This window comes from Oryx dammah, unplaced genomic scaffold (genome assembly GCF_014754425.2).
Source record: "Oryx dammah isolate SB20612 unplaced genomic scaffold, SCBI_Odam_1.1 HiC_scaffold_21, whole genome shotgun sequence".
Taxonomy (NCBI): domain Eukaryota; kingdom Metazoa; phylum Chordata; class Mammalia; order Artiodactyla; family Bovidae; genus Oryx; species Oryx dammah.
The window spans coordinates 74,022,157-74,131,670 of NW_024070205.1; the positions used below are offsets into that span (position 1 = coordinate 74,022,157).

At 39.2% G+C, this 109,514-nt stretch overlaps 2 protein-coding genes and 1 long non-coding RNA gene across 6 annotated transcripts; 1 reads left to right on the plus strand and 2 right to left on the minus strand.

Moving 5' to 3' along the window:
- Positions 1–25,206: 25,206 nt before the first annotated feature.
- Positions 25,207–83,205, minus strand: C4BPA (complement component 4 binding protein alpha). Of its 2 annotated transcripts, XM_040262920.1 has the most exons (12): positions 82,728–83,205; positions 72,404–72,555; positions 71,111–71,293; positions 70,332–70,431; positions 53,845–53,930; positions 53,474–53,668; positions 53,049–53,231; positions 51,179–51,379; positions 47,745–47,936; positions 27,639–27,812; positions 26,198–26,373; positions 25,207–25,679 (listed from the first exon to the last, which is right to left on the minus strand). In XM_040262920.1, the coding sequence occupies exons 2-12, from the start codon at positions 72,543–72,545 to the stop codon at positions 25,512–25,514; spliced, it is 1,800 nt and encodes a 599-aa protein (XP_040118854.1). In that variant the 5' UTR covers positions 72,546–72,555; positions 82,728–83,205; the 3' UTR covers positions 25,207–25,511. The 2 variants fall into 2 exon arrangements, with proteins under 2 accessions (XP_040118854.1, XP_040118855.1); XM_040262921.1 differs by lacking the exon at positions 82,728–83,205 and having other exon boundaries at positions 72,404–73,298.
- LOC120879927 lies at positions 54,278–57,544 on the plus strand. Its single transcript, XR_005724911.1, has 3 exons — positions 54,278–54,544; positions 55,104–55,105; positions 57,532–57,544. It is a non-coding gene; the product is annotated as an uncharacterized LOC120879927 (long non-coding RNA).
- A 7,701-nt stretch (positions 83,206–90,906) lies between the features above and the next one.
- C4BPB (complement component 4 binding protein beta) lies at positions 90,907–107,566 on the minus strand. Of its 3 annotated transcripts, XM_040262923.1 has the most exons (6): positions 106,397–107,566; positions 105,751–105,947; positions 101,529–101,705; positions 93,397–93,490; positions 92,096–92,219; positions 90,907–91,117 (listed from the first exon to the last, which is right to left on the minus strand). In XM_040262923.1, the coding sequence occupies exons 2-6, from the start codon at positions 105,875–105,877 to the stop codon at positions 90,974–90,976; spliced, it is 666 nt and encodes a 221-aa protein (XP_040118857.1). In that variant the 5' UTR covers positions 105,878–105,947; positions 106,397–107,566; the 3' UTR covers positions 90,907–90,973. The 3 variants fall into 3 exon arrangements, with proteins under 3 accessions (XP_040118857.1, XP_040118856.1, XP_040118858.1); XM_040262922.1 differs by lacking the exon at positions 106,397–107,566 and having other exon boundaries at positions 105,751–106,035; XM_040262924.1 differs by lacking the exons at positions 105,751–105,947; positions 106,397–107,566 and adding an exon at positions 105,267–105,720.
- Between the last annotated feature and the right edge of the window lie 1,948 nt (positions 107,567–109,514).

The following is a 109,514-nucleotide window of genomic DNA, read 5'->3' on the forward strand; positions in this document are numbered from 1 at the left end:
GGGTCTTCTAGGATGTGAGGCTTTCAGTACTAAAACTGGGACAGCCCCAGGAGAGGCGGGACCACTGACTGCCTTTGTCTAGTCCCCATATGGGCTGTCTCCTTACCACCTTCCTCTAAGGCAGAGGGAGCTGTCACAAGACAATTTGTACATGATGAAAACCAAACTCCAAGCTCACAGAAGTATTCAAAAGTATTAAAATCATCCCAAGGAAAAAGAAAAAACTGTAATTTATCAGTAAGCCAGTAATTTGCCAGCTATAGTAAACTGGTCATTTAATGAAAGGAATAAAAAGTCTTAAAATACTAAAATGTTGGCAAAAAAAGTAAATGGCTTTAAATTTTTGTAATGACTCTTTAAAGTGAAAATGCCTTCTAAATAACTCCATATTTGTACTTAAGTTTATTAGAAAAATATATGCATTGAAATATATGCATTGAATGCACTCATTATAAATAATAGCTCTGCCATGTGATCAGTGCATTGGACAGTCTTAAAATGATGTTAAAAAGTATATTCTCATGACTATCTTCAATTGAAAAATATCTGTATTCTTCAATATATTCTGAAATTTTCAAACACTTTTCCACTGTCTTACTAGTTCACATCTTACCTGTCTATATCATCAGCTCTTTCACCCTTTCCTCCATTAAATCCCACTCACTTTCCAGACACATCTCAAACATTGGTCCTATCCGAAATTTCAGCTTCCATATTCCAGTTACAATTTAGTGCTCATAAATCTATTTTAATTGCGACTTGGATTACAGCTAATGTCAAAATCTGTCTTTCAGCTAAACCATAAACTCCTTGAAGTGAGAGAGTGAAAACCCTCTCATTTATCACCGCCTTGCACAGAAAAGGTGCTGAACAAATATTTTCTAAATTTAATTTCAAAAGTATACAGTGACAAAATATGCTTTAAAGAGGAAAAAGGGAAAAATGCTTCATGTCCATTTCTATCCGTGTGTGTGTGTGTTTGTGGTCAGACTGTATTTTTCTTAAAGATGTTGTTTAGTCACTAAGTTGTGTTCGACTCTTTTGTGACTCCATGGACAGATGGGATTTCCCAGTCAAGAATGGGTTGCCATTTCCTTCTCCAGGAGCTCTTCCTGACCAATGGATTGAACCAGCATCTCTTTATTTTAATAAGATAGTACCAGGTGATTTTATTGTAGGTCCCAAGGTTCCCCTTTCCCATCTTTAACCTGAGTCAATGTCATCAACCAGTTAATGGAAAGCAATGGCATAAGACCAGTAAAAAGAGAGTGAGAGAGAGGAATAAAAAATGTTTCTTCTTTCTCTGCAGCTCACTGCCAAGTTAGGCAATGATAGCAAATGGAAAGTGATGGGAAATTATTTCACTCGTTTTATCTCAACCTATTTAGGCCACAGCCAAAGTGCTATCTACAGAGGAGGACAGTGTGTGGCCAGTACCCAGGCGTGAGCTCCGGAATCAGGCCCAGGCCATGTGGGTTTTACTCCTGGTTCTACCACATGAGAAATGTGTACTCAGCTCTCTAAGCCCAAATTTCCTCTATAAAAAAACTACACAATTCTCTCAAAATTGTTGAGAAAATTAAATAAGAATATTCTCTGTAAAGGGCTTGGCATAGTCACTGAAACTGCCATGGTGCTGGCAGTTGTTAGACCTAGGGAAGAAAGGAACAGAACTGGAATTAGCGTGTGACATTCCTAGAAGGTGAAATCCTAGAAGACAAAACATCATCAGAATAATGATCTAAACTTATAACGACCGGTGGCTGCAATTCCAGGAGTCTTTAACTCAGCCCTGATGCAGAGGAAGGCACACTGGACTTCAGCCAGAAGCCTTGGTCTGGTCTTCACTATGGCTCGTGGTAATAGAGAAACCCAGTCCCATACCCAGAGCATGGGGCACCCATGGAGCTCTATCCTGGGCTGCTTCTTCCCTCACCTTAACTGTCTTCCTGGGAGGAATTCATCAGCTTCCTGACTCTGACCATCATCCATGAATCATTCACAGATCTCTGGGCCCAGCTATCTCTGGTTTTTATGGAGCATGTATGTTAATAAAAATCTTATAAAATAAAAAACCTTATTCTACCCTCTTTCATCCCACATGTAATCATTTTATAAAAAGCTTTACTGAGAAATAATTCACAAACCACAAATTTCACCTACTTCAAGCATAAAATCTGTGGCTCTTAGTACATTCACAGAGTTGTATAACCATTACCACCATCTGATTTTTGAATATTTTTATCACTCCCAAAGAAATGCTATACCCATTAGCAGTCACTCCCCATGTCTATCTCCCTCCCAGGCCCTGGCAACCACTAACTTACTTTCCATCTCTCTGGATCTGTGTATTCCAGACTTTTCATATAAACAGAATCATATAGTATGTGGGTTTTTATGACTGGTTCCACCTTAGTATGTATGAAGTGGTACCTCATTGTGGGTTTGATTTACATTTCTCTAATGTCTAATGATGTTGAATATTTTTATGTGCTTATTATTATATGGATACCTTCTTTATAAGAAATCTCTATTAAAAATCATTTGCTCATTTCTGATTGGGTTAATTGTCTTTTTGTTTCTAAGTTATATGAGGTCTTTATATATTCCAGATACAAGTCACTTGTCATCCTGTGGGATTTCTATTTATTCTTGATAGTATCTTTTGAAACACAAGTGTTTTTAATTTAGATGAATTTGTAATTTATTTTTTAATTTTGTTGCTTATGTATCAAAGAAACCATTGCCTAACTCAATGTGAAGATTTTATTCCTATGTGTTTAGGAATAAAAGTGTTAAACACTTCTAAGTGCTTCACCGTTTTAGTTCTTCTGCTTGTCTGAGATCCATTCTGAGTTTTGGTGTTTTTTGTTTTTTGTTTTTTGTTTTTAATGCTTCTGCTTATTCTAGCTACTTTACTTTCACTCTCCTTTTACTACCAGTTTAAGTCAGAACAGATACAGCCAAGGAAAGGAGTGGGTGAAATGAATGAATTCACAACCAAAATGCAAGTATGCCACGCTCAACCAAGGTAGAAGAGAATTTCAAGGCAGAAGAGAACAATGCCAATTACAGAAAGTGAGGGAGAGAAAAGAGGTGAGGAAGACTATGATTTCATGCTTAAAAGACTGAATAGAGGGTTACCAGTATCCACTTATTATCTACAAATCTTTGCTTTCAAAGACTGGTGACAGGTGGATGAAATCTCCAAAGAGAAACCTAACACATTTGCTGAATGTAGACTCTGAAAACCAGACTTTCTATGCCTTACTTCCTCACTGGACCACCCTTGTCTTTCCAGCAAATCTGAGTTACTTCCAGCTTCTTCTCCCAGACGTGAGACATAGGCAGAAAACCAACAAACACACATATTTTAGAATCAGTAAAAGTAGCATCTTACACTCCTGATTTACTTTCCAATTTATTTCATTGGTAGGCATTATTTTCTCCCCATCTATAAGCAAATAATCAAGTCTTCAAAAATTTTTAAATACTTTTCAAGTCCCACAAATCGTTTTCTTTCTACCACAAAACACAGGAATCCTGAAAAGATTTCTGATGAACAGACACTTGATTATTTCTCTCTGCCTTATCCTTTGAAGCCTTCACTCCTCAGACAAAAGCATCGGTCTCTTCCTTTAAGATAATCTGAGCGCTTAGTAAATTACTTACCTGTAGGTTTCTGAACGAGAAACAGACTCCACAGTGTTGCCTTGATTTCTTTCTCTCAGAATGAGTTACCTTTGATCTCAGATATTCTTAGCCCTCTTTATAACAGAATTTATCACAGCATCCTTGCCTTTCAAGCAAGTGCTCAGCTGAAAATCCTCTGAGTTCCAGCAATGTGACTGGTGGCTGGCTGGTCAGGTGAAAATGAGCGGTTGGTGTAGATAAGAAGTAACCGTTAATTGTCCTTGCAAATAATTAACTGCAGAGAAAAGTGGCAGTGGATATTTAATTTCCTCCTTCCCCTTAACAAGTCTTCAAATTGATAACATGTCATAATAGTTCTTTGTTCCCTTTGCTTACCTTACCCATGAAGGATAATTAGAAGGATGATTCCCATGACCTAACCAAAAAAAGAACAGTGTTCACTGGGAAAGAAAATGTAGAACTAGAGGCTAGGAAAGCTGGATCTATGATATCTTCCTGTCCTGGGGACTGGATTTTATTTGCTGAAAAATGAAAGCATTAAAACCTGCTATTCCTAACTCAGAGTGTTAGATGAAGAACTAGCTGCTATAATTAAGTTTAAACAATGCATAAATAAAATCCACCTTAAAGCTCATCTCACCAGCAGCAATTGAGACAGTGCATGAACGTGTGTGCTAAATCACTTCAGTTTCGTCCGACTCTTTGCGACCCCATGGACTGTAGCCCGCCAGGCTCCTGTCTACGTGTTTCTCCAGGCAAGAATACTGGAGTGGGTTGCCATGCCTTTCTCTAGGGGACCTTCTTGACCCAAGAGTCCAACCTGTGTCTCTTGTGTCTCTTGCGTCTCCTGCATTGACAGGTGGATTCTTTTACCACTGAGCCACCTGGGAAGCCCATAATACATATCATATGATCCCAATTATAAAAAGAAAGAAATCAACCCCAAGCTTGTAATTGGACTTCCTGGGGTGACTCAGTGGTTCAAGGTCCACTTGCCAATGTAGGAGATGAAGATTCGAACTCTGGGTTGGGAAGATCCTCTGGAGAAGGAAATGGCAACACGCTGCAGTATTTTTGCCTGGAAAATTCCATGGACAGAGGAACCTGGTGGGCTACAGTCCGTGGGGTTGCAAATAGTCGGACATGACTCAAGTGACTGAGCATGCAAGCTAGTAATTAAGGATGCACACTTATTTCAAAAAACTATAAATAACATAAAGGAAGTGACCACTACACGTCAAGAAGTACAGTGATGGAGGCATGACGAAATCATGTAAGACAAAGTTGTGGCAGACAGAATTGGAGCCTTTCTGAAGTAAACTGGAGATATGTTTCAGAGGTGGATAGAAACTGAATAGATAAGAAATACTACGATATGGAACCAGAGTCTCCCACATGCTGAGGAGGAGCATCTATACTGTCTTAGTTTCCAAACACTCTTGAAAGATTTGGATTCGAAAGTGAGGACTTGACTAAAACCATCACATAGGTAGATCGATTGTTAGACCTTAAAGCGTGATACAAATGTCATCATTAAACATCTGTATCCTCAAATATTACCCATGGCAAAGGTGTTCTGACTATATGTGCCCTCTTGCTGGAGCCAGATCCTCTCAGGGCTTTGTAATTTCACTGTGAGGGCATTTATGCATTTGCTGATGAGATCTTTAATATTTTCTTCTTTATAACAAAACTTCAGAAGGAACGGTTAGAATCCCCAGTCTGTTCCTTCTGATTCTCACTCTGTCCCTTTGTCATTTTGTTCACTATTTACTTTCCTGATATGTCCTCTTCTTATGAATCTAATTGTAGGCAATCCTTGAAGATTGTTTTTATCCATGAATTTTTTGTTTTTTCTTTTATCTATGGATTTTTTTGTCTTTGGAGAGCATTCTCAATGTCCATGTAGAACCACATATTTTGGGGGTATAAAGTTTTAAACACAATATCAAAGGGGAAAACAAAGGGGAAAATGCTTAACTCAAGTATAATTTTTACACCACTTACACGTTAAACAGTAGAAAAGATAATAAAATAATTAAAACATATATAACAAATTAAGACAATGCTATAAAGAGAAAAGACTTTTTTACAAATCATTCCAAAAATAGAACTAGCACATAAAAATGTGGACAAAGAACAAGTAAATCAAAAAAGGAGATATTTCATAGGTTGGGTTAACCGATGAATAGTTCATACATTCCATTTCCTGAGAAATAGATTCAAAGGTGGAGGCTGCACGCAGATGGGTCATTCAGGAGTACTTTCAGGAACAATGCCTTAAAGGCATGACGGGGCCAGGATTGGGTGGAGGGACAAGCTGACCTGGGCCGCAGTGGCATCAGAAGTTACAGTAGATCCCCCAGGCACACAAAAGATGGAAGATCAAGGTCAAGGGAGGTGAGCCTTTGAAACACTGTATCAACCTGTGAATAATTATCAGATGCCCTCAAGGAGAGATTGCAAATTTACGTGAGGTAGTTCCCCCAAAATGCCTTATGGTGGTTAAAAATCCAGATTCTCAGGCTCTATCCCCTAAAGAAATACATCTGGTAAGGCTTCGAGGATCTGGAATATTCCTGAAATGGCCCTAGTGATTCTCATATGCAACAAATTGGGGAACCACCAATCTAACGGAGATGCTATTTATTCATTTCTCTATGTATTCCATGGTTTATCTTTGTTTCAAAATAGAGCTTTAGCAGCTATTTATCTGAATATCAGTAGCTTCAGTTCAGTTCAGTCGCTCAGTTGTGTCCAACTCTTTGTGACCCCATGAATTGCAGCACGCCAGGCCTCCCTGTTCATCACCATCTCCGGGAGTTCACTTAGACTCACGTCCATTGAGTCCGTGATGCCATGCAGCCATCTCATCCTCTGTTGTCCCCTTCTCCTCCTGCCCCCAACCCCTCCCAGCATCAGAGACTTTTCCAATGAGTCAACTCTTCGCATGAGGCGGCCAGTGTACTGGAGTTTCAGCTTTAGCATCATTCCTTCCAAAGAAATCCCAGTGCTGATCTCCTTCAGAATGGACTGGTTGGATCTCCTGGCAGTCCAAGGGACTCTCAAGAGTCTTCTCCAACACCACAGTTCAAAAGCATAAATTCTTCAGCGCTCAGCCTTCTTCACAGTCCAACTCTCACATCCATACATGACCACAGGAAAAACCATAGCCTTGACTAGACGGACCTTAGTCGGCAAAGTAATGTCTCTGCTTTTGAATATACTATCTAGGTTGGTCATAACTTTTCTTCCAAGGAGTAAGCGTCTTTTAATTTCATGGCTGCAATCACCATCTGCAGTGATTTTGGAGCCCAAAAAAATAAAATCTGACACTGTTTCCACTGTTTCCCCATCCATTTCCCATGAAGTGATGGAGCTTACCTCCTTTCAAATGCATCAAGCTCAACTTATGCTTTAATAGATCAACCAACTCAGTTATTATAAAAGGCTATACCTTTGGCTATTGAAAGAAGAGCTTTGCAGTTGATGATGGTGTTGTCCATGATGTTAATCATTTCTTATAAAGTAACCTGAGATCAATTTTAATTTTCTGTTTAATATTACCTGTTTTAGTAAGAGCAAATATGGCCCTCTGTCAGAAATATGTTTAGTTTTATCAACCAACAGGAAATATATAACCATTTCTCATTTTTTCCTTGATGGAATGTTTAGATTATGAATCTAAGTTTTGGGACTTCCCTGGCAGTCCAGCGGTTCAAACGCCTCGCTTCCACTGCTGGGAGCATGGGTTCAGTCCCTGGTTGGGGAACTACAATCCCACATGCCATGTGGTGCAGTCAAAAATTAAAGTAAGTAAATAAACCTAAGTTTTAATGAATTTTCTGCTTCTCTTCCAGCATTTCCTTCTTTATAGATTTAATTCTGAAGCAATCATGGAGTGTCTTGACTTCACATTTCTGTTTTAGCAACTTTAAGGTATAAATTCTCTGCCCGTTATCACTATATTGCCCTTTGGCTCCAATTACAGACAACTGTGATAATGAACATTTCCCCTTTGCAGTGAGCATGATGCTAAGCTTTCTCAGCAGAGGGTGCTAAGGGAACATTGTAGGAAGAAGGTATCTCCTGCTGTTTCCTGCTGCTTCACAGTAGGTTAGCATTTTGAGTGTGAGGTTATCTAGCAGCAGTCAGCTCCAGTCCTTGCCCAGAATGCAGAATTTCATGGTAATTTTGCAGCCGTGAACTGGCCTGGCTACCAGCTTCCTATAGGTTCTCCTAACAGGGATGCTACGCCAGCTCTTCTGCCATACCAGCACTCTGTCTGCATGTCTGCACACCTGGCTGCCAGTTGCCATGTGCCTACACCCATCTCTGTCTTGTAGGCTTGCAACTGGGTTCCCTGTCACTATGCACACCTATGCTCCTGGCTACCACGGGCAGCCACTGCACAAACAAAGAATGCTCTAGTGCCCCAGGCCAGCTCCAGGCCCACAAGCAGTCACCAGCTGCAGCTCAGTTACTCTGCCTGCACACCCAAGGGCTGGTTTCTGTAGACCAGCTCCGGTTCAGGCAACTTACTGAACTTCTCTGGCATCTAATAGGTTACAATTATGCCTTTTCCAACAAGATCTAAACCCAAACATCAGAAAAGGGCCCCCTTTGAAGTTTGTCCTGCTTGAGTACCTTCCTGCTGCCCTAGTGAAACATATAGAGTTTTCTTAAAGCCTAAAGTTTCTCTTGTATCAAAATTTCACCATTCCTTATATTAAACTTTCCCCATTTAAATCACTGTGTCCTTTCTTTCTTTCCAGATCAAACCCAGACGGATACATGTACATTTTGGTACACATTAAAAATGGATATAATTTAAAACATAATATCCAAGCTCCTGCCAGGTGAGCTAGATGACATCTAATGGTTTTAAGAAAAACAAATATTTTCGGAAATAAAAATTTCAAATTACGTAAACTCATGTAGACTATTTCAATATATTTTGAACATAGGAAGGAGGACTCATCAAATTTTTAAATATGCAAATAGACTCATTATCATACCAGAAAATTTATTATTTGCCTAAAATTGGTGAAAGAACTAGGAAGAATAATTCCTGAATTCAGATGAATTTTAGAAAATAACATGCCCTTTTTTTGGTTCCCATAAATACAAAATGGCAGTACAATCAATATAGTCTCCCTTTAGCTAAAATTTTTCTTGACAGAACCTATGATTTACCAGTTTACTTCTCCCCAAGGTTATTAAATCTAAAATAGAAATAATTCACTTTGTTGTAATTCATTTTCCTGTGGTCAGAAAACATTTGGCAGCAGAGGCTTTGTAACTGACTTCTCTTAGGCCAAACTAAACTTTAGCACCAAATTAACATTTCACATAACTGTATACTTTTACGCACAATATAATTATTCAGCACCACTATGAGCAAACCTCTGAGTCAAATGCAAAGATGAACTAATCATAGTGAAAGGGAAAACGGTGTTAAAACAAAGAGATAAAGGCAAATCCTCTGCATTCTAAGAAAGGGAGCAATTATCTCAGGAAAGACTGAAAGTTCTCTCAGAGTTGATAGTGCAAAAGTAATGTGATGGAAATAGACCAGGAGGTGGAGGGAGAAAACAGAATTCAAAGAGAATATAGAAGCAGTAACCTTTTCATCTTGCATGATAGAAGTTCAAGTAAACAAGCAGGCAGAAGACCAGAAACCGTTTCTCTGGAGACCTGGGACAGCAACAGAGAAAACACTAATAAACACTGATATCTGGGGAGTCCCTACCCTCTACTTGGGCTTCCCTTGTGGCTCAGGTGGAAAAGAATCTGCCGGCAATGCGGGAGACCTGGGTTCGATCCCTGGGTTGGGAAGATCCCTTGGAAAAGGGAAAGACTACCCACTCCAGTATTCTGGCCTGGAGAATTCTACGGACTTTACCATCCATGGGGTCGCAAAGAGCCGGACTCGACGGAGCAACTTCCACTTTCACTTTCACCCTGTACTTGTCAGGAAATAGGACATCCGAAAGCTCAGTGGCTCAAAGTAGACAGAAATTTATTTGTCTTTCAGGAAAGAGGAGGCATTAAAGGCATTTAGGACGGTCAGCTGTTCTGACCACATGATCAACAGTGGGGAAATTAGCCAAGATGGCATGTTCAGGCTCTCTCGCCCCAAGTTTTGTAAATAATGGCTATGTAACAGGTGAGATCATTTGTAGCCCTGCACATGACTGCCTTGTGCGGCGCAGATATATGAGCTCCACCAATAAAGTGGCAGGAGTTACTGCTGCGTCATGGCTGTGTCCCTTGGGTCAGCCACAAGCGGAGAGAATATAATGTGAATACTGCCGGGGCTGCTGCATCAGCCAGGAGAGAATACTGTGTTATGGCTGTTGCGTCAGCCAGGAGAGCGGCTGTGTCCTGCTACGTCTGCTGCTACAGTTGCTGTGCCAGCCAAAAGAGAATAAACCCCTCTGCAGTCCCTGCGGTTCTCACATCTTTTCATCCTCCCAGCTCGCACCTTGCCCACCCTGGGTTCAGCAAACAGTGCAGACGGTGTGAGCAGGAAGACATCTGGCACTGTGAACAGGATGAAGAGCAGTACTTCAACCAGAGACCAGATTCCTTCTTCCTTGTTGCTTCAGCATCCCACAGGATGCTGTCCTCCTAAGCACAGCGGAAATTGGCTCACCAGCACTATGTCTGCATTTCAGCCCTGACTCTGGGGATAAAGGAAGCAAAGAGCAAGCAGCTTCTTACTCCCAACCCCTTTCCCACGTTTCAGTTCAGGTCAGTTCAGTCGCTCAGTCGTGTCCGACTCTTTGCGACCCCATAAATCACAGCATGCCAGGCCTCCCTGTCCATCATCAACTCCCGGAGTTCACTCAAACTCATGTCCATTAAGTCAGTGATGCCATCCAGCCATCTCAACCTCTATAGTCCCCTTCTCCTCCTGCCCCCAATCCCTCCCAGCATCAGGGTCTTTTCCAATTAGTCAACTCTTCACCTGAGGTGGCCAAAGTATTGGAGTTTCAGCTTCAGCATCAGTCCTTCCAAAGAACCCCAGGACTGATCTCCTTTAGGATGGACTGGTTGGATCTCCTTGCAGTCCAAGGGGACTCTCAAGAGTCTTCTCCAACACCACAGTTCCAAAGCATCAATTCTTTAGCGCTCAGCTTTCTTCACAATCCAACTCTCACATCTTTTACAGAGATATAATTAACACATACTACTGTGTAGGTTTAAAGTGTACAACATAATGATTTGATTTATATACATCACCAAACGATTATCACAGTAAGTTTAATGAACATCCATCATCTCATATAGATACAAAATTAAAGTAATAGAAAAAATTTTTTTCTTGTGATAAAAACCCTTAAGATTTACTTTCTTAACACTTTCATATTAACATATATGATATGCATATAACATATATGATATCACATATATGCATATGTGATAGCATATAACATTTTCAATGTAACATATGTTTCATATATAACATACATTATATTTATTATGTAGTACATTACATCCCTGTGTGTGAATGTGCTCAGTCATGTCCGACTGCTTGTGACCCCATGGACTGTAGCCTGCCAGGCTCCTCTGTCCACGGAATTTTCCAGGCAAGAATACTGGTGCAGGTTGCCATTTCCTCCTCCTGACCCAGCGACTGAACCTGTGGCTCTTGAGTCTCCTGCAGATTCTTTACCACTGAGCCAACTGTCAAGCCCACATCACATCCCTAGTACAGATTTATCTTTTTACTAGAAGTGTATACCTCTTGACTGCTTTCATCCAATCATCTCAGTCTGATCTCTTTTTCTTTGTTAGTTTGTTTCTGAAGTATATTGATTTACAACAACACTATGGTAGACATGTACCATAGTGTTCCTGTTACACAACATGATAATTTGTATTTCTAAACATTTCAAAATGACCACCATGATAAGTATAGTTAGAAAATGTCATTATACAAAAATATAGTTACTGTATTCCCCACACTATACGTTTCATACAGATGGCTAATTTATTCTACAACTGGAAGTTTGTACCTTTTAAAAGTGAAAGTGAAAGTCACTCAGCCATGTCCAACTCTTTGCGACCCTCTGGACTATATTGTCCATGGAATTTTCCAGGCCAGAAAACTGGAGTGGGTCGCTGTTCCCATCTCCAGGGGATCATCCCACCACAGGGATCGAACCCAGGTCTCCCACACTGCAGCAGGATTCTTTACCAACTGAGCCACCGGGAAAACCCTTGTACCTTTTAATTCCCCCCCCCATCTGTTTATTTCCTTCCCCTACCCCTCTCCCCTCTGGTAACCACCTATTTATTCTCTGTGTCTATGACTTTGTCAAGCAGTTTCTTTTCTAAGTAACTGATGAGGAAGTTGCATTCATTAGAAAGTTGCTCCAAGATAAGTAGCCTCTAGTGAAAAGTGATCTGTCCAGCTGATATTTAAAATGATGAACCAGCAGTGGTTCTGTTTCTTAAAATCAAAGGGGGGGTGGTTAAATAGAAAAAATTTAGTAATCTCTGTTATGACAACAATTTAATTGTAAATACCTTACCTGTACCATCAGACTGCAAGCAAGATTACCGTCAGCAAAACTTGTTCATATACACAGAACTTTAATGAGATTATTCAAGCATCAGTCTTCAAAGACCATCTTCATTAATAAAAGTTTGCAGGGAGAAAAATAACACTTCTCTATTTCAAATAGCTACATGAAGACAGAATTAACCTAGGTAGGAAAAAACAGGCAGTACTTTTTTAAAAAAGAGAATAGAAATCTTTTGAAAAACGTTATTATATGTTCTTAAAAGAAACTGAAAATCAACAAAAGCTTTGGAATATAAAGCCAAGGAAATCTCCTAAGAAGTGTGTAAAGGGTTGGATGTAAGAATGAAGACAGAAAATATAGCAAATCAACCAATCAACAAAGAAATCCAATTATCAGACAAAATGGACTTCAATAAGAGATAAGAGTAAAGAAATATTATAGAAGAAATCATATAAGAAAATTTCTCAGACCAGAAGGACATGAGTTTATAGACTGAAAAGATTAGCTAAATCCTGGAAAAATGAATAAAGAGACAAAATACAGCAAAGTGCAGCAACATGATATTTTAGAACATCATGGGCGACAAACAAGTATCCTGAAAAAGTCCAGAGGAGAGAAAATCAGGTCAGAAGTCAGGAGGTTCTCTGACTTCTCAATAGCTACACTGCAAGTATTAGGATAAATTCATTTAAAATGAGAGAAAAATTCCTTTAAAATGCGAGGAAAAATTATTTTTAGGCCAGCCTTCTACACACAATCAAACTAAATTACATGTGACAGTGAAGACAGTTTCAAACATGCAAAGATCCAAAGTTTTACTTTCTATGCATCATTTCTCAGGCAGTTCCCAAAGGATGGGCTTTTGTAAAATGAAAATTCAAGAGAGGGGAAAACATGGATCCAAGAACCAGAGAAAGTAACAAAAGCAGGTGTGCAAGCACCCACCATGTGCTGAAGTGTGTAGCAGACCATCATGTATCCTGTCCTATCACTAGGGTCTTACCACTTCAGTTCAGCCTGGACAACTTCCACCTGTCAGTCTGCTTCCTTAAGCCAAGGCTTTTCCAGGACTGTTTAAAGCCACTCTGATTTTCAGGGGAAATGGAGGTAAGTAACAGCTCCCAGAATCTCCTGGAATCAAGATTGCCAGGAGAAATATCAATAACCTCAGATATGCAGATGACACCACCCTTATGGCAGAAAGTGAAGAAGAACTAAAGAGCTTCTCGATGAAAGTGAAAGAGCAGAGTGAAAAAGTTGGCTTAAAGCTCAACATTCAGAAAACGAAGATCATGGCATCCGGTCCCATCACTTCATGACAAATAGATGGGGAAACAGTGGCTGACTTTACTTTGGGGGGCTCAAAAATCACTGCAGATGGTGATTGCAGCCATGAAATTAAAAGATGCTTACTCCTCGGAAGAAAAGTTATGACCAACCTAGATAGCATATTCAAAAGCAGAGACATTACTTTGCCAACTAAGGTCCGTCTAGTCAAGGCTATGGTTTTGCCTGTGGTCATGTATGGATGTGAGAGTTGGACTGTGAAGAGGGCTGAGTGCCAAAGAATTGATGTTTTTGAACTGTGGTGTTGGAGAAGACTCTTGAGAGTCCCTTGGACTGCAAGGAGATCCAACCAGTCCATTCTGAAGGAGATCAGCCCTGGGATTTCTTTGGAAGGAATGATGCTAAAGCTGAAACTCCAGTACTTTGGTGACCTCATGTGAAGAATTGACTCATTGGAAAAGACTCTGATGCTGGGAGGGATTGGGGGCAGGAGGAGAAGGGGACGACAGAGGCTGAGATGGCTGGATGGCATCACGGACTCGATGAACATGATTCTGAGTGAACTCTGGGAGATGGTGATGGACAGGGAGGCCTGGCGTGCTGCAATTCATGGGGTTGCAAAGAATTGGACAAGACTAAGCGACTGAACTGAACTGATACATATGTCACCTCCCTCTTGAAACTCCCTTCCACCTCCCACCCTTTCCTACCGATCTAGGTTGTTACAGAGCCCCAGTTTGAGCTCCCTGAGTCATACAGAAAATTTCCACTGGCTACCTATTTTACATATGTTAGTGAATATGCTTCCATGCTACCACCTCCATACATCTCACCCTCTTCTTCCTCTCCCCAACCCTGGTCCATAAATCTGTTTTCTAATGTCTGTGCCTCCATTGCTGCCCTGAAAATAGGCTCATCAGTACCACCTTTCTAGATTCCATATATATGCATTAATATATATGGAGCTTCCCAGGTGGCTCAGCTGGTGAAGACTGTCTGCAGTGTGGGAGACCTGGGTTTGATCCCTGGGTTGGGAAGATCCCCTGGAGAATAGAAAGGCTACCCACTCCAGTATTCTGGCCTGGAGAATTCCATGGACTGTACAGTCCATGGGGTTGCAAAAAGTCAAACATAACTGAGTGACTGTCACTTCTGACTTACTTTACTCTGTGTAGTAGGGTCTAGCTTCATCCACTTCATTAGAACTGACTCAAATGTGTTCCTTTTATGGCTGAGTAGTATTCCATTGTATATATGTACCACAGTTTCTTTATCCATTCATTTGTTGATGGGCATCTAGGTTACTTCATGTCCTAGCCATTGTAAGTAGTACCGCAATGAACAATGGGATAAATGTGTCTTTTTCAGTTTTGGTTTCCTCAGGGTATATGCCTAGAAGTGGTATTGCTAGATTGTATGGTGGTTTTATTCCCAGTTTTTAAAGGAATCCCCACACTGTCTTTCATAGTGGCTATACCAATTTACATTCCCACCAGCTTTGCAAGATTGTTCCCTTTTCTCCACAGCTTTCCAGCACTTACTGTTAGTGGATTTTTTGATGATGGCCATTCTGATCACTGTGAGGTGATATATCATTGTAGTTTTGATTTGCATTTCTCTAATAATGAGCGGTGTTGAGCTTCTCTTCATGTGATTATTAGCCATCCATATGTCTTCTTTGGAAGAAGGTCTGTTTAGGTCTTTTGCCCACTGTTTGATTGAATTGTTTGTTTTTCTGGTATTGAGTTGTATGAGTTGCTTGTATATTTTAGAGATAATCCTTTGTCAGTTGTTTCATTTACTACTATTTTGTCCCATTCTGAGGGTTGCCTTTTCACCTTGTTTATAGTTTCCTTTGCTGTGCAAAACCTCTTTAATTAAGGTCCCACTTGTTTATTTTTGTCTTTATTTCCATTATTCTAGGAGGTAGGTCATAGAGGACCTTGCTATGATTTATGTCACACAGTGTTGTGTCTATATTTTCTTCTAAGATTTTTATGGTTTCTGGTCCTACATTTAGGTCTTTAATCCATTTCAAATTTGTCTTGATGTATGGTGTTAAAAGGGCTTCCCTGGTGGTTCAGACAGTAAAGAATCCACCTGCAATGTGGGAAACCTGGGTTTGATCCCTGGGTTGGGATGATCCAGGGCCTGGCAACCCACTCCAGTATTTTTGTCTGGAAAATCCCCATGGACAGAGGAGCCTGAAAGGTTACAGTCCATGGTATCACAAAGAGTCAAGCATGACTGAGTGACTAAGCACAGCACAGTACAGCATACTATGGTGTTAGGAAGTGTTCTAATTTCATTCTTTTACACATAGTTGTCCAGTTCTCCCAGCACCACCTATTGTTAAAGACTACCTTTATCCCATTGTATATTCTTGACTCCTTCATCAAAGAAAAAGTGCCCATAGGTGTGTGGGTTTATCTCTGGGCTTATAAATCCCAGGGTTTATCTCTGGGCTTTCTATTTTATTCCATTGGTCTATACTTCTCTTTTTGTGCCAGTACCATACTGTCTGGATGACTGTAGCTTTGTAGTACAGTCTGAAATTAGGTAAGTTGATTCCTCTAGCTCCATTCTTCTTTCTCAAGATTGCTTTGAATATTTGAGGTCCTTTGTGTTTCCATATGAATTGTGAAATTTTTGTTCTAATTCTGTGAAAACTGCCGTGAGTAATTTGATAGGGATTTCACTGAATCTGTAGATTGCATTTGGTTGCTGCTGCTAAGTCGCTTCAGTCGTGTCCGACCCTGTGCAGCCCCATAGACGGCAGCCCACCAGGCTCCCCTGTCCCTGGGATCCTCCAGGCAAGAACACTGGAGTGGGTTGCCATTTCCTTCTCCAATGCATGAAAGTGAAAAGTGAAAGTGAAGTCGCTCAGTCATGTCCGACCCTCAGTGATCCCATGGACTGCAGCCTTCCAGGCTCCTCCATCCATGGGATTTTCCAGGCAAGAGTCCTGGAATGGGTTGCCATTGCCTTCTCCAGATTGCATTTGGTAGTATAGTCATTTTTACAATATTGATTCTTCCATCCCAGGAACATGGAATATCCCTCCATCTGTTTATGTCCTCTTTGATTTCTTTCATCAGTGTCTTATAGTTTTCTGTATATAGTTCTTTTGTCTTCCTAGTTAGGTTTATTCCTAGGTATTTAGTGTTTTTTTGGAATGGTAGATGGGATTGATTACTTAATTTCTCTTTCTGGTATTTATTTGTTAGTATATAGAAATGCAAGAGATTTCTACATATTGATTTTGTGTCCTGTGACTTTACTAATTTAGATTCACTGACTAGCTCTAGTGATTTTCTGATAGTATCTTTAGGTACATGATAGTACATGATATTATGTACAGTATCATGTCATCTGCAAACAGTGAGAATTTTACTTCTTCCTTTCAAATATAGATTTCTTTTATTCCTTTTTCTTCTCTGATTGCCATAACTAGGATTTCTAAAACTTTGTGGAATAATAGTAGCAAGAGTGTGGAATAATAATAACCTTGTCTTGTTACTGACCTTAGAGAGGATGCTTTCAGTTTCTCAGCATTGAGAATATTTGCTGTGGGTTTGTAGTATGTGACCTTTATTATGTTAGGGTATGTTTCTTCTAGGCCGATTTTTGAAGAGTTTTTATCATATATGGGTGCTGAATTTTGTCAAAAGCTTTTTCTGCATCATTGAGATTATTATATGGTTTTTATCTTTCAACTTGCTAATACGGTGTATCACATTGATTGATTTGTATATATTGAAGAATCCTTGTGTCACTGGCATAAAATCGATCATGGTGTATGATCTTTTTAATGTGTTGTGAATTCTGTTTGCTAGAATTTTGTTGAGGATTTTTGAATCTATGTTAGTCAGTGATACTGGCCTGTAATTTTCTTTTTTGTGATGTCTTTGCCTGGCTCTGGTATCAGGGTGATTGTGGCCTCATAGAATGAGCTTGGAAGTGTTCTTTCCTCTGCAGTTTTTTGGTAGAGTTTCAGGATATGCATTAGCTCTTTTTTAAATGTTTGATAGAATTTACCTGTGAAGCCATCTTACACTGGACTTTTGTTTTGGGGGAGATTTTTGTTTATCACAGTTTTGATTTCAGTGTTGGCAGTTGGCTTGTTCATAATTTCTATTTCTTCCTTGCTCAGTCTTAGAAGGTTAAACTTTTTAAGAATCTGTCCATTTCCTCTATATTGTCTATTTTGCTGTTTATTTTATTAGCATATAGTTGCTTTTAACAGTTTCTCAAGATCCTTTGTATTTTTACATTGTCTGTTGCAACCTCTCCTTTTTCATTCTTAATTTTTCTGATTTGGTTGTTTTCCCCTTTTTCTTTGGATGACTCTGGCTAATGGTCTGTCAATTTTGCTTATCTTTTCAAAGAACCAGCTTTTAGTTTTATTAATCTTTACTATTGCTTCTTTTGTTTCTTTTTCCGTTATTTCTGCTCTTACATTTATGATTTCTTTCCTTCCACTAACTTTGAGGGTTTATTCTGTTCTTCTTTTTCCAGCTGTTTTAGATGTAGAGTTAGGTTGTCTATTCAATGTTTTTCTTGTTTCCTGAGGTAGGATTGTATTGCTACAAACTTCCTTGTTAGAATTGCTTTTGCTGCATCCCATAGGTTTGGGGTCATTGTGTTTTCATTGTCATTTGTTTCTAGGAATTTTTATTTTTGTTTCTCTTCTTATTTCTTCAGTAACCTGTTTGTTACTTAGAAATGTATTCTTTAGTCTCCATGTGATTGTGGTTGTTTTTACAATATTATTTTCCTATAACCGATATCTAGTCTCATAGTGTTGTAGTCAGAAAAGATGCTTTATACAATTTTAAATCTTAAATTTACTGAGGTTTGATTTGTGACCCAAGATGTGGTCTCTCCTGGAGAATGTTCCATGTGCACTTGAGAAGAAAGTGTATTCTTCTGCATTTGACGGAAAGTACTAATGGTCTAATATTTCATTTAATGTTTGTGTTTCCTTATTGATTTTCTGTTTTGATGATCTGTCCATTGCTGTAAGTGGAGTGTTTAAATCCCCTACTATTATTGTGTTACTGTCAATTTCCTCCTTTATGTCTGTTAATGTTTGCTTACGTACTGAGATGCTCCTGTGTTGGGTGCCTAAATATTTACAAGGGTTATGTCTTCTTCTTGAATTGATCCCTTGATCATTATGTAGTGTCCTTCTTTATATCTTACAATCTTTATTTTTAGTGTATTTTATCTGAAATGAGAGTTGCCACTCCAGCTTTCTTTTGATTTCCATTTGAATGCAATATCATTTTCCATCCTTTTACTTTCATTCTGTTTATGTCTCTAGATCTGAAGTAGGTCTCTTGTAGACAGCATATATATGGGTCTTTTGTGTGTGTGTGTATCGATTCAGCCAGTCTGTGTCTTTTGGTTGGAGTATTTAATCCACTTACATTTAAAATAATTGTTGATATATATGTTTCTATTGGCATTTTCTTAATTGTTTGGGGTTCATTTTTTTAGGTCTTTCCTTTCTCTTGTGTTTGCTGCCTATATAAGTCATTTACTATTTGTTGTAAAGCTGGTTTGGTGGTGCTAAATTCCCTTAATTTTTGCTTGTCTGTAAACCTTTTGATTTCTCCATCAATTTTGAATGTGATCCTTGCTGGGTAGAGTAAGCATGGTTGTATATTTTTTACTTCAGTACTTTAAATATATCCTGCCAGTCCCTTTTGGCCTGCACAGTTTCTGCCAAAAGATTAGCTGTTAATCATATGGGTTTTTCCTTGTATGTTACTTGTTGCTTTTCCTTTGCTGCTTTTTTTTTTTTAATTGGAAGATAATCATTTTAGAACATTGTGGTGATTTCCACCATGCATCGACATGAATCAGCCATGGGTGCACATGTTTCCCCCCATCCCAACCCCCACTCCCACCTTCCTCCCAACCCCATCCCTCCCGGTTGTCGCAGAACACTGGTTTTGAGTGACCTGCTTCATGCATTGAATTTGCACTGGTTATCTATTTTACATATGGTAACATATGTGTTGCAATGCTATTTTCTCAAATCATCCTACCCTCATCTTCTCCCACATAGTTCAAAAGTCTGTTCTTTATATCTGTGCCACTTTTGCTGCCTTGCATATAGGATCATCGTTACCATCTTTCTAAATTCCATATATATACATCAATATACTGTGTCGCTGTTTCCCTTGCTGCTCTCTTTCTTTGTGTTTAATCTCTGTTAGCTTGATTAGTATGTGTTTCAACGAGTTTATCCTTGGGTTTATCCTGTGTGGGACTGCACTTCTTGGACTTGATTGACTATTTCCTTTCCCGTGTTGGGGAAATTTTCAACTATAATCTCTTCAAAAATTTTCTCAGGGCCTTTCTTTTTCTCTTTTCCCTCTAAGACTCCTATAACTCTAATGTTGGTGCATTTAATATTGTCCCAGAAGTCTCTGAGGCTGTCCTCAATACTTTTCATTCTTTTCCCTTTACTCTGCTCTTTAGCAGAATTCACCATTCTATCTGCCAGCTCACCTATCTGTTCTTCTGCCTCAGTTATTCTACTCTTGGTTCATTCTAGAGTATTTTTAATTTCAGTAACAGTAATTGTGTTATTCATCTCTGTTTATTCTTTACTTCTCATGTCATTGTTAATTGTATTAATTGCTTCTTATATTTACTCTGTTCTATTTTAGAGGCTTTGGAACATCTTCACTATCATCATTATGAATTCTTTTTCAGGTAGTTTTCCTATTTCCTCTTTGTTTATTTGATCTTGTTGTTGCTACTTTGTTTATTCCTTTGTGCTATACTTCTGTCTTTTCATTTTTTCTCCCCAACTAACTCCATTTGAGATCTCCTTTTCCCAGGCTTTAGGGTCATATTCCTTCTTTCTTTTGGTTTTTGCCCTCAGTGGTTAAGGTTGGTTCAGTTGTCTGTGTTGACTTCTTGTTAGGGGTGACTTGTGCCTGCATTCTAGTAGGAGGAGGTGAGTTGGGGGTTTTTTGTTGTTGTGTGTGTGTGTGTGTTTTTCTTTTTCCTTCTGATAGGCAGGACAGTGTCAGGAGACATTTTGGAGTGTCTGTGGGAATCTTGTCAGTGATGATTGTTTTTGTGTTTTTGTCTTGCTTGTTGTTTGGATGAGATGTCCTGCACTGGGTGCCTTGGCAACTGGGTATGATACCAGGCTTTGTGTACAGGTGTAGGCCGTCATGGAAGTTCTCAATAATTAATATCCCCTGGGGTTAGGAATTCTCTGGCAGTCTGGGTTCCTGGGCTGAGGGCTCCCACTTCAATGGTTCAGGCCAATTCCCTGGATAGGAGACTCCATAAGTCATTTTTTTTATGAGATTAAAGGGGATTAAAACAAACATATCAAGACAAAAGCAAAACATAACAAGAGATAAAAGATGAACCTACATAAATGGTAAATACAAGGTCAGGCAGATAATTACAAAAGCAATGGGACATATACACACCCTTGCTGCTGCTGCTGCTGTCGCTTTAGTCATGTCTGACTCTGTGCGACCCCATAGATGGCAGCCCACCAGGCTCCCCCGTCCCTGGGATTCTCCAGGCAAGACCACTGGAGTGGGTTGCCATTTCCTTCTCCAATGCATGAAAGTGAAAAGTGAAAGTGAAGTCGCTCAGTCATGTCCAACTCTTCACGACCCCATGGACTGCAGTCCACCAGGTTCCTCCATCCATGGGATTCTCCAGGCAAGAGTACTGCAGTGGGGTGCCATTGCCTTCTCCAATACACATCCTTACACACACATAAATATAACCGAAGTATTCCAAAGAAAAGAAAGTACAAGAGATTGACTTGATGAGCAAAAGAAACCAAAAATGATATTGAAAATTAAAAACAGGGTTAACTAAAACTCAGACTTGAAAACTGAGTCAGAGCAGTGTCAACTGGGGAATATAGCAAAGAAAACGTAAATTAACATACCTGGTGAAAAAAAAAGCAAGAGTGAAGGAAGAAAAAAGAGAAGAAGGGAAACAAAAGAGAAAAGGAGGGGGCAGAAGGAAAGATAAAAGAAAAATAGAAAAGCCAAGATAAAAAGATGTATGTGAAAAGGATTTGTGTTTATTAAGGAATAGCTACAGCCGGAAAAACAATAAGAAAAACAGTAAAACAGAACAACAACAAAAAATCCCAAAAGAGGAAGAAACCGACTTTTAAAAGATTTTAAAAAGGAAAAATCCACAGCCCTGCAAAAGGTCAATGTAGAAGTAGAAGTGTATAGGAAGAATAAAAATTGTGATTTAAAAGAAGAAAATGAAAAAAGTTCTCAAGGTCACAGTTCTTCCTAGATGTGGACTCTGCTCCCTGTGGGTGTAGTTGGACGAGTGTCCTGTGATGGCTTCCTGGTTGAGGGGACTTGTTCCTGTGTTCTAGTCTGGAGTTATATCTTATCTCTCTGAAAGTAGCACCATGTCCAGTAGTAGGTTTTGACGTGTCTATGGGTTCAGTATGGTTTTGGGCAGCCTGTCTGCTAATGTGCAGCATTGTGTTCCTGTCTCATTAAATAATTGGTGTGGGGTATCTGGATACTGGTGCTTGCTGGCTTTTGGGTGGGCTTGGTTTTGGTGTTGAGATGGAGGCCTCTGGGAAGGGTCTCATCTATTAATGTTCCCTGGCATCAGGAGTTCTCCGGTGGTTCAAAGTCCTGGGCTTTAGTCTCTAACCTCAGGGATTCAGGCTCAATGCCTATTGAAGTTCCAAGACCTCACAAGCCACACAGCACAAAAGATAAATTACCAATACTCTCAGCAGCCCAGAACATCCAGTGAGGCTTATACCAAAGACCTCTAATATTTCTAGAAAGGTCTCTGGATCTGTTGTGGGCAGCATAGGGTGACTTCAGTGTCAAATCTGGCCTTATTCCAGCTTGTAGTTGCTCCCAATGTTTAGACTTGCCACTTGGGTCCACTGGACATAAGGGGGCAAAGGCCAAGTCTCATTGGGGTTCACTTGCTTTCTTGGGCTGGGGAAAGGGGAGGATATGGCCACCACTTACCGGTTGTACTGGGGAGTGCCTGTGGCAGTAGTGACCTATTGGAATTGATACAATCTTAGGTAGGTCGTGAATTCTTCCAGTGGAAAAGTGTTCTTAGAAAGAGCTCAGCTGTTTAAGCTCCCAGCAAGGTGCGAGCAGTAACCTGTGCCTGCTCACTGCCTCGTGGTAGCTGCAACCTATGGGATCAGGACCAGATCGGTGGTGTTTTGTCCACTGTCTCTGGCACCCCTCCTGGCTTTGGCAGTAATAGACAAGTCTATTTCCACAGCCGCATTAAATTATCTCAGCGAATTCTCACTGCCACCAGACCGCTACCTCTCCCTGGGATCTTTGCCAGAGCTTCCGATCCAGGTCCTACCCTGTGTTGCAGGTGGAGCTTGCTAGGGGGAGGCTCGTGTAGTGCTTTTCTCGGCTTCTGGCCCCCTCCTTCTGGGCAGGGCTGGGGCTTGTTAGCCACTTCTCTTGGCTCCCCACCTCCACGCTCTGGTCAGGGCTAAGACTTGTGAGCTGCTTATGGGCTGAGAAGTGCAACTTTCTCTGTATTTTGCCTTCTGGGCTCCCACTTTTGCGTGGCTCTCTGAGGCTCCGCAGCTCCCTCTTGGTCCCACCTGTGAGGGAGTTTCCCAGTGTATGGAAACTTTTCCTCCTTCATGATTCCCTCCCTCCCTTGGGGCACAGGCTCCTGTCCTAAAGTTCTCTCTCTCTCTCTCTCTTTTAATGTCTTTATCTTTTGTCCTACCTCATTCCAGGAAGCTTAGCTTGCCCCTTTGGAGATCTCGGGTCTTCAGCTGTCATTTAGAGGTTGCTTTGTAGTTGTTTCATATCTTGATGAGTTTTTGATGTTTCTGGGAAGGCCGGTGATCTCCCCATCTTACTCCTCCATGATCTTCTTCTGCTCTAAACTTTAAATTTTTGAGATAAAATATCCAAGTCCCTTTTCTCCCTCTCACTCAAACCTTCAGGAAGCACCAAGTTGAACAAATTAATCTCTTGCAAATTCTTCTAATAAAGCTTTCCTAAGCTTTCTCAGCTCATGTACATACCTAACAGGATATTCTACTTTCTTAGATTATATTTTTGATGATGAATGTGAAGATAGTTATAATACACTAGAAATTTGGACAATTATAGAAGATGATGGTGAAATCCTTTTCACAGAGTGTCTAAAGGACCACTGAGGCTCATGCTTCATCCTCATATCCCAAACCAAAGAGGAGGAATCAATATCTGTTATAGCAAATGTATGAATTGTAACTCTTTTGTACACAGTGTGTGGGGAGCTCCCCAGGTGGCCCAGTGGTAAAAGAATTCACCTGCCAATGCAGGAGACACAAGAGACACAGGTTGGATCCCTGGGTCAGGAAGATCCCCAGGAGAAGGAAATGGCAACCCACTCCTGTACTCTTACCTGGGGAATCCCATGGACAGAGGAGCCTAGCAGGCTACAGTCCATAGGATCATAGAATTGGACACAACTGAAATGGCTGAGCATAAGCACAAGAGATTTGATTAGGGGAAAAATGGATAGACTGGAACAGCACTTCAACAGAGAAAAAGCAACTAGAGAAGATGTGACTTGTGCTCTGCCCACATACTTGCTCTGGAGATTACCACGAGCAGCCCCACAGAACCGTCAGCTACACATGTCTCTCTGCCTTGATGTCTCATTGCTGCCCCCACTGGCCCACAGTGCAGGTCAGATGTGACTGAGTGTCAGTCCTACCAGAGCAAGTCTTTACCAATGAAAGGAGAGAAGTGGCGATAAATACCCAGGGTCCTCCTCCTTGGAAAGACAACTTAGTATTGTGTTCCACATGCTCCCAGAAAGCCATCAGCATGACTGAGCTTCTGCTTGCAACAGCAATGGCCTCTTGAGGCAATCCTCCCTTTCCCACTTCTTCCACTCAATAAGTAGTTCCTCACTTGTCTCAGGAGAAACCAAAACAAATACCAACCAAAAGAAATTCTGAGTAAAAGGATCAGACAAATGGCTTTTAAGACCATGAATAGATACCTTCTGTGTTAAGTAGGTAACTATAGCGAATTCAAACTTATTGAAGGTTTAGTGAAAGCCTGTTATACAACATTGTCTCATTGGAGTATGTTGAGGGGAGTTAAAGAAGCCCCTGTTCCCACATAGAGTTCTGTGTACAAAACAGATGGAATAACCAAAAAACCAAGGTATGAGTAAGAGAGAGATTTCAGAGGATGCAAGAGTTGGAGGAAGTGGTTAGTGCAAAGGATAAAAGTCTCCAAACACCCTGAGACATAAAAGTGATTGATATGAGGTTTCTCTTCAGATGGGAAACAATTGCTCAAGCCATTTTTCTTTCTATTGAGGAAAATAAGGACTAAACCAGATCAAGGACTTAGGAGCACAAAGGTGGCTGCTGGGTTGGCTTCCACTCAAACTTTCAGAGCTTGTTGCTGAGGATGGAATCAGGAGACCGACACAGACAAGAATCCCCTTCTCATAAGACAATGCTAGTGCATTAATGGGGCAGAAGCCAAGTGCATGGCACTTAGAAAAGGGCATGACTGCTAAAAATGGGCAACAGTGAACAAGGCGTTGGGGGTGTGTTGATGTTTAATCTAAATACTGAGTGCCTGAGTGACCTATATGCAGAACTGTTGAGTAAAGGCAATGCAGAAAAATGTATTGGTGTAAACCCAAGTCCCTATGTCCAGGGTCTCTACAGTAAAATAAATGTATGAACTTTATGCATGGGTTTATTCTCAGAGTTCATTTCACAGAGCCCTGATGACCATGAAGACAAAATATTGTTGGATATGTTAATTTTTAATGGGAAAAAAATATGTACAATGTAGACAGAAAAGCAAAAACAATGAGTCAGAAAATGATCAACAATTCTACAATCTCAAATAACTAAATGTTAACAAATTATTCTTTCTAGATAACTATTACCACAATCGATGGCATAAAGAGATGGTAAAGGTGATTAACTGAAGTGATCTATTTTGGATTAAAGGCACAAGGCACATTTTTCTCCCTCTCTCTTTAGAGAAATTCTTCCTCAGAGGAATACTTTAGTTTTTCTCTCTGAAGGAGTTCAATCTCCAGGGACAGCTTGTACACTTCCAGGGCCAATTTCACCTCGTCTGGCCGTGAGAGGCACTGCAAGAGTTTCCTGCCTGTGACTACTTGCTCACAGCCTTCATGATACTCCTAAAAAAGAAACACATGATGAATATGCTTGAAAGACTTCTCTCCCGATTGTTAGGGGGCACAGTTCATGTAGAAACAGGCAGGGTTACAGATTCAGGACCAAGACACACCCCAGGACTCGTGGGGGAGCAGGAAAACCAGAAACACCTTGTTTCCCACCATCATCTTCCTGAGAGGAATATAACTCTGCTCTGAGACAGCCTCCCAGAAAGCTTCTGTGGGAACAGACACTACTTCTGACCATCCAGAAATGGGACAAGTATATATCAAATTCTCTAGAAAAGTTGCCAGTCAGTACTACCAGGTCTGAGACCCTCCACTCCAAAGGGGCTCAGTTTTCCCTGATCACAAGTGAGAGCAGGAAAACTTTGCATCTCCTATCTGACCAGAAGACTCCAAAGCAAAAATGAGAGTTTCTTTGAATGAATGAATCTTGACAAGTCAGGTATCACCTTTGCTGGCAGGACAGTGCTTTGACGTTTAATAAAACAAAAATTACCTCAAATTGTGTGACTTACCCACTCACACTTGGGTGCCTCCGGGTACCAGGTTCTGTCTTCTGAGCAAGTGATATTTTCGGAACCAACCAAACTATAGCCAGACTCACACTGGATAGTAATTCTTTCAGGTTCAACATATCTAACCTTCTCTACAGATAACCTTCCATATTCTATCTCTGGTTTCACACACCATGCTGCAATGGAAACATAGTTTTAAGCAATCCACAGATCTGAGAAGAAACATGCCAGCCTAGAGTACTAAGAATGAACTGTATTTAAGTGTTGCTAATTTTTTTACCTTTTTTTAACCTTGAGAAGAAAAATAATATTGATTAGCATATTTATTGAACATTGGAATAGCACTTTATCAGACTTTGGGGTAGATCTTTATGTGATCATCTTATTTAAGTCTCCCTGTTTTATCTAAGAGAAAGTGAGATACAGAGAGGTTAAGTGACTTGCTTACGGATATATAACAATTTCAAATAGCCTGACAGAAGATAAAAAGGGCTGCTGCTGCTAAGTTGCTTCAGTCGTGTCCGACTCTGTGCGACCCCAGAGACAGCAGCCCACCAGGCTCCCCTGTCCCTGGGATTCTTCAGGCAAGAACACTAGAGTGGGTTGCCATTTCCTTCTCCAATGCAGGAAAGTGAAAGTGAAGTCACTCAGTTGTGCCCGACTCTTAGAGACCCCATGGACTGCAGCCTACCAGGCTCCTCCGTCCATGGGATTTTCCAGGCAAGAGTACTGGAGTGGGTTGCCATTGCCTTCTCCGATAAAAAGGGCATGTGACCCCAAATCTTCAACTATCAAATCAGCTGTCTCTTGTATCTTGATTCCTGTAAGACAATAGATGAAAATTTTTCCCTCTTGCTTATTATTCTCCTCTGTGCAAAGGAAATGATGGTGGCAAATCATCCCTGAAGCTGTTGATGATGAAATGATAGTAAACCTGTGTGCATGCAATAATCAGACCTCATTTTGACCTCTTGTCCCCATAACAGCTGGAAAATTAGGAGTCCCTCACCACACAGCTACTTGGTGAGCAGCTGGTGCCCTGCACTGGCACTGATGGATATACTTGTGATTTCACAATGCTTGGCATTAGTCCACTAGGGCTTACATTCTAGACCAACTTTTCATGAAAATTTTGCTGCAGGCCACAGCTACACTCAGATAGAATGTACCATCTATAAACTATTTCCAAAATTATACAAGAAACTGGGAAATGGAGATGCCTCACAAACTGAATTTTGTATCTGCGAGAAAGAAGCGTAGATTAACGTTCTGTGTGCCTTCTGCGCTTTTTGCTTTGGATACCATCAGACCATAGTAATTATTTTCAATAAATCAAATCAAATGTTTTTTTGCTGCCTCTCACAGGGAAGAAACTGTGCTCTCAATCCTTTGATGATAGCCCTACCCCTGCCACCGAAAATGAAGAGGGAGCCAGAGTTACCTTTACACTGAGGGACCGCAGGTGACCAGCCTGAAGAAGTGCAGGAGAGTCTTTCTGCTCCATCCAGGATGTACCCTTCATCACATTCATATTCAACTTCCTCACGTTGATACATAAAGAGTTTAGGGACGATCTTATGTCGTCCATGTGCAATGACAGGAGGGGATTCACAATCTTGAGGTGAGACATAAAAGTGAAAGAAGGTCAGCATGTAGAATGCATATAATAACACATCCTAGAACCTGTGCGGTTCAAAGGAGGCTTCCGTCTGTCCTTCTGTCTTCTCTACCCATTCAGTCACTTAGCCAAACACAGAACTCGAGCTGCCTTCATGAAGGCCTGAGGCTGGGGAACCATAGAAATCTTACAATGGACTGACAAGCACTTAGGATTTGCTTCATTTTTTTGAAAGTTCACTAAACTTGACACTATTTAGGAGCCATTTTGGCAGGAAGATGGAATTCAGTCAAAGTCACACTGTACTGGTGTCACACTCCACTGCTTTTGTGCTAAATGCAGAGATGTATATGTGGGAGAAACTAACGATGCAAGATAAATCTGCAAGCTCTGACTCATTTCTCCCAACAAGACCAGTCCATCTATCCTCCCAAGAGTATACTCACTTTCCTCTAAAACAGTTCAGAAAGAGCTTATAGAAAGAATAAAAATGATGGCTTGCATGTTGGAACAACACGTGACACGGTGCTGAGCACCTGTGTGAAAGGGAACACTGTCAGGACCCAGAAACACTGCACGAGAAGTTTAAAGAAAACAGGTCATTGGAAATGCCTTCCCTGGTGGTTCAGACCGTAAAGAATCTGCCTGCAGTGAGGGACACCTGGGTTTGATCCCTGGGTCGGGAAAATCCTCTGGGGAAGGGAATGGCAACCCACCCCAGTATTCTTGCCTGGAGAATCCATGGATAAAGAAGCCTCGTGGGCTTCCTGGTGGGGTCTCAGAGAGTCAGTCACGACTGAGCAACTAACACTTGACACTTTTGGAAATGTCAGTAAAATATTAAACTGATGGATGATAGTATCTACAGTACTATCCTAAGATGCCTCCTTGAGGCATGGAAAATGTGATGCCAACAATGAGGTTCAAATGCTGGAGTTGCTGTGGCAAGTGGCAGAGAGAGTGATTAAGTGATTCAGAAGAGTGAGTAAGCTGGAGTAGATGTGCCACACACATGCAGGAAAGTCCACCAAGTGATTATGTTGTCTGGGAAGACCTGGAGGATACATTCACCAAGGACAGAAGGAATATCATGAGAGGAGCACTGTATCAGAGACCAGAGCTGATGATAGGAAGACTGTTAAAGAACAAGTTTCACCCTTAGCAGTCACAGTCTGAGAGGTGCTCATAGGCTTTAGAAGCTAAGTAATTGTAATCATCATAAGGAGTGGCAAGTTAGAGATACAACCAGACTGAGATTAGGAAGATGATTAATAGAACATGACATTCCTAAGGGTGAAAACAGATGAGCAGCCAACTAGATACTACTCAATCTGTACCATGGAAAGAAATAAAGGATGGATGATCAGGAGGCTGATGGCCTTTGGTCCATTAAAAAATTACAATTTGTTGCTTAGTTTCTGGACCTGTGCTATTAATAGTCTCAGGTCTGGAGATCACTAACTGAAGAAAAATGTTTCCAAGACTAAGGAGACTACAACAACTTGAGACATATGCACAGTAATGAGTTTCCCAGTCTTCCAAGAGGACCTGTGTCCATTTACATAAGCAACTACACACAGATGAGAAGTACACAATAATCCAAGTATTATTGGGCATAGAGTTTGAGTTGACATAGATACCTGGAACCATCAAGGCTCCCTTATTAAACCACTTGGTGGGCATTTCCATTATCTTTGAAAGTGTGGGCCAGATAGACAAAATTGGTCATTGGCATAATCCCCATATTGGTGCTTGGCCTATGGGGTAAGACTGTCCTATCCAAGAAAACCAAGTAGAAGTCATTGATATGACCTATACCCTCCCCTTAGAGACAAAGAAGATAAGTTCTTTTAAATATCATTTACCAATGTGTAGAGGAAATGGAGAAATATGTGGCACTCTTAAAGAATTAAAGAGGCAAAAGTGGTCATCATATCCCCATGTACTTCATAAGTCTGCCTACTACAAAAAATTAGGATTCTGGAGAATTACAGTAGACTACTAAAAACACAGCAGCATTGCAGCCACTGTACCACATGTGGTATCTTTGCTAGAGCAGATTAACATGTCTTCTGGTAGGTGAGGCCACTGATTCAGCACAGGCCTTCTTTTCCAACCTTGTCAGAAAAGAGCATCACAAGCAGTTTGCATACATATGGAAAGGTCAAGATCATCCATCTGCATTTTTAGTCCTTGGCTGTGATAACACTCTGTCCCTGTCATAATAGAGTCTGAAGATATTATGACCATGCAGACATCCGTAGAGCAGCACTTTGATAGAGAACATCAATGGCATCATGTTAATTCTACTGAATAAGCAAGACTAGATGGCATGATGATGTTCCAGAGTAAGGAAGGTAGAGAAGGAAGGAAAGATGTAAACTCTGAAAGGCAGGTTCAAATAGATTTGAGCAGGTTTTATAATATAGTAGGTGAAGGCACATGGACCAGAAAGAAAGGAAGAAAAAAGAATAAATACCAAGAAACAAAAGGTAATAATTGAAATGTCTAGCTTATCTATTCAGATAAGGCAATGGCACCCTACTCCAGTACTCTTGCCTGGAAAATCCCATGGACAGAGGAGCCTGGTAGGCTACCGTCCATGGGGTCACTACTAGTCGGACACAACAGAATGATTTCACTTTCACTTTTCACTTTGATGCATTGGGGAAGGAAATGACAACCCACTCCAGTATTCTTGCCTGGAGAATCCCAGGGACGGGGGAGCCTGGTGGGCTACCGTCTATGGGGTCGCACAGAGTCGGACACAACTGAAGCGACTTAGCAGCAGCAGCTTATCTATTAGATGTGGCCCTTTTTCATTGATTCAGAAAAAGGAGGGAAACCAGCAAAGTCAAAGAATGGGAACAAATAATGGGGAATAAAGAGAAAGTTGGACTAATGAGCAGTAATTTTTAACAAACTTATCCACTTAAAAAACATTCAGTATATACAAGCTTTTAACCTAATGTGTTTTTTGCTGGTGTGTGTGTGTTTTGTTTCATTTTTCCAACTGAATAATGCTGCAGGAAACGATTTTCACTGCAAGTTCATTTCCTGTGTTCAAATTGTACAAACGAAGCTAGGTAAAAAAATTACAACACATAAAAACATCAGATCAGACAAATCACTACCATTACACATTTCTTAAATTCTAAACTTACATTGTAAAAACAAATTATGAAAAAGGCATGCATGGTAGGGAATGAACAATGCTATAGTTCCTCTTTCTTGATGGAAGTCACAACTGTTACTAATATTTATCCCCTTGTGAAGTTCATTGTTCTAATTTCCATTATCCAAGGAGGAAATCTGTCCTTGAGGATATCCAAAACCCTATTATGCTATGATATTAGAAGCACCCTTGATATTGGGACAAAAGCCAAGCTTGTTCTCTGATCAAGTGATTGATCCATAAGCAGCACAATAATAGGGTCATTCCACTAGTACCAGGTGTCCTGGGAGGGTGCCCAAATGTTTCAGCCAGGGGCTCCTGAGATCAACATACTCACAACTGAGCAGTGTATGGGAACTTCTAGGTTAAAAAGTGCCAAAGTATGAGAGAAATTTCTAATATTGGAAACTTTTCTCAGTTCACACACACTTCAGAAGAACTAAGTAGATTTCCAAGAGGAGAAACCAAAATTAAATTTAATAATTTCATCTGCCTCTAGATTGTTCTTCTTTAGTAATGTTCCAACACTTAAACTGAAAAAATGTAAGGAGGGGAAGAATGACACTCATCTCAAGATCTGATTTTTTATCCTTTCATTCATTTAGCAGATAGAAACTGAAAGCTACTGGGTGCTGAGCTTTGCACCCCTCCCTATCTTTAAGAAGTCAGCAGTTGGCTTTAGTAAGAATAAGTCAGGAGCTATAGAATTTGTGCCAGCTTTATTCAACATTTTCTTTTTTAAAGTGTGGATTCAGATCTGACCATAAGAATGCACAGTTATAAACATTTTTTTTCTTCTGCATGAGATTGATTAAGATCCTGTGGGGCTCCTGGGCACAGAAGCCCTTCTGTCCCTAGTTTCTTGTAAGGAACACACCTCCAACCTCCATGACATTCCCAGAATTCCAAAGGGCAGATTCTAACAAGTATTAATTTGGCAAAGGAAGGGATGAAAAGACAAGGGAGCAGCAACCAAGAAACAATAGAGCCTTGAGGCAGTCTTGGTCTGCCTCAAGGATACATAACAATGTCTTTAAACTATTTAAGATGTCAGCTTCCCACTGACATCTAATAGAAGCAGAAGATATTAAGAAGAGGTGGCAAGAATACACAGAACTGTACAAAAAAGACCTTCAAGACCCAGATAACGAAAATAGTGTGATCACTCACCTAAAACCAGATATCCTGGAATGTGAAGTCTAGTGGGTCTTAGGAAGCATTGCTGCCAATAAAGCTAGCAGAGGTGATGGAATTCCAGCAGATATTTACAATCCTAAAAGATGATGTTATTAAAGTGCTGTACTCAATATGTCAGCAAATTTGGAAAACCTAGCAGTGGCCACAGGACTAGAAAAGGTCAATATCATCCCACTTCCTAAGAAGGGCAGTACTAAAGAATGTTCAAATCACCAGACAATTGCACTCATCTCCCATACTAGTAAGGTTTTGCTCAAAATCCTCCAAGCTAGGCTTCAGCATTTGTGAACTGAGAACTTCTAGATTTCAAGTTGGGTTTAGAAAAGGCAGAGGAACCAGAGATCAAATTTCCCTCATTTGCTGGATCATAAAGAAGGCATGGGAAATTCCAGAAAACATCTACCTCTATTTCACTGACTGCATTAAACCCTTGACCATGTGTACCATAAAAAACTGTAGAAAACTCTTAAAGAGATGGGATACCAGACCATGTTATCTGTCTCCTGAGAAATCTCTATGCGGGTCAAGAAGCAACAGTTAGAACCCATATGGAACAACTGACTGGTTCAGAATTGAGAAAGGAGTATGATGAGGCTGTTTATTGTCACCGTGTTTATTAACTTATACACAGAACACATCAGGTGAAATGCCAGACTGGATGAGTTACAAGCTGGAATCAAGATTACCAGGAAAAATATCAACAACCTCAAATATGTGCATGAACCACCCTAAAGGAAGAAAGAGAAGAAGAACTAAAGAACCTCCCAATAAGGGTGAAGAGGAGAGTGAAAAAGTCAGCTTAAAACTCAGTATTGAAAAACTAAGATCATGATACCTGGTCCCATCACCTCATGGCAAATAGAAGGGGAAAATATGGAAGCAGTGACAGATTTCCCTTCTCAGGCCCTAAAATCACTGTGGATGGGGACTGCAGCCATGACATTAGAAGATGATTGCTTCTTGGCAGGAAATCTACGACAAACCTAGACAGTGTGTTAAAAAGCAAAGATATACACAATGGAGTATTACTCAGCCATTAAAAAGAATACATTTGAATCAGTTCTAATGAGGTGGATGAAACTGGAGTCTATTATACAGAGTGAAGTAAGCCAGAAAGAAAAACACCAATACAGTATACTAACACATATATATGGAATTTAGAAAGATGGTAATGATAACCCTGTATGCGAGACCGCGAAAGAGACACAGATGTATAGAACGGTCTTTTGGACTCTGTAGGAGAGGGAGACGGTGGGTTGATTTGGGAGAATGGCATTGAAACATGTATAATATCATATAAGAAATGAATCGCCAGTCTAGGTTCAATGCAGGATACAGGATGCTTAGGGCTAGTGCACTGGGATGACCCAGAGGGATGGTATGGGGAGGGAGGATGGAGAGGGATCAGGATTGGGAACACAGGTACACTCGTGGCAGATTCATGTTGATGTATGGCAAAACCAATACAATATTGTAAAGTAATTCGTCTCCAATTAAAATAAATAAATTTAAATTTAAAAAAGAAAGCAAAGATATCACTTTGCCAACAAAGGCCCATATAGTCAAGGCTATGGTCTTTACAGTAGTCATGTATGGATGTGAGAGCTGGACAATAAAGCAGGCAGAGCACTGAAGAATTTATGCTTTTGCACTGTGGTCCTGGAGAAGACTCTAGAGAGTCCTTTGGACAGCAAGGAGATCAAATCAGTCAATCTTAAATGAAATCAACCCTGAATACTCTGTAAAGACTGAAGCTGAAACTCCAACACTCTGGACATTTGATGCAAAGAGCTGCCTCATTGGAAAAGAAGACTAAAGGCAGAAGGAGAAGAGGGCAACAGGTGATTGAATGGCATCACCGATTCAACTGATACAAACTTGGCCAAACTCCAGGAGATGCCAAAGGACAGGGAAGAAGTCTGGCATGCTATAGTCCATGGGGTCGGGAAGAATTGGACATGACTTGATTACTGAACAAGAAGGACAAGATGGTAGCATTCTTCTTACCAAAGAAAGACCACCAGGTGCCACATTAAAGGAACCAGAGAAGTTCATCAAACTAGGTGTGGGAGGATAGTTAGGAGGTTTGGGATGGACATGTATATGCTGCTATATTCAAAATGGATAACCTATAAGGACTGACTTTATAGTATGTGGAAATCTGCTCAGTATTATATGGCAGCCTGGATGGGAATGGAGTTTGGGGGAGAATGCAAACATGTATATGTATGGCTGAGTTCCTTTGCTTTTCATCTGAAATTATCACAACGTTGTTAATTGGCCAAACCCACAAATAAAATAAAAAGTTAGTAAAAAAGATCACCTCAGATCAGATGAGGGAGTAGAGGCCCTTAATTCACCATAATCTTATCAGCAAGCACAACCTTGAACCATTGCTATAAAACTCCTCCTCAAATCCTTTCAGGTTGGGAGACACAATTTTGAGAGGCATGAACCTGCTGTGTCCCCCTTTACCTGGCAAAGTAATGAATTTTTTTCTTTTTTACTTCACCCAACACTCTGTCTCCAAGATCCAATTTGGCAACAGCACACAGAGCCTGAGCTTTTGGCATCATGCAGAGTTTTAAATCCTTTGTCTGGAGTGGTGGAGATATGAAATACAAATAGCAATAAAAGGGAAACTGTCCTATTTTCATTCAAACTTTAACCATAGTCCTATTTCTACCACATAATGGTTTCGTGAAGCCTAAAAGTGGTCTATAAAAAGCCACTTCTGGTCTTTTTGAATTGCCAATTAATAAAACTTCCACAAAAATTTAATCAATAACAAACCATATAATAACTTGTGTTTTTAACATGAAACTATGACTTTGATTATTATTTGAGAATTCTACTTTGTGAAAGTCTGTACAGAATAACAAAATGGGAAAAAGTATAAGAAAACAGACTATTTTTCTGCTTGAATTCACAAATGGCTGATGCACAGTGTGTTGAAATAGAAACAGCAAAGTTTTACATAAACTAAAGAGAGTTAGATTGAAATCACAGAGTTCTTCCACAATCCATTCATCAGTGTTGAAACCTCTGAGCTGAATAAACTGCTGGGCAAACTGGGTGTGGCATTTTTATTGATTATTAAGCTATCAGTAAAAGCTAATAGCACTCATACTTCTTAAAATTCTTAAATGAGATCTTTCATTCTCTTTGGTTCTCTCTGCTCTAGGTATCATGATGTCATATCTGAAGTTGTGTCTGAAGATAAAAAGATGAGAAATGGTCACAGATAGAACACAAGCCACAGTGGAATTCTAAAAAGATGTATATTATACAAAGTGAGGCAGAGGCTCTCTGCCTCTTGCAGGCATCAGAAACATCTCTGCACCTTTCTAAGCATTCACAGGCTTACGCTCCTCTCCCTACTTCTAAAGGTAGTGCTCCAGTGTGCCTCCTGTGTGTCTAGCCAAAGCTTAATTGGTCTTGAGGTAAACTCCAATACCTCCCTTGTTTTTACAAAGGAAACTATAAATCTGAAGATTTTTTTTTTGGCAACGTAAGCTATTGGAACCATTCCAACTTGTGTGTCAACAATCTTCTCGAAGTTGAACTAGAACAGTGGTTTCATACCCAAATCGTCATTCTGTTCCCAAGGCTAGAGGCAAATTTACTGAGGATTTCTATTTATTTATTTTTCCATTCCATAGAGAGGTTAAAAGAATGAAAGCTCTTTGCTCTACCTTGAATATGACCTTGGCTCAAGACAGCTATATTTGACCTCACAGACTCCACCATCTCAGAATCCCCATTGCTTGACAAAAGAAAGGATCCTGGGCTGATTTCCCCAGCAACCAGTTTCTCCAGGACTCCAGGTGAGGGCTTACCATGTCCTCAAGGCCAACCAGCCCAAGGCTTTTTACCTAATTTGAAACCTTCCCTTAATAATCTCCATCATTTGGATGTTCATGGAAGTCTTATTTACAATAGCCAAGATAGAAGCAAGCAGTCAATAAACAGATGAATGGAAAAAGAAGATAGGAAGATAGATACATATATATACAATATCACTATATTACAATATCACTATGATATTAATATATATATATATATATTACTCAGGCATAAAAAATTGTTTTGCCATTTGAAACAACCTGGATGAACCTGGAGAGTAGTAAGCTGACTCAAATAAGGCAAACAGAGACAGACAAATACTCTGTTTTCACTACACATTAACAACAAAAGAACAGAAAGAGAAATTCAAATAACAATTCATTACCATTGCATCAAAAAGGATAAACCTACCTAAGACGACATCCTGGAGTGTAAAGTCAAGTGGGCTTAGGAAGCATTACTATAAACAAAGCTAGTGGAAGTGATGGAATCCCAGCAGAGCTATTTCAAATCCTAAAAGATGATGCAGTGACAGTGCTGCACTCAGTATGTCAGCAAATTTGAAAAATTCAACACTGGCCACAGGACTGGAAAAGGTCAGTTTTCATTTCAATCCCAAAGAGGGACAATGCCAAAGAATGTTCAAGCTACAACACAATTGCACTCATCTCACATGGTAGCAAAGTAATGCTCAAAATCCTTCAAGCTAGGATTCAACAGTACATGAACTGAGAACTTCCAGATGTTCAAGCTGGATTTAGAAAAGGCAGAGGAACCAGAGATCAAATTGCCAACATCCAATGGATCATAGAAAAATAAGGGAATTCCAAAAAAACATATACTTCTGCTTCACTCACTACACTAAAGCTTTTGACTCTGTGGATCACAAAAAAACTGTGGAAAATTCTTAAACAGATGGGAATACCAGACCACCTTACCTGTCTCCTGAGAAACCTGTATGCAGGTCAAGAAGCAACAGTTAGAACTGGACATGGAACAACAGACTGGTTCCAAATTGGGAAAGGAGTATGTCAAGGCTCTATACTGTCACCCTGATTATTTAATTTTTATGCAGAGTGCATCATGTGAAATGCTGAGCTGGATGACTCACAAGCTATAAACAAGATTGTGGGGAGATATATCAATAACCTCAGATGTACAGATGACACCACCATAATGGCAGAAAGCGAAGAGGATCTAAAGAACCTCTTGAAAAATTAAAGAAGAAAGTGAAAAAGATGGCTTAAAATTCTGCATTCAAAAAATGAATATCATCGCATCGGGTCCCCTCCCTTCATGGCAAATAGATGGAGAAACAATGGAAACAGAGATTTTCTTTGTGTGGGGGGGGGCGCTCCAAAATCACTGCAGATGGTGATTGCAGCAATGAAATTAAAAGATGCTTCTTCCTTGGAAGGAAAGCCATGACCAACCTAGATAGCATATTAAAAAGCAGAAAACAGAGGGCAGTCCTAAGATGGTGGAGGAATAGGATGGGGAGACCACTTTCTTCCCCATAAATTCATCAAAAGAACATTTAAACGCTGAGTAAATTCCACAAAACAACTTCTGAACGCTGGCAGAGGACATCAGGCACCCAGAAAAGCAGCCCATTGTCTTCAAAAGGAGGTAGGAAATAATATAAAAGACAAAAAAGAGAGACAAAAGAGGTAGGGATGGAGCTCTGTCCCAGGAAGGGAGTCTTAAAAGAGAGAAGTTTCTAAACACCAGGAAACACTTACTGCCAAGTTTGTGGCGAGCCTTGGAACCACAGAGGGCAACATAGCTGGGAGGAAAATTAAATAAATAATTAAAACCCACAGATTATGTGCCCAACGGTACTCCCCCCAGCGGAGAAGCAGCGCAGACACCTGCATCCACCGCTAGCAAGTGGGGGCTGGGCAGGGAGGCGAGGGCTGGGCAGGGAGGCATGGGCTGCATTGCTTAGAGTAAGGACCTGGCCTGAATGCCCTGAGGGCAATCTGAAGGAACTAACTTGGGCTAGCAAACCAGACTGTAGGATAGTTACCACATGATAAGCCCTAACCTAAGACACAGCCAGGCCTGCTCTCAGAATGAAGGACTGAACAGAACTAGCTGGCAGCAGACCATCCCCTCTGGTGACAGGCAGCCAGAGCTGGAAGGGGGCAATTGCAGCCCCAGAGAGGCATTATCTACCAAACTGCAAGCAGGCTTCATTGATAACCAAGACTTTCTGGGATTCTGGACAGTCAACATCCGCCTGAGAAGGTGCGCTGGTTGTACACCCAGAAAACCAAGCGGCAGGGGCAGGGGAGGCAATAAGTCGCAGCGACCGCGCTCGCCAAACACCTCATCACCTGAGCTGCTCGGACCTGAAAAGGGCACAAAACACAGGCCCAACCAAGTCTGCGCCTCTGAGGACTACCCGAGTGCCTGACCTGAGCGGCTTAGACCTGGGAGGTGCATTGAGCCCAGGGCCAGCCTCAGACGGTCCCCAGCAGAGCAACCTAGAGCCTGAGCAGTGTGGGCAGGGAAGGCACACGTGCCATGAACAGGGGCAGGCCCAATTTGGCTGAGACACTGCAAACACATGCTAGTGTTATTTGTTTGCAGCGTCCCTCCCTCCCCACAGTGCAAATGAACAAGTGAGCCTAAAAAATTGTCCACCACTGCCCCCTTGTGTCAGGGCAGAAATCAGACCCTGAAGAGACCAGCAAACAGAAGAAGCTAAAACAGAGGGAACCGCCTTGGAAGTGACAGGTGCAATAGATTAAAACCCTGTAGTTAGTACCGACTACATAGGTAGAGGCCTAGAGATCTTGAGAAATATAAGCCAGACCAAAAGAACTATCCGAAAATGAACTGACCCCACACTGCCCACAACAACACCAGACAAAGTCCTAGATATATTTTTGCTTTTTTTACTGTCATTCTTTTGTTTAATTTTTAAGTCCTCTATTATTCCTTTAATTTTCATTTTTATAGCCTACTATTACTTTGCAAAAAAAAAAAGACCCTATCTTTTAAAGCAAACTTCATATATACATTTTTATACTTTTTGTGACTTCTTTTTTCCTTTATTTTCTTTAATATTGTATTTTTGAAAATCCAACCTCTACTCTAGATTTTTAATCTTTGATTTTTGGTATTTGTTATCAATTTTGTACCTTTAAGAACCCAATCTTCAGTACCCATTGTTACTTGGGAGTGAGATTAGTGGCTTGACTGCTCTCTCCCTCTTTGGACTCTCCTTTTTCTCCACCAGGTCGCCTCTGTCTCCTCCCTCCCCCTTCTCTTCTATACCCAATTCTGTGAATCTCTTTGTGTGTTCCAGACGGTGGAGAACACTTAGGGAACTGATTACTGGCTGGATCTGTCTCTCTCCTTTTGATTCCCCCCTTTATCCTCCTGGCCACTCCTGTCTCCTTCCTCCCTCTTCGCCTCTCTGTATAACTCTGTGAACATCTCTGAGCGGTCCAGACTGTGGAGCGCACATAAGGAAATGATTACTAGCTACCTTTCTCTCTCCTCTTTTGATTCCACCTCATCTCATCTGGGTCACCTCTAACTCCCTCCTCATTCTTCCCTTCTCCATGTAATTCTGTGAACCTCTCTGGGTGTCCCTCACTGTGGAGAAACTTTTCATCTTTAACCTAGATGTTTTACCTATGGTGCTGTATAGATGGAGAAGTCTTGAGGCTACTGCAAAAATAAGACTGAAAACCAGAAACAGGAGGCTTAAGTCCAAGTCCTGAGAACACCAGAGAACTCCTGACTCCGAGGAACATTAATCCCCAGGAGCTCATCAAATGCCTCCATACCTACACTGAAACCAAGCACCACCCAAGGGCCAACAAGTTCCAGAGCAAGACATATCACGCAAATTCTCCAGTAACACAGGAACACAGCCCTGAGCTTCAATATACAGGCTGCCAAAAGTCACTCCAAACCCATTGACATCTCATAACTCATTACTGGACACTTCACTGAACTCCAGAGAGAAGAAATCCAACTCCACCCACAAGAACACTGACACAAACTTCCCTAACCAGGAAACCTTGACAAGCCACCTGTACAACCCCACCCACAATGAGAAAACTCCACAATAATGAGAGCTCCACAAACTGCCAGAATACAGAAAGGCCACCCCAAACACAGCAATGCAAACAAGATGAAGAGACAGAGGAATACCCAGCAGGTAAAGGAACAGGAGAAATGTCCACCAAGCCAAACAAAAGAGGAAGAGATAGGGAATCTACCTGATAAAGAATTCTGAATAATGATAGTGAAAATGATCCAAAATCTTGAAATCAAAATAGAATCACAGATAAATAGCCTGGAGACAAGGATTGAGAAGATGCAAGAAAGGTTTAACAAGGACCTAAAAGAAATAAAAAAGAGTCAGTACATAATGAATAATGCAATAAATGAGATCAAAAACACTCTGGAGGCAACAAATAGTAGAATAAGAGGAGGCAGAAGATAGGATTAGTGAAGTAGAAGACAGAATGGTAGAAATAAATGAATCAGAGAGGAAAAAAGAAAAATGAATTAAAAGAAATGAGGACAATCTCAGAGACCTACAGGACAATATGAAACGCTCCAACATTTGAATTATAGGAGTCCCAGAAGAAGACAAGAAAAAAAAAAGACCATGAGAAAATACTTGAGGAGATAATAGTTGAAAACTTCCCTAAAATGGGGAAGGAAACAATCACCCAAATCCAAGAAACCCAGAGAATCCCAAACAGGATAAACCCAAGGTGAAACACCCCAAGACACATGTTAATCAAATTAACAAAGATCAAACACAAAGAACAAATATTAAAAGCAACAAGGGAAAAACAACAAAAAACATACAAGGGGATTCCCATAAGGATAACAGCTGATCTTTCAACAGAAACTCTGCAGGCCAGGAAGGAATGGCAGGACATACTTAAGGTGATGAAAGAAAATAACCTACAGCCCAGATTACTGTACCCAGCAAGGATCTCATTCTTGCTTACAGACAAGCAAAAGCTGAGAGAATTCAGCACCACCAAACCAGCTCTCCAACAAACGCTAAAGGATCTTCTCTAGACAGGAAACACAAACAGGGTATATAAACTCGAACCCAAAACAATAAAGCAAATGGCAACGGGATCATACTTATCAATAATTACCTTAAATGTAAATGGGATGAATGCCCCAACCAAAAGACAAAGACTGGCTGAATGGATACAAAAACAAGATCCCTATATATGTGGTCTACAAGAGACCCACCTCAAAACAGGAGACACATACAGACTGAAAGTGAAGGGCTGGAAAAAGATATTCCACACAAATAGAGACCAAAAGAAAGCAGGAGTAGCAATACTCATATCAGATAAAATAGACTTTAAGACAAAGGCTGTGAAAAGAGACAAAGAAGGACACTAAATAAGGATCAAAGGATCAATTCAAGAAGAAGATATAACAATTATAAATATATACACACCCAACATAGGAGTACCGCAATATGTAAGACAAATGCTAACAAGTATGAAAGGGGAAATTAGCAATAACACAATAATAGTGGGAGACTTTAATACCCCACTCACACCTATGGATAGATCAACTAAACAGAAAATTAACAAGGAAACACAAACTTGAAATGATACAATAAACCTGTTAAACCCAATTGATATCTATAGGACATTTCACCCCAAAACAATGAATTTCACCTTTTTCTCAAGAGCACATGGAACCTTCGCCAGGATAGATCACATCCTGGGCCATAAATCTAGCCTTGGTAAATTCAAAAAAAAAATGAAATCATTCCAAGCATCTTTTCTGACCACAATGCAGTAAGATTACATCTCAATTACAGGAGAAAAACTATTACAAATTCCAACATATGGAGGCTGAACAACACGCTGCTGAATAACCAACAAATCACAGAAGAAATCAAAAAAGAAATCAAAATATTCATAGAAACGAATGAAAATGAAAACACAACAACCCAAAACCTGTGGGACACTGTAAAAGCAGTGCTAAGGGGAAGGTTCATAGCAATACAGGCATACCTCAAGAAACAAGAAAAAAGTCAAATAAATAACCTAACTCTACACCTAAAGCAACTAGAAAAGGAAGAAATGGAGAACCCCAGGGTTAATAGAAGGAAAGAAATCTTAAAAATTAGGGCATAAATAAATGCAAAAGAAACAAAAGAGACCATAGCAAAAATCAACAAAGCCGAAAGCTGGTTCTTTGAAAGGATAAATAAAATTGACAAACCATTAGACAGACTCATCAAGAAACAAAGGGAGAAAAATCAAATCAATAAAATTAGAAATGAAATTGGAGAGATCACAACAGACAACACAGAAATACAAAGGATCATAAGAGACTACTATCAGCAATTATATGCCAATAAAATGGACAATGTGGAAGAAATGGACAAATTCTTAGAAAAGTACAACTTTCCAAAACTGAACCAGGAAGAAATAGAAAACCTTAACAGACCCATCACAAGCATGGAAATTGAAACTGTAATCAGAAATCTTCCACTAAACAAAAGCCCAGGTCCAGATGGCTTCACAGCTGAATTCTACCAAAAATTTAGAGAAGAGCTAACACCTATCCTACTCAAACTCTTCCAGAAAATTGCAGAGGAAGGTAAACTTCCAAACTCATTCTATGAGGCCACCATCACCCTAATACCAAAACCTGACAAAGATGCCACAAAAAGAAGAGAACTACAGGCCAATCTCATTGATGAACATAGATGCAAAAATCCTTAACAAAATTCTAGCAATCAGAATCCAACAACACATTAAAAAGATCATACACCATGACCAAGTAGGCTTTAGCCCAGGGATGCAAGGATTCTTTAATATCCACAAATCAATCAATGTAATACACCACATTAAAAATCTGGAAAATAAAAGCCATATGATTATCTCAACAGATGCAGAGAAAGCCTTTGACAAAACCCAACATCCATTTATGATAAAAACTCTCCAGAAAGCAGGAATAGGAGGAACATACCTCAACATAATAAAAGCTATATATGACAAACCCACAGCAAACATTATCCTCAATGGTGAAACATTGAAAGCATTTCCCCTAAAGTCAGGAACAAGACAAGGCTGCCCACTTTCACCACTACTATTCAACATAATTCTGGAAGTTTTGGCCACAGCAATCAGAGCAGAAAAAAGAAATAAAAGGAATCCAAATTGGAAAAGAAGAAGTAAAACTCTCATTGTTTGCAGATGACATGATCCTCTACGTAGGAAACCCTAAAGACTCCACCAGAAAATTACTAGAGCTAATCAATGAATATAGTAAAGTTGCAGGATATACAATCAACACACAGAAATCCCTTGCATTCCTATACACTAATAATGAGAAAATAGAAAGCGAAATTAAGTAAACAGTTCCATTCACCATTGCAACGAAAAGAATAAAATACTTAGGAATATATCTACCTAAAGAAACTAAAAATCTATATATAGAAAACTATAAAACACTGGTGAAAGAAATCAAAGAGGACACTAATAAATGGAGAAACATGCCATGCTCATGGATCAAAAGAATCAATATACTGAAAATGAGTATACTACCCAAAGCAATCTATAGATTCAATGCAATCCCTATCAAGCTACCAACGGTATTTTTCACAGAGCTAGAACAAATAATTTCACAATTTGTATGCAAATACAAAAAACCTCGAAGATCCAAAGCAATCTTGAGAAAGAAATGGAACTGGAGGAATCAACCTGCCTGACTTCAGGCTCTACTACAAAGCCACAGTCATCAAGACAGTATCGTATTGGCACAAAGACAGAAATATAGATGAATGGAACAAAATAGAAAGCCCAGAGATAAATCCACACACCTATGGATGCCTTATCTTTGACAAAGGAGGCAAGAATATACAATGGATTAAAGACAATCTCTTTAACAAGTGGTGCTGCGAAAACTGGTCAACCACTTGTAAAAGAATGAAACTAGAACACTTTCTAATGCCATACACAAAAATAAACTCAAAATGGGTTAAAGATCTAAACATAAGACCAGAAACTATAAAACTCCTAAAGGAGAACATAGGCAAAACACTCTCCGACATACATCACAGCAGGATCCTCTATGATCCACCTCCCAGAATATTGGAAATAAAAGCAAAAATAAACAAATGGGACCTAATTAAAATCAAAAGCTTCTGCACAACAAAGGAAAATATAAGCAAGGTGAAAAGAGAGCCTTCAGAATGGGAGAAAAGAATAGCAAATGAAGCAACTGACAAACAACTAATCTCAAAAATATACAAGCAACTCCTGCAGCTCAATTCCAGAAAAATAAACAACCCGATCACAAAATGGGCCAAAGAACTAAATAGACATTTCTCCAAAGAAGACATACAGATGGCTAACAAACACATGAAAGGATGCTCAACAGCACTCATTGTCAGAGAAATGCAAATCAAAACCACAATGAGGTACCATTTCACGCCAATCAGAATGGCTGCTATCCAAAAGTCTACAATCAATAAATGCTGGAGAGGGTGTGGAGAAAAGGGAACCCTCTTACACCGTTGGTGGGAATGCAAACTAGTACAGCCACTATGGAGAACAGTGTGGAGATTCCTTAAAAAACTGGAAATAGAACTGCCTTATGACCCAGTAATCCCACTGCTGGGCATACACCCTGAGGAAACCAGAATTGAAAGAGACACGTGTACTCCAATGTTCATCACGGCACTGTTTATAATAGCCAGGACATGGAAGCAACCTAGATGTCCATCAGCAGATGAATGGATAAGAAAGCTGTGGTACATATACACAATGGAGTATTACTCAGCCATTATAAAGAATACATTTGAATCAGTTCTAATGAGGTGGATGAAACTGGAGTCGATTATATAGAGTGAAGTAAGCCAGAAAGGAAAATACCAATACAGTATACTGAAGCATATATATGGAATTTAGAAAGATGGTAACAATAACCCTGTGTGCAAGACAGCAAAAGAGACACAGATGTATAGAACAGTCTTTTGGACTCTGTGGGAGAGGGAGACGGTGGGTTGATTTGGGAGAATGGCATTGAAACATTTATAATATCATATATGAACCGAATCGCCAGTCCAGGTTAGATGCAGGATACAGGATGCTAGGGGCTGGTGTACTGGGATGACCCAGAGGGATGGTATGGGGAGGGAGATGGGAGGGGGGTTCAGGATAGGGAACACGTGTACACCCATGGTAGATTCATGTTGATGTATGGCAAAACCAATACAATATTGTAAAGTAATTATCCTCCAATTAAAATAAATAAATTTATATTTAAAAATAAACAAATAAATAATTCAGAATAGGAAAAAAATAAAAAGCAGAGACATTACTTTGCCGACAAAGGTCTATCTAGTCAAAGCTATGGTTTTTACAGTAGTCATGTACAGATGTGAGATTTGGACCATGAAGAAGGCTGAGTTCTGAAGAACTGATGCTTTTGAACTGTGGTGCTAGAGAAGACTTTTGAGAGCCGTTTGGACAGCAAAGAGATCATTCCTAAAGGAAATCAACCCTGAATATTCATTGGAAGGACTGATGCTGAAGGTGAAACTCCAATACTCTGGACACCTGATTCAAAGAGCTCACTCAGTGTAAAAGACCCTGATGCTGGGAAAGATTGAGGTCAGGGGGAGAAGGGGGAAACAGAAGATGAGATGGTTGGATGGCATCACTGACATGAGTTTGATCAAACTCTGAGAGATAGTGAAGGATGGGGAAGTCTTGCATGCTGCAGTCCCTGGGGTTGCAAAGAGCCAGACATGACTAAGCAACTAAGCAACAATGAGACAAAAGATCTCCACCCCCACAACCATGCGATTCTGATTACAGAAATCAAAGAAGACACAAACAGATGAAAAAATACCATGTTTGCAGATTAAAAGAATCAATATGGCTAAAATGACTATACTAACCAAGGCAGATTCAATGCAATCCCTATCAAACTACCAATGGAATTTTTCACAGAACTTGAGCAAAAAGTCTTAAAATTTGTAATGGAGACACAACGATCCTGATTAGTCAAAGTAATCTTAAGAAAAAAACAAAGCTGGAGGAATTAGCATCCCTGACTATACTGCAAAGCTACAGTCATCAAGAAAGTATGATATTCATACAAAAATAGAAATATAGATCAATGGAACAAGATAAAAAAAAAAAGATAAAACACATGCACAAAGGAGGCAAGACTACACAATGTTGGAAAGACAGTCTCTTCAAATGATGCAGGGAAAATCATATACAGCTACATATTAAAAAATAAAATTAGATCATTCTTTAACACTATAGACAAAAAATAAACTCAAAATGGATTAAAAACCTAAATGTGAGACCAGACTCTATAAAGCTCCTAGAGGAAAACATAGGCAGAACACTCTCTGACATAAATTCCACCAATATCTTTTTCATCTCCCAGAATAATGGAAATAAAAACAAAAATAAACAAATGATATCTACTTAAACTCAAAAGCTTTTGCACAGCAAAAGAAACAGTAAACAAGTAAAAGACAACAACAACACAAGACAACCCACAGCTTGGGATATTTGTTAATGATGTAACTGAAAAGGGATTAGTCTCCAAAATTCATGAAAAGCCCATGATGTTTAGCAGTATCAAAACATACAGCCTAACCAAAAATGGGCAGAAGTCCTAAATATTGACATTTCTCCAAAGAAGACATACAGATGGACAAGAGGCACATGAAAAGATGCTCAGAATCATTAATTATTAAAGAAATGCACATCAAAACTACAATAAGATATCACCTTACAGCAATCACAATGGCCATTACCAAAAACTCCACAAACAGTGAATGCTGTAGAGGATGTGGAGAGAAGGGGACCTTCCCACACTGTTGTGGGAATGTAAATTAGTGCAGCCACTATGAAGAACAGTATGGAGGTTCCTTAAAAAACTACGAATAGAACTACTATATAACCCTGCTATCCCATTCCTGTGCATATATCTGGAGAACAACATGGACTGAAAGGATGCATGCACCTCAGTGTTCATTGCAGCACTGTTTACAATAGCCAAGAAATGGAAGCAACCTAAATGCCTATTGACATATGAATGGATAAAGAAGATGTGGTACATAAATACAATGAAATAATACTCAGCCATTACAAAGAATGAAATAATGTCATTTGCAGCAGCATGGATGGACCTAGACATTGTCATGCTGAGTGAAGTAAGTCACACAGAGAAAGAGAAATATCACATAATATCACCTACACGTGAAATCTAAAAGGAAATGATACAAATGAACTTACAAAACAGAAACAGACCAACAGACTTAGAGAATGATCTTATGGTTGCCAGGGGGAATCATGGGGGAAGAGATAGTTAAGTAGTTTGGGATGGATGCATACACACTACTATATTCATAATGGATAACCAACAAGGACCTACTGTATAGCACATGGAACTCTGCTTAATGTTATGTGGCAGCCTGGATGGGAAGTGTGTTTGGGGAGAATGGATGAGTCCCTTTGCTGTTCACCTGAAACTATCACCACATTGTTAATTGGTTACACAGTTAACAAAATAAAAGTTTCCAAAAAAATTGATTTTAATAAAGATAGAAAAACTTAAATATATTCACTAAAAAGTTGGTAAATAAAATGCAAAAATTATACTCTCCATCAATTTGATATGAAAAACTTCTTTTTAAAAAATGTGTTTCCATAAGGTCTTACCTGGGCTGCATTCTGGTGTTCTAGGACTCCAAGTGCCATATTTTGTGCATGTAGCATCAAAGCTATATTTATTATGACATTCATATGAAATCTCATCTCCACTGAAATAGATACAGTGAGTACTATTGCTAAGTCTTCTCCGTAGAGTAATGCTTCCATCATTATTCAGGTTTGGTACTGGGCAACATACCTCTAAAAAATATAAAAGAAGGCTAATAGTAAAATCACTATGAGGAGGCTCCTATGGCTAAATCCCATTTCTGCCTTTAGAAGATCTCATCACTGAAGAGAGATTGGGATAACAGGGACACCAAGTTTGATCTCCCAGTCCCTGATTTGCTAAAGCACTCCAGCTCATTTGTTTCCAATACCTTATTTAAGTGGTAGTAAAAGATTTTATGGTGGCTCAGACAGTAAAGCTTCTGCCCACAATGCAGGAGACCTGGGTTCAATCCCTGGGTTGGGAAGATCCCTGGAGAAGGAAATGGCAACCCACTCCAGTACTCTTGCCTAGAAAATTCCATGGATGGAGGAGCCTGGTGGGCTAAAGTTCATGGGGTCGCAAAGAGTCAGACACGACTGAGTGACTTCATGCACTTAAAGGATTTTATTAATGATATTTTAATTTAGTGATATTAAAGTCTTTCTTTTTATTTCCACAAAATGAGTTTGAATGACTGCAATTAAACTTTAACTCCTAATGTGAAACAAATAATCTTTCAATAAGTGAACTACCATTTTTCATTATTTGTGAAAGTGAAAGTCACTTAGTCATGTCCAACTCTTTGTGATCCCATGTACTATATAGTCCATGGAATTCTCTAAGCCAGAATACTGGAGTGGGTAACCTTTCCTTTCTCCAGGGAATCACTTCCAATCCAGGGGTCAAAACCAGGTGTCCTGCATTGCAGGTGGATTCTTTACCAGCTGAGCCACAAGGGAAGCCCAAGAATATTGGAGTGGGTAGTCCATCCCTTCTCCAGCAGATCTTCCCAGACCAGGAATTGAACTGGGGTCTCCTGAATTGCAGGTGTATTCTTTACCAACTGAGCTATCATTATTTGTGCATTTCACATATTTTTTCAATTCCATTCTACAGAATAAAGTTCCCTATATTCTGTGCCTCATTGTCTTCACCTCTAAAATGGCAAGACTCTCATCAGTTCAGTTCAGTTCACTCGCTCAGTCATGTCCGACTCTTTGCCACCCCATGAATCGCAGCACGCCAGGACTCCCTGTCCGTCACCAACTCCCAGAGTTCACTCAGACCCACGTCCACTGAGTCCGTGATGCCATCCAGCCATCTCATCCTCGGTCGTCCCCTTCTCCTCCTGCCCCCAATCCCTCTCAGCATCAGAGTCTTTTCCAATGAGTCAACTCTTCACATGAGGTCGCCAAAGTACTGGAGTTTCAGCTTTAGTATCATTCCTTCCAAAGAAATACCAGGGTTGATCTCCTTCAGAGTGGACTGGTTGGATCTCTTTGCAGTCCAGGGGACTCTCAAGAGTCTTCTCCAACACCTCAGTTCAAAAGCATCCATTCTTTGTCGCTCAGCCTTCTTCACAGTGCAACTCTCATATCCATACATGACCACAGGAAAAACCACAGTTTTGACTAGACGGACCTTAGTCGGCAAAGTAATGTCTCCACTTTTGAATATGCTATCTAGGTTGGTCATAACTTTTCTTCCAAGGAGTAAGCATCTTTTAATTTCATGGCTGCAATCACCATCTGCAGTGATTTTGGAGCCCCCAAAAATAAAATCTGACACTGTTTCCCCTGTTTCCCCATATATTTCCATGAAATGATGGGACAGGATGCCATGATCTTAGTTTTCTGAATGTTGAGCTTTAAGCCAACTTTTTCACTCTCCTCTTTCACTTTCATCAAGAGGCTCTTTAGTTCCTCTTCACTTTCTGCCATAAGGGTGGTGTCATCTGCATATCTGAGGTGATTGATATTTCTCCCGGCAATCTTGATTCCAGCTTATATTTCTTCTAGTCCAGCATTTCTCATGATGTACTCTGCACAGAAGTTAAATAAGCAGGGTGACAATATACAGCCTTGATGTACTCCTTTTCCTATTTGGAACCAGTCTGTTGTTCCATGTCCAGTTCTAACTGTTGCTTCCTGACCTGCATACAGATTTCTCAAGAAGCAGGTCAGGTGGTCTGGTATTCCCATCTCTTGAAGAATTTTCCACAGTTTCTTGTGATCCACACAGTCAAAGGCTTTGGCATAGTCAATAAAGCAGAAATAGATGTTTTTCTGGAACTCTCATGCTTTTTCCATGATCCATTGGATGTTGGCAATTTGATCTCTGGTTCCTCTGCCTTTTCTAAAACCAGCTTGAACATCAGGAAGTTCATGGTTCAAGTATTACTGAAGCCTGGCTTGGAGAATTTTGAGCATTACTTTACTAGCATGTGAGATGAGTGCAATTGTGCGGTAGTTTGAGCATTCTTTTGCATTGCCTTTCTTTGGGATTGGAATGAAAACTGACCTTTTCCAGTCCTGTGGCCACTGCTGAGTTTTTGCTGGCATAATGAGTGCAGCACTTTCATAGCATCATCTTTCAGGATTTGAAATAGCTCAACTGGAATTCCATCACCTCCACTAGCTTTGTTTGTAGTGATGCTTTCTAAGGCCCACTTGACTTCACATTCCAGGATGTCTGGCTCTAGATGAGTGATCACACCATCGTGATTATCTGGGTCATGAAGATTTTTTTGGACAGTTCTTCTATGTATTCTTGCCACTTCTTCTTAATATCTTCTGCTTCTGTTAGGTCCATACCATTTCTGTCCTTTGTCTCATAGATAGGTATAAAAATGCATGTTGTCAATTGCAGAGTTAAAATTGCATCCATATATCTCTCAGTACCTCACTTACTCTCAAGTGAGACTAGAGACAGTCTCCTTCCTGTTCTATTGAGGCAAAAACACTGAGTCAGGGATCAGAGTCTGTCTTTTAGAGGCAGGTCATTCAGCCCACAGTCCAATCATTCAAGAGACATGAGACACAAGTCACGCTGCAGTTGGTAGAGTTCATGACTGCTTCACAGACTTTCCTCTGCAAAGCACCCCAGAGTCTACACTGGGGAGGAAAAGGCTGTGATAGAGGTCTGACTCAAGCAACGGTTGAGTTGTATTCTACATTCTACCTTTACCAATATTGGAGCTAATACTTAATCTGTATAGTATTTGACTTCTGTGCTTATATCTCATTTGATTCTGAATCAGGATAAGATTATAATGTCTCAGCTCAAACTCCAAGAAATTTATGGTCCCTTCTGGCAATAATAGTTCATATACAGTTCAATTAACATAAGTTTAAATTTATCTTGAGGAAAAAATTACATCCATTTAAGATGAAAAATCAAGCTCATACTGAATATTTAATATACAAAAAGAGTTACAAAAAAAGAAACTCACCCTTACATTCTATGTATGGGCTCCACTTCAAATTGCTCTGACAAGTCACAGTTCTAGGTCCATCTGCCTCTGGCTTATAGCCAAAATGGCAGTTGTAGTTCAATACAGTCCCAATATCATACACTTCATGTTTTGTTTGTGTCTGGTAGTCATATCTTCCCCACCAGGCATGAGGGATGTGTGGTAAGCCAACACAACCATCTGCTCGAAAAGAAACAAAAAGGGAAAAGTACACTCTCAATAGGGATGCAACAGTGATCAATGAGCTTGTCATGTAAATGGGTGACAAGTCCTCGTTCAGCCAGGAGCCAGCTTACCATGGCTGATGAATCAGCCATACCAGAAAATACACAAGGACAAATGTGCAAGGCATCAGAGAAGTTCTTACTAGGGGCACTGACAAGTGATTTCTGTGTGTTGTGCCAACTTTTTAAAATGTGAATTCTTTTTCATCTTCATTTTATATTACAAACTTTAGTCTCTGAATAGAAGCATTGGGCTTGCTATGTAGGTATGGCTGGAGAAATGTTCTAGGCAAACACATCGAACTTTCTTGTTTCCTGACTGATTGAAGAAAATAAACAAGAGCCATTCCTTTTATTCAGATGACATCAGGAGCTTTATCACTGAAGGGTTTGTCAAGAACAAATCAAATACCAAGTGACTTTTGAGCCTAAATCTGTGTCTTATCATCTTCACTCTTTCCTGATAATTGGAAATATAATACAAACACATTGATTTGGACATTTATTATATTTTCATCTTCAAGGGTAAAAGTCTTTTTAAATGGTTTTATTGAGAGACAAGTCACATAACATAAAATTTATCCATTTAAAGTATACAATCCAGTGGTTTTCAATATATTCAGTTTTCCAGCCATAACCACTCTCCAATTTTTGGCTATTTTTACCAACCCAAAAATAAACTCAGTACTTGTTAGCAGTTACCCCCTAGTCTTGTCTTCTCCCAGGTCCTAGAGACTACTAAAAGACTTTCTCTCTCTATGGATTTGCCTAACCTGGACATTTCAAATAATGGGTGTCTGATTCTTAAAATAAGGATAATACTAGTGCCCACAATTCTGGACAGAATCCATTGAATTAATTCTTGCTATAAACCTATACTAGCATCAAGTCATTATTATTACTATTTAGATAATTTTCAGGGATCCACATGAGTTTATAATTTCAGCATATGAGAATTACATTGATAGTTAATCCATATAAAATTTTGTGTAAGTTAGAAAAAGATAATTTTCCCTCAGGACTCTTTACTGTTTATCTCTAAAACAATTATCATATGATCTTTGTTAGAACAAAGCAATTTTCCATCAGTGCAAGAAAATTGTTGAAATAAACATACTATATGTTGAAATCAACATACAATAAACAGTTTATTGTAGAGCAACCTCTTCAGTGCTAACCTCTATCTTTAGGGGTGGAGTATGCACAACCTCTACAACTGTGTGTGACAGCTTTTTGTGATGTTATATGATCTTGCACAGTATACTGTAATCCTTTTTTTCAAAAAGAAAAAAAAGAGGGATTGATCTAAATTTAAACTTCTCAGTTCAGTTCAGTTCAGTTCAGTCGCTCAGTCGTGTCCGACTCTTTGCAACCCCATAAATCGCAGCACGCCAGGACTCCCTGTCCATCACAAACTCCCGGAGTTCACTCAGACTCACATCCATCAAGTCAGTGATGCCATCCAGCCATCTCATCCTCTGTCGTCCCCTTCTCCTCCTGCCCCCAATCCCTCCCAGTATCAGAGTGGGATTCAAATGTGCTTAGGCATGTAAGTGTGCTCCCAATAATATTTCTGGATATCTTTAGATGCCAAACATTGAAACTCTTTCATGGTCCATACTTACTGAGTTCACAAGTGGGAGGAGGAGGATTCCAGCTATTATCAGCTTCACAACGGATTAAACTATTGCCTTCAAGCCGAAAACCTTTATTACAGGCATATACAATAGACTGTTGATAAGTATAGATGGGTCCAAACCCAGAGGTTATTTTTCCATCTTTAACTACTGGTTGAACACAAATGACTTCTAAAAATCCACAAGAGAAGACAAATTTCAACTTTTAAAAGCTTCAGTAAAGTGAGATTCCATCATATCAGTGCTATTTGTTACCACATACTGGTACAGCATAACTATCAGTTTACCAAATTAATGACTACATCATTAAAATAATTAGTTTTTCTTTGAATAATTTCACCTCCCCCAATACCTTTACCTTCCTTTTTCTTTTAAACTAAGAATTCAAACCAAAATTCATCATTATGACTTACTTTTACAAGAAGGAGGACTTGGACTCCAGACACCTATTGTCTTATTTTGCACTCTGCAAGAAATGGAGGCTTTGCCTAACATTGAGAAGTCAGGGTCACAGCTGTAGGTGACAGAAGAGCCAAATGTGTAGAAGTCTTCATCTCCACCATTGTGTCTCCCATTACTAATGGTTGGAGGAGGTTTACACTTGGCAACTGAGATGAGTGAAGAGGAAGAAATAATGAGGGAAGTCATCCTTAAAATCTAATATTCATGATGCAAATTCTAATGAAGTGTATAAGAAGCAGCAATGAGGGACATGAGTTTTATTATTACCTAACATGTAATAAAGTTTAAGTTCATAGTCAAGTCAAAAAGAGTCTTTGCTTACTTAAACATTGTGGGAGAGGATCACTCCAGCCAACTCCTTTATCTTGTATCTCACAATAACTGTTGGCTGAGCCAATTAATATATACCTGAATAAGACAGGATTGAAGATTTTAATAAAATTATTCCTAATATAAATTAAGTTGAATAAAGAAGTCTGAACAAATAGACTTATTATTCTATATTTAAAATGAAGAAATAATATTCTATCAGATAAAACTTTCCATTAGGAATGCCATTCTGTAAAATTTTATCACTGCAATCAGATGTATATCTGTTCATTTGTTCTTTTATTCTATAATTTATTACTGTCCTGGAAAATTAAACTTGAAACTTGATCTCATCAAATCTGGGTACTCAAGTAAAGGAATAAACAGACAAAGAAGCATGTTACTTTCCTGAGTGAAATGATTAATCCTGATTAGCCATGGGAAATTGGATTGCTTAAAATCAACAGTGGTGATGGTGTTTATATCTGAAAAGTAGGGAGATTTCCTGGGCACCACCTTGTACTACTTCCATGCCCTCTAATTAAAGTCAGTGAAAACTATAACAACTCAATACATGCAGGACTGCCAATTGTCCTTAAAGAATAAAGGTTCACACATCTTGAGTCAGAAATCAAGTCTCAGTAAATTTAAGAAAATTGAAATCATATCAAGCATCTTTTCCAGCCACAATACTATGAAACTAGATATCGATTGTGGGGGAGAAAAAAACTATAAAATAAATAAATAAATAAACACATGGAGATTAAATAATACATTCTAAGTAATGAACAGATTACTGAAGAAATAAAAAGGGAAATGAAAAAAATCTTTAGAAACAAATGACAATGAAAACACAACAACCCAAAACCTATGGGATGCATCAAAAGCAGTTCTAAAAGGGAAGTTTATAGCAATACAATCCTACCACAAGAAACAAGAAAAAATCAAAAACAGGAAAAAATAGAAAACCTATGTTAGGTAGTTAGAAGAGAAAACAGGAGTCCAAAATGGCGGTGGCTAAAAGACAAGGAAGGGGAAAGCCTGTGAAAATAGAACAAAGGAAGGCCAAAGGAAGGTCCAAGGACAGGAGTGAAGACCTCATGAAAAACAAACAGCACTCCTCAGTTCAGTTCAGTCACTCAGTGGTGTCTGACTCTTTGCGACCCCATGAATCACAGCACGCAAGGCCTCCCTGTCCATCACCAACTCCCGGAGTTCACTCAGATTCACTTCCATTGAGTCCGTGATGCCATCCAGCCATCTCATCCTCAGTCGTCCCCTTCTCCTCCTGCCCCCAATCCCTCCCAGCATCAAAGTCTTTTCCAATGAGTCAACTCTTCACATGAGGTCGCCAAAGTACTGGAGTTTCAGCTTTAGCATCATTCTTTCCAAAGAAATCCCAGGGCTGATCTCCTTCAGAGTGGGCTGGTTGGATCTCTTTGCAGTCCAAGGGACTCTCAAGAGTCTTCTCCAACACCACAGTTCAAAAGCATCAATTCTTCGGCGCTCAGCCTTCTTCATAGTCCAACTCTCACATCCATACATGACCACAAGAAAAACCGTAGCCTTGACCAGACGGACCTTAGTTGGCAAGTAAAGTCTCTGCTTTTGAATATGTTATCTAGGTTGGTCATAACTTTTCTTCCAAGGAGTAAGTGTCTTTTAATTTCATGGCAGCACTCCTAGCTAAACCCAATTTGCATAGGGCAGGCCCAGGGGGAGGAAAAAAACATATAAAAGGGGGAGCTAAAGCGCTTTCTCTCTCTCCCTCCTGGGTGCGTGCTCTCTCTCTCGCTCTCTCTCACGCTCTCGCTCTCTCTCTCTCTTTCCCTCTCTCTCTTTCTCTCTCCCTCTCTCTCTCTTTCTCTCTCTTCTCTGCACGCTGGCACGCTCCTGCACTCTCTTTTTGCATCTTTGGGTTGGCATGCATTCACACTTCAAGGAAGGATTCTCCTGTTATCTTCTAAATAAAATAGAACTGTAACACTGATTGTCTAAGAGCTATAACACGGTTTGTCCAAGACCCAAGAGCTGTGAAGTGCCGAGGGCTTTAATATCCATCACTCCAAATCTTTGTTGTGATGAGACAGAACCGAGGAGCATACACCCGCCTGACACCTAACTTAAAGGAAAGATATCATGAAGATGGGAGCAGAAATAAATGAAAAAGAAATAAATTGAACAATAATAAAGATTAATACAACTAAAAGATGGTTCTTTGAGAAGATAAACAAAATTAACAAGCCATTAGTCAGACTCATCAAGAAAAAATGGAAAAGAATCAAATCAACAAAATTGGGAATGAAAAAGGATAAGTTACAAAAGACAATGCAAAAATACAAAGGATTATAAGAGACTATTATGAGCAACTATGTGTAAATAAAACGGACAACCTAGAAGAAATGGACAGATTTTTAGAAAAGTTCAAACTTCCAAAACTGAACCAGGAAGAATAGAATATATGAACAAACCAATTACAAGCACTGAAATAAAAAATGTGATTTAAAAAAAAAAAAAACATCCCAAAAAACAGAAACCCAGGGCCAGATGGCTTCACAGCTGAATTCTATCAAACATTAGAAGGATTAATGCCAACACTTCTAAAACTCTTTCAAAACATTGCAGTGGAAGGAACACTCCCAAATTCATGCTACAAGGACAAAATCACCCTGATACCAAAACCAGACAAAGACAAAACACAAAAAGGAAAATTGCAGGCTAATATCATTGGTGAATATAGATGTAAAAATCCTCAAGAAAATTCTAGTAAACAATTCAACAACACATTAAGATTATACACCATGATCAAGTCATGCTTATTTCAAGGATGCAAAGATTCTTCAATATACACAACTCAATCAATGTGATACACCATATTAATAAATTGAAAGATAAAAATGATATGATAATCTCAATAGATGCAGGAAAAGCTTTTGACAAAATTCAGCACCCATTTATGATAAAGACTCTTCAAAAAATGGGCATAGATGGAATCTACCTCAACATAATAAAGGGAATATATGATAAACCCACAGCAAACATTATTCTCAATGGTGAAAAACTGAAAGCATTCCCTCTAAGATCAAGAACAAGGGTGCCCATTCACACCACTGTTATTCAACATAGTTTTGTAAGTTCTAGCTATGGCAGAGAATAAAAAGAAATAAAAGGAATACAGACCAGCAAAGAAGAAATAAAACTCTCACTGTCTGCAGACAACATGATACTATATATAGAAAACCCTAAGGATACTATTAGAAAATTACTAGAGCTAATCAGTTGAATTTAGTAAAGTTACAGGATACAAAATCAATACACAGAAATCACTTAGATTCCTATACACTAAAGCAAAGAAAAATCAGAAAGAGAAATTAAGAAATAAATTTCATTTACCATCGCAACACAAAGAATAAAATACCTGGAAAAAACCTACCTAAGGACCAAAGAAGTGCATACAGAAAACTATAAAACAATGAAGAAAGAAATCAAAGATGACATAATCAGATGGAGAGATTTTCCATGTTCTTAGATTGGAAGAATCGATATTGTGAAAATGATTATACTACCAAATGCAACCTACAGATTCAATGTGATCTCTATCAAATGAACAATGTCATTTTTCACAGAACTAGAACAAAAAACCTCACAATTCATATGGAAACACAAAAGGCCAAGAAGTGGCAAAGCAATCTTGAGAAAGAAGAATAAAGCTGGAGGAATCAACCACCCTGACTTCAGACTACACTACAAAATTACAGTCATCACGACAGTATGGTATTGGCACAAAAATAGAAATATAGACCAATGGAACAAGATAGAAAGCCAGAGATAAACCCACACACCTATGGACAACTTATATTTGACAAAGGAGGCAAGAATATACAGTGGGGCAAAGATAGTCTCTTCAATAAGTGGTGCTGGGAAAACTGGACAAAGAATTAAATTAGAACACATCCTAACACCATACACAAAGATTAACTCAAAATGGATTAAAGATTTAAATTTAAGGCCAGAAACTATAAAACTCAGAGGAAACATAGGCAGAACACTGTATGACATAAATCATAGCAAGATCCTCTATGACCCACCTCTTAGAGTAATGAAAAAGAAAAAGAAACAAGTGGGACCTAATAAACTTAAGAACTTTTGCACAGCAAAGGAAACTATAAACATAGTGAAAAGACAACTCTCAGAATGGGAGAAAATAATAGTAAATGAAACAACTGACAAAGGATTAATCTCCAAAATACACTAGCAGCTCATACACTCAATACCAGAAAAGCAAACAACCCAATCAAAAAAGTGGGCAAAAGACCTAAACAGACATTCTTCCAAAGAAGACATACAAATGGCTAATAAACACATGAAGAGTTGTGGTACATATACATGATGGACTATGACTCAGCTATAAAAAAAGAACACATCTGAGTCAGTCCTAATGAAGTAGATGAAACTGAAGCCTATTATACAGAGTGAAGTCAGAAAGAGAAACACCAATACAGTATATTATTACATATATATGGAATTTTAAAAGATAGTAATAGCAATCCTATATGCAAGGCAGCGTAAGAGACACAGATGTAAAGAACAGACTTTTGGAACATGTGGGAGAAGGCAAGATGGAATGATACGAAATAATAGCATTGAAGCATGTATATTACCATATATAAAACAGATGACCAGTGAAAGTTTGATGCATGAAGCAGGGCACTCAAAGCCAGTGCTCTGAGACAACCCAGAGGGATGGGGTTGGGAAGAAACTGGGAGGGGGGGGTCGGTATGCAAGGGACACGTGTGCACCCATGGCTGATTCATGTCAATGTATGGCAAAAACCACCATGATATTGTAAAGTAATTATGCTCCAATTAAAATAAATTAACTAATACAAAAAGAAACTAGGAATAAAACCACCATATAACCCAGCAATCCCACTCCTAGGCATATACCCTGAGGAAACCAAAATTGAAATAGTTACATGTACCCCAGTGTTCATTGCAACACTATTTACAATAGCTACGACATGGAAACAACCTAAATGTCCATTGACAGATGAATGGATAAAGAAGCTGTGTTATGTTGCTCAGTCATAAAAAAATGAATGTGTCTGAGTCAGTTCTAATGAAGTGAATGAATGTAGAGCCTATTAAACAGAGTGAAGTAAATCAGAAAGAGAAAAACAAGTATAGTATATTAATGCATGTATGTATGGAATCTAGAAAGACAGTATTGATGAACCTATTTGCAGGGCAGCATGGGAGATGCAGACATAGAGAACAGACTTATAACATGGTGGGGGGAGGAAGGAAAGGGTGGGATATATGGAGAGAGTAACATGGAAACACATACACTATCATGTGTAAAATATATAGCCAATAAGAATTTGCTGTATAACTCAGGGAACTCAAACTGGGGCTCTGTTAACAATCTAGAGGGGTGGGGTGGGGAGGGAGGTGAGAGGGAGTTTCAAGAGGGAAGGGATATAGTATACCTATGACTGATTCATGTTGATGTTTGGCAGAAAACAACACAATATTGTAAAGCAATTATCCTTCAATTAAAAATAAATAAGTTTAATTTTAAAATACAAGAATAAATGTTCAGGTGATCCCTTAGGCAAGGATTCAGGATCAGATGAAGTGTTTCCTGAGGACAAAGAGGATATGGAAAGGATAATAGAAGCAAGTAGTTACAAGCACCAACTACAACCACATGATTGTTGTAGAAATAAGAACCATAGTAGTTATAAATATTTCTTTCTTCCTTACATGTGAATAAATTTGGTCTAAATTAAATTTTTATCTTTTCTTTTTTCATCCCTCTACCATCTAAACAATATATATTAATAGTAGTTTATCTTATATAGCTCAGTATTTAAATTACAGGATATCAAAGGAGAAGTATGATTTTGCTTAAAGAGGATGGTCTTTGGGAGAGAAAGTTAGCATGTTTTCAGTTGTATAAGAGATAGTTGCATTATGTAAGTTGGAAGCATAATTTTGCTATTGCCTTGATCTGGAAGTTAAACTAAATATGGTTAAAACAAGTGCATATAAATGCCAATTTTGACAAGGGGTGGACTCTGGTAGATTTGAACTGCATCAACTTACCCTAAGGAGAAATTTTTCCAGAATTTTCATTCATGCATAATGCCAAGTTATTGTGGTCTGTAAGCAAATTAATAGCCAAGTTCTGTATATGCTTAAAAGATCAAATCACAGCATAAGACATGCCTACAGTTAACACATATTGTTGCTTCTTTGCTCCATCACCTGGGTGCCATAACACACAGCCAGAATTACAGCAAACCCAGCTCCTGGAGGATGTCCTCCTTCACATAGTCCAACTTCTGATCCAAGTACATTAGCACTGTAGAGAAGGGCAACCACTTCTACAAGACATTCTCATCTTTGAAGTCAAAGGCTAAGAGGTAATGAAAGCACAATATGAATCCCAGTCTATACTCATGGGTATACTCTAGTGCATACTATGACTTCCACTCTATACTCCACTCAGCCATGTGGTTCCTCTTTTGGTTTTGCATCTCCCACTTCAAATCCACCTTCCTTTTTTGACTGCCTGCCCTGCTGACCTCAGGTCACAGTAGCAAACATACAAGAAACAGCCTCCGGTACACTTTCGCCAGCTGTCAAACTGTTATCAAGACAGATTCCTATAGCAAATCCATATATATATATATATATATATATATATATATATATATATACACCTGAGTTAGTCCTAACTAATATAACTGATATAGACAAAAAAATACAATTAAAAAAAGTATGAAAATGGAAATAATCATTCTTTGCAGAGGATATGATTGCAAACTGGGTAATCCCAAGAGAATTAAACTGAAAAACTAATATAAATAATAAAAGAATTTATATAGTTAGCTTAGGTATCAAGTTTACATGCAGAAATCAAGCATATTTATATATAAATACATATATAATGTTACAGTATTTAATGGAAGAAATGATCCATTTAAAGTGGCAAAAATAGGGCTTCCTTGGTGGCTCAGTGGTAAAGAATCCACCTGCTAATGCAGGAGATATGAGTTTGATCCCTGATCCAGGAAGATTCCACATACTGCAGAGCAACTAAGCCTGTACACCATAATTGAGCCTGTACTCTAGAGCCCAGGGGCCACAACTACTGAGCCCATGCATCACAAATACCAAAGCCCACACACCCTGTGCTCTGCAACAAGAGAAGCCACCACAATGAGAAGCCAGAGCACCACAATTAGAGAGTAGCGCCACTTACCACAACTAGACTAAAGCCCTTGCAGTAACAAAGATCCACCACAGCCAAAAATTAAACAAAATAAGTAAAAAATTAAAAATAAATAAAATAGCAAAACTAAAATACCTAGGTTTAATCACTTCAAGAAATGCAGAAAGAAAATATTGAAACACTTCTAAAGAAACAAGAGAAAAACACTAAAATGAATAGGGTATAGCACCCCAAAACAGGCCACTTTGGCATCAGTATTATTTTCAGCTAAAGTTACCCAAAAATTAGCAGATGCAAGAAACTTCTGACCTCCCCTTTTCTTCAAGAAAGCAGACCAAATTCCCGTGTGAAAGATGACTTTTCTATACCAGGAGGAAAGAACATTTTTATCACCTGAAATGAGTATTGAGGCCAAGAGAAATCTGTACTAAAAGATCATGTTAGAAATAATGTTTATCTCTCTTAGCCACCATATATATTTTCATTGCTGTCATTGCTGTTTAGTCACTAAGTTGTGTCCAACTCTTTGTGACCCCATGGCCAGTAGCCCACCAGGCTCCTCTGTCCATGGGATTTTCCAGGCAGGAATACTGGAGTGGGTTACCATTTCCTTCTCCAGGTGATCCACAAATACTATTCTTTGCTCAATCTAATATATAAAGGGTGGGGTAAATGTGGCAGAGTAGGAGGACATGGAGTTCACATCTCCTCACAGCTAGGGCATCTACCAGGCACTGCTGGTGGACCACAGACACGTAAGGATGGGAGGAACTCCTGTGTTACCAGGTAGGATGTGGGGGGGAGGGAAGGGGGAGGAGAAGTCGAAGCGGGAGGAACAGGCACCCCTGAGGCACAGCTGGGGGGAGAAAAGGGATTCCCAAGCTGGGAGAGGGCCACCCACAGTGGGGATGTGGAGAGACCTTGGGAGAATCACAGGATCAAAAGTCAACACAGCCAGCATTTCCCCTGCCCACTCAAACCCTAGGAAGCCTACTGGGATCTCAGACCTGAACCTTCACCCTCTGAGGCCCCCTCTAGCTGCAGGGTTCCTGTGGGCAAGAGAGTGAGGGAGGGAAGGAGGGAGGAAAAGTAGACGCCAGCAGCCCCAGTGTTCCTGAGATGCATATGGGGGAGGAGACGGGTTCCCACACTCAGCTGAGGACCATCCAGTGAGGGGCTCAGCAGAGATGAGGAGAAACATTCCAGGGATTGGATTGGAAGGGAATGGAACCATTGTTTCCCCCTCCAACTTGGATCCCGGAGAGCCTGTTGGGGTCCTGTTGCCTGGCCTTGGACCATTGAGGTACCCTCCAGCTCTGCTGAGCCCTAAGTCCTGCCTCCATCACCTCCCAGGACTGGTCCTGAGCCTACACCCCACACCTGCCTAAGCCCCACTCTCTCCTAAGACCTGCCCCCCTACAGTCAAGGCCTTTTTCCACACCCTTTTTCTTCTCTTTTCATTTTTGCTGTTTTGCTTCTGTTTTCCTATGTTTTTGTTTCATTTATGGGTTTTTTTCTAATATATTTTTAATTTTCTAATTTTACCTTTTCTTCTTTGTTACTGTTATATTTTTTTTCTTTTTCTTTCTTTTTGCCCTGGAGGTCAGGAGTGAGCTCCTGTAGTGAGAGAGTTGCATCCAAACTACTGGACTAACAGAGAACCTCAGACCAAAGGGAATATTAATCAGAGTGAGTTATCCTGGAGGGCCTCATCTCAGCACCAAAACCTGGCTCTGCCCAACTGCCAGCAACTCCAGTGCTGGAAACCTCAGGCTAAACAAGGAAGACAGGGACACAGCCTCACCTATCAGAAAAAAAAAAAAAAAATGAGACCACAAAAACATATATTACAAGGTTAAAAACCTATAAGACCAAATAAATGAAGAGGAAATAGGCAACCTATCTGAAAAGGAGTTCAGAGTAATGACAGTAGAAATGACCCAAAATCTTGGGAAAAGAATGGAGGTATAGATCCAGAAAATACAACAAATATTTAACAAGGACCTAGAAGAACTAAAGGACTGAACAAACAGTGGTGAACAATACAATAAATGAAATGAAAAATACATTAGAAGGTATTAATAACAATAACAGAACCAGAAGAATCAATTTGTGAGCTGGAAAATAGAAGAGTGAAAATAACTGCCATGGAACAGAATGAAGAAAAAAGAATGAAAGGAATTGAGGGCAGTCTCAGAGACTTCTGGGACATTAAATCACCAACAGTTCAAATTGTAGGAGTCCAGAAGAAGAGAAAGAAAAAGGGCTTGAGAAAATATTTGAAGAGATTATAGTTGAAAACTTTCCCTGTGGGAAAGTAAATATCCACTGATGTCCATGAAGCACAGAGAGTCTCATATAAGATAAACCCAAGAAAAAACACGTATCAGTCAAATGAACAAAAAGTAAATTCAAAGAAAAGATGTTAAAAGCAGGAAGGGAAAAGTAAGAAATAACATACAAGGGAATCCCCATAAAGTTGTCAGCTGATTTTTCAGCAGAAACTCTTCAAGCCAGAAGGGAATGGCAGGATATAAAGTGATGACAGGGAAAAACCTACAACCAAGATTACCCAGCAAGGATCTCATTCAGATTTGGTGGAGAAAAGCAAAACTAAAAGAATTCAGCATCACCAAACTAGCTTTACAACAAATTCTCTAGGTATGAAACACAAGAGAAAAGAAAGAACAACAAAAACAAGCAAAAACAATTAAGAAAATGGTAATAGGAACATACATGTCAATAATTACCTTGAAAGCAAATGGATTAAGTGCTCCAATCAAAAGGCACAGACTGGCTGAATGAATCCAAAAATAAGACCCATATATATGCTGCCTACAAGAAACCCAAGGGCTTCCCTGGTGGCTCAGAGGTTAAAGCGTCTGCCTGTAATGTGAGAGACTGGGTTTGATCCCTGGGTCAGGACGATCCCCTGGAGAAAGAAATTGCAACCCACTCCAGTGTTCTTGTGTGGAGAATTCCATGGATGGGGGAGCCTGGTGGGCTACAGTCCATGGGGTTGCAAAGAGTCAGACACTACTGAGCGACTTCACTTTACTTCTTCACTTCACAAGAAACCCACTTCAGACTTAGGGACATATACAGACATAAAGTGAGGGGATGGAGAAAGATATTCCATGCAAATGGAAATAAAAAGAAAATGGGAGTAGCAATTCTCATATCAGACAAAATAGACTAAAATAAATAGAGTTACAAGAGATAAGGGAGGACACTTCATATTGATCATGGGATCAATCCAAGAAGAAAATGTAACAATTATAAGTATTTATGCACCCAGCATAGGAGCCCCTCAATATATAAGGCAAATGCTAACTGCCATAAAAGCGCAAATTGATAGTAGCATAATAATAGTGGGGGACATTAACACCCCACTTACACCAACAGGCATATCATCCAGACAGAAAATAAATAAATACAGCTTTAAATGACATCATAGACTAGATAGATTTGATGGATATTGATAGGACATTCACTTGAAAGTTGCAAAATACAATTCTTCTCATGTGCACATGGAATATTCTCCAGGATAGATCACATCTTTGGTCACAAACCAAGCCTTGAAACATTTAAGAAAATTGAAATTGTATCAAGCATCTTTTCTGACCACAACAGATCGAGATTAGAAATTAATTACAAGGAAAAAAACTAAAATGTAAACACATGGAAACTAAACAGTGCCCTGCTTAATAACCAAGAGATCATTGAAGAAATCAAAGGGGAAAAAAAATTTATACACAGAAACAAATGACAACTAAAACAAGACAATTCAAAACCTATGGAGTACAGCAAAAGTAATTCTAAAAGGAAAGTTATAGTGATTCAACCTCAACTGAAGAAACAAGAATAGTCTCAAATAAGCAATCTAACCTTACATCTAAAGAAACTAAAGAAAGAACAACAACAACAACAAAAACCCCGAAGTTAGTAAAAGGAAAGAAGAGGTCAGAGAAGAAATAAATGAAATAGAAATGAATAAAACAGTAACAAAAATCAATATAACTAAAAGTTGGTTCTTGGAGAAGATAAATAAAATATATAAACCTTTATCCAGAATCATCAAGAAAAAAAGAGAGAGGACTCAAATCAATAAAATTAGAAATGAAAAAGGAGAAATTATAATTGATACCATAGAAATACAAAGGACTATAAGAGACTGGTAGAAGCAACTATATGCCAACAAAATAGACAACCTGGAAGAAAAGGACAATTTTCCAAGACTGAACCAGGAGGAATTAGAAAATATAAACAGACCAATCACAAGTAACCAGATAGAAACTGTAATTAAAAATCTTCTAAGACCAGATGGCTTCACAGGCAAATTTTATCAAATATTTAGAAAGTACCTAATGCCTATCCTCAAACCTCTCCAAAAAAAAATGCAGAAGGAGGAACACTCCCAAACTCGTTCTATGAGGCTACCGTCACCCTGATATCAAAATCAGACAAAGATATCACAAAAAAGATTGTGCACCAATATCACTGATAAAAATAGACTCAAAAATCTTCAACAAAATATTAGCAAATAGAATCCAATAATATGCAAAAAGGCTCATAAACAATGGTCAAGTAAGATTTATCCCAAGGATACAAGGATTCTTCTATACACATAAATCAACTTATGTGATACACTACATTAACAAAATGAAGAATGTAAACAGTATGATCATCTCAGTAGATGCATAAAAAGTTTTTGACAAAATTCAGCACCCATTTGTGGAAAAAAAAAAAAACTCTCCAGAAAGTGGACATAGAGGGAATCTACCTCAACATAATAAAGGCTATATATGACAAACCCATGGCAAACATCATTCTCAGTGGCAAAAAACTGGAAACACTCTCACCACTATTGTTTAACATAGTTTGGAAATCCTAGTCATGGCAATCAGAAAAGAAAAAGAAAAAAAAAAAAAAAAGTGGAGTCCAGGTTAGAAAAAGAACCCAGAGAAGAAAAATGAAAAAAAAAAAAAAAAAAGGAACCCAAGTTATCATTGTTTGCAGATGACATGATACTATACATAGAAAATCCTAAAGATGCCACCAGAAAAACACTAGAGTTAACCAATGAACTTGATAAAGCTTCAGGATACAATATTAATGCAAGAACTCTCTTGCATTCCTATACACTAACAGCAAAAGATTAGAAAGAGAAATTAAGGAAACAATCCCATTTACAACAAAAAGAATAAAATACCTAGGAATAAATCTACCTAAGGAGACAAAAGGGGTGTACTCAGAAAACTATAAAACACTGATGAAAAAAGTCAAAGATAACACAAACAGTTGGAGAGATAGACCATGTTCTTGATTGAGAAAAATCAATATCATGAAAATGAATGTGCTACCCAAAGCAATCTACAGATTCAATGCAATCCCTATCAAATTAACAATGGCATTTCTCACACAATTAGAACAAAAAAATTTATAATTTGTATGGAAATACAAAATATCCTGAATAGTCAAAGCAATCTTGAAAAAGAAAGAGAGCTGGAAGATTCAGGCTCCCTGACTATATTACAAAGTTACAGTAATCAAGATAGTATACTATTGTCACAAAAACAGAAATATAGATCAACAGAACAGGATAGAAAGCCCAGAGATAAACCCATATAGTCACCAAATCTATGGTAAAGGAGGTAAGAACATACACAGGAGAAAAGATAGTAACTTCAATAAGTGGTACTGGGAGAACTGGACAGCTATTGATATGTGCTAAAGAATGAAATTAGAACACTACCTAACTCCATACACAAAAATAAACTCAAAATGGATTAAAGACCTACTGCAAGACTGGACACTTATTCTTAGAGGAAAACACAGGAAAAACACTTTTTTTTCTACAGAAATCACAGCAAGATCTTTTTGGACACACCTCTTAAAGTAATGAAAATAAAAACAAAAATAAACAAATGGAATTTAATTAAACTTAGAAAACTTTTTCATAGCAAAAAGACAACCCTTAGAATGAGAAAAATATTTGCAAACAAAGCAACAGACAAAAGATTAATCTTCAAATTATATAAACAGCCCACAGAGTTCAATATCAAAGAAAAAACCCAAAAGAAAATGGGCAGAAGACCTAAATAAACATTTCTTCAAGGAAGACATACAGATGGCCAAAAGGCACACGAAAATATACTCAATATCACTAATTATTAGAGAAATGTTAATCAAAATTACAATGAGGTATCACCTCACTCTGATGATAGTGGACATCATCAAAAATCTACAAGCAATAAATGCTGGAGAGGGTGTGGGGAAATGGGAACCCTCTTGCACTGTTGCTGGGAATGTAAATTGATACAGCCACTATGGCGAACTGTGTGGAGGTTCCTTGAAAAACTAAACATAGAACTACCTTATGACCCAGCAATCCCACCGCTGGGCATATATCCTGAGACAACCATAATTCAAAAAGACACAGGTACCCCAATGTTCACTGTAACACTGTTTACAGGACGTGGAAACAGGACATGGAAACAACCTAGTGTCCATTAACAGATGAATAGATAAAGAAGATGTAGTACATATATACAATGGAATATTATTCACCATATAAGGGAACAAAATTGGCTCACGTGGATGAACCTATAATCTGTCATACAGAGTGAAGTAAGTCAGAAAGAAGAAAATGAATATGGTATATTAACACATGTATGTGGAATCTAGAAAAAAGGTACAGATGAACCTAGTTTCAGGGCAGGAATAGAGACACAGACATAGAGAATGGGCATATAACACAGCAGGAAAAGGAGAGTGGGATGATCAGGAGATTAGGTTTGACATATATACACTACCATGTGTAAAATAGATAGCTAGTGGGAACCTATGGTAAAGCACAGGGGACTCAGCTCAGTGCTCTGGGATAACCTAGATGGATGGGATGGTAAGGAGAAATCTAAAAAGGAGACGATAGATGTATACATATAACTGATTCCCTTTTTGTACAGCAGAAACTAACACATGCATTAGTTGCTCAGTCATGTCCAACTCTTTGCAACCCCATGGATATTAGCCTGCCAGGCTCCTTTGTCTATGGAATTCTCCAGGCAAGAACACTGGAGTGGGTTGCCATTTCCTTCTCCAGGAGATCTTCCTGGCCCAGGGATCAAACCTGGGTCTCCCTCATTGCATTGCAAGTAGATTCTTTACCATCTAAGCCACCAGGGAAGCCATAGGAAAGCAATTATATTCCAGCAAAAATAATAATAATAATAACATATAAGCACATAGGCCTAATCATTTTGAAGGTCTTCACTTTCCTGTGAAGGCTCCCATGTGCATGCAAAAATAAGATTGGTATAGTTTTCTCCTATTAATCTGTGTTATGTCAACTTAATTCTCAGGCCCAGTCAGAGATCCTAAGAGGGTAAAAGTAAAGTTTTGTCTTCCCTACAATAACATATTCGTGTCTAGAGAGACTCAGCATTAAAAAAAAAAAAAAAATCCATTCTCCTAAAATAAAGTTAAAAGCTAATCCAACATGATATTAAAATATGCCTAACTTTAAAGTTCATGTAGAAAGATAAACAAGTATTATTAGGAAAATCCTAAAAAAGAAAAGTAATTAGATAGGACTACCCATATTACTATTAAAACATATTATAAAACATCAATAAGTAGAAGACTGTGCAATGTGTATATAAATATATAGACAAAACAATGATTGAATAGAAAGTCTACAAATAGACCCAGATATATATGAGAATTCCATATAGTATCCAAAAACAATCTCAAATCAGTAAGTTGAAGATGGACTTTTTAATAAATGGTATTGAGATAACAGGAAAGTCATATGGAAAAATATAGACTGGGATATGTACCTCATACTGTATAGTATATATTGACTCCAAATGGATCAAAGCTTTTAACATTAAAAATATGAAAACATAAAAGTGTAGAAGAAAGCTAGGCAAATAGTTCAAAACCTTGTATTTGGGAAGGCCTTTTAAATTAAGACTTAAATTCAGACGCCATTTTAAAAGGAAGACTGATAAATTTGACAACATATACCAAAGCCAGGGGCTTCCCAAGTGGCTCAGTGGGTAAAGAATTTGCCTGCAGTGCACGAGATACAAAAGACGTGGGTTCAATCCCTGGGTCAGGAAGATCCCCTGGAAGAGGAGATCCACTCAGTATTCTTGCCTGGAGAATCCCATGGACAGAAGAACCTGGTGGGCTACAGTCCATAGCGTCAAAAAGAGTCAAACATGACTGAAGCAACTTAGCACACATGCGTTCATGCACCAAAGCCAAGTCAAAAGAAAAACTTTGAAGGCAAAGTTGCAGCTCACATCAGAAACAAGGTGTGAACCCTAACAGACACAAATCCATGTGAATATGTATATCCATATACCTTAAAAATTAAGAATAAAATGCCCAACCAGTTAATAGTAAAAATAGGCAAAGGATATGCCAAATAATTCACAAACATTGAATAAATACAAACATCTCTTATTAAAACATGCTGAATTTTACTCAGAATAAGAGAAATATACATTTAAACTATAGTAAGATTTCATTTTTACTTCTTAAATTGGAAATTTTTCAACATTTTTACAAGCATTGAAGCTTTGACAGCAAACTTAGTTGGAAAATTTATGGTGAGATAGACATTTGTATACTCTGCAAAACCATGTAATTCCTACAGATAGCAATTTGGAAATAGTTTTCAAATTTTCAAATACATGTACTCTTTGACCCAGGATTCCTACATGGAAATTTACCCTACAGATATAATTTATATATACAAGGTAATGCATTAGTGCATAGTTCAGAACAGAAAAAGATTGGAAAATTCATGGATTCATCAAAGAGATTATCAGCCCACACTACATCACACAATAAAATCCTGTGCAGGCATAAAAGGGAATTAATGGGAAACCTCTCTATGCACAAACACAGAGACATCTTCTGTTTATATTGATAAATAAAATATAAAGCAAGATTTAAGAGATTTAAGACTAATTTTCCTATTGGAAAGTTGTCAAATAAGAATACGTACTAATTTCTTAACTTGTATTTGTAAAAGTAAACACTAGAAAAATACATGAGATGCAAATATAAGTTTATCCTGTTTAAAGATGGAAAGGAATATGGTGATGGCAATAGAATGAAAGTGAAAATTCTCAGTGGATACCTTTTATATCATGTCTGGTTTTGAAATATATATTATATTATACATTAGCTATTTTAAAATTTTAATTTAAAAGAAAAGTATCTCTAGATTGCTTCACACTCACCCTTCTGAACAGCTGAATTCTATTTCTGATCCAAAAGAGTAATCTGTCTTAACTATCACTTGCCCATTAAGTAATTCTCCTGGGTTTCCACATCGTTTTTCTGCGAGAAAAATTAAAATGATGATTAGTGATTCCATGTACTCAAGGATATGGCATTAGAAAAGAGAGCTGATGGATCATTGTGGTAATGAAGTCTATGGTCCAGAATTTAACATACTGACCAGGGAACTAAGCTCTATTCTACATCTCCAGTGTGTACTTGGAACTTAAGCCACTCAAAATACATGTCCTTGGTCACAAAAGGTAACAAAAAAGTATAGATTGCATGTGTATATCCATACTACTAGAAAAACATCACAGAATTTATTCTCAATTAAGAGTGAATAACAGCATCTTCTTCCAAACACAGTATTTGGGATGAGTTTTCTTTTGTATTGTCATTTTCTAGACACATAATTTTCATAATTTTATACAGTGAATCTAGTTTTCAGTGTATTAAAATGAATTTGCAGTTCACTTCTGAAAAAAGTAATTAATGAATAGACTGTAAATGATAGATTTATTTTTCAGTGCAACTAGGTGGCTCCTAAATTGTTTGCTTTATTCATTTGTTTTTTTCCAAAAGTGGCACACATGTGTACATTGAAATCAGTAACCGACCAACTGGATTGTTCCTTAGTGATCAGAGATACTCATTTGCATTTATAAAGCTTACTTCCTGAGGCAACTTTGCGAAGAAGGACAAAGCACAAATAAGAGAAATGAATGTTCATACTTACTGACACAAAACTCTTTGTAATTCCAATCGCCTGTTGCCTTACAGATAAGAAAGTAACTTTTTGAACTTATCCCGTAGCCAGGACGACATTTGTATCTCAGAGCAGTTCCAGTTTCAAACTTTGTCCCATTCAACTCATTTATTGGATAAGCAAACTCTAAATAGGGTGGAATACCACAACTTCCTGAATACCAAAATGACAAAACACTCAAGTTAGAGCTTGAGACACAGCATCCTAAAGTTTCAGTAGCATTACTTTAGGGCAGGAACCATTCTTTTCTTCTCTAATCAAGAAAAATAATAACTCCTATTATTCCCACTGTTCAATGAATCTAGAGAGTAATTAGTAATACATGTTTGTTGATTAACGACAATGATAAAGATAAAAGGCACAAATTTTTCATTTCTTTTCTCCTATAAATGATTTATCTTAAAAGGATGGCAGGCAAGATTTCATCAGACTATCAGATTGCCCATATCTGCTGACTCATATGCATCCATGCAAATCCAGAAGTCCAACAGTTTTCTTCAACAGAAGTATATCATTTCATTAATAATAACAGAAACTTATCATTTAATTAATAGTAACATTACATGAGTTTGGGTGAACTCCAGGAGTTGGTGATGGACAGGGAGGCCTGGCATGCTGCAATTCATGGGGTCGCAAAGAGTCAGACACGACTGAGCGACTGAACTGAACTGAACATTGCATAACATTGGTTGTTTCAGAGAACAGAAACTCGGTGGCTAGGAGAAGGATGACTATAACATTTCTAATTTGTCCTTTTTGCATCCTTTGGATTTTGTGTGGTCTGAAGGAAGAAACATGGAGCCCTTGAAGCATAACAATCTTAACCCTGCTTTACTTGCAAGAACAAAATGTAGGGCTGATTTACCTTTTAGGGGCCACACTAGAAGTTTACACTTTTCCTGTCCATTCTGGATAAACCCACAGGCAGTGAAGATTGTTTAGTCAGGCTAATAGATAACACAGATTTGTTTCAAGTCATGGTTGGGACAGATTGTTTTGGAAATCCCTGAAGAAGAAATTCTAGGAGGAAATGTCTATAAAATTGACTATGTGTAAAGCAAATGACACCTACATTCCAAATTATTCCAAATCCCCTTAAGTTCCAAATTCCACATAAATTCCAAACTTCACCAAATAAACCCTTTGTTGCTAAAGCTGAATTTCTGCTAAAAGCTTAATCAGTTCTTTGTTAGTCTTGAAAGTGAAGGAGCAAATGATCGTGAAACTTTGCTGACAATTTGAACTTCTCTCCCTATTACTCACCAAGAACAGTAGCCAACAGAGTAGCAACCAAGGTTACTTGGAACAGAATTGGATCAGAGATACTCCACAGCCTAGAGCAGGGCCAGGATGCCATTGTCCGCTTGCTATGAAGGATCATAACTGGAATTCTCTGATGCTTCATTGACACTTTTCTGCTGAAAGAACTCAATTTAAAAAACAATCATTGAATTCCTACTTGTCATAAAGCACTAGGATCATGCTATGGGATCCATGTCTTGAAGAAATTACAGCCTAGAGTTGGAAGAAAAGACAGGTGCACAAATGTTGCAACACAAAACAGTAGGTGTTAGCCTCTGAAGAAGCACTCTGCTCATGAAAGAGATTCATTCCAAATGGAGAGATGGGAGATAGCTTAATCTGAGTTAGGTATTCTGCAAAAGTTAGAAAATGTAGGCAGGGCATATTGGGGAACAGTACATAGCACTACAGTTTGGCTGGAAAGTAAGGTGTTGCAGATGGTTGTTAACCAGAAGGCAGCTCACAGGTGTGTCTGAATGGGACATAAGAGCCAAGGTTAGGAATTTATGGATGCTACTCTTTAGAGAGTAAAGAGCCATTGTTTCTCAGTTTTGTTTTGATTTGGTTTTGTTTTGGGTGTGTTTGTTTTTAATATGTCCTTAGAGTGATACATCATTGTACCTTAATATCACTAGAGTGGATGTATTAACTATACATAATAGATTGAAGTGAACAGAGGAGAAACAAGAAGATTGATTAAGAAGACTATTGTAGTTGGCCAGGTGAGCCACAGAGATGATCAGACCAAGGAAATGGCAAAGGAGTTAGAGAAAATGAAATAAACTTAAAACAAAATAAAAAGCAGGAAGATTATAAGATAGAGAAAAAAGAGTTGGATCATCATGTATAATATTGGCAGTTCCTCATGACAACTATCAACTGAAACAATAAACCAAGCAATTTGCAGTTTTAGGGGGGAAAGATGGTTTTATCTATAGATATATATAGGGGCTTTCCAGGTGGCTCAGCGGTAAAGAATCCACATGACAAGCAGGAGACACAGGTTCCATCTCTGGGTCAGGAAGATCCCCTGGAGAAGGAAATGGTAACCCACTCCAGTATTCTTGCCTGGAAAATCCCATGGGTAGAGAAGCCTGGCAGGCTACAGTCCATGGCGTCGCAAAGAATTGGACATGACTTAGCAACTAAACAATAACAACATAGATATGTGTAAATATATATATATATATATATAGGTGGCTCAGACGGTAAAGTGTCTGTCTACAACGCAGGAGACCTGGGTTCGATCCCTGGGTTGGGAAGATTCCCTGGAGAAGGAAATGGCAACCCACTCCAGTACTCTTGCCTAGAAAATCCCGTGGATGGAGGAGCCTGGTGCAGGCTACTGTCCTTGGGGTCGCAAAGAGTCGGACATGACTGAGTGAAATCACTATCACTTACATATAGGTATATAAATGAAAATATATGTGACAAATGTACTTTCATTATTTAATTAGACTATTTAAAGACTTATTTAAAGCTAAATCGTGAAGAACATTTTCTCTTCACCACACTCCTGTTCCCACTCGCGGGGGGGGGGGGGGGCGAGGAGACAGTGTATCTTAAATTTACATTAGAATTAGTCTTTGTCTTCAAAGGAACACATGAAGTTAAGCCCCAATGAAATACTGAATTTCATCTTTTATTCTGATACTTGTTAGATCCACAGGATTCTACTCTCCCCATGTGTCCATATTTCATATTATTGCATATCCATTTAGATAAAAGAGGTTCCCTCAATATTTGCCTCAAAGATGTTTCTGTCCCACATTTAGGGGAAAAAAGTTCATAGTGGCCCTTCACACGACACGGAGGGCTCCAACTTCTTCAATGAGCAAAGACTCTTCTAATCTTACCTTTGCAAAACTCAGTTCTGACACTCAGGCCTCCCACCTGCTATTAGCTGCGGGTAACTCCACCCCTACCCCATGAGTCTGGACTTGGCCACTAGGAAAATTCTGCAAAAAAAAAACACCTGTTGAAGAATTTATCAAATATCTTTAGTTATTTAAAATGTGCTTGCAGAATTTGTACTGTAAAACTTGAAGAGTCAGGACCAGAATTCTGAGCCCCTGTTTTTCTTGTTTTCCCTTCCCTGTTTTCTTACTACCTCCCTTCTGATCTCTAGTCTCTACTCCTAGCAATCTGATGAGACTGGAGACAGTTGCGGGTACAGCAGGATCCACACTGAAAGGTTGTTGTTGAATGACGACCCCCGGAGGAGAAGAATTCAATCCGGGGCCAGAGACGAGGCTTGATCGCTCAGAGCTTTTGTGTAATAAAGTTTTATTAAAGTATAAAGGAGATAGAGAAAGCTTCTGACATAGGCATCAGAAGGGGGCAGAAAGAGTACCCCCCTGCTAGTCTTCAGCTGGATGTTATATAGTCACTAGCAGTCTGTTAATGAAAGAAAGGAATGTCTTACAACTCAGAATGGCACCAGGCCCCTCACCCATAAGATGCATTTTGTGATAATCTTGGCACCAAATGGTTCATCTTGGGCCGTGAAATGATTAACTTGAATCTTGAAGAAGGGCAGATCACCATACAAATAGTTTCATTTACATAGATTAGAGGAACAATATCTGAGTATAACATACTGGTTTGTCAAATAGGTTCTGAGCCAAAAGGCAGAACCGACTTGAAGACAGAGTTTGGGTAAATGTATAGTACATTAGCATAGCTTAAGAGAAACATTTCCATAAGAAAAAGGCATTGGTTAACTTCAGGTGAAACCAGGTGTCACTATGACAACACAGAATTTTAAGAGAAACCTCCTTTTAAATTTGTATAGAGAAGGAAAAAATATCCCTAGTTTGTTTCCTCCTGCCACTTAAGAGAGGTAAAAATGTCTGACACTTGCAGGCTATTTCCTCCATTTGGAGACCCCTGGCCTTCCTGCCTGTTACCCTCTCATTCCCCCCTTTTCTTTTAGGAGAATTATGTTGCTTAGGAGAAAGGGGCGTCGTTTTCATTCCATAACTGCTTCCGAGCTGAGAAGGGGCGTTGTCCCTAAATTGGCGAGGCAACATATTCTCCTAATCGTCATATTGAGGATATCTGATCTAGGGGCCCCAAGTAGTAGTTGGAGGAAGTTGCAGCAGTAGCAGGAGTTTGAGCAACCATTTGTAAATTAAAAGCTTTCATGTGGCTAGAAACAAATCCAGTTATGCAATTACAGATGCAGGGAGCAAACAGTAAAAACGAAACAATCAAAATTATTGTAATTAATATAGTTGTCCACCATGGGGAACAAGTTAACCTCTCTCAAAGTGAGGCAATTGAGGCTTCAGGAGTATCCATGGCCCCAATCACACAAAAGCTCTGAGCGATCAAGCCTCGTCTCTGGCCCCGGATTAAATTCTTCGCCTCCAGGGGCCAAGAATCCCAACGGCGTGATTCAACAACAACCTTTCAACATGATGAAAAACAGTCCCCTAAATCATCTGCAAAATTTACAAAATATCACAAATTTCTCCCACCCAATTAAAGCTGTTATAAACTATAAAAACCATAAGAATCAGTTTCTTTCATTTTTGATGTCAGTAAATGTGTATTGTTTATTGAATTTCAGTGAAATTAAAGAGACTTAAAAATATCAATGTGTTGGCAAAATAGAATTTGACTGTAATCAAGAGGATAACAGTATAGAGTAAAATTTTTCCCACATGAATTGCTGTAGTTGTTACAATAATCACGAGAAAAATGTACCCACAGAACATAATCAGAAAAATATTTGTAAGTATATTTATAAAGATACAGCCATAGATTGAATCCTTAGTTTCAGGAAATTGAACAATACTTAAAATATTATTTCAAAGATAATATTCATTAGTTGTATTCAAAAAAAATATTTATAACCATTGAATACATTCAAAATGACTACTTCTTAGAATGATATTAACTAAACTGATAATGTGATAAGTTCAACAAATTTATTTCAGTGAACTGATCCTTCAGGAATGGGCATTCATCAAACTGGTTTCTGATGACTAACTTTTTAGTCATAAACCAGCTGATCTGGACAACCCAGATCCCTGACATTTCTAAACATGTTCTTACCTTCTACGCCTGCCCATGTCATCTTCCCTCCCGTCATTTCCTCTTTAGTTCCTTCTCATTCCAGCGGTCCCTTCTCCAGGGTCCCCTCCTGTCCTCCAGACCAGTCTCCAGCTTCCAGTTACAACTGAGTGTTTATAATTCTGATTCTGACTCAGCTTAACTGACAGCTGAAGTCTGTCTTCCCCATTGGACCACAAGTTCGTTGAAGTCAGAAGGTGAGCTGTTAGTCATCTTTTTCCTCCAAGATACCTAGCCCTTGTACCTCACTCAAAGTGCTCAAGAAATATTTGTTGAATTTACTTTCAAAAGTACCTAGTGCTAAAATGCTAAAAGTATGTTTTGAAGAAAAATAATACCATTCCATGTCTACTCTTACACTGCTTGCTTTCTCAAGGTCGGATTTTAGCTGATTTTAAAACAAGGTACATCTGCTCTCTTAATGAGAACAGATCCTAGTGATTTTACTCTAGGCTGTTCCCCATCCTTAACCCAAAGTTGTTAGGACCAAACGGGACAGACTCGGGAGGCTAGGCCGGAGAAAAGCTGAGGCTCTGGGAACTCCCGCAGGCAGTGTAGCTCGACCAATCAGAAAAAATCCCCATAGCCCCCGCCTGCGCCAGACCCGAGCCAATCCAGATAGGGATGCGAGGTTTAAAAGTCCCGCGCGCGCGTATGGGTTAACCAATCAGCTATGCTGTTACAGAAACAAAGAACCGTCTGTATAAAAGTATATGTGATTCAGAGCTCAGGGCCTTTGTCAGATTCCACTGTGCTGGATGAAACCTAGGCCAAGGCTCGAGCTTGTAATAAACCCCTTTATGCTTTTGCATTGCTGTGGACGTCTTATTCTCTCAGTTTTGGGGACTCGGACTCTGGGCATAACAAAGTTACCATAATATCAACTATAAAACATAGGATAGTAGTGAAGGAAAGAATAAACAAACACCACAGTCTATGACAGAGCTAAAAGGCAGCCACACATACGCACCGACCCCATACTGTGTTGAGATTAATGGCATGGCCACAGACACAGGGCTGGGGACTGTGACACAGCAGGACAGCTTGTGGCCAGACCCTGGGGTATGAACGCTGAAGTCAGACCTAGGCCGTGTGGATTCAGTCCTGGTTCCCCCACACAGGAACTGTGTGCCCATGGGCAAGAGAGTCAGCTCTCTAAGCTCTCAATTTCCGTATTTATACACTGAAAATAACTATACATGTCTCCCAAAATTGCTGAGAGGGTTTGGTTTGGTGCATGGACAGCACATAGTAAATATCCATGAGAAATGTTAAGGAAGAGGATAACAGCATTGGTGTTGGAATGTGATTCTAACAGAACCAGAACTCCTAGAGTCAAAACATCGTCATGAAAATGACATAAAATCATAATGGCTACAATTCCAGGAGACTTTAGCTAAGCCCTGATAAAGAGGAAAACACTCTGGACTTGGGTCAGAAGTCTTAGTCAGGTTTCCACTGTGGCCCATGGTAACAGTGAGGCCCAGTGCATGCTACATGCTAAGTCACTTCAGTCCTGTCTGACTCTGCAACACTGTGGACCATAGCCCACTAGGCTTCTGTGTCCATGGGGTTCTCCAGCCAAGAATACTGGAGTGTGTTGGCATTTCCTTCTCCAGGGGATCTTCCCCACCCAGGGATCGAACTTTTGTCTCATATTTCCTGCATTGGCTGGTGGTTTCTTTACCACTAGAGTCACCTGGGAAGTGAGACCCAGGACCATACAATAACAATGGCATCCCCCAGGGGTCCCTCCTAGACTTCTGCTTCCTTCATCTTAACTCTCTTCTTGGAAGGAACTCATTCACTCTATGACCATCACCTATGAATCACTCACAGACCTCTGGGCCCAACTGTCTCCTATGGGTACAAAAACTTACATGTGCCATAAACTCAATTATTAATAAAAAAAATCTTACTCTGTACTGTTACTTACCACATGTCAATTTTGAGCCTTTCGGGCCTGCCTCCTTTACTCTTGTTGCTAACTAGAAAATTCCTGTGCTGAGCCTTATGAATGGAGTTTTACAAAAGACTGTGAAAAAAATCTCTGCAAAATAAGGAGGAATTGTTTTCTCTTCCCTTGAAATTACAGAATAGCAGATATCTACATCATAAATTGACCTGCAAATGTTATATCTAACAAAGGGATGGTTTCCAACACTTGACCATAACTTGTAACCTTTGAAAGTCTATAATTCTAACTGGTTATCTTAGAAAATTATTTTTTGTCTTAGATAATATTTGTGAGGTGAGGTGAAGTCGCTCAGTCGTGTCCGACTCTTTGCGACCCCGTGGACTGTAACCTACTAGGCTTCTCTGTCCATAGGATTCTCCAGGCAAGAATACTGGAGCAGATTGCCATTTCCTTCTCCAGGGGATCTTCCCGACCCAGGGATCGAACATGGATCTCCTACATTGGAGGCAGACGCTTTAACCTCTGAGCCCCAGGAAAGCCTTGTGAACTTCTTATCAAGTCCAAAAATAAATTGTTACACTTTCTTCACTTGCAGTCCTGAACATAAATTAACACTTTTGACTGTTGGATTTCTTTAAATTTCAGCTTTATTAAGGCATAGGTGACTAAATTGCAAGATATTTAAAGTGTACATCGTGATGATTTTACAAAGGTATACGTTATGAAAGTATTTCTCCCTGCTCCCCTTCTAATTAATTAACACATCCATTATATCACATATTTGACTTTTCCCCACAATGTAATTAAAAAATAAGTGACATACATCATTGCATAAGTTTAAGGTATATAGCATGATGATTTGAATTACACAAATTGTGAAATAATTACCATAATAGGTCCAGGTAACATTCATCTTCTCATATAGATACAATAAATAGAAAACAAAGAAAAAAAGACAAAATTTTTCCTAATGGTGAGAACTCATGATGAATCTTCAACAACTTTCCAGTATATCATGAAGCAGTTAATCATGGTCATCGGGCTGTACATTACATGCCTAGCACTTATTTATCTCATAAATAGAAGTTCGCACCTTTTAATCACATTCTTCCAACTCCTCCCCCCAACCCAACTCATACCCTCCACCTCTGGTAACCACAAGTCTAATCTCTTTTTCTATAAATTTGTTTTGGACGGTTTTGGTTTTTTGTTTTGTTTTAGATCCCACAAAGAAGTATACCTTTTCTTTCTAGGAATGACATTTAGGTTCTATTGTCTTGCCAAATTTCAATTGTACATTACAGTATTACCACTATGTTTTACATTAAATCGTTAAACCTTCATCTTATAGCTGAAAATTTATACCCTTTTACCAACCTCTCCTTGTTTTTCCCATCCCCCAGCCCCTGGCAACCACTTCTTAGATTTCTTACTTAAGAAAAATAATGTTTTTAAAATTTGTTGTAATAAATCTCAAGGTTCAGCTCAGTATTTCCAACTGCTTTATTTGTATCTCCCAGATATCTTGAATCTAACATATCCAAAACTAAACATACCATCTTCTTTCTAACACTGCTTGACCTTTGCTTTCTGTCTCAACTAAGATAATAATCACCACTCAGTCTTCCAGACTAGAAACCTACGAAACCTAGCTTCCTCTCTCTTGTCACCTTTCCATATGCAAAGTCACCAAGTCTTGTCACACTGGCTGCAGAAACACTAAGAATCTGTCGTTCTCTCTTCTACCTACTACTGTGGTGGTCAGGGTTTAGGTTCTCAGAGTTTCCTTCACTCCACCCTGTGTGATTGTTAAGTTGCTTCAGTCGTGTCTGACTCTTTGTGACACTATGGACGGTAGCCCTCCACACTCCTCTGTCCATGGGATTCTCCAGGCAAGAATACTGGAGTGGGTTGCCAGGCCGTCCTCCAGGGGATCTTCCTGACCCAGGGATCAAACCCAAGTCTCTCAGGTCTCCTGCATTGGCAGGCGGATTCTTTACCACTAGCGCCACCTGGGAAGCCCTACACCACCCACCCTACACCACAGCAAAAGCCTCCAAACAACTGCAAGCCAGCTTTCACATTGAGGCTGTTTTATTCCTAAGAGGCAATTTAGAAATTGCTAAACTGTTAGCAATTTAAAAACACCCACGGTCCCCAGTTCTCTAGGTTCCCATAAGTCTCGCAACTCTCCCTCTACTTCTGCTCACTTAAAACACTGTGCTTCAACCACACACATGTGCTTATCTTTCCGAAAATGTATCCTAGAACTTTCTAAACACCTGCAAGCATTTTCATATGATGTCTCTTAGTGTATGAACGTTCTTAACTCCCAGCCTCTCCATGATGCACTTATCCAGATCGAATGCCACCTCATTGGTGAAGAATTACCCAACCCCTACACCCAAGAAATATCAGTCTTTGCTATGCTTCCCTAATTACCTTGCTGACATCTTAATTGTAACACCACATTGTATTGTAACTATCTATTCACTTTTGCCCCTTGACTGTAGGACCCTTGAAGGCAAAAAAATGTGTTTATCCAACCTTCCAGTTTCTAACCTAATATTAACTGGCATAATAATAGTTATCTAATAAATGTGAAACTAATGAAATGCAAATTAGTTTTGTCCTCAGAGTGAGAATGACTAAACACCTACTGAGGACCAAATGAAATAATCTGTGGGAAGTTCTTTGTAAATTTTGAAGAGATGATTCAGTGATTCATCTCCCCTTGCTGGTTCCCAGGGTGTGTGGTGGCTCATTGGGCCAGGTGGAGCATTTCCAGTTCATCACCATGACTCATTGTGGTCCCTCAGCAGAACCTGCACAGGACTCAGCAAGCCACAGAGTATGGAGATGGAGGCTCCGACTTACGAGCTGAGGAGACCTGATTTGAGTCCCAGCAATGCCAGTCAATTTCTGTGATCTTGAAGAAGCTATATCAGCTCCCCAGTATCAGTTTCTCATCCTTAAAATGATGACATTAAACTTAGATTATCCTTCTATTCCCTACAAACCCTAGAATTATGGAATTACCCACTGAAAAGCTAAGACTTCCTTAGCAAATGCCCTGATATTTCACTATCACCTTTTAAATTCCTATAGAAATGAAACCAACTCAAGAACTATAATCACCATGGAGGGTCTCTTGTGAAAAATACCATTGGCATTTGCAAGGCAGTACAATTTGAGAGGCTCTGGGAAAATCCTCAGCCTCCAAATTTCCCCTCTCATTAGAGATTACTTTTTAAAGTTAACTAATTTATTTATTAATTATAATTTATTTAATTATTAAATATTAAAATTTATTTCTTTAAAATTCCCTTTTTAAAAATTCAGATGCCTCTGGAAAAAATAACTTTTTTTTCTCCAGTTTCAAGTGAGTGTCTCCTGGCTCACACCTGCACTCTCAATCACATTCCTTGCAGACTCCAGAAAGAACTTGCTTCCACAATTTTCTCTTTCCTAGAATTTCTTTAACTCTCATCAGCTCCTTCTTTCTGAGCCATATTATAATGTATCTCTATAATTAATATAAACCTTCTTTGATGTTTCTTCCCCTTCTGGGCACTCTACTTTGTATTTTCTTTTACTACTACATTTAGGGATCAGCAAACAGAAGGGTAGTCGAAGAATTAAAACTCAAACCAGAGGAGTACTATGTCTTGCCCAGTGAAAAGAGAAGACAATTTCAAGAAGGAAAGCTAATCAACAACCAGATTCAAAAACTGAGGGAGAGAAAAGAAATCGGAACAATTCAGACCTCTAGCTTCAGATACTAACTGGATGTTGACCAATATCCTCCTTCCGAGTAAATCTAAAGGTCTTTGCTGTCAGTGGTAGAGGAGATAAGGGGTTCATAAAATCTTTAAAGGAAATGGCACCAATTTTCAGAATGTAGACTTTGGAAACTGGTCTGCTGTGTCTCTCTTTGGGACATCTGGCTTACCTCCTGACTCAACTTCCCCATGTGGAGAGATGGTAAAGGATTTATAAACCAACATTCTCAACTTTTAGGTGCAATAATAAGAATAACTTCTTACTTCTTTCTCTCTTCTGTTTATTAGTATGCATTATTATTCCCCCACTTATAATAGAAAATCGAGGCTCAGTAGAGATTACAAGTACTTTTCAAGTCACATTGTCTCCTAATGCAGTATCCCTAAAAAGATTTCTGTTGAAAACACTCCAAGTTTTGTCTCTGTATTATCCTTATAATCATGTTCTCTTTAAAGAGCCAAACAACCAGCCTTTCCCCCAAAGTACCCCAAATAATCCACTGACCTGCAGACAGCCAAGGAAGAAGACTCTATCACTGTTCCTTGGGTAGTTTCTTAAGAAGGAAGACTGCTTTGATCTGAAATAGCTTTAGTTCCTCCTCAGATAAGAGTTTGAAAGAATACCCTGAAGTTGGCCCCACCAAAAAGTCCCTCACTTCCAGCCATGTGGTTGGCTATTCAGGGACGGCCAGATAGAAATGGATGGGCAGACACTCTCTAGTTACCCAGTGAATGATTAACAGCATAAATAAAGCAGTAGTGTTTATCTAATCTCCTTCTTCTTCACTAGCCCTTTCTTGATAATATGTTGCAATTGTTTATTTTCTTCTCTGCCAACCATTTCCCCTAAGTAGAATGGTAATATAAATTTGATGCCAGAATTCTTTTTTTTTTTTTTTTCCCATAAACAAAAGAGGGTTATACAACATGCAAACCAGCTATCCTGGAAACTTTGGATAATGCAGGGTTCAAACTAGGTCCACAAAAGTGATACACTTTCCAAGATTCTAGGTCCAACAGGCTTTCCTGGGGCTCATGGGATGGCTGGCCTTCCCCTGTACTAGTCTCCAACCCACTCCAAAAAAGTACAGAAGGTGAGGAGCTTAACACACTTACTGAGTTCCTGGCAATGTGCAGAGTTGCTTGGAACATAATTAGTACTTCAAAATTGCATGACCTCCAGAAGTTGGTCTACCATTGAGCACTGCTCAGAAGGATGCAATGAAGGGTCAGCCATGTTTGTTATCACATGTGGTCTTAAGAATGCACTCCACCTTATCCAGTTAAGCTCTTTATTCCTCAGGATTAAGGTTTTGTGCTCAGGGGACTGCTACTAACGAGAAATTTCTCGTGACCATTTCACTTTTTCTGTGCATGGGTGCACGCTAAGTCACATCAGTCATGTCTGACTCTTTGCAACCCTATGGACTATAGCCCCCATGCTTTTCTGTCCATGGGATTCACCAGGCAACAATACTGGAGTGAGATACCATTTTCTCCTCCAGGGGAGCTTCCCGACACAGGGATCTGAATGTGGGTCTCTTAGGCCTCCTGCATTGGCAGGCAGGTTCTTTACCACTAGTGCCCAAAATCTCATAAAATTTTCAGAAAAGGAGTTGAACCACAGATGAGGTTTTGACAAAATATAGGAAATCTGAGCGTGGCATTGAATGAAAAAGTGGAAATTATTAGATGAGAATAAGAAAGATACTAGAAGTAAAAAGAGCATAAATGAGGAATTACCTGGTGGTCCAGAGCTTAGCAGAAGTAGCAGCAGGACTGGAAAAGGTCAATCCTCATCCCAATTCCCAAGAAGGAAAGTATTAAAGAATGTGCTAGCCATTGGACAGTTGCTCTCATCTCCCATGCTAGTAATGTCATGCTTAAAATCTTTCATGCTAAGCTTCAGCATTATGTGAATCAAGACCTTCCAGATGTCCAAGCTGGGTTTAGAAAAGGAAGAGGAACCAGAGACCAAATTGCCAACATTTGATGGGTTATAGAGAAAGCAAGGAAATTTCAGAAGAACATCTATCTCTGTTTCATCGACTATGCCAAATCCTTTGACTGTGTGGATCATGACAAACTGCAGAAAGCTCTTAGAGAGGTGAGAATACCAGATCATCTTACCTGTCTCCTGAGAAACCTGTTTATGGGTCAAGAAGCAACAGTTAGAACACTGTGTGGAACAACTGATTGATTTAAGATTGAGAAAGGAGTAGGACAGGGCTGTCTGCTATCACCCTGTTTGTTTAATCTATACACTGAGCACATCAGGAGAAATGCACACTGGGTGAGTTACAAGTCAGAATTAAGATAGGTGGAAGAATCATAAACAACCTCAGATATGTGGATGTTATCACTGTAATGGCGGAAAGCAAAGAGGAACTAAAGAACCTCCTGATGAGGGTGAAGGAGAGTGAAAGAGCCGACTTAAGACTAAATATTTTTTAAAAAACCTAAGATCATAGCATCCAGCCCCATTACTACATGGCAAATAGAAGGGGAAAGTTGGAAGTAGTGACAGATTTCCTCTTCCTTGTCTCCAAAATCACTGTGGATGGTGACTGGCAACCATGAAATCAAAAGACAATTGCTTCTTGGCAGGAAAATGATGATAAACCTAGAGAGTGTGTTGAAAAGCAGAGACATTGCTGACAAAGGTCCATATAGTCAAGGCTATGGTCTTTCCAGTGGTCATGTATGGTTGTGAGAGTTGGACCATAAAGAAGGCAGAGCACTGAAGAATTGATGCCTTTGAACTATGGTGCTGGAGAAGATTTCTGAAAGTCTCCTGGACAGCAAGGAGATTGAAACAGTCAATCTGACGGAAGATCAACCATGAATATTCACTGGAAAGACTAATGCTGAAGCTGAAGCTGAAGCTCCAATATTTTGGTCATTGGATGTGAATAGATGATTCATTGGAAAAGTCCCTGATGCTGGGAAAGATTGAGGGCAGAAGGAGAAGAGGGCATCAGAGGATGAGATAGCTGGCCGGCATCACCGATGCAATGAACATGAACTTGGGCAAATTCCCAGAGAGGGACAGGGAGGCCTGAGGGATAGGGAGGTTGCAGTCCATGAGGTTGCAAAGAGTCGGACACAACTGGGTGACTGAATAACAACCACCAGAGGTTAGGACTCAACACTTTCACTGCCAGGGCCCAGGTTCAATCTTTGGTCAGAGAACTAAGATCCTGCAAGCCATGTGGTGGGGCCAAAAAAAGAAAGAGAGAGAGACAACATGGGCCAAGTCACAAAAGTGAAGCTGATTTGGGAACTTAACAAAAATGAGCCTTGCATACTGTAGTCCATGGGATCGCAAAGAGTCGGCCACAACTGAGTGACTGATCTGAACTGAGAATAAAAGAGGATCCAAAATTATGCAGTCTTGACAATGAAGTTAGAGGAGATATAACCTTTAAAGCTGGGTCACCAAATTCCATTTCTCAGTCTGAGTCCTTTTCTTTACTTTCCATAGTGACTGTTCCAAATTTTTCTCTCCAGTTCAGCAAACTGTCTTACTCTCAGTAAATAATCTTGCCTCCTACTTTACTAAGAAATCATTCCACATTAGCTTCTCTCTTCCTCAAATTGTCTTCCCTATTTACTCTTGTGTCAGAAGAGATTTGTTTTCTTTCCTTACTTATTTTCAATGTATGTCATCCTGAAATGTTCCCTCAGTCTTACCAAACCTCAAATTCAAGTTTTCTTCTGAGGTGAGATGTTGAACTTCTCAAAAGAATCTCCTATGTTTCAAGCCCACTTTTTCTCTACAGTCACTCTTCATTCCTCCCATTGTGGTCTTCAATCTGGCTTCCTCCCACTCTACTGACACACCTCTGTGACATATGCCCTTGTCTCCAAATCCAAAATTTCTTTAAATCATCAATTTTGGCTTCTCAGCAGCCTCTAACAATTGTGGATCACCTCCTTTCTGAAGCTTCTCCTTCGACTGCCATAACTCTAAATTTTTCTGTCTTTTCTTGTTTGTTATTGCCTTCTCTTCCTACTTTTCAACCCCAAATGCAGATACACCCCAAGTTCTTCTTTTTAAAAATGTTTCTCTTTACATCTTTTTATCTTACCTGTTCTCATGGCTTTAACTATTCCCTGTAGGGACTGCCCCATAATACACCTTTATCTTTCATTTCTCTTTGAAACTCAAACTGATATTTTTTATTGCCCATTAGAAATCTTATAAGCACCTTTATACACAACAAGGAAGAACTTCTCATTTCCTGCCCAGAAACTTCACCTTCTGACCACAAGATTAATTCAGGCTTCCAGGAATGGAATTTCAGGCTCACCTTTAAACCTTTCCTCCCCTCATCCTCCAATGCTCATAAGCTGACAAGTTGTTTTGATTTCACAATGTCTCTCAAGTCTGCTGTTTCTTTTCTATTTCTCATGCCATCAAACTGGTTCAGGTTTTCATTGTCTCTTAGGTGGACTACTGCTGTGGCTTTTTCCTTGGTTTCTCTGTCTCATTCTTTTTCCTGCTATACCTCTACAACATACTGTTGTGAGAGAAATCTATGTTCTGTCCTTATCACTTCCTTGCTTGAAAGTTTTCCATCTCTACTCACTGTCTACAAAATAAAGTTCAAATTTTCTAACTTGACCTTTAAAATCCTCCATAAACTGGCTTTAATGAATCTTTCCTTCTCTCTGATCACCTCTCATGCTTTATCCAGGCTATGCGGATTACCCTAAATATGCTCCACCCTTCTTGCCTCTTTGCACCACCTTTTTTATTTATTTTTCTGTTGTACTTGATCCAAATTATTTTATTTTATTTTTTATTATAAATTTATTTATTTTATTTGGAGGCTAATTACTTTACAATATTGCATTGGTTTTGCCATTAATCAACATGAATCCACCACAGGTATACACATGTTCCCCATCCTGAACACTCTTCCCTCCGCCCTCCCTGTACCATTCCTCTCAGTCATCCCAGTGCACCAGTCCTAAGCATCCTGTATCCTGCATCAAACCTGGACTGGTGATTCATTTCATATATGATATTATACATGTTTCAATGCCATTCTCCCAAATCATCCCACCTTCTCCCTCTCCCACAGAGTCCAAAAGACTGTTCTATACATCTGTGTCTCTTTTGAAGTCTCGCATACAGGGTTATCGCTACCATCTTTCTAAATTCCATATATATGCGTTAGTATACTGTATTGGTGTTTTTCTTTCTGGCTTACTTCACTCTGTATAATAGGCTCCAGTTTCATCCACCTCATTAGAACTGATTCAAATGTATTCTTTTTAATGGCTGAGTAATACTCCATTGTGTATATGTACCACAGCTTTCTTATCCATTCATCTGCTGATGGACATCTAGATTGCTTCCATGTCCTGGCTATTATAAACAGTGACATGATGAACATTGGGGTACATGTGTCTCTTTCAATTCTGGTATCCTCGGTGTGTATGCCCAGCAGTGGGATTGCTGGGTCATAAGGCAGTTCTATTTCCAGGTTTTTAAGGAATCTCCACATTGTTCTCCACAGTGGCTATACTTGTTTGCATTCCCACCAACAGTGTAAGAGGGTTCCCTTTTCTCCACACCCTCCCCAGCATTTGTTGCTTGTAGACTTTTGGATCACAGCCATTCTGACTGGTGTGAAATGGTACCTCATTGTAGTTTTGATTTGCATTTCTCTGATAATGAGTGTTGTTGAGCATCCTTTCATGTGTTTGTTAGCCATCTGTATGTCTTCTTTGGAGAAATGTCTGTTTAGTTCTGTGGCCCATTTTGTGATTGGTTCGTTTATTTTTCTGGAATTGAGCTGCAGGAGTTGCTTGTATATTTTTGAGATTAGTTCTTTGTCAGTTGCTTCATTTGCTATTCTTTTCTCCCATTCTAAAGGCTGTCTTTTCACCTTGCTTAGAGTTTCTTTGTTGTGCAGAAGCTTTTAAGTTTAATTAGGTCCCATTTGTTTATTTTTGCTTTCATTTCCAATATTCTGGGAGGTGGGTCATAGAGGATCCTGCTGTGATGTACGTCGGAAAATGTTTTGCCTATGTTCTCCTCTAGGAGCTTAATAGTTTCTGGTCTTATGTTTAGATCTTTAATACATTTGAGTTTATTTTTGTGTATGGTGTTAGAAAGTGTTCTAGTTTTTTCTTTTACAAGTGGTTGACCAGTTTTCGCAGCACCACTTGTTAAAGAGATTGTCTTTAATCCATTGTATATTCTTGCCTCCTTTGTCAAAGATAAGGCATCCATAGGTGTGTGGATTTATCTCTGGGCTTTCTATTTTGTTCCATTTATCTATATTTTTGTCTTTGTGCCAGTACCATGCTGTCTTGATGACTATGGCTTTGTAGTAGAGCCTGAAGTCAGGCAGGTTGATTCCTCCAGTTCCATTCTTCTTTCTCAAGATTGCTTTGGCTATTCAAGGTTTTTTGTATTTGCATACAAATTGTGAAATTATTTGTTCTAGCTCTGTGAAAAATACCGTTGGTAGCTTGATAGGGATTGCATTGAATCTATAGATTGCTTTGGGTAGTATACTCATGTTCACTATATTGATTCTTCTGATCCATGAACATGGTATATTTCTCCATCTATTAGTGTCCTCTTTGATTTCTTTCACCAGTGTTTTATAGTTTTCTATATATAGGTCTTTAGTTTCTTTAGTCAGATATATTCCTAAGTATTTTATTCTTTTCTTTGCAATGTGCACCACCTTTTTTAAAAATTATTAAAAATTCAATATAAAACATTAAAGAACTTGAGAATTTCATCATTCTAAGACAACTGTTTTCATCTGCACCTATTATTGCCTGGTCCTTTTCTATAAGAATAAAGGTTTTATATAAATACTATTATAAGTACTTGCTCCTCTGTACTTTATTTTTACTTAAGATTATAAGATTATATTTTTTAAATTTTCTGTCCATAATTATCCGTGTGAAAGACTGCATTACATTTGATGTATCATAATTTATTAAAAATTTTACTTAGATTGGACATTTCTAAAGCTCACAAGGTCTTGCTAGTTGCTATATAGGAAATATAGGCAATAGGCAATAGGCAATATAGGCAATAATATCCCACTTCAGTACTCTTACCTGGAAAATCCCATGGGTGGAGGAGCCTGGTGGGCTGCAGTCCATGGGGTCACAAAGAGTCGGACACGACTGAGCAACTTCACTTTCACTTTTCACTTTCATGTATTGGAGAAGGAAATGGCAACCAACTCCAGTGTTCTTGCCTGGAGAATCCCAGGGATGGGGGAGCCTGGTGGGCTGCCGTCTATGGGGTTGCACAGGGTCAGACATGACTGAAGCGACTTAGCAGCAGCAGCAGTAGCAGCAGGCAATAATATAATGAACAACTTTAAATTTAAAATCATTTTTGTCAAGTTAAATTAATCCTAGGAATGGATTTACTTGGTTAAAAAGCTTATGACTTTCATTTGCAACAATGTGGATGGACCTATAGGATATTATGCTTTAGTGAAATAAGAAAGACAAATGTTCTATGTCATCAATTGTATACGGAATCTAAAAACTGAAGTAAATGAATGAATACAATAAAGCAGAAATAAATTCAGTTATAGAGAACAAACTAGTGGTTACCAGCTCTCTTCTGTATTTTGTTTGTATCCTACCCAGAGTTCCTACATGTTTCTTACAGAGATCAGAGTGAGAGATGGAAAAAGTTGGTCATATCAGATAATATAAAATCTTGGCAAGAAAACCTTAGGATTTCTATTTCTTCCACCCTCTGAAAAAAGAATAACATATTCATACATGTTGCAGCATCTCAAATTGACCATACATATCTAAGTTTCATCCAAAAGGCAGTAAGCAATGTTACAGCAGAAGATTTGGATGCCTTGTTTTATAAACAGGATGTTGGCGAGACTCAGGCGAGAGTTTGGGTTCTAATTCTACTTTTGTTTCGATAAGATACAACTGTGCTGACCTATTTTCCTAAAATAAGACATTAACTTTTGCCTCATAAGTTTTGGTTAATTTAAGCTTAATTTTTGCCTTATCATTTGCATTTCATATTGGAAAATGAGGTGGGAATTCCCTAGCAGTCCAGCAGTTAGTACTCCACACTTTCATTGCAGAGGGCCAGGGTTCAACCCTTATTCAAGGAACTAAGATCCCACAAGCCACACAGTGCAGCCAAAAAAATAAATACTGTATACCTTAGCTGTGATCTAAGTTTCCCATCCTCTTTTAGAAAGAAAATTAAACACTTCCCTCTTCACTGAAGTGAAAGTGTCACTCAGTTGTGTCCAACTCTGCAATCCCAAGGACTGTACCCTGCCAGGCTCCTCTGCCCATGGGATTCTCTGTCCATGGAATTCTCCAGGCAAGAATACTGGAGTGGGTAGACATTTCCTTCTCCAAGGGATCTTTCTGACCCAGGGCTTGCACCCAGGTCTCCTGTATTGTAGGCAGATTCTTTACCAAATAAGCCACCAGGGAAGCCTTGTGGCTTCACATCCCATTAATACATTGCTAATTCTGGTCTTAAACAATCACCACACTTGGTCATTCTACTTTCAACACTCACACAAACACATACACACACACTCACACACACACATACACACACACTCACACACACAATGTATTATACAACTGCAGCTGGTTACTACGAATTTGCATTTCAGTCCAAAAAGAGAAAAATCTGAAGCCAATTTCAGAACCAAGAGAAAATTTTATTCATGGGAGTATTTCTATTACCCAGTCTGCTCAGCTACAATGTCAGGGCAACATCTTTGCCTTCAATTTAGCCTTCTTTCTTTCCAGAGAATACTTTACTTTCTCCATTGTTAAGTCACTTTTCTTTAATCTTTGTGTAAATTTCTTTATGGCTTTGCAAAGTTCCTTACTCTCCTGAAAGGCAAGCTGAAGAAAAATACCTTTTTAAATTATAGTTTAAGAACTGAGACCCAGTGCTACCCCTCAGAAGCTAATGAGTGGTGTTTAGGTCCCCAAATGAAGGCTTCAGTGGGAATCTGGGTCTTCAATATGATGAATCATCTAAATTTGCAAGATGGCTGTGGACTGCCCAGCCCCTTCCAGGATGCTGCCAAGTGTCACTCTCCTCCCACAGAGGCACAGAGATATATATAAAACCTTGCAATTAGGTGTGTCTTGGGAGAAGGCACCACTGTCTGCCGTTAGGGTCATTTTTTATTTTCAAAAAATAAAATTTAGAGATTTAAGTTTACTCATCATCCTAGTAATAAATATAGACTAAGAGAGGAGACAGGTTTCCCTGGTGGCTCAGTAGTAAAGAATCCATCTGTCCATAGGAAATGCAGGTGGATCTGGGATGCAGGATGTGAGTTTGATCCCTGGATTGAGAAGATCCCTTGGAGAAGGAAATGGCAACCAACTCCAGTATTATTTTCTGGGAAATCTCATGGACAGAGGACCTTAGTGGGCTACATAGTTTGTGGGGTCTCAAAGAGTTGGATATGACTTGGCAACTAAACAACAACAACAAAAAGAGAGGCGTCTCAATGAAAACAGATCTTTCAGTGTTTTTGTAATTATTTTTAAAGTCTGGAAAAATTTTAGAGACTTCATAGCAATACTTCCAAGTCTAAGACATGAAATTATGTATCTTGCTCTTTAAAGCACATGAGACAACAGTTCTTACCAACAGAGCTTCATGAGACATTAATGGTGATTGGAGAATGGGAACTCATATACAAAAACATGAGTTAGTAGTTTATGAGTCCCACTTTACAAAGAGGCCAAGATGAGCCCATTCAAAGGCATTGCAAATGAACAGCTGTTTCCTGAGCATGTGCCAGGATCGAAATCAGGCCCTGGGATCACCACTGGGAATAGGACAGAAAAGAGCCCACTACTTACAAGTGCCTTCTCCAACTCTAGCTCAGCTGGTTTGGGAGCTTCTTGGATCAACTCACAGATGGGAGGGGCACTGGTCCACTCCCCATCAATGCACTGTTGGTGCTGTGTGCCCACCAGGCGGTACCTGGACACAAGGTAAAATGGAAATAACTTTTATCCTTCCATTTCTTGAACTGGGCAACTAAAGTTGATTTTATGTAATAGTATTTCACACTGTGATATAGAAATACTAAAATCTACTTTCCTGCCCCAGAGCTCTAATGCATTCTTAAGTTATCTCAGTATTACACAGCAGTCATAAAGTAAAACCACTCTCCTGGGGATGGAGAGGACCCAAAAGATATATCAGCATGTAAGATATGGAGGAATGAAAAATTCTAAATATGTGTTTTTAAGCACACAGTTTGGGGTGGGAGGGTAAGGGAGGAAACTCTTCATCATTCAGTAGTTTTTAAAATCAACTGTCATCTGTGCTCCAAAAAGCAGTAGAAAGCTAGAGACAGCTTTCAAATAAATCTTGGTGAACTGGCTTTAAAGGAAACTCAGCTTTCAACTAGAAAAACAGGAGAGTTGATGGCAAAATCCACTGGAGATAGAAATGCCTGTGAGGCCTCATGACTATGGGTTAATAAGATTGAGGCCAGAAAAAGAAAAGGCTAGGAGATCATTAAAGGGGTGACCAGGCAGTCTAAGTTAAGGTTAGACTTTAATTATGATGTCCTAAAGATCTATGGGCTTCCCTGGTGGCTCAGCGGTAAAGAATCTGCCTGCCAATGCAGGAGACACGAGTTCAATCCTTGGTCCAGGAAGATCCCCTGGAGAAGGAAATGGCAACCCACTCCAATATTCCTGCCTGGGAAGTCCCAAGGAGAAAAGAGCCTGGCGGTCTACAGACCATGGGGTCATGAAGTGGTGGACATGACTTAGAGACTAAACACTAACAGCAAGGATCTAAATAATTCTATTTCTATACTTTCATACATTCTGTGGGAGGTTTGTGTTGTTGTGTTTTTTTTTTTTTTTTTGGTTTAGTGTTTTGTTCTGCCATTCTTTAGAAAAACTTCAAACATTTCATTTTGTCTTAGCTAAGAGAAAAGAAAGTGATACATAAATTAGGATAAATAGGAGCATTAGAGTGTCTTCTAGAACTTGAGGAGACCTGGCAGTGGATAAAGCAGCTTTCAAAATCAGAATGTGCCTGGTAATCAGCGGACAAGGTTGAGACAGACTAGGGCATTTCTAAAACAAGGCTACCAGTCAATGGGCAAAGTCTTATGTTCAAAAGTCTGCAGTACACTTACCTTGCTTCACAGTAATAAGTGATGGTAGATCCTGACTTAAAATCTCTTCCTTCAAAATAGCCATGAGTTGGAGTCTCAGGAGGACCACAGTCTCCTGGTAGACAGGATTATAAGGGTGACTGTTGTGAAGCATTCCTGGAATAATGCTCAGAGCACAATACCAGCCACCACAGTGCAACGATCTAGGCCAGCACCCACCATCTTCAGAGCAGCCCACGTGGGATCTCGGACATGATCTCCATTTATTTCTTTCTGGTCAAAATCATATTTGCCCATGGGAAAGACTCCCCACCCTGGCTCATTCTCTGGGTCATTAGCGATCTGAAAGTACTTTCTGATTGGCAGGAGTGTGAGGAAAGGAAGGTTAAGTTGTAGAGATGCTAACTGTCAGTGTAAGAAGAGAAAAATTAGACTTTAGGTAGAGATAGAAGAACTCTTGAAACAGTAGATAAATAGAGTGAGCTCAGATGGAGATTGACTGCCCTGTGAGACAGTTGTACTATATGAAAGCTTCAGAAAAAAAGAGAACAGAACTGGGAGGAAAGAGGGTGAGTCTGTAAAATTGTGGAGAGAGAGTCGGGCAAGGTACTAGATGTCATGAGTTTTGTTTTTGGCCGTTCCACTAACCATATGGCATGAAACAAGCCTTTGCACATTTCTCGACTTCCTCCTTAATCTATAAGATGAGCAGGATAAATAATATTATCCCTAAGGTCACTTTCAGCTCTGCAGTTACATGAATCTAAACATGTTGATCAAGATTAATGGCTAAATTAATAGTAATTGTGTAGGTATGTTTATTGAAAAATAAAGGTCTTCAAAACATAAAGATAACTAAAACACCAAAGCATAAAAGAGCACGTGTAATATAATACTATTTTTGTAAAACAGTCACATACCAACGTATATGAATATAAAAAAAAGTCTGAAAACTATATACCAAAGTACTCTGTTATTCTAGAGTGATAGGTCTGTAGGTAATTAAGTATTTTATTCTTTTATCTTCTATATTTTTCTACAACAGAGGTGTATTCCTTGAGCAATTAGCAAATACTTTTCAAAAGATCAAAACCTGAGTTCAAAGTTATGTGGAAGAAAGGAAGAAGAATTGCAATGAGCTGACTGAGGAACTATAGTGTTCTGAATGGACACCTCACCAAAGATGTACATATGGCATATGAAAAGATGCTTTACATCATATGTCAGGGAAATATAAATTAAAACAACAAGACACCATTGCACATCTATTAGAATGGTCAGATTCTGGAACACTGACAACACCAAATGCTAGCAAAGATTTGGAACAACATTATCCTTCATACATTGCTGATGGGAATGCAAAATGGTATTTTGTACTTTGGAGTCACTTTGGAAGATATTTTGGTGGTTTCTCAAAAAACTAAATATATGCTAATGATAAAATCCAACTCTCAAAGGAGGTGAAAACTTATATCCATACAAAAACCTTCTCATGGATATTGTTAGCAGCTTTATTCCTAATTGCCCAAACTTGGAAGAAACCAAGATGTCCTTCAGAAAGTGAATGGACAAGTTAACAGTGGTATATCCAGAAATATTATTCAGCACTAAAAAGAAATGAGCTATCAGCCATGGCAAGACATGGAGGAAACTTATGTGGATGTTACTAAGTGAAAGAAGCCTATCTGAAAAGGCTACAAATGTATGATACTAACTATATGATTCTGAAAAAGGCAAAAATAGAGAAACAACAGAAAGATCAGTGGCTGAGAAGGGTGGGGGAAGTAAAGTGATAAAGAGCAGAGCACAGAGGATTTTTAGGGTGGTGAAACTACTCCACATGAGGTTATAACGATGTACATATATCATTAAACATTGGTCCAAATCAATAGAATGTACACCAACAGTGAACTCTTGGGTAAACTATGGACTTTGAGTGATAACCCAGTTGTGGATGTGACTGGTGATAGAAGCAAGATCCGATGCTGTAAAGAGAAATATTGCATAGGAACCTGGAATGTCAGGTCCATGAATCAAGGCAAATTGGAAGTGGTCAAACAAGAGATGGCAAGGGTGAACGTCAACATTCTAGGAATCAGCGAACTAAAATAGACTGGAATGGGTGAATTTAACTCAGATGACCATTATATCTACTTCTGGGGGCAGGAATCCCTCAGAAGAAATGGAGTAGCGATCATGGTCAACGAAAGAGTCCGAAATGCAGTACTTGGATGCAATCTCAAAAACGACAGAATGATCTCTGTTCGTCTCCAAGGCAAACCATTCAATATCACAGTTATCCAAGTCTATGCCCCAACCAGTAACGCTGAAGAAGCTGAAGTTGAACGGTTTTATGAAGACCTACAAGACCTTGTAGGACTAACACCCCAAAAAGATGTCCTTTTCATTATAGGGGACTGGAATGTAAAAGTAGGAAGTCAAGAAACACCTGGAGTAACAGGCAAATTTGGCCTTGGAATGCGGAATGAAGCAGGGCAAAGACTAATAGAGTTTTGCCAAGAAAATGCACTGGTCATAGCAAACACCCTCTTCCAATAACACAAGAGAGGACTCTACACATGGACATCACCAGATGGTCAACACCGAAATCAGATTGATTATATTCGCTGCAGCAAAAGATGGACAAGCTCTATACAGTTAACAAAAACAAGACTGGGAGCTGACTATGGCTCAGATCATGAACTCCTTATTGCCAAATTCAGACTCAAATTGAAGAAAGTAGGGAAAACCACTAGACCATTCAGGTATGACTTAAGTCAAATCCCTTATGATTATACAGTGGAAGTGAGAAATAGATTTAAGGGCCTAGATCTGATAGATAGAGTGCCTGATGAACTATGGGATGAGGTTCGTGACACTGTACAGGAGACAGGGATCAAGACCATCCCCATGGAAAAGAAATGTAAAAAAGCAAAATGGTTGTCTGGGGAGGCCTTACAAATAGCTGTGAAAAGAAGAGAGGTGAAAAGCAAAGGAGAAAAGGAAAGATATAAGCATCTGAATGCAGAGTTCCAAAGAATAGCAAGAAGAGATAAGAAAGCCTTCTTCAGCAATCAATGCAAAGAAATAGAGGAAAACAACAGAATGGGAAAGACTAGAGATCTCTTCAAGAAAATTAGAGACACCAAGGGAACATTTCATGCATAGATGGGCTTGATAAAGGACAGAAATGGTATGGACCTAACAGAAGCAGAAGATATTAAGAGGTGGCAAGAATACATGGAAGAACTGTACAAAAAAGATCTTCATGACCCAGATAATCATGATGATGTGATCACTAATCTAGAGCCAGACATCTTGGAAGGTGAAGTCAAGTGGGCCTTAGAAAGAATCACTACAAACAAAGCTAGTGGAGGTGATGGAATTCCACTTGAGCTGTTTCAAATCCTGAAAGATGATGCTATGAAAGTGCTGCATTCAATATGCCAGCAAATTTGGAAAACTCAGCAGTGGCCACAGGACTGGAAAAGGTCCGTTTTCATTCCAATTCCAAAGAAAGGCAATGCAAAAGAATGCTCAAACTACCGCACAATTGCACTCATCTCACATGCTAGTAAAGTAATGCTCAAAATTCTCCAAGCCAAGCTTCAGCAATATGTGAACCGTGAACTCCCTGATGTTCAAGCTGGTTTTAGAAAAGGCAGAGGAACCAGAGATCAAATTGCCAACATCTGCTGGATCATGGAAAAAGCAAGAGAGTTCCAGAAAAACATCTATTTCTGCTTTATTGACTATGCCAAAGCCTTTGACTGTGTGGATCACAATAAACTGTGGAAAATTCTGGAAGAGATGGGAATACCAGACCACCTAACCTGCCTCTTGAGAAATCTGTATGCAGGTCAGGAAGCAGCAGTTAGAACTGGACATGGAAAAACAGACTGGTTCCAAATAGGAAAAGGAGTACATCAAGGCTGTATACTGTCACCCTGCTTATTTAACTTCTATGCAGAGTACCTCATGAGAAATGCTGGACTGGAAGAAGCATAAGCTGGAATCAAGCTTGCCGGGAGAAAGATCAATCACCTCAGATATGCAGATGACATCACCCTTATGGCAGAAAGTGAAGAGGAACTGAAAAGCCTCTTGATGAAAGTGAAAGAGGAGAGTGAAAAAGTTGGCCTAAAGCTCAACATTCAGAAAACGAAGATCATGGCATCCTGTCCCATCACTTCACAGGAAACAGATGGGGAAACAGTGGAAACAGTGTCAGACTTTATCATTGGGGGGCTCCAAAATCACTGCAGATGGTGACTGCAGCCATGAAATTAAAAGACGCTTACTCCTTGGAAGAAAAGTTATGACCAACCTAGAGAGCATATTCAAAAGCAGAGACATTACTTTGCCGACTAAGGTCCATCTAGTCAAGGCTATGGTCTCTCCAGTAGTCATGTATGGATGTGAGAGTTGGACTGTGAAGAAGGCTGAGCGCCGAAGAATGGATGCTTTTGAACTGTGGTGTTGGAGAAGACTCTTGAGAGTCCCTTGGACTGCCAGGAGATCCAACCAGTCTATTCTGAAGGAGATCAACCCTGGGATTTCTTTGGAAGGAATGATGCTAAAGCTGAAACTCCAGTACTTTGGCCACCTCATGCAAAGAGTTGACTCATTGGAAAAGACTTTGATGCTGGGAGGGATTTGGGGCAGGAGGAGAAGGGGACGACCGAGGATAAGATGGCTGGATGGCATCACGGACTCGATGGACATGAGTCTGGGTGAACTCCAGGAGATGGTGATGGACAAGGAGGCCTGGCGTGCTGCGATTCATGGGGTCGCAAAGAGTCGGACACGACTGAGCGACTGAACTGAACTGAACTGAACTGATGTGTCAGTTATAACAAATGTACCACTCTGTGAGTGATGTTGATAATGGGTGGGAGGCTGTGCATGTGTGGGTGTGGGGGCAGCAGGGGGAATCTCTGTATCTTCCTCTCAATTTTATTAGAAACCTAAAACTGCTCTAAAACATGAAATGCTGAAATAAAGAATTAAATTTTGCAGTGTCAGATATGTGCCATTTCAAATGAGATTTTTTAATTAATTTTTTGTTTCTTATTTTTAAATGCAAAACTCTGGTTAGGATTGCATTGTAATACTGAGTCTATGTGTCTGGGATCTTTTCTTTCATTCATACCTTCTTTTCTACTCTTTGATGGATTTTGATATAGGTCTCATGAATGGAATTATTTTTACATTTCAATATTCATCTAATAACTATTACCAGGAAGTGAAACTGTTGATTTTTCAATATTTATTTTGTATCCAAGAATAAAGTTTTTAGTAATTAATAGAATTACTTGGATTTTTATATATATTTTGCAAATGATTATATCATGTGACTCACCAATCACTCTAGGAATCTATCTTGTAAAAATAATAGCATAAAGTTGTATGTGTATACACATGTATACACACACACACACACACACACACACACACATATATATATATATATATATATATATATATATATATACATTCATTTCATCACTGTAGAGCGAAACTATGGAAATAGGAATAAGATATAGAAATAAATGTTCATCAATATGAGAGATGGCATAGCCACATATAGTTAAAAAGTAGGAGAAAGAGCTTTACATACTGATCTGAAAAAGCTCTCAGATATATTGTTACATGAAAAAATAAAGCTATTTCAAAAATACAGATAGCAAAATCCCATCTTTGTAGGTAAATATGTGGTTCATAACATTGTACAAGAGGCAGTGATTTAAAAAATCCCCAAGAAAAAGAAATCCAAGAAGGCAAAATGGTTGTCTGAGGAGGCCTTACAAACAGCTGAAAAGAAGAGAAGTGAAAAGCAAAGGAAAAAAGGAAAGACACACCCATCTGAATGCAGCGTTCCAAAGAATAGCAAGGAGAGATAAGAAAGCCTTCCTCAGAGATCAATGCAAACAAATAGAGGAAAACAATAGAATGGGAAAGACTAGAGATCTCTTCAAGAAATTTAGAGATACCAAGGGAACACTTCATTCAAAGATGGGCACAATAAAGGACAAAAACGTATGAACCTAACAGACACAAAAGGTATTAAGAAAAGGTGGCAAGAAAACAAAGAACTGTACAAAACAGATCTTCATGACTCAGATAACCATGACGGTGTGTTCACTCACCTAAAGCCAGACATCCTAGAATGTGAAGTCAAGTGGGCCTTAGAAAGCATCATTGCAAACAAAGATAGCAGAGTTGAAGGAATTCCAGTTGAGCTATTTCAAATCCTAAAAGATGATGCTGTGAAAGTGCTGCACTCAATATGCCAGCAAACTTGGAAAACTCAGCAGTGGCCACAGAACAAACAAAGGTCAGTTTTCATTTCAAGCCCAAAGAAAGGCAATGCCAAAGAATGTTCAAACTACCACACAATTGCACTCATTTCAGATGCTAGCAAAGCAATACTCAAAATTAACCAAGCTAGGCTTCAACAATACATGAATAGAGAACTTCCAGATGTTCAAGCTGGATTTAGAACAGGCAGAGAAACCAGAAATCAAATTGCCAACATCCATGAAATCATAGAAAAAGCAAGAGAGTTCCAGAAAAACATCTACTTCTTCATTGACTATGCTAAAGCCTTTGACTATGTGTATCACAACAAACTGTGGAAAACTCTTAAAGAGACTGGAATACCAAGCCACCTTACCGACCTCCTGAGAAACCCATACAACATAGGTCAAGAAGCAACAGTTAGAATAAGACATGGAAAAACGGACAGGTTCCAAATTGGGATAGGAGTACATCAAGGCTGTATATTGTCACCCTGCTTATTTAACTTATATGCAGAGTACATCATGAAAAATGCCAAGCTGGATGAAGCATAAGCTGGAAAAAAGATTGCCATGAGAAATATCAGTTAACCTCAGATATGCAGATGACACTACCCTTATGGCAGAAAGTGAAGAGGAACTGAAGAGCCTCTTGATGAAAGTGAAATAGGAGAGTGAAAAAGCTGGCTTAAAACTCAACATTCAAGAAACAAAGATCATGGCATCCAGTCCCATCACTTCATGGCAAATAGATGGGGAAACAATGGAAACAGTGACAGACTTTATTTTCTTAGGCTCCAAAATCACTCCAAAATCATTTAATGCAGCCATTAAATTAAAAGACACTTGCTCCTTGGAAGAAAACCTAGACAGCATATTAAAAAGCAGAGACATTACTTGCCCACAAGGTCCATCTAGTCTAAGCTATGGTTTTTCCAGTCATCGTGGACTGGTTGTGAGAGGTGGACCACAAAGAAGGCTGACCACCAAAGAACTGATGCTTTTGAACTTTGATGTTGGAGAAGAATCTTGAGAGTCCCTTGGACTGCAAGGAGATCAAACCAGTCAATCCTAAAGGAAATTGGTCCTGAATATTCATTAGAAGGACTGATGCTGAAGTTGAAACTCCAATACTTTGGCCGTCTGATGCAAAGAACTGACCCATTGGAAAAGACCCTGATGCTGGGAAAGATTGAAGGTGGGAGGAGAAAAGAATGACAGAGGACAAGATGGTTGGATGGAATCACTGACTCAATGGACGTGAGTTTGAGCAAGGTTCGGGAGATGGTGAAGGACAGGGAAGGCAGGTGTGCTGTAGTCCATGATATCGCAAAGAGTAGGACACAACTGAGCGACTGAACAGCAACAAATGTCTGCTCATGTGTATGTGCATTTATTTAAATATCTGTATAAACAGAAGAAAAAAGTCATTAAACACATCCAATCAATTACCTCTAAGAGCTATGACTTGTACTGACAAAGAAAATATGCTCAATTTTTATTTTATGTAATTTTGCAATGAATTATGGGTTTTTTTCCCTGTTTTGTGTATCTTTCAAGAAAAGTTATTGCTTAATCTTGAAATTTTACAAAAACATAGTCAGATATCCCAAACTACCCTGTTTTAGACCTACTAGAAATCCTACTTCAGGGGGATTATTGTTAGGTGCTAATCATTTCATTAGAATCCGTTGCTTGAGTTGAGGCTTGGCTCTTTCTTGACTGCCTGCTAGATCCTAAAACTCTCCCCCCAGATACAAGAAAGAGGACAGTGTTGTGGATTTGTGGCAAATGTCTAGATTTTCACTGCTGATCAGTGTCTTTGGGATTTTCACTCTTTTCTCTTATACTTACTGCTTTTGCAGACAGGAGAGTGAGTCACCCAGATGTGGTTTTCTTGGCACTGGCTCCAAATGCTGCCCTTGAGGATGCAATGCTTGTTGCATTTAAACATGAAAGTGTCATTCACATTCACAGGCTCCAAGGAACTGAATTCATCAGTTACCAGCAAGGGGTCAGGACAGTGGTCCACTGAACAAGAAAACGGGCAGAGAGCTGAAAGGGTAAAGCTGAAACCCACCACAGCAAAGGGTAGACTTCCTCAGGCTTCATCAAGAAGAGTGAAAACAAGAAGTAAAACTGCATCTTTTGTTTATTTATTTATTTGCTACACCGCACAGCTTGTGGGATCTTAGTTCCCCAGCCAGGGATTGAACCTGGGCCCTCAGAAGTGAGAGTGCAGAGTCCTAACCACTGGACTGCCGGGAGCCAGCGTGAGGAACACCGCCCATGGCAAAGGTCATGAGGAAGGAAGCCTGACAAAACGCAAGGGCGTAATCAGGTTTCAGGGGGAATCCCTGAAATTTCCTGAGCATCCACCCCCAAAACCAGAGTCTGCCTGCCATACTACATTATGCTTTTCATCCACTCTTCTAACATTAACAGGGGGTTATCCCCCCACCACCTTTTTCTGGGAAAGGTTAATTTAGAACTTTTAGATAGTAAGTCTCCTGGACATAATATGAGTGTTTCAATCCAAAAACCCCTCTGATGGCTTTTTAGCCTGCCTGCAGGACTCTTACAGCTGTACAAGTGATTGTTTGCAGCCTCCCGACTGAGAGGCACAGGAAGCTTAAAACATCCTAGGAATGCAGAGGAGTCAAGATCATTAGAATAAAACTGATTAAGTGTTTCATTGTTGAGCCAATACTTGCTGCCAAATTTTCATATCTTTTATTTGTTGATATAGTTGGTATATAGAAAAAACAAGTAGCAACAGAGATCTTTGAGTTAAGTACCATCTTTGTTATAACCCACTGCGCCTTTGTTCTATAGGGATGTAACTTTAGTGCTTTAAGGAGATGCAGATTAAAGAAAAACACTTCAGGGGAAATGAGATGAACATTCATTAAGGAAGAGAGCCAAAATGTGTTAACAAGCCTCTTGGCCAGAAGATAATGTAAATCACCTGAGACCTTTTGTATACAAAAAGATATACAGAAAGGGTCAGGACTGCTGCCCCTGCATGACTCTGTATCTTCCATTATGTAAAATTTAGGGTATATAAACACCTTTTAAAAATAAAGTTGGAAAGGGGTTTTTGCACAAGCCTGGCCTCCCCCCTGTTGATTCTTTCTCTTGCTCCCTCTCCCTCCCTCTCCTTTTCAGGCTGATCCCTTGGAAAGTGGAGGCTCACCGAGTCTACTTACTTTCCTGGGCTTCTGAGACCCACGCGAGAGGGAGCCCAAGGTGGGGCAGCCTCTGCTATTCAAGCAGGCACCTGTGGCCCAACGTAGACGGTGCAAGTTCCTTGTCTGGAATTTTATTGGTTTTCCACGTAAACTAAGTTAATTAGCCTCTTTTCTCCACTAATTTTCCTACGACATTATTTTTTCCTAATCTAATCTTATATTTCTAATTAAATAAATCTCTCCTCACCGACTCCATCCACCCTTCGAATTACCCTGGATCCACTGGGCTGGACCCCAGCACTGGACCACCAGGGAATTCTCAAAACTGCACCTTTTATTATGGACTGATTGCTGCTACTGCTGCTGCTAAATCGCTTCAGTCATATCTGACTCTTTGCAACCCCATGGACTGTAGCCCACCAGGCTCCTCTGTCCATGGGATTCTCCAGGCAAGAATACTGGAATGTGTTGCCATTTCCTTCTCCAGGGGATCTTCCCTGCCCAAATATCAAACCCACGTCTCTTACTTCTCCTGCATTGGCAGGCACCTCCTTTATCACTAGTGCCACCAGGGAAGCCCGTTATGGACTGGTACCAGGAACCAAACCATATCAGTGCAGGATGAGAAAAGATTGGGTTGCCCTAAGTGAGGAAACATCTTGATCATGCACAAGAGTGACAACTGACATTAGAACTTACTGAAATTAAACATGTAATGGAATTATCAATAACACGTTCATCATTCTCTTGTGTTAAGCATTGCTCAAAATTCTTGAGCCCACATTTAAGGCAAGTATTTCCTTCCTTTTCATCCTGTCAGATACACACATTAGTCATCATTGTTTTTACTTTTTTGTTGTTGTTGTTGTTCTCCTCAAGTGGAAAAACAGAAGAATACAGAGGGATGTGAATTTGGTAATATGAATAAAGGATAAATATAAAGGAGAAATTTTCACTCTAGGTATATAGCAAAACTAATCTAGCCATTCCTAAAAACAGTATTAATAAAGAGCATGTGGACTAGTTATTCTCCATCTTTATAGACATCACAAATGAGTTTTATGAACCTAAGCAAATCACTTAGATTTCAGGTATCATATTTGTAAATTGAGAACATGACTTTTTCCAATTCAAAAATTAAATGATGGATAAAATGGTATGATATATTTACTACAAAATAATAATGCAAAGCAGAATTGTAGATGAAAACAGTCATGTGCTGATAATACATATGAGTTCACTTTTCTAATATTTAATTAATTTATTTATTTGGCTGCACTGGGTCTTAGTTGGAGCCTGGGGGATCTAGCAACCTCACCAGCGATTGAACCCAGGCCCCTTGCATTGGCAGCATGGAGCCTAGGCACTGGATGACCTCAAAAGTCCCACAAGTGAGTTCATTTTATACTTCTGTCTTTTGTATATGTTTAAATTTTTTCATAACATAAAAGCTTTAAAGCAGTGTGATATTAAATAAATTAAAGTTCCCCACAAAAAGTAGTTTTAATACATAGAAATCCTTTCCATCTTGTAGGGGTGACTGGGTCTACTAATTCAGCTAAGTTAATTCTGACTACAAGCTGATGGTTCATACAGTAAAGAATCTGCCTGCAATGCGGGAGACCCAGGTTTGATCCCTGGGTCAAGAAGATCCTCTGGAGAAGGGAATGGCAACCCACTCCAGTATTCTTGCCTGGGGAATTCCATGGACAAAGGAATCTGGCAGGCTACAGTCCATGAGATCACAAAGAGTAGGGTAAGACTGAGCGACTAACGCTTTTACTTCACTTTCAAGAGCTGAATGGGCTTCTTAGGTGTCACAGTATTAACGAATCCACCTGCCAATGAGGGAAACTCGGGTTCGATCCCTGGTTCTGGAAGGTCTCCTGTAGAAGAAAATGGCAACTCACTCCAGTATTCTTGCCTGGGAAATCCCATGGACAGAGGAGTCTGGCAGGGTACAGTCCACGGGGTTACAAAGAGTTGGACATGACTGAGCGCACACACACACACACACACACAAGAGCTGACTACATACCTTCAAAGGAAAGACTGCCACTAGAGTACTTTAAAAATGGATTCCTAAAAGCTGAGAATTTTTTTCTTATAAAGTCTTACCATGGCCTACTGGAGGTATGATGTGAAAGAATACAGTGGGATGACAAGATGAATAAAGAAGCAGAAAGATCAAACTTACAGCAGCACTCAGGGGTGAGGGCATTCCATCCCTTAGAGGCATCAAAAAATTGTTACATAAGTTAAGTCCCCAGAATTTGTCCTTTTCCCTCGTTTGCAATGAATATGCTATTGTTCACTGGGGGAAGTTTTGGATAGCTCTTTGTTGGAAGGAGAAAAAAAAACTATTCTTTTGACATGTCACGTGACTTGAGGAAGCAATTACTGGAGTCCCCATCATAATGTCTTTTTGCTTGACTCCTTATATTCAGACTCCTTGTATTCTCCCATGTCCATGAACATCCACATCCTTTCCTCCCCAAGGATTCCAAAAGTTTTGTTTTCAAAAGAAAAACAAGAGTTTGACTCAAATTCAGCCATTAGTTATCCACTCCTAAAATTACAATCCCCTTTCCAAATAGTGGTACCACAGTTTATCATAAATAAGACCTCTCAAGATTTGAAATTGGTACATTTTTCATTTCTAGAACAAAAAGGGAAAGTAGCAAAAAATGACTCACTTCTTAGAGCCAGCTCATTAAATATTTACTGTTGAGTACAGAGCATAACACCAAGTAACTTGAAATTATTCAATAAAGGAAATATGTTTTATAAATTTCAATTTCATTAAAATCTTAGACAGAATGCCTCATAATTCACATGCTGATATAAAAGGCCTTACAGCCTGAACTTAAGAAAAGCATACATACCATCTGAGGCAGAAATCAGCCACACATCCACAAGATAGCACATAAGCCAAAAAAACATCTTACGATCAACTGCTGACCCGGGTTGGAAATAACCCAGCCTAAGACCCTGGTTTGGATCAAAATACATCTTCTCACACCACTTAAGATCAGACCAATCACTCCTTCCTAGAGATGGGGTTGTACTGATTTTTTCTTCCCTGGGGGGGAAAAAAAAATCTATGATAGGAAATAAGAATAGCTGTAAGGAAGTTGGTACAAGGAGAGATTTTGCAAAGACACAAGGGGGTGATAAGAAGAATTGCTAGTTTTAAAACTCAGTTTCAGAAATGGCCTGTGCTGTTTATGCAAATCCAGTTGACCAGTCCCTTTGAACTGCAAGCCAATCATTCCTCAACAGATTCAGGCGAAACGGTCTTACTGTGACCTTCGCTTCTGTCAATATTTGCCAGTGTTTGCAATGCACCTTGTGCAGCTCTCTCCAGCATAGTGGGTGGAGGTGGGAAAGTGAGGGGAGAAGTGCATTCCTGGTGATTTCCCAAGTACAACTTAACTCTAGTTGCTACTGCCCACCTTCCCTCTTCAAATACCAGGTATCCTAAGGCTGCAAGCAACACTGAAGCCCAAAAGCTCAAGGAAGTCAACTAACCTTGCCTGTCTCTGACAGCCTCCAGACCGTGTTGCTTCCCAGAAAGGAGCGGGTCCTGGTGGATTCCAAACTTGAGGAGGACTCCAGAGTCCTGCAGTGACAACATAGTCCTCGTTGGCCAGCTCCACACCAGATTTCCCATTCCATGCTCTTCAGAGCAGGATTTGACCCGAGTCCAGGGTCAACCAAATGAACTGAGAGATGAGGGGAACGCTTTGGTCTTAGGAATGAAAGCATGTAAATTTGCTTTTGGTTTCCCATAGTTTCTTGTTCATGATGATTACAGCCATTAACTGGTCGTCTGTGCACCAATTACAAAACTGGGATAAAAGTACTCAAAATTTTAGGTTTAAATAAAATAATATAAAACATCATAATAAATATAAACCATAAAGATACAGTAAAGTCTCAAATGTGATTCTCATCCCCACCCTTTATCATACTTTGTTAATCATTTATTAATGTTTTTCTCCCACACTGGACTGTTAAAAAACAAAATTCACCTGAGTAAATTTCAAAACCTAGTTGTTTTATCCAGCAATTCATGAATCACTCCATCTAGTAAACAGAAGAGCCCTCTGAGGAGTTGTACAAGATGCAGGGTTTTATTAAAGAAGAGTGGGGCAAGGAAGTTATTAACAAAAGAAAAGGAATAATTGTTTCAGGGTTGGTCACCTTCTTTTGGGGAAATGATGAGAATCTAATCATGCAGTTTATCTCAGTTGGGGTGACCAGAAAATTCCAAAGTGGTCCGATTACGATTATATTCCTGGGAAAGGTACAAATTGCAATTAGGTCAAGTATTAAATCTAGGTTTGGCATCAGGACATTAGCAGAGATGACGCCATTTGGGACCTGTGTTTCTCTTTAACAACTGTCAACAACTCATGAACAGGAGTGTGGCCTCATCTGTGTTTGCAATCCCTTCCTCTGCATTGCTTAATGCAAAGTAGAATCAGCTGCTAAATGAAGTAAAAGCAACGCAGGGTAAATAAAAAGAGCAGTCACCCAGAAACTCTACCACAGCTCCTCGAATCCATACTGATAGCTTATCATTGATTATATACTGTTTTTATGGTGTTTCCATGTCTTTGGTCAACTAATATGTGAGATCTTATAGTGCAAGCATCTTTTAAAGTATAATTTTTGAAAAATACATTTCATTCATGTAATTATAAAAATGAACATGTGTCAAAAATTTTACTTGATTCATTATTTAATGAGGGCATTATTAAGATACTACAACTAATTTAAAGAATTTGAGGAACAGAGATATGAAATATATAGTCAGTCAGTCAAAGGCATTCTAAAATGACTTTTCTACTAGAGGCAAAACTGGTTAATATGCTGAGCAACAACTTATAATATTTGAAATCAGCTTTTCTAACTGATGGAAATTAGCTAAATCACTACTGGACAAAATTCATTTGTTTTCTGTGATCAGGAATCACTTGTATAGTTCTCTGAAAGGAATCATTTTCACTCCCATTCATTTTCTACAAATTAACTCTACTCTTATAGAGAGTTGTAAAAAAGCCAAGTCTTAAAAAAAAAAAAAAGACAATCAAAATTACACACACTATGGAATCAATAATTCCTAGAGAGTGTCTGCTACAGAATACTCAGTAAGCCATTAGAAAATGTCTCCATTGATTTCTTTTTCCCTAGTTCCAAGTTTCCAGTAATTTTTTAAGTTAATTTATTTTTTATTGAAGGATAATTGCTTTATACAATTTTGTTGTTTTCTGTCAAGCCTCAACATGAATCAGCCATAGGTACACATACATCTCCTCCCTTTTGAAACTCCCTCCCATCTCCCTCCCTATCCCACCCCTCTAGATTGATTCAGAGCTCCTGTTTGTGTTTCCTGAGCCATACAGCAAATTTCCATTGGCTATCTATTTACATATGGTAATGTAAGTTTCCATGTTACTCTTTCCACAAATCTCACCCTCTCCTCCCCACTCCCCATGTCTATAAGTCTACTTTCTATGTCTGTTTCTCCATTGCTGCCCTGTAAATAAATTCAGTACCATTTTTCTAGATTCCATATATATATGTTAGAATACGGAATTTATCATTCTCTTTCTTACAAACTTCACTCTGTATAATAGGTTCTAGGTTCATCCACCTCATTAGAACTGACTCGTGTGTTTCTTTTTATGGCTGAGTAATATTCTATTGTGTATATGTACTACAACTTCTTTATCCATTCATCTGTCAATTCATCTAGGTTGCTTCCATGTTCTAGCTATTGTAAATAGTGCTGAAATGAACAATGGGATATGTATGTCTCTTTCAATTTTGGTTTCCTCAAGGTATATGCCTAGGAGTAGGATTGCTGGGTCATAAGGCTCAAACTACCGCACAATTGCACTCATCTCACATGCTAGAAAAGTAATGCTCAAAATTCTCCAAGCCAGGCTTCAGCAATATGTGAACCATGAACTTCCTGGTGTTAAAGCTGGCTTTAGAAAAGGCAGAAGAATCAGAGATCAAATTGCCAACATTCGCTGGATCATGGAGAAAGCAAGAGAGTTCCAGAAAAACATCTATTTCTGCTTTATTGACTATGCCAAAGCCTTTGACTGTGTGAATCACAATAAACTGTGGAAAATTCTGAAAGAGATGGGAATACCAGACCACCTAACCTGCCTCTTGAGAAATCTGTATGCAGGTCAGGAAGCAGCAGTTAGAACTGGACATGGAACAACAGACTGGTTCCAAATAGGAAAAGGAGTACGTCAAGGCTGTATGTTGTCACCCTGCTTATTTAACTTCTATGCAGAGTACATCATTAGAAACGCTGGGCTGGAAGAAGCACAAGCTGGAATCAAGATTGCCAGGAGAAATATCAATAACCTCAGATATACAGATGACACCACCCTTATGGCAGAAAGTGAAGAGGAACTGAAATGTCTCTTGATGAAAGTGAAAGAGGAGAGTGAAAAAGTTGGCTTAAAGCTCAACATTCAGAAAACGAAGATCATGGCATCCTGTCCCATCACTTCGTGGGAAATAGATGGGGAAACAATGGAAACAGTGTCAGACTTTATTTTGGGGGGCTCCAAAATCACTGCAGATGGTGATTGCAGCCATGAAATTAAAAGACACTTAC

What these genes read in the sequence shown, in the direction of transcription:
- C4BPA (XM_040262920.1), bottom strand. Translation starts at nt 72,545, where the DNA reads ATGAAGCATCAGAGAATTCCAGTTATGATCCTTCATAGCAAGCGGACA. An exon ending in AAGTCCTCCTTCTTGTAAAA is followed by an intron (nt 53,232 to 53,473) that starts GTAAGTCATAAT and finishes GTGGATTTTTAG; the next exon opens with AAGTCATTTGTGTTCAACCA. An exon ending in AACACCAGAATGCAGCCCAG is followed by an intron (nt 27,813 to 47,744) that starts GTAAGACCTTAT and finishes TCTCACCTCAAG; the next exon opens with ATTGTGAATCCCCTCCTGTC.
- C4BPB (XM_040262923.1), bottom strand. Translation starts at nt 105,877, where the DNA reads ATGTATTTTGATCCAAACCAGGGTCTTAGGCTGGGTTATTTCCAACCC. An exon ending in GCTGATTTCTGCCTCAGATG is followed by an intron (nt 101,706 to 105,750) that starts GTATGTATGCTT and finishes TTTCTTGTTCAG; the next exon opens with TGGACCACTGTCCTGACCCC. An exon ending in TAGAGTTGGAGAAGGCACTT is followed by an intron (nt 91,118 to 92,095) that starts GTAAGTAGTGGG and finishes ATTTTTCTTCAG; the next exon opens with CTTGCCTTTCAGGAGAGTAA.